This window comes from Bactrocera tryoni, chromosome 1 (genome assembly GCF_016617805.1).
Source record: "Bactrocera tryoni isolate S06 chromosome 1, CSIRO_BtryS06_freeze2, whole genome shotgun sequence".
In the NCBI taxonomy this organism is placed as follows: Eukaryota; Metazoa; Arthropoda; class Insecta; order Diptera; family Tephritidae; genus Bactrocera; species Bactrocera tryoni.
This window is the reverse complement of record NC_052499.1, coordinates 3,054,890-3,199,068: the sequence shown is the minus strand read 5'-3', so window position 1 is coordinate 3,199,068 and position 144,179 is coordinate 3,054,890. Positions and strand designations below refer to the sequence as shown.

At 34.8% G+C, this 144,179-nt stretch overlaps 3 protein-coding genes across 8 annotated transcripts in view; 2 read left to right on the top strand and 1 right to left on the bottom strand.

Moving 5' to 3' along the window:
- The window catches only part of LOC120766982 (neurofilament heavy polypeptide-like), a 59,132-nt gene extending 6,760 nt beyond the window's left edge, over positions 1 to 52,372 (top strand). The window contains exons 4-16 of one of the 4 annotated variants that reach the window (XM_040092777.1): positions 23,521 to 23,629; positions 23,838 to 23,983; positions 26,062 to 26,175; positions 31,091 to 31,355; positions 37,092 to 37,152; positions 38,053 to 38,326; positions 38,401 to 38,519; positions 38,614 to 38,795; positions 40,221 to 40,394; positions 43,133 to 43,312; positions 46,928 to 47,935; positions 51,549 to 51,767; positions 51,980 to 52,372. In XM_040092777.1, coding sequence (XP_039948711.1) covers positions 23,521 to 23,629; positions 23,838 to 23,983; positions 26,062 to 26,175; positions 31,091 to 31,355; positions 37,092 to 37,152; positions 38,053 to 38,326; positions 38,401 to 38,519; positions 38,614 to 38,795; positions 40,221 to 40,394; positions 43,133 to 43,312; positions 46,928 to 47,935; positions 51,549 to 51,767; positions 51,980 to 52,104 — 2,976 coding nt within the window. In that variant the 3' untranslated portion in view covers positions 52,105 to 52,372. The remainder of the gene's footprint in view (positions 1 to 23,520; positions 23,630 to 23,837; positions 23,984 to 26,061; positions 26,176 to 31,090; positions 31,356 to 37,091; positions 37,153 to 38,052; positions 38,327 to 38,400; positions 38,520 to 38,613; positions 38,796 to 40,220; positions 40,395 to 43,132; positions 43,313 to 46,927; positions 47,936 to 51,548; positions 51,768 to 51,979) is intronic. The other 3 variants (XM_040092779.1, XM_040092778.1, XM_040092780.1) reach the window with 3 other exon arrangements.
- A 59-nt stretch (positions 52,373 to 52,431) lies between these two features.
- On the top strand, positions 52,432 to 55,946 carry LOC120766983. Its single transcript, XM_040092782.1, has one exon. The coding sequence runs from the start codon at positions 52,667 to 52,669 to the stop codon at positions 53,039 to 53,041; it is 375 nt and encodes a 124-aa protein (XP_039948716.1). The 5' UTR covers positions 52,432 to 52,666; the 3' UTR covers positions 53,042 to 55,946.
- Positions 55,947 to 65,777: 9,831 nt separating this feature from the next.
- On the bottom strand, positions 65,778 to 136,657 carry LOC120782866 (diacylglycerol kinase eta). Of its 3 annotated transcripts, XM_040115406.1 has the most exons (14): positions 136,233 to 136,657; positions 130,091 to 130,201; positions 91,713 to 91,793; positions 76,228 to 77,079; positions 75,453 to 76,018; positions 74,464 to 75,394; positions 74,222 to 74,377; positions 73,526 to 73,963; positions 72,669 to 73,028; positions 72,312 to 72,596; positions 69,520 to 69,757; positions 69,081 to 69,453; positions 68,188 to 69,010; positions 65,778 to 68,072 (listed from the first exon to the last, which is right to left on the bottom strand). In XM_040115406.1, the coding sequence occupies exons 1-14, from the start codon at positions 136,506 to 136,508 to the stop codon at positions 67,764 to 67,766; spliced, it is 5,799 nt and encodes a 1,932-aa protein (XP_039971340.1). In that variant the 5' UTR covers positions 136,509 to 136,657; the 3' UTR covers positions 65,778 to 67,763. The 3 variants fall into 3 exon arrangements, with proteins under 3 accessions (XP_039971340.1, XP_039971343.1, XP_039971341.1); XM_040115409.1 differs by lacking the exons at positions 130,091 to 130,201; positions 136,233 to 136,657 and adding exons at positions 122,248 to 122,697; positions 122,844 to 122,966 and having other exon boundaries at positions 72,312 to 73,028; XM_040115407.1 differs by lacking the exons at positions 130,091 to 130,201; positions 136,233 to 136,657 and adding an exon at positions 122,248 to 122,832 and having other exon boundaries at positions 72,312 to 73,028.
- Between the last annotated feature and the right edge of the window lie 7,522 nt (positions 136,658 to 144,179).

Below are 144,179 nucleotides of genomic sequence, written 5' to 3'. Positions count from 1 at the left end.
TATTTGCATAATGCTTTCGAGCAATTCGACATTTTGTTGTTGTGTTTTGTAGGCTCGACGGTATTCATGACATTTTTGGCACCGCGATGCAGCACAATGCCGATGTGCATTCGCCCTGAGTCTGGTGTCAGTGACATATGAGTTTTGCAAAGTGGCGTATTTGATTATTTATCGATCAGCTGCTCGTTGATTTGATTGACATTTAATTAAGAAATGCTGTAGTGTATCATTTGCTGCAGGTGTTGCTGATTATAACTGTAAATAAGAAAAAATATTAAAAAATAAATTGTTTGACTCTGATCACGGTGCTTTATCCCTCTGAAGCCGCGGGGTTCGATCTAGTAAGTTGTCTAATAATATCCCTCCGCTATTGGATAGTGGTAACGATCGCCTCTGATGTATAAGCTCAAAGCGCTCATCATATTTGGAAGAAAGAACTCAGCCAACCAACAAAACTGACAAAATCGATAAATTTTTTAGATGATTATATCAACTGGTTTTTAAGGGTTTATCAACAACATTTTATAATACTAAAACTTCTATAATATTGGATTTCTATACCAAGCCTAGGATAGGAAAACAATTCCCCTCATGTATTATTGGACCCTCTAGAATCATCAGAGATATCGAGAGTGTCAAACTTTTCCTGCTTTGATTTTAGTCTACTTTGTATAACTGGTTGAATTGCTGGCGAATGTGGACTTTTAAGGACTATATAGATGAGAACTGTTGTAGGGTTAAGAGCCGATTTAAAGATCACAGGTTTTTAAAGGATATATAACGGGTTTTTCAATAAGAGTGCTACAACGGTTCAAAGCTTCAAAGCGTAATTTTTTTGGGATGCAATGGTGCCTCATGGAATACGTGTGTTTTGTTGCCTGACCAAAAACGCATATTTTGCTTATTGAGGAAGCCATTCAGCCAAAAATGAGCTTCATCGCTGAAGATGATTTTTCGATGAAAATCCGTATGATTTTCAAGTTGTTGCTCATGCCCCTTCACGAACATAAGGCGATTCTGGTGGTCAAGTGGCTTTAGCTCTTGCATCTGTTGATCTTGTAAAAATGTAGACCAACATCTTTTCGCAAAAATTTGCCACACAGAGATGCCCACTGCTTGAGAACGACGTGTGAGAGACTGACTTAGGTCTTCTTCAATTGATGCGCTAGCGGCAGAAATATTCTTGACACTGCAAGCACCTCTTTGTCTCACTGGCACGGGAATTTTGTACAAAGCTGACAGGACGGTTATGACTACCATAAATTGGACGTAGCGCTCTCAAATTTTGGTAGTAAATTTTAATAATTTCGACTCGTCGTTGGATCATGTATCTTTCCATGACAAAATGGTAAACCTTACTGAAGAGATATGTGAAAAGAGCGGGATAAAATAAAACGTCGTTTGCAGTATCTATTGGTCTACTTTTGCTCCGTCCTTTTGAAAACACCCCTTTTTTTGCTTGGGTATATATCCCCCCACGTATGCTATGGTTGTGCAATCTGGCTGATTCAACAAATACTCAGTATAACATAAAAACACACCTGTGTATTAAATTTCATTAGGATATCTCGAAAATTTAGGTACAAATTTTTATAATCCTAACTAAATTTCGCCTTTAAATCGCTGGCTCTTAATCGGTTTTAAACTTATAGATTTTTAGGCAAGGTTGATCCGAATGATCCGTAGAATGTTGTCAGCACATGCGATTTTTCTGTTTTACGCCCCTTTCAAAACAACTCGCTGTAATATACATAAGAAGTCATATTATGTATTCATATATCATAAAAAGCAAGCTTAAAATCATAATATATAAACTGAAGTGTATTTTCCTCACTCCCGCAACTTTTAAAGCGTTATGATAGCCAATTAAAAGACCTCATTTACATACTTGCAAGCACTGCTGATAGCTGCAGTTTCATTTTCGATGCCCACACATAAGTACATAAGCATGGATGTGTGAATGCAAGAGTATACTCAATTTAATAAAAGTTTTTCTGTTTCTGCCATAGTTATATACTTAATAAATATTGATATTTTTTGTGGGAACAGACTATGACTATGGCCAGGGAGAAACCATTTATTGCTATGAGCCAAAAGTAAAGCCGTTCGGAAAGCGAAAAACCAAAGTACTAAAGAATACTAGGGAATATACATATGTATGTATATTTTTGGGAGTTTTCCACTTTCGCTTTATTCAACGAAGTTAGCAGTTTTTTGCTGTCTTTATGGACATGTTGGTGCTTGGCTAGTTTTTTTTCTCAAGTGTTTGCAAAAGTGTGAACTTTTCCACTTCATTGAATAGAACTGAATATATTTGTAGACTTTTTTGTTATGCATGCACATGGATATAGTAGAAAGTTCTAATCAAACTAGCGTGGAAAATACTATTTTTTAATAATAAAACATAATCTTCATATATTATAATTGAGTACTTTCCTTTTTGTGAATATAAAACGTGTAAAAGAATTATAATTTTAAACAGTTACAACAGCCTTCCCATTTGCCCTAGAGAGCATTTCCGTAATCTCCAGTAATTGCAGGCAGGTGTGAATGTCATAAAAATGCATGACAGGTTTGCTGCTTGTCTTCACGCCCGAAAGCGCGCAACACAAACTTGCAGTATATAAGCATGAAACAGCTGACACAATGTGTGGTTTTAATTAAAATCACCGTTTAAGTGCTTTTGTTCCTTCTCCAACCGTATATACAACTACATGTATAACATTTCATTAAGTTCAAAACTTTTAAAATAATTCAGCGTACTTTATGGTGACAACAGCGTGAATTTAAAAGGGATTATGTTTTAAGTGGATGTTTGTATATTTTCTTCCATGACATTGATGCAGTTTAGGGCACAGTGCACAACATAAAAATAAACTGGAAAAGGTATTGCTAAAATAAATTAAGTGAAATGTGATAAAAGCTTGCTGTAATCACGCGAAACTGGAATACTCGCAAGGGTAGGAAATGAATCGGTTCGGTGTTAGGGTCAGCTTAGCATATAACTAGAGTCTTGAAAATGTGTTTATTTTTCAACGAAATCATAAATTTTGCAAAGAAGTTATGTTTTGCAGACTTCATATATACTAAATATGTTTATGACGCTGCTTAGACTTGAAAAAAATGTAATGTAGTACGCAGACCGGTCGAAAATGCCAATCTAATGGACTTGAATTTAGAGAAGCAAGGCAACTAGTATTCAGACTTACTTGGCTTTAAAGCTAATTCGAGTTCGAAGATCAGCTGGTGGTTAGTCTGAAATAAGCTCTTAAAATAGTAATAAAATTAATTATATCCTTTAAAGATTCCGATTCAGCTATAACCACGTAAACGGTGTCTACAGCAATAAAGGAAAGGAGAGATTCCGACATAATTAAGAGAAAACTATTTCCATAGATACTATAAAATCATTTGCGTTCCAGATTATAGGTTAATATATTTTCAACTCTATTGGTACACAAAATAAATTTTTGATAAAGTAAATGCCGCTGATTCCAAAAAAAGGTAAAAATTGTATTGACCACACTCTACACTCGACAAAATAATCACTTACTACTCCAATTATTGAATCAAGGAACGAATTCGAAGAAAATCGAAAGGAGATAGATGAAGATAGTGAAGAACAAAAAATGTTTCTCAGGATAAGCTTTTCAATCAACAAATCAATAAAAGTGATTTCAAAAGTAAACGAACTGCATTTCGAATGGCTTCGGTAAAAATTTTTGTCTCACGGTCTCATTGAAGAAAAATGTTTGAAAAATTACACAAAATGAAAAGACAAGTATTGAGACTGAGAAAACTGAAAATTTTATTACAAAACTGGAAATGAAGACTTGCTATACTACTGTGGTCAAAAATTAGTAAGACTTTTTAATCCCATGCGTTGAAATATTTCTTCTTCTAGGTTGGCCTGACTGTCAGTGACATCTGTGCCAAACGTCACATCAAATTAATAATTAATGTTTAGCATACGCTTGCCTTTCTAAAGTAAATAAAGTGCTTTTGGCGATTTTTACGATGAGTGAAATTATTTTTCCTAGTTGAATCCATTAAATGCCGAAACGTTCAGAATGTTGGAAAAAGCTTTCGGTGATAATTGCTTATCGCGAGCAAATGTTTTTGATTGGTGCAAGTTATTCAAAGAGGGTCAAGAACGCGTTGACAATAAACCACTTCCGGGACGGCTATCAACTGATGATCAACACGTCAATAAAATAAAGGAATTGGTGCTTGAGAATCGAAGATTAAACTTCAGAGATCTTACTGGCATCGTTTAAATATCTGAAAGATCAGTGTAAGCCATTCTGAAAGATAATTTAGACCTAAGAAAAGTAAATAAACGATTGGTTCAATAATCGCTCAATATTACGATAAAAGAGCGTCGCGTTAACATCTGTGAAACAGTGCTTTCCGGCTATGAGTCTTGGATCTATGCTTGCGACAACAGACGATCAATCGGCCACCGTATTCGCCTGATTTAGCTTTGTGTGACTTTTGGCTACTAAGCAAACTCAAACCACCTCTCCGGGGAAATCGTTTTGAGTCAATTAGTTGAGTAATTAGCATCTCGATGACAATACTGAATAAAATTAACTTAACAGCTTGCCTCGTAGTTATGTGAAATAGAAAGGCGAGCTGGTCTGTTCTAATTTTAAATAAAGTTCATAACTACCTAAAACTTCTAACTTTACCATAAAAGTAGTAGTCACGCAAACTGGCATTAAATAGTATATTAGGCCACACGAAGCTTCATATAATTGGTGAAAAATGAAGGAAAGCAACCATAATATACACAAAGCTTTTGTTTTGACAATTTTCACTACAACCTAAGAGTTTTTGTAATTATTCCTTGCAGTTTTCCGGAGAACTTCTTTAGAAAACAAATGCATTGTGCCACAGACAGAAAAAATATTTTACCTGCACATACTGTAATTTTGTCTTGCACGGATTTCCCCCTTGTGTCGCTTCGTTGAACCGAATGCATTGGGAAGCGGCGCATTAAAGCAAACGCTTGCAATCAAGCGCATTCGATTTGATTTTTCTTTTCATTACATTCTGCTTTCACGTCGTATTTTCGTCTTTTGTTTTCTTAGCAGTTGTTTTTAGACATTAAGTCACCAGGCAGTAAAAAGGAAATGTCGGTTGGCATGAAAGCATTGCCTGGCGCAAATGAGCGCACGTTTTAGCTTTGCTTCCAAAGTGCAAATAATTTATTCTCTTTTTTTCGAACAGTTATTGCATGCGCTCATAGCATGTGCGGTAATCGGCATTATGAGCGTTTTTATTTCTTTACAAACAATTTTTGAGTTTTTCTTGCTTTTTCGCGAAAAATAAAAATTTGATTTTAAAATGTTTGCTTTTAACGATTTTTGCTTTGTTTTAGCGCAAGCACGAAATATTTCTTTTCTCATTTTATCGATTTTGAAAAGCTTAAGGCGTTAATTATGGTTTTGGGTATAAACTTCGTACATTACATTATTATTATATTAGATTATATTATATTGGAAATAATATTTTGAGGACTTACCTTCACTAATAGTCAATTTTAAATTTTATGTCCAAGCTCTTTTCTAGAAACTCTTAAATAAATAAGTACAATTTGTTATTTCCATTTCGAAAACCAAATTAAATTAGACGTAACGCCCTGCAAAGCCAAGTGATACATATTGAGAGTGACACAAAGTGAAGCCTCGCTACCCGGTCTTCGTATTGTGCCGCACAGGTTGGACTGTCGATAGGTGCTGGGACATCTGTAATGGCGGCTGAGAATATTGTTGTTGTTGTTGTTGTCAGGTGACATGAAGCACTTCAGTTACGCCACTACACACCAGCTAGTGAGCATCATCGTCTGGGATTGAAGAGCTTTGCAGCTTAAAAAGGTGTGAGCGACGGCAATCCGAACACATAAATTATTATATTTAGCTATACATTCACACATAATATACACAATTTTATATGTGAATCCATGTGTATGTATATTTATGCGCTTGTTAGCCTTTTGGCAGCGAAAATCACTTGGGCTTAATTTCAAATGCCACATTGAAAGTTTGTGGAGGATGTCCTTGAGATATAGAGAGTGATACGCTAGCGATTTCATAGCATTATAAGCAGGGTAATAACCAAAATCTCTATAAAATATACAGTAAATCTATACTAAGATTAATAAACAATGAAGTCTTTTAAATTTTCTCAGATACGCCCAGCCAATTGGGTGTTGACCATTTAATTAGAAAATATAGGAAATACAATATTAATTTTGCTTTTATGCACATCTAGTCTATGTCACAGATCGTTAAGGGTATGCTAGTAACCGGTATTGTATCACTGTAGTCTTCTTCGCCCGTTTTCTTCAATGTTTTTCGTTTTAGTGAAGACTATTAATTTTTAAAACAAACTGCCTCTTTAAGCGCAGAGCTCTTGCGTTCAAATTTCTTTCGTCTAACTATGGATTTAGAATGTTAGGCTATGCTAGGGCTCTTAAATTATTTCGAATAACCTAAAAACCAATTAATCGAATATCCGGATTGTAACCGTTCCTATCAATATTAATCGATTAATACTATTTTCGATATTTTTCTCGCTAAGCTTAATACTTATAAAGGCCTTCAAACTTTGAAAGGTAATGTTAATACCTGGATTGATACTTTGCTGCGGTAAAGTTTGCTGATCATGTAGATTGGAAATCATTAGTCTTCAGAGGTTTCGTGTAGAAGAGCTCTTGGTCTGATTGACACCTGCATAGGCAGAAAATCCACAGTTATTTTTGCAAACAACCCATAAAGCTCTCTCATAAATATTGGTTGTCAAAAAAGTCTTGCGGTATTTTCGCTAGTTGGCGCTGAAAGCGCGTAGTTCTAGTTTTATTCGTCGCATCGGGTCATGCTATACCTTTTTGGAAAGCTCCTTTCACGCGCTAACACGTGTTTGATTGATTGTCGTTTCTTTTATGTCGTTCGTGAGTTATAGCGTCGCAAACATGGAGCAAAATAAAGAGAAAATACGGCATATTTAACAGTACTACTACGATAAAGGCAAAAATGCATCTCAAGCCGCCAATAAAATTTGTGCAGTTTATGGACCCGATACAGTTTCCATTTCCACCGCACAACGATGGTTTCAACGTTTTCGTTCTAGTGTAGAGGTGGTCGAAGATGTCCCACGCTCCGGAAGGCCTGTCGTCGAAAATTGCGATAAAATCGCTGAATTGGTCGAAAGAGACCGGCATGGTAGCAGCCGTAGCATCGGTCAAGAGCTGGGCATGAGTCATCAAAAATTCATTCCAATTTCAAAAAAAAAAATTCAATAAAAATACCGCAAGACTTTTTTGACAACCCATTATGTAAATCTTATGAGTCAATCAAGTACTGTGTTAAGCCGTTCAAAACCCAATTTCTTATTGGCCTTTCTTGTTGCCATACCTAAGCCTGATAATTGCTGTTACCGTTGCCATTTAACGGGTACAGATATGCATATCTACATTCGTACCAATGCAATGTGCACTAGTACATATTCACCGTTATATTTATATTTATATACTATTCGTTATCTGGAAGGGAAATTATTATAATCACATTAGTTAAAAGCGGGAAATTGAAAATGAAATTGCCAACGAACCATGGAAGAGCAATTTACACGAATACCGAGCACTAGCGGATTATTGAGAGGGGTCAAACGTTAGGTGAATCACAAATTGCATAGTTAAATATATAATAGGGGTGGACTAACACACACAGCGGCACATTTTGTAGTTGTACATTGGATCGTTGGCGGATGCACGTTCATTCCCCGTCCTTTGAATGGGTTGGTCGTTGGAACTGCAATCAGTCAATGCTGCTGCGAACTGTGCTTGATTGCGGAATTGATGGGCGCTGAGGTGGTACTTCATGGCTGATCATTTATGATTGTTGGAGTGCAAAAACAACAATGCAGTATTCAAAACTCACATAGTGGATGGCAGGTTTTTAATTAATTATTTGCTTAATAGAGTTCGTTATTGCAAGTTAATAAAACATAATGAACTCTTAAATGGACACTTTATTATTTGATGGAACGAGTCATGGAGAGGGATCTGTTTAGCGGAATTTTGACTGTTCATATTACGCAAAACTGACAGGGTTTTACTGGCTGGGTTATGTAAGAAAATGTAAAAAAAAAGTTTAAAGCATCAAAAGGACCTACTCCAAAGTTCTATAAGGTTAAATAAGACTTAATTGCTTAATTTACTATTTAATTGTCCGATATATTTTTATTTAACTCTCGACGTCTCTCTGATGTTCATAAATAATCTGATTTAAAATTGCTTTAGAAATTGAACTTGGACGCAATCGTAGTCACAACAACGAATCGAAATTATTAAAACCTACTACAGAAGTTCGGAGTCAGTGGTCTCAACTTCAAGAGCGCTACATCCAATTTATATCGGTCACAGTCGTCCTGTCAGATCAACAATTGAGGGTCTAGTGGGAAAATTTGAATCCGCAGGCGCAGTACAAAATGTTGCCGTGCCAGTGAGAGAAAGAAATGCCCAAAGTGTCGAGAATATTGCTGCCGCTAGCGCATCATTTGAGAAAGGCGCAAATCAGTCTCTCACACGTCGTTCTCTGTGACGTCGTTGTGGCGAATTTTGCGAAAAGATATTGGCCAACATCCTTGCAAGATCAAATTGACGCTAGAATTGAAGCCACTTGACTACTAAAATCGTCGTAAGTCATCATCTTCAGCGATTAGGCTCATTTCTGGCTGAACGACTTCGTTAATAAATAAAGTGTGCGTTATTGGTCAGACAGCAATCCATGAGTCGGCCGATTTATGCTTGAAACCCATCGAAAATTGGGTTCAGCGTCCGGACTTCTGTAGCTTGTAGCGCTCTTATTGAAAACCCTGTTATCACATTTTCATAAATTAAAGATAAATCCATGTATAAGAACAAGTTTCAGAACCATAATATGAAAAAACATTGTTTTGAGACTCAACTTCAGTCAAGTTAATGTCTTTGAGGAGTCAATAAAGTATAAATTCCAAGAATGCTAGTTATATGAAATGCCGTAAACTTTTTCTGTGGTAAATTGAAAGTTTATTCATTAACAAGGGATATTATTTTCTCGATATCCTGTTTGTTTCTTCATTTCTATATAAAAGTTGGCTAATGATTATAAGATTTTAGTGAGTCAGCATAATGCAGAATTCACAGCAAAATAGTTAGCTACTTATGAGCTAACCTTTCTTTCTTCAACATTTTGACTAAAACACTTTCGCAATGCTTTCGAATTGTTCGTGTGGAAAATTAGCCCACTCCCTTTGGCTGACATTAATAGGCCGTCCTTCAGGCGAAAAAATCACTTCGACAGAAACTTTTAATTGAAAGCAAGCAAAGCGTAGAAAAGTTTCTTCAGAAATAAGTAGTTGGCAGTGCTTCCACATGTTTGCGCAAAAATTTTGCGAAATGCTAAAATAATACCACCAGCCAACAAGAAAAACTACAAATGCATGCATCGGCTATGGTGCAAATACCACACAAGCATGTATGAGGAAGAGAGGCAAAAATGAAAAATGACTGTGCTTAGCAACAGGGATTATATAATTTACCACTCAATTCGACGTATGGCTGCTTGTTGGGACATTTGCTTTGACAGCCTTCAAATGCCGTGGTATCCTTAACCTGCGCTAAGGACATGCTCTGACGTGGTGTCTTTTCAACCACATTACGCTGAAAGAATCCGAAAGCCGAAGGGCGTGATCAAATTTTCTGTATATGAATATGAGCGGGGAAAATAACGACTCAAAAATGAAAAGTGAAAAATAAATGCTCGCCGGGTGTGCACTAATGTGGTAACAAACGCCATGGAGCAACTAATATGAAATGCGCTTTTCTAAGCTTTCTGCTATGCACGCATGTTTCTGTTGCATGTGCAATTATTAATGTGCAGCGTTGCACATAAATTTTGCTTAAGTCCCATATAATGGAAATAAAAACAAATCACAGTGAGATAAATGCACTCCGCTTTTCACTTAACGCTATAACTTTTTAATATAATTTAGATCCATTCTGGTGTAAGTGCCCAACAATTACGTATCCAAACTAAACAAGAAAAAGTGTTAACCGAAGTTAGAACACCCCTCATAAATAGAAAAATTTCTATACAAGAAATCACTTTTTTCGGACGGGTTGTACGACAGCTATTTGTTGTAGTGGTCTGATCTGAGCAATTTCTTTGGAGATTGTAGCCTTGCTTTGGATAAGCCATGCCACATATTTAGAAGATTTCTAGTTAAGTAAAAGGTTTATAATACGAGAACTTGATTCCATTTTTGGGTGTTACAAACTTCGTGATAATATACTTTGTTCAGTGTATAAAAAGCTACCTGAAACTTTCAACCAGCTCATGTCGTGCAGACATTTACGTAATCTCAAAGTTGTGTGAAGTTTGCTCAACAAAAAATGGTTGATGTAGTTTAAGGCCCAGAAAATATACAAAATTTCAAGAGACTTTTTCAGCGATATTTGTAGAGCTGAATGTGTGTCTCAGTTTAACCTAAGCTTTTCTGACATATGACACCTCGATGTAGAAGTTGCAGACGTTTAAGTTTTTGTTCTACGTACATCGTTGCTTCATGTAAATATCAAATAAATTCTCTTATATATTATTTTGTTATTAATTTGCATTATTTCGAAGTTATAATTGTTTAAATGTAATATAATTTTGGTAGCTACTAACTTCAGCTGAAAATATTACAAATACTACAATAATTTGAGTGGACTGCTATGGTATTAGGTGTGTTACGTATACGCCATGGCGGCATTTAAATTGTTTACTATTTATTTTGATGATGCTCTCAAAGTCCCAGAGTTGCTTGCCTGAAATAGTAACTTCAAATTTATTTAGCCTGAGGAGAAAATTTTTAGTCTGCAGTGTTGCTTCATTATTTTTTATTAGTACATAAGTATAATTATTAAATAGTTTCTAGGTGAATCGCTTCTGAAAAAGTTTTATATTGTCATTTCGCTGCAGTATTATAATGTGGAAAATTGTATGTCCATAAATACCGTATATAAATAATACAAAAAACCGTTAACTTTGAACAACGAAAAATCAATAAAAAATAAATTTCTGCATACTATAAAGGCACAAAATAACTACTTCCTCCATCTCACTAAATCAGTGTAATGATTCCTTTGAATACCGTAAAATATGGCGCACTAAACTTGATGATACCGCAAGCAATTATCTGCCTCTGTGTTCTGTTGTTCTCACAATTATGATTATTGCTTTTATTGGTTTTTCTGCGCATTGTTTGACGAAAGTTTTCCGAAGCTCGCGAAAGTGCTTTTCTTATATTTGCTTTGACGAGCGAGAGTGCTGTGTTGTCGATACCTCTGCAACGTGGAGCACATCGGCGGGTGAGGGTGAGGGATTCTTAGAAACGATTGTAAAGCGATTGCTATACTTAAGAAAATAGTAAATGTTTTGTTGTTTGTTTTATTGCTTTTCTTTAATATTTGTAGGGGAAAAATAGCGCTTAAATGAGCTGAGCAAATATTAGAAGTTGCGTCAGAATATACTTAGTTGATTGAGTATATAGATATGCGAACGCTATTCTTTTTCTTATTTTTAAAAAAGAAGATTTTTATATTTCTAAACAACCGTAAGGTATTTTTGTTTGGAAGACTAAAACTTTATCTCGGACTAAGTTAAGGATACCAGAACTATACGTATTTCCATAGACAACCATGAGCAAAAGTTTTTATTTTTTGATGTTTGAACTCATTACCGAGTCATACACCTTGTTTCACTCGAAATAAAAATGTTAGAAATAACTTTCGACCAGAAAGACGATTTATGATGTATTTATGTATCTTCACAGTGATTGTTCTTTAAAAATACATTTACTGAAACTTGCTATAAAAATGTTGAGAGATGATCCGCCAAATCCAGATTTTAGCTCTCTTGATTAAAATTACTTTTCTGTTCCCTATCCGGAAAAGAGACCGCACCATTTGTCTGCCTTCACGTTTAAATATTTCCGAGATCAGTTCCTTATAAAAGTTTGTAAGAAGTATATAATCTATCCAAAGTATAATCCATGAATCGAGTCTGTAGGAACTTAGTCGAAACAAAATAAAATTGAAAACAGTCGCACATTCTGAGAAAGTCCATCAGGTATCTTTCTTCTAATTAGGATATGCTCGAAGTATTGAATAAATTCAAAGGTGTCAATCACATCAAAGATTTGAAGCAAAAAAAAAACAAATATTTTCTCTATTTAAGAATATATAAAAAATTTAACTTAAAGGAATGTAAAATTTTAACTATTAAAATTAATCGCAACCTCACACAAAATTCAAAATTAAAGTCTCATATAATACAATAATACCAAAAGAGTAAAAAGTTGCAGTTGTTGTTGAGCACACACAAAAAAAAAAAACAGAAAAACGCAAAAGGAGATACGTAAGCGATCATAATTCGGCTGCTTTGGAGTACAATTATGCAACAGTGCTGAAAAGTATGAAAGTAAGACAAGTGGGATTGCAACGCTGAGTATTGCAGCAAATATCAGCCACCCACTACTTACCAAAAACGCATCGCTATATAACCCACGCTTAAGCTTAAGGGTGCTTGACGCTCGCTTGAGTGCCGAAAATTGCAGAGGCTTGCTTTGTCAAGACATATGTATATGCGCACAACAGTATATAAGTGAGGAGACGAGTTCTGATTGTTGAATGCGGTCATGTTGCTACTTTTCCTCTCATCTTGGGCTTACCCTTTATATGAATAGCAGGCTGGTTGGTTTCTGCCTTTACTCCTTACGTTTTGGATTTTTTTTGCCTTTTTCCTTCACGAATAGGCAATGAACTTTGTGGTGCAATGCTCGTGCGCCGCACATTTGTACGTTTCCTTGCTTATATGTATCGCAACCAAAATTAGGAAAGCAAACCATAACGAGTTTTGTGAATGAGCTGCTACAAAATGTATTTTTCGAGAATTCCTTGACAGCTTGTTACATCGCATTTGCAAGTACGAAGCGCAGTACATATCTAAACATGATTGGCTTCAAAAACTAGTATTACAGTTAATAGAGCGACTGGTTGGATGACTCGTAAATGAAGAATTTGGCTCAAGATTTCGAGAAAATAATATATCAAAGCTACCCAATGCTTAACAACCATATTTTTACAAGTCATTCTACGCTTTGTCGAATCACTAAATTTACTGCCTAAAGTATTTAATTACATTTAAACGCCTTCCAGCTTACTATTTGTGCTGAATTGCAGTTGTTGAACTCGATTGTTGTGGAGCATTGACTTCAGTTAAAACTTCATTTGTGGCGAAACACTACCACATTTCCATATGTACATATGTAACATACATGTATGTATATGTAATGGTATCCTTTTTACAATTGTTTCAAGCGTACTAATTTTAAAATTAAATTTTAATTTCTTCGCTGTAACAACTTCCTGACATTAGCGAGAAACATGTGTCGGAAAAAATTTTTAGAGCATGTTCTCAAAAGTCTGTCACCCGGCTATTTGCTCGGAAATGAACTCGTACCTTTAAAAGCGTAAATAAACACGAAAACACATTAAGGCGCTTTGTGGTTAACACATCATGGACGCGGCATACCGACAGGCGAATACTACATGCGGTCGTGCCACCAGTGCGTATGAGCGTTTGCAGTTCCCTATCAGCACACACATACATAAGTACCATAACCGAAATAATGCAGGAATTCAAACGAACGACACGATTCTGCGAATCTACGCTTATATGCATACATACATGCAATTTGATATCATTTGCCGTTGGTTCAGCACCGCAATCGGCCTCTGGCAGCGCCACTTATGCTGGCTGGCTTTTTGGGGGCTTCTTTAGTTTCCTTTTACTCCCACATAAAAACGAAGAACATAGTTTGTAAATATGTATTCCTTTCCACTGACCACAACACTAACACAAGCACGTCTGTGCCACTTTTATTGCGCTCCTCGGTGTTGTTTGGTGTGCCTGTGGTCAGCTCGTGGTGAGCTTGCTATCCACTTTCCACTCCACCAAAATTGTTTGACTGTATGTTTGCTGGGTGTCTAATTTGTTAGGTGATATTGCGCATTTAATTATCTGGGCTGCGCTTAAATTACTAGGCATACAAACAGTTAATAACAATAATTTTTTATATTAGCGAGGAAATTCAACACTCTCAGTGCTTTGTTGCTGGCATTATACTTATTAGTCTTTATGGCGTTAGAGTTATATCTTATTGTGATTACAATATATATAACAATTATACCAAAATTAATTGGAATTTTTTTGGAAAATGTTTTATGGTTCTTCGTATAGTTTTCGGGTTTTGGTGTATGCACTTCCGCATACATATGTGCGATCTGGTAATAGTGTTCTGCCTAAGTGAAGTTGAGTCGATACAAAACCCGCGTACCGCTGGTCGGTTCGGTCCGTTGATAGTTCACTGCTGCATCACTCGGTTAGGCTTTCAAAGAGATTTGAGGTCCCCTAAGAGCTTTTGGTGATCTCGTAGAAAAGCTCCATTGATTTGTGAGTTTTTCCAGTGATCTGTATCCCATTCGGCCAGAATACACTCACCATATTACTATTTGATGAACCTTTCTGTCACCAGAAGTATTAGGCCAGTTGTTGATACCTTTCTGAACTTTTTGAGCTTTCATCCATATTATTACCCATATTGGTACTAAGACATGAACGACCTTCTAGATAGTGTTGTTCGCCTCATCCTACTACTTCTGAGAAGCTTACTAAAAGCCAATCGCGATGCTCCCACAGCCTTTTCCTCTTACAACACATGCTAGGGATGGTCTTTGTGGAGTTAGCTATGAAAACTAGGTTTGGATGAAAAAGTATTATCATCTAATGCTACAATTCCAATATATGTACCTTAGAAGCTATTTAAAAGGACTATATAAATATGTGTATACTTAAATTTAAAATTTTTTTTAAAGAATTCTCGGTATTACTTGGCATAAAATACGAATAAAAATGTGGCCTTATCCATATGTATCTGTTATTGTAGTACACACTTATTTGCAAGGAATTCACTAACTTTGCATAACTGGAGCAGTCATGTTTGCAATTCTCTACAGTTCATTACACCAGCCCACACAGGCCCAAGCACGGCATGTTGAAGTGAAAGGAGCAAGTCTTTTAGCAGCAAGTATACGACTATTTATTGCCACTGCAGTGCGTGTGATATACTTAAAGAATCGAAATCTGATTAAAAGCAGCACAACGTAGTGATGTGCTTGCCTTTGTTGTAGGCTGCTACATACTTATGCATGTCATAAAAGCGACAAAGCCAAAGCGCTTTTCTTCGATTTTTCGCACTTACTTTCATGTGACTTTTTCCACATAGACATAGTTGAGGCAAAATTGTCCCTTGCAAGAAATAAAATCATTACTCTGCTGCTATATTGGAAGATGATGTAAGACGACAGCAACGAAAAAAAAACAAGAAAATAAAAACAAAGGCCAAGCAAAGTGAATAAGTTGTTTGCGCAATGATTCGTAAGGATACTTAGAGGACAAAACCAATGGCGACCCGACAAGCAGACGCCTTTCGAGACTTTAGTGCCAAAGTCGAAGGCATGTTGCACGAAGTGTTGATGCTTAATAGGGACTCAAAATGTGGTTAGAAATTTTCAGTATTAGAATAAAAAGATTTTACTTAATTGTATTTGATTCGTTTTCTGTTAAGTATGTCTGAGTAAAATTGTAATGCGTGTTCATACTTAGTTTTCATATTTTTCAATAGCAATACGCAATTATTAAAGTTTAGGAACCATATATATTTAAATTTAAAAATAAAATCGGCATTCCGCAACATAAATCCGTCTTCATTAAACTCAATTATTTATAGTACTTTTTATCGTCTTTTCCGTTTGAATGCTCCATTTATTTAATCATTTCTTAAGTACTTATCATTAAGTATTAATTCTACTTAAATAGGCCAGATTTAAAAGATATCAGATTCATTTTACACGTGTTACTTTTTCCATTCCGTTTGCTCGCTCTTTTGTAAAGATTTCGCATTATTTACATGCTTCATTTGCGGGTTTCTGCCATTTGCATAATTCAACTCACAGCCAGCCTTATTACGATGTAAAAGTACTAGAGCAATGGTTGTACATATAACAAGTCAATTGAAAAGTCCCCGGCCTGGTTCATAGATAATGCTACTATAGTTGAAAGGATATATTGTACTACAAAATGTATCGTTAAGCCGGAGAGTCGCTATAATCAGTATATAAACCTTAAAGTGAACTTTATTGAATAAAAAAAGGATTTTGTATATGCTTCGCTATAGTAGGCCGTGGACTTTTCAATTGATCTGTTAGACATTTATGTATTGATATAAAGGGTGTTGCTTTGAAGCTACGTAATTTTTATTTAAATTGAAATAAAGAAAATTTAATGAAATAATCCTCATTTGTTAAAAATTGGAGCGCGGGAAGAAAGTTAATTTAAGAGTATATCACTAAAACCACATTTTGGAACTAAAATTTTACACTTTTAGTGTATCCTCTATTCATCACTAGACTCTGATTAAAAACACCAAGAAATCTTAAAAAACTGATCTTTAGTGGTGCTAGAAAATTTTATAAAGCTTTGCAATTATTTGGAAGAAGGTGTAATGAAAAAGCCCTTTCAATAAAATATGAAGTTTCTTAATCGATTTTCTCCCAAAGAATCAAATTCAATGAAATTCGAGAAGTTGAAAAATAATGCACTAAAATTCGATAAAGGTTGACTTCTCGTAGAGGTCATAAACTGAATATTTATAATTTTTCGTAGACGTCTTACATTCTGGATCTATTTAATATTTGGAAGTGGAATCTTGGTGTGGTCTGAATTTAAGATTAACCCAGCAGCTAGTACGATTTGTGGGCTTATTTTTCCACCACACTATCGCAAAATATTTACGGGTTGTCATGTTTAGAATAATCCGAAGGTGCCGTGGTAGTCCATAGTCATTTATATAGGGTGAACTAATTCGGGGTTCCCGACTTCCTTAAAGAAAAAATACAGTAACTTCAAATTTAATGGCTGCTACGCCTCAGATGGTCCGTCCGTTGAGGCTAATTCTCGATGACTGGTTCGAGTAACTGCCCGGCCCAAAACATGAACTGATTGATACGATGTGCGCTAAGTAGCGCCGTCTTGCTTTCACGAACTTCAATTACAGGCATCAAATAGTCGGTTATCATGGCGCGATAACGGTCGTCATTGACGGTTACGTTCTCACTTTCATCATTTTAGAAGAAATATGCACCGACGATTTCACCAGGCCACAAACCCTACTAAACCGTTGTTTTTTCGGGATGAAATGCCCATTGAGCCAGAAAAGGGCCTCGTCGCTGAACAAAATTTGGGTCGAAAACGTCGGATCTTCTCGGAGATGGAGCGGCTTTAGTTCTTGCACAAACCGTATTTTGTACGTTTTCAATTTAAGATCTCGACGTAAAATGCGCCAAGTCGTTCCTTACGATAGTCTGAGTTGCTGCGAACGGCACCGAATCGACAATAATGAAAGCTGGCTCCAAGATGGGTGATGGTGTTGCGAATAGTACGATCAATAGACCGATTATGTTCAACATAAGTTGCGCTCTACTTGAATCAACGGTTATATTGTGTAATTTTTCTTTAAGAGGATATTTTTTTTTGCTTGTACTATATTGTTATATATATTTATTTATGAGCATTTAGAAAAAATTCAATTCTCTCCCCAGATTTAGGGTGGACGTACTTATCATATTTATAATGATTGCATTTTGTCTCCATGTTTACATACTTATATGCATGCACAGTACGTTTAGATTTCTATACTTATATAAATTCATAAACACATACATACGTATATCTGTGGCACACATCGTAAACAATTCACTTTGCTATAAATAATCTGGAAGCATGCATTTCCATGGCATTTATACTCATAAGCCATAAAGCATGGATGTTGTCCTCAATAAATTCAATGAAAAGGAGAAGAGCACGTGAGCGTGCTATGGACAAAGACCTTCCACGCGTAACTGTAACTGAACGGCGGACTCGGTCGGGGGGTGGCGGTGTGTGTTAAGCAGAGTGGCGCTGATATTTGAGTCAGCAGTCTTGCACAGATGTTGAGCGCGTCTCCTTGACTTGAGTATGATTTATTTATGCGATTGTGATTAATTACAATATGGTATACAACAACAAGAATAAATTGTGACACACATATTTTAAGGAATTATGCTGCAAATGCTGGAAAAGGAGAGTAAATTGTGGTTTTGCCAGAAATTGAAAATACGCTGAATAATTGACAGCAGTCGTGGTCATTATTCAACGGTAAATATTATTGGGTGTTTACCGGAGTACATGAAATCGAAATGAAATATATTTGAATGCCACCCTTAAGTGAGAAACGCTGCGGTTTGGAGGTAAACGTGTGCCCAGCTACGAACTGAGCAACATGAAAAATGGTTCAAAAGTTTGCATTGAACTTGACGCCGTAAATTTGCGCACCCGCCCATATCGCGCCCTGGTCTCATACGCCTCTGCGTCAAATTAAATCCCCTATCGACACGCCGCCTTAATCATAATGTTATTTCAGTTTGTCTTTAGTGACGTTGCCTTTTAATGTTGCACGCAGTCAGTTAGTCTACTTCAGTTGGCCCTGGCGGGCGTGTGTTGCGTGCGTAGCCGCCATTCACACCGATTTTTCAATTATCCACAATTTCTATATTGCACACAATTCACGCGTTTAAATACGCCGAACAAAAGTTTCAGCTGAAACAACGGTTGTTGCGCTACGCTGAACTTTGTTGCAGCCTTATTGCCTCCGTTCATTGGTGACTGCCAATGCTAATTAAGTGTGCAAAGAATCGTTGCCATTTTCCACAGCATAATCAAGTATATTGCTAGCTGAACAAATTGGTTAGTGTATAATTGCTAATTAGTAATAAGAGTGTAAAAGTAATTGCAATTACTAAATTTATTTCAGAATTCAGTGCAAAATGTTGCCATGAATCAGTAATTTCATTAATAGTTTAGTAGTTGTTGTTGTAGCGCTGGAATACATTCTCAAATTGTTTTAAGAGCGAGTCGGCTTAAGTATTCCTAATTCGCATCAGTGGCAGACCGACTGACAACGGTGTCCAAAACCCTCTTATTTCTCGAGTGCCGATAGAAAATTTCAAAGGAAATACCCTAAATAACCGTTTAATGGTCCTTTTTGCATTTGGAACCTCATAAAGAGTTAATATTTTAAGAATGATTGGATCATTCTCGGTAGTTATGATCTATTATCTATATTGGAGTTGTCACTAGCAGGTCAATATGAAGAATATTTGTACAATTAGTGGTCTTACTTGGACTAAGAAATCTTTTCAATAATCTCTGCAATATATAATCTTGGTCAATTCAATATTAGCAAATTTCTAATGTTGTACAAGCCTAAATTTGTTAATTTTGTTCTGCTAAGGCTAGATCTGATTTTTTTTTCACCGAGTCAGCACTGTGGAAATAATATAAATTGTAGAGTATCCTGTTGTCGCATTTTGCTTAAAAACTCCCTGTTTTGCAGGACCAATTTCATTGAAACTAGATGCCCGTTCTAAGTCTGACATCCGGCTTAAATATTTTAAACTTTCTCTTGTGTCACGTATCTTTAATTAATTCAGTACTGGTGTTATTTCAAAGGCTCTCTGTATCATATACGAGTACGTGTCTCTCCAAAAATGCCTGTGAGCAAAAAGTGAGGCACGTGCATTGGAAATATATGATACAACTTTAATAGCATTTTTAAATTATTCATCTATACATAACTCTCTTGCACTGTGCGTGTTTCCAGCAATACCGTTATTTACTCAGTGCACTAAAAAAGCGCAATTGTTTGTGCCTTGTTTGCATGTTGTACAGCAATAATACTTTTTGTGCTTACGAAACAAAGGAACGAAATAACAGTGCTTCGTTGCACATACATATGTATACCTGAGGCGAAGCTACATATGTAGGTGCCTAGCAGGAAAAAACTTGAGCTAGTCCTTATTAGGGAAGGCAAATTCTTAAAAGCTACTGAGAAGTCTGGGGTTATGTGTCAAAATCATATTTATACAAGTCCGCTAATGTAATGTCTATGGGAAAATTAAAAAGCGGAGAGGATCCGAAGTTCTTTTTGAAATAATTCAAAACCGTTTGATGATGAATATTAAGTTCCTTAGCGATGTAATGGCTGCTTATGTGACGGTGACCAACACCATCTTTTCCATAATTTCATCGAATTTTTCGACGATAGGTCGGCCAGAGCTAGATGCATCTTTCACATCGAAATTTCCTGAACGGAAGCGAGTGCACCATTGTTGTGCTACACGAACTGATACAGCATCGTCTGGGTAAACTTCACAAATTTCATTGGTGGATTCCGCGACATTCTTCCCAGTTTTATACAAAAATTTCAAAATATAGCGAATTTCTTCATTATTTTCATTCATTATACGAATGAAGCGACATCTATTGACAAAATAAGAAAAGACTTTTTCGACTACTCAATATTTTAACTTCGTCCAAGCGACTCGCAAGCACCACACTAACACTACGTTTATTTTTCGCACCACCGTTCGTACACAGCAATTCGGGCGTCGCTTTCAACAATTGCATTCGAAATGTAACGCCAGCTCGACCCAACTATTGCGCTGCCATTTCGAGTTGAAATTTTTTATTTAACTACCAACTGCTTTTATTTATAACTGTTATTTACATAGTACTGCACCGCTTAACCCACTGAACTTTATAAAATCAATACAAAATTGTTTACAACCACTGCTGCAATTGGCCACTTACGGTCTGTTGTTGCCGCCAGCAGTAGCGATTGCTGCCATGGCAGCCGTAAACTTGGCTAATTGTTTGTGCCACCACCCCTGTGTGTTTGGTGGTGTTGGTGGAGTGATGTCTGCCAATGGTTGCATGCGACGCAATGCAGTCAGCTGTTTGGCACTAGGCTAGCGCTGTGACACACACGTGCTCGTTCGGCTTGGCTGTTGTGATGGAAGGAGCAGGGATTACCTCCCGTTTGCTATAAGTTTAAATGTAGTACCGTTATATTTATGAGTACATCCATATATGTGGGCGATGCTTTGCCTGCTATTGCTTGTGTCCGCAGCAAAGCACCGCAGCTCGTTAAGTTGACATTTTGATTTTAGCTGTTCTTTATTATTCTTCTTCTTGCTGCACTCAACAACTTTACGACCATCCGACTGTGGGGAGTTACAAATCTGCACATTTCAAATTAAAACTGCAGCAGCTTATGTCCCCAAGGCGTGGTGTGGTGTGGTGTGTGCGGATTGGTGATTAAGTGACTTTTGGTTTTTGATTGCAGACAGCTGTTTCAGCTTGCATTTTTTGCATGACTGGAGGATCAGTCAACAATAACTCCGCACCGGCAGCGCAACTTCTCTATCTCTCCCCATGCAGTTCTGGCAATGCTTCTACATTTCTGCACTTTTCATAGCGGTAAATGTTGCATTACTAAGTGCTTTTCGTTAATCCTTTAATCCCTTGAAATGGCAAACCCATCATTGACTTATGTAAGTCTGTCGAGCGCAAACATTTGTGGTGAGTGATTGTAAGGCTCTTGCTGTTTGGTCAACTGCCATCTGTAATCATCATTTACTGCTCACTTTTCTCAATCAACTTTTGTTTTGAACGCTTGTATGTGTGCCTTTCGTGATTTGTTTGAATTCAATTTGGGCGACAAGCTGTCATTTGGGCATTGCAAAAGCATTAATCAACACAAACTGTAGCTTAGCCAATTGGCAGTGACATAGCTCGCTACAGAGGTACTATTATATTGTACTCACATGTATGTGTATTTATGTATTAGCTATAAAATGAGTGTGTGTTGGCTACATGTCCGCAATGTCATCTAGGTCCTCTGTGTCCTCTCACTTAACCGCAATGTTAGACCATTGAGTGTTGTTGCTCCTACTGTTTTACAGTTAGTGGCTTAGTATACAATCGTAATGGCGAAAAATTGGATAGTCGCCAAGGCAAAACAAGTTGTAAATTGTTTAACATTCCACTTGTTTACTGGACAACCACTCGTACACAATTTTTTTTCAGTTAGACACATCCTTCTGTGGTTGATTTATATATAAAATGTTATTTAGTATGTTTTTTTACGTTTCAGGGTCAAATTGATTTTTAAAATGAGTTTTGTTTTTCGCTTGAAAATTCTTGATCACTTGGAGTAGTCTAAAAATAATTTTTATTTAACGTTTTTACGAGTCATACCCTTTTGGCATCCAGGGTGCGTCATCTCTAGTGTAAATTAGTCGATAGTAGAAACTTCAATTCTAAGTCCGATAGTTAAAATCGATATCCCTGGTTGTTGTTTTATTTTATCTGGCCACAAATTCGTGAGAAAGAACTTGAGCTTATTGATTTCAACAAGACAGCATGTCATGCAACACAGCAAAGCAAACTACTAATTTTCTGTAACAAAACTTTCTTGAACTCCGGAATAGTTATTAATAGTCATAGGACAACCAGATATTTAAATTTAGATCCTTGAAAAGAAGATCGACACACACCACTTCTTCGTGGATTTTCAAGACGCTTTCGACAGCACGAAAATGAACTGCCGCTACGGCGATATGTCTGAACTTGGTATCCTCGCCAAGTTAATTCGGCTGTGTAAGCTGACGTTCGATACCAAGCAAAATTTCGGACAAGGAGACTCCCTAACGTGTGACTTATTCAATCTATTGCTTGAGAAAATAATACGAGGTGCAGAGCAAAGCAGTGAAGGTACAATTTTCTATAAAAGCTTACAGCTGCAGGTGTACGCCGATGATATTGATATCATTGACCTCAACAACCGCTCCGTTAGTTCTGTTTTCTAGACTGGATACGTAGCGCATGGGTCTGGTTATGAATGAGAGCAAGACGAAATATTTCCTGTCATCAAACAAACATTCATCGCATTCGCGACTTGCGTCGCACGTCACTGTTGATAGTCATAACTTTGAAGTCGTAGATTTCGTCTAACTTGGAGCAAAGGCTAAACCTTACAAGTTCATTATCGTTCCCATCCTGTCATATTTATGAGTACATGAACGATGGCAACAGTTGATGAGTCGGCCTTAGGAGTGTTCGAGAAAAAGGTTTTGCGTAAGATTTGTGATCCTTTTCGCATTGGAATTTCTGCTTTGAAGGTTTTCGATTCAGTACCCGCCAGTAGAAGCAGAGGAAAAAGAGACCTCTACTCCGTTTGAGGGATTAGGTAGAGAAGTACCTGGCTGCACTTGGTAGAAAGAAAGAAACGACTGGCGCGCTCGACTATAAGAAGTTAAGAAGAAAAATACAGTTTTAATGTATTATTTGTGTTCCACAACTTTTGAGCATTTCATAGTAGTCATAATAATAAAAGTGGACTTACAACAAAATTACTTTTAATATTTTTATTGTAATTTCCTCTAAAAAAATTCAATTTATTCAAAAACATTTTTCGCTTTTTTCTTTTTAGCAGCTCCATTCGGAGTATCGGAGCACTTATCGCTGGCATGAGTTCACAGGCAATTCGCGGCCAGAAGTGGTGCGTCGTGCGCCAGCACCCAATCCAAGTCAATTCATCGGTGAGTTGCCCAAACGTAGATGAAACATATAATGCGCATACGCTGTTTGCTAAAAACATATTACTAGAACCTAGAAATATATATATGTATATATATAATTATTTAGTCTATACATACTTATGTACTTGTATTCTCATTTATGTTATGCAATATTGAAAAATTTATGCTTGAACGCTTAACTTCAGTTACTATTCAAAACTATCTTAAGCCTCATTAACAGGTCCAACGAATGAGCCACCATTACCCAGGCGGAAAAAATGTCCAGAGTTGGCATACAAGTCGCACGAATTCATTATCGGTTCGGAGTACACAGATACGAGAGGTGGACATGCTGGTGCCAATCGGTTAGCCAGGGTGAGTTGAAAGACTTTTATGCAGCTATAAAGGGGAAACTCGTAAAATATGTTTATGTGGTAAGGCAGGGATTTTTCTTTGTGGAATTGCATAGCACAAAATTATTTTAAAATAAATACGCAACTGAAGGCAGCCCACTATTTTTAGTACAACAAAATTATAAATTCCCAAAGGCTTCATCAAAAACATTTTCTTCAAATTATATTATATCCATAATAGTAATCTATAAAAATGTATCACTTTATTCATTTTAACAACATTTATTAGCTTACCGGAAAGCTTTGACCTTAACCCTCTTCTTACCTGTTCTACTTGGAGTGACGTCACAGTGAATGTGGAATTTTCAAAAATGTTGTAACATATTTTTATACGAAAACTAAATAAATGTTAGCTGTAATGTATATAAATGAAGCTTTCCCATGTATTCAAGCACTTATTGTGCAATTATTGTATATAACGGTATATTTGTGAGACATTTAATGACAGCCTTCATGAAAAGTCCATTTCTATTATTTTTTATTAATTCTGTTCGCTTATCCCAGACAATGGCATATATTAAAGTGACGATACTATACATATATGTGTAAATTATTCAGCTTTTGTTGGCTTGCGCCCATCATGTTCAGATGGCAGTCAGCATTGCTTTTACTTAGCTAACAGCAGAGCGGCGTGCCCTTGATTAGACCGACCGAGCGACGCGACGAGATGCGCGGGCAAGGACGTTTGTCGCACGTTTTTTTTGTTTTTGAAGCATATGTACAATGGCGAGCTTTCAAGCATTTAAAGCCACTAAAACATGAACATATGTGTTCGCCAGTGAGTAGAAAATATATTCGAATACTTTTGGAGCAAATAAAAATGCCCACTTTTTCTGTTTTTCTCTGGTTCGGTGGAATAAAATTTATTTAGTTGTGAAAATGCTAATTTAAATTTATCGCAAATCACATGTAAACCACATTAATCCATCTGTGTGAGCGTATTGCGCTAAAAGCATTGCAAAGACATGCAGTTTGGTTTTCTCTTCTACTTTTATGTGTGTGGGCAAACTGCGGCCTCATTCACTTTTGACGCTCAGAATTAAAATTTTATTTCAATTTCATGGTTTGCTGATACTCTAAGCGCGCATTCACGCTAATTAATCTCCATTTATGTATGTTTTCAATGGAACTGCTAAAATGCACATATATGCCTACGAGAGTCTGAACTGGCTTGCATTTCTCTCTAATTAACCAAACAGTGGTCCTAAATTATAAGTAAATGATTGACATTATGTATGTATCTAATTACATATAACTTTATAAAAGTGATTCATAGATTGAAATCAGATTTTTTGGAAAAGTATTCTGTTGTTTATATGTTTTTACTAAATTAATAACTGATTTGTATAACCAAAAAAAAAGTATAAATTTTCTTCTTTTCTAAACGGTGAGTAAAGTAGTATTCCAAAATCTATGAGTAAAATTTTTCAAATATTTCAAAGTAAAAATTGCAGACTTTTTGTTCTATTTTGTTCTGTAAAAGGATTTTTTTTATCACTTTTTGATAGCAGTCTTTGTTTTCTTTGAAAAATTGGACTTTTCCGAAACTTCAGGCAAAATAAATTGCTTCTACGCCTTGTTCTCACAACGCAGATTAGGTCTCTTTCCTAAGAGATAGATACAAGAAAAGAAGAAAATTGCGTACAATAATTAATCGATATTCTTAATTAATTAGTCCATAATGCCGCTTTTCAGTTTACAAGACAGTCTATGGTTTCTCTCCTCATTTCTATGCTTAGAAGAGTTTTCCAACCGAGTTTAGGCAAACTTTTTGTCAACCAGCAAATATTTCGCTCTCGCGTGTCTGTCTCAAATACATCGAATGTATTTTCTTTCAAAACTCTCGATCTGTGTCTATATAATGGTCCTATTCAAGTTTAATTTGATAAGCATTAGTCTCAAAAGTATAAAATTTCAAGGGACTAAACTGACAGACTACAGATATAAAGATATACCATATATGCATAAGCATGCTAAATACATTTTATATTAAATTTAATTTAAATATAATTTTTTTTTCTGGTAAATTTTGCTTTCAAGTCGGAAGAACGCGGTACACCATCGCGTCGGAGCAAATCTGAGGGACCTCCAGCTGTGCCCAACGGACGTGCGTATGCCATACCAGAGGAGGTTGATGGACCGGCAAAAAAACAGGTATGTTTTCAGGAGCATGTCAAATTATTTTTCAAATCTTTACATATATGCTAAAAGTATGTCGTTCCTATATGTATATGTATGCCCAATGTGTGGAAAAATATTAACTATTTAGTAAAGAAAATATAGCTACAAACATAAATAGTACGAATTACATATTGTGGTCTTGTATAGAAAAATATTTATGCGTGTGTCTCGTGAGTTGAGTTGATATTATACTTAGCTGAAGCCAAATTTTTTGGGTCAGTTTATAGAAAAGTTGATATTTTAGCGTATGTATATATAATCAATAGCATTAGTTAATCAATGCTACAAATGTATAATTCTTCTTACGGAACTAAGACTTTGCCTTTGTGAAACATAACTGGCATTCGATGGTGGATTTATTATTCTACTAACGAAAAGCTAACATTTTATTGATCATCTAGATAAGAGGCTTTGTGTGTTATGTCCGTTTATGTTGGTTGATAGAAGTTTGAAAAACATTGTGTCTCATATTTTCCACATTATTTGTCATATTTCGAAATCAAAAAAGTTTTCTATTATTGGCTCAACACTTTACATAACTATCGCGAGTTCAACCTCTTTCGTTGGTGCTCATATTATCAAATTTATTGCCACTAATCTAGCATCTCTTAAGATTGAGGCATGTATTTAAGTCAGCACTCATTTTTCAGTAATATTTCTTTAAGTTGTTCTGAAAGAAATATAAAAACTCGATTAGAAATACGCAGAGTTTTGATGAAAATCGTTGAAAGCTTAGGAGATTAGATCTATTGAGTGGCTAAATTAATTAAAAAAAATTCTAAAAATTAATATTGACACGCCTTATAAACAAATACGTTACTTACTGAGATTAAAAATTTAGTCTATGAATCCTTTAGCATGAACATTGGTCGGGCATGTGAGTGAAATGAAATTACAAAGAATGTGTTTGAAAAATTAATTACATACTAGTATCTACATTTATAGCTGTAAATTATTAGCGATGTTTTGTTGATGGCTAAGCATGACAATTATTTTCCGTGCTCGTTTAAGTATATGTAATAAGTTACATTACATTATTTCAATATAATATATTTGAAAAAAAGGATTACTCACATGATTAAGTAAAATATATGAAATTTCGAATTTATTTTTAATGACGAAAGAAATGCTAATGAAAGATATGTATGTACATATGTATGTAGAAAGTTTCTTCGTTATAATTATATTTTTAGTATCATATAGTATCATTCTTCTTTTATCGAAAATCATTTAAAGAAATTTCTGTGCGATTACCCGCCTGTTAGTTATATCTCCCAAGTTTGTTCTAAATTCTCTAAATTAGAAAATTTGTTGTAGTTGTTTTGCAATGAAAGACAGTTTTTCTATATCTACACTTTTTTTGGTGTGTTGTTTCTCCCTATCTATCACTGTCTCCTTCAACTTTGGACTCGTTTTAATAAAATTCAGCGGAAAAGGATTTCATTTCACCTCAGTGCACAATTTCACGCAGCCAAAAGTGAAAATGGGAATACTTGTCCATTTCTATTATGCGCTATAAAGATAAGTGCCAGCTTACATACATATATACACCATTAAACAGCATATGAGTAGACACATGTATTACGTCGCTATTGCGCTGATCAAAAAGTGTGGTGAAATGCTGAAGGACTCTAATATATTCTCTTTTGAAATGGCAATTTCAACAGCAACGCACATACTTATACGCGCTCACAAACACACATGCCAGTATTGAGCTCGGTAAGGGCTTGTAAGCCTGCTCATATATTCTTAAGACATACTCAACAGTAAAGAGCTGGTATGCATTTAGATCAATAAGTACTTCAGCGGCATACTACTCTCAATTTTGTGCGAACCCATTCAATTGGCAAAGTTCGATTTACTGTTGCCAGTTGTTGTAGCGCCTCTTCATTGCCAAGCAACGGCACGAAAGGCATGTTAAGGACTATCCAAAAGGATTAGCTTAAATATAAAGTGAGACGTAATAAACGATACCAGCAGATATATTTTCATATACATATATCATACGTACATATGTATTTTCAATTCGACCAAAACTTGCAATGCTGGTGTGCTGCTAGGCGAATGTATCCTCACCTACACCTTCTTTCACTTTTGCACTTTGCAAAATTTAATTTAACACTTTTCGACTCTTCCTCAACAGGGTTGCCACTCAATGATTTTTTCCGAAAGGTAGTAATAAATGAAGAGGCAAATATCTGTGTATAAAAATAAAAGTAAGTGAAAAGTTAGTTATATACTTACGCATGTAGAACGTATTTCAATATTTGCAAGAATGATAAATATTTATTTTGAAATATAATCTTTCATGTATTCTAACCCTGGGAAGTGAAAATTAACAGGAAAATCTTTGTAAACAATTTAAAATTTCTTGTTCTTGAACAAGGTACTTAAATTTGTAGGATTTTTATTTCTTCTCGCAATCTTCTCTAGCTTGATATTGTTTGGATCAGTGGCCGCATTTAGATTTTCTGTGATGACTAGGTTGGGTTAAAATGTCGATCCTAATAGGGAAATCACTTGGGCAGCATTGAACGCTGGTCCGTTTTAGTACACTCAGACTTCTATATACAAGATCACAAAACCCTTACAGATCGACAAGGCGCTTTGATTCTGTCAAAAAATTGTTGAGACGGCTAATAATAGTTTCAATTATGTCTTCAGGTTTCGCAAAGTTAATATTATCGAGATGTTTCAGCCTCAGTTTTGCAAAAGCTGGACAATGGAGTACTGCCGACTGAGAACTTCTACAATTGCGGCAAGATGAACTTTGCTCAAGGCAAGTAGTGCAGTAGAACACTTACATTCTACTCTTGACCAGAGAAACTTCGTAGTCGCACAAGAACTGTACGCCAACCAGCGTCTGCTAAGTCTTAACCAATCCTTAGGCCGTCTTAAATTGACCTAATCTTGCAAAAGCCACATGACATCTTGACTGTACGCTGAAGTTACGTCGGTATGTTGCAATCAGGGCACGAAGACTTAAGGGGCTTGAATGAATTTAGTGCGGAGGTAGTATAACGTTCATAAAAAAGGTCCAAGAAGACCCTCTTGAAGGCCCCCTACCAACACTTCTTCAGTGGGGCGGTCCCAAGAATGGTGTCAATGACTTCTAGCTGCGCATGATCCATTTCTCCGCATTTTCCAGAGTGCGCCTAAGCCGTGAAGACTCATTCGCCCCTCTACATCTCCATAGAACTCTGTCCACGTGGCTATTTTAGCTTTCCTCAACCAGATCTTGTATATAACCACACACCTGCCTTCAAATCATCCCTGGAGCCACTTTGTTGCATAGTTTACCGCTCGCCGTTAGCTCTGATGTCCACCAATGAAGTTTCCCTATATCTTTTTGAGTTTTCAGAGGATAGGAGCTTTCAAGAGAAGTTCCACACACAGAGCTGAAAACCTCGACGAGCTCATCAATTGCGCCTGTACATAGGATCGAGTCCATATCAGGCGCGTTGAAAGAGCTGAGAAAACTTTCTGCAATGCAGGGCTCAATTTGTATTTGTAAAGTTTCTATAGGTCTGCACTTTGGGACTCCACGACGATCCGCAGCAACACATTCAAGAAAAATTTAATTTCAGTCAATTCTTGAAAGATTTTTTTTGCTACCCAGATAAAGTCATTTAAGGGGCTATACCAGTGTGACGCATGAAAAATTAGGCGATTTTCGTGAATTTTTATTAGAGAAAGTACGCGATTGAATATTTCGAACATCTTTGAACGTAATAAAGTATATTTTCGACTATATTTTAAATTTTTTTTTTTACAAAAATGTTGAAAAATAAAATGGGCAGTCTTGATTCCGGCCGAATGAGTTGCTGAAAAAAAAAAATTGAAAAGTTTATTAAACTTAAAGATATTTTCTCTACAATGACCAACGATCTTTGAAAAATATCAATAATGAACATAATGGCGTAACTTTGAAAAATTAAACCGTATTTTTAGGTAAAAAATGGTCGTTTTTTTAATGCCAAATTGACAATTAATTGCCAACCAATTAAAAAGATCGGAGGTCATTGTATAGTAAATGTATTCAAAAATACTCAATTTTAATGAATATGAAGTAGATCGGTCAATTTCTCGTTGAGTTATGACGCCAGCAATTTTGAAAAATGTCGTTTCGAGAAAAACGCGTTTAAATTTTCACTTATACATATACATATGTATGTTTGCACCTTAGAGCGGTCGCTCTTTAGAACGCTGCCATCCAAAAACTATTCAAGATACGACCTTCCCGTTTTTACACGATATTTATGGAAATATAAGCTATCGAAAAAGCAAATAAAAAATTATTTTTTTTTGAAAGTGTCGTACTGCTATACCAGTACCCCTTAAGTAAATCAGTCGAACATTTTGCATGCTTTTTCATCATATCTGTGGTTATATTTTTGGCTATTAATACCCAAATATTTAGATATATAAATATAAATGTATATATTTAGCAGATTGTACAGTTATTTGTTATGAATTAGGTACTAAAAAATTGTATATCTTTTAAAGTTCAAGCAAATTTAGTCATAATTTATACAAGTTTTACAAAAAATACTTGTATTTTGTCTTTCTCTCTTTTCTCTCCAAAATATTGTTTTTTTTCCTCATTTTGCATTTGTTCTCTCGTTTTCTTTTATTGTATAAAAAAAAAATAATACTATTTGCTCGCTTGCTGTCGTCATCATCGTTGTCGTCGTCGTACTTTACATCGTGGTTGCATTGTAAAAAAAAAACAACAAAATGTTTAATAAACAAATTAATTACTTGCCGCCGGCTTTTTGCATTAAACAAAATAATAATAATAATTCTCTACAATTTTATGCATTTATATACTTGTTTTTGTTTTATTTGTTCCCTCTCTCTTTTTTCTCTCTGCTCTTCTCTTTTGCAGGCGGGTGAGTCAAATGGCCTATTCAAAAAGACCATCTCAAAATTGAGCACAGAATATCGTTTGCAATTCGTTTGGCCCAATGTCCGACGAATAAAGGGCATTGAGGCCGGCGATGCGGCGGATCACCCCCGAAAATCAATATCAATGGGGGCGCTCAAAGCTAGCCAACAACAACAGCAACAGCAGCAACAACTGCATCTCAGGCAACACCCACAACCGGCAATGCCAACCGTTCATAAAAAACGTACAACAAATCAGAAAGAAGGTGCGACAATATTCAATTGTCGCTAATAATTAATTCACAATAATTAATTTACAAGTTAATGAATTTAACGTTTAATTAAAAGTAAAGCGAAAATGTTTCGAATTCTCTTAAAATAATTTACTAACAACTAACTAGAAGCGTTTCAATTTCCAATTAAGTAATTCACTTAAAAAGCTCGACATTATCAAGTTAGTTAAAGTTGCAACAAGCTTTTGTTGCTATTGTTTAACTGTAATTAAGCAAAGTTGTAACACTGCTGCGGTAAAAATGGAAAAGCGCTTAAGTAAACATAAATAACAAAATAGAGAGACTTGAAACTTTGCTATTTTTTCCACAAAAGTACTGTTATATTTCACCATCTCTTGTTTATCATACTCAGCATCCTAACCAAATCCATTTTTGGATAATGCAGGATTGCAGTTTGCATTAGTTTTCAGTGAGTCCACTCTCTCTCAAATTTTTGGTATTCTTGATCTCTTTAAATGATTATATGAAATGTAAATTCTACTTTTATCCAATTTGTGAATCTTAAAGCCTTATAAGTCAAACAGACGAGTATTAAGAATATATAAACCATTACCTGTAAGAACCTCTCCGGTTTGACAGAAATAAGTCCCTCCGCAATCGAATTTAAGGTTATCAGGAAAATAAAAAAAATCACTAGAATCAACTTAAGTGCTATTCATTTTTCAAAACTGACGCACATAGTGTTACAACTAGATGACTTTGGTCAAAATTAAACTCGATATTGAAAAGCAAAAAACCGCAAGTAGTAAATAACTGTTGTGCAATTTATTTATTTACAAGTTTTCGTAGTAAAGCTTTTCAAAGAATATTTTCTAAAAATTTTTAGAAACTTTGCGGCTCTTAAAGCAATTAAAATTTAATGCTCGCGTTGGTAGATTTAATTTTTGAAAAGAAAAGTTGAATTATTTTGAAGTTTTTTATGTACACGCTGTCGTAAAAATGTTGCTTCAAGTGCGAAACGATACAAAATGTACTGTAGTATTCAAAATTAATTTTTTTCCAAATAACAGAATATGCACGTACTTACCGCGCCTAAAAATATGCATATGAAACTAAAAAACTGAACTCATTTTAAATATCCGAAGTATTGATGATTCAAAGCAATATTTGTTGCATATTTTTAGTAAAACTTTGTTTGCGCCCGTAAATGCATACTCTGTTAACATACTTTTTCTATAAGAATAAATATACTAATTTGTAGATCTCAAATAAGTCAAGCGAACTGCACAAGACTACAATTATATTGTTTTTGAAAATGCCAAATCCTTTTGAGCGTTTCTAAAAGTGAAAAAATAAACAAAAATCTGTTACTTACATTAAATTAGAAAATCATAACTATTATTTTTTGGAAATTCTAATTAAAAATGTACATATAGCATACCTTTAGGGAGTGACTAATTAAGAAAAACAACGTAGCATACCTTTAGGGAGTGGTAAAAGATTAGCAATACTTAAAGCTTTTATAGCGCACTTTTTGGAAACTGTTTTAGTTTTACTGACAACCATGCGATACCTTTAGTTTGCTATATTTGGTTGGCATTAATAAAATTGTTATTGCTATGAAAAATATTCAAAAGTCTGAACCCAGTCTGCTGTGGCTGAATATCCGGCCTTCAGAGGGAGAACAAAAGTATTTTTACGTAATGTGGCTGTAATTGAAAAACAGTAGGTTTCAAAGTGAAGCTGTAAAGTTTCCAGTGTTTTCTTGAATATATAGGCACTTTCTCCTCCACTGCCGATGCTGATTTTATGGGGTGAAATTTGATGACTACTCAGCAAAAAAAATTAATTAAATTCTATAGCTAAATTTAAGGTGTCTAACCTTTGCTCAAAACATGAAAGCAATAACTTCCTTATTATTGAATTTGAAAAAGATGAAAAACGCCTCAGAAGGATTTATACCATTTCAAATACATTTCTAGCGGACTGTGTAATTTAAATAGTACTTTAATTGTATTTAAAAGTATACCGTAATTTTACATTATAATTTTTTTACATTTTCTCTTAGACATTTATATATTTTATAGCTTTAAAATATCATTTGCTAACTAATTTCTCTAACAAAAATCTATTAAACTGAATATACTGGAAAATATTGCCAATTTTACTAAAGAAAATTCTCTATTACAAAAGTTTCCTTCTTTATATAGAACGAAATTAAAGTAATGCAAAGTAATGCATTCACTCTAAATATGCTTTTTCAAACATAAAATTTTGACAAAAAAATGTAAGTTGAAACTTTCAAAATGCAAAAAATGACGTAAGTGTTGAAGTGTTTATAACAATGAAATATTCTACCTTATCTTATTTTTTGTTATTTACACAAAGAATGGTGAAACTGAGTGCTCAATGAAAGCTGTAGAGTTTGGAAAATTCGTACAAATACTAAACTAATAACAAGCATATGAAAACAAAACGAACAAATTTAAAATCCATGACTCAAAAACACTTTCGTATAGTTTAAAAATTAATTTGGTAAGCGATTTGCATACAATCTGGCAGCTTTGAGTCATTTACTGTGATATGAAAATAATTTTCCTCACTTCCACGACTTTCAGTGAGCACAAATTATGATTTTATTTTCTTCTGTAGTATTATTTAAATGTAGCAGAAATCATACAGTGAGCATGCCATTATAAAGAACAGTTATTAATTGTATGGAAATTTAATTTTAGTGTACGGTTATGTCCAAAAATTAAGGAGTTTTTCATTTGTTTAGTTCTTCTTCGTGATTGTGAGGAAAGGCATGACAAATGAACTTCACATCCCTCATGTGATTCTGTTTTTTGTATATTTTCTCTACGGTATTTTGATTGTTTTTGTTAGCAGGATATAGTCAGAGAATAAAATACACAAAATAATAATGAAAATGCGATATAGTTAGGTCCTAACCGTGGTGCCTTAATTTCTTTGTATTTCAAAGAACAACATCTGTTGAGAATAAAAAAAATTCCACCAGATCGACTTCATCATTTTATTGCATTTAAAGGATTGGCTCTGTTCATAAAGCAGTTAAAATGTTAAAGGATATCACTTTCAGACAAAATATACAAAACAATGCAATGTTCTCGAATTTCTCTTACTATCAGCACTTTATTTTAATGGGTAGCTACCTTTTCAGGCCCAGAAACCCCTGTATAGAACACGGCTACTGCGTTTTACATATAAAATAATTAACAAAGTCTTTTATAATACATTAGAATATATGACTGAAACCTAAAATCGATCAATAAGAGATGGAACGATGTCAGAAATCAGGACTTGTAACCTCGAGGCCGATTTTGATTACACTTTTTCGTACGAACGAACTTTAACTTATAATGCAAAGAGAATTAGATTCCCGAAAAGGCACAACTTAAGGTCAACTTAAATAGCGTATAAGCGTTTTTTGGTCGTTTTCAGGTTTACTTTTCTTTCTCTCACTATTGCGTGTTCAGTCGTGTTCAATAAATGACGAGGTAAACTCTGAGTGCACCAGAATAGTTCCAGCATGACTTTAATAATAGTTTCTTTAAAGTTAATATGCTAAATGTAATGAGGAGAGGAGGGAAGCTTAATAATATTATATTACAATTTTTCAGATTTCGAGGTTTAAATTTTTTTGAGGTTATAAAACGGCAGAGTAATACTAAAATCTTTCTTCACTGAATTAAATTAGAGTAATTTTAAAAAATTTTATTTATTTTTGGGTTATTATCATATGAAATGAATACAACTAGAAGCTACACAGTGTAAATTTATTTACAAAAGAAATGAAATGTAAATACACAAACAAATGTGAGCGTTGCAGTTTAGGAAAGAACCTTCGTTAGAATTGTTTAAATTTATTTAGTTAATTTCCAAAGAAAAAATATTTTTACTACTTTAGCTTAGCTTTCTAATTTTTGCGTGAAATTGAGCTTTGAATTTTCAAAATTTATGCTGCTTCTGCTGAGAAATATATTTGCTACTCTACTCCAAAACAATGCTGCTTCTACTATATTTTATTTTAATTTAATGCAAAAATGTAAGAATAAACCGGCCAGCTTTGCTGGTGTTAGTAGTGACTGCGAATTTGAGATAATGAAAGCTGCTTTTGCCTAATTTCTTCTCAACGTGTATTTATTTATTTTAGAATATTTTTTTATAATTTTATCTAACTGTAATATTCTCCTCAAACGACACTTGCTACATTTACTACATTAATTTATTCGTGTAATTCAATTCAACCTGATTTGTTCGATGAAATTTCGTTCTATATTAACACCATTCATCCACAGCGTACAAACGTACAAATGCATAACAAATATACTAACAAACATGCAAACAAAATTCACATTAACATTTACTCACACATACACAGGCACACTAACATTTACATGAACATTGTATTTTGGCTTATTTTTTTTCTTATTTCGCAAACTTCAATGCGCCACCCAAAAAACCCCATTTTAATATTTGTGAAAAATATTTAGCTAAGCGCCAATGAAGTGACCCCTAACACCTTTGCAACGGCTGCTGCACTGTCCCCCTAAATATTTGTTGAAGAAATTTTTTTGATTTACCTTGCTTAGTTTTCAATTCATGCCGCCCGATTTCATTTCACTGCTGCCTTTTCCTCAATGAAAATTATATTAATTAAATTATTCGTTTTCTTCGTAATTTTATTGCATTGCTGGCTTTGGTTTTATCACATTACATGCTCGAGGGACACGTTTCGTTTAGCAAAATATAAATTCTTTCCTGCCTTAGTGAAATTTGTTTGGCGATTAAGTCCTAAAAGCTGATTCAATTCTAAGTCGTTACTTGTTGAAATTTTCTCTTGATAGATTTTTCGAAAAAAATTTACTGTTGTATCTGATATTTCCTTGCGATTTGCAGATTTGTTGCTCGAAATATTTCTATAAAGTTATTTTAGGTATCTCACATGACATATCTACTAATCCAATTCAGACGTATGAGGTCTGTCGAAAATCACACAATGATGAACATTGTTAAGGTTCATTCGAATGATTATATGCGTGTAAATTTTAAACAAATAAATTGAAAAAATGAATAACAATCTAAAAGATGAGAATCAATAGTTGAAATACGTACAAGCTTTAACTTTTTCATACATTCAGTCTACTGCCTTCCCTAGCTATCCAACTGTTAAGAAGACTGATCAAATCCATTACATGGTTCAAGCCCTTAAAAGTGAATACAGTGTTCTTCTTTGTGATAGGTACAAAGAAAGACTTACTGCTGTCTAACACAGTGTCATTGCAACAAGAAAAATAGTATCTCCGAAAAGTCATAATAAAATGCGAGCTGAGGGTTGTCAAAGCATATTCTGTGCAGCTTGAAGGTTACGAACGTACCCTTCAATACTTTTTAAATCTAATTCGAAAAATATTTACTACTAAAAATAACAGAAGAAAACGTTCTCTTTCCGCTAAACGAAATGCCTCTCTCACTCTTTTTTTCATAACTTTCACATTTTTATTAAAGTTTTATTATTTTTTTTAAGATTTTCTCATTCGGATTTATTTGTTGTAGTAATTTATTGTACAAACGATTAAGACAAAAATTTTAGCAATTTAAGACTTAAATACTTTCTATACCTTTTTCTGCTACATCATAACTTATCGATTATTATAGAAATATGTTATAATATATAACTTTCTTGATAACTGCAAACACACTAAGAAATGAAGTGGAACGAAAATTAAATTTTTTATGTGCTTTCAGCTACACTACATGAGCTGGAGCCGCTGGTTAGCGATGCAGAAGAAAGCAAACCACAAGAAAAGTATGCAAAAACAACTTCACATTTTATGTAGAAATATTTACTTTTTTTGTTTAGTTTTTTATGCACCCTTTTTGGCACATTTGAATTTTATTCATTTTTTATTATTATTATAATTTTTTTTTCAATTGTCTTTCGAACTCATTCACTCACTAACAAATTGCAATTTGTCTCTTAAATCGAGTTCAAATTCTCCATTCAGACGGCAGAGGATATACAAATGTGTGTGTGTAGCGGAATATAAGTCATACCTATAAAGCGATTCATCTGGTGCTTAATCGTACAGTCACCAATAGCTTTATCTCCTGCCACACCTTACCTGCCATTTAGGACCACCGCCACCCCTACCCATCATCATCACATAATATCACCGCCATTCATTCCTTTCAATTTTTCACTCTTTATGTGCAATATGTTCGCAGCAAATGAAAATTTGAATTGATATTTTTCTCTTTGCATTTTTGTCCAACTTTTGTCATATCCGCTGCTCGTCCATTGCGATTTCCGACGCTTTAAAAAACACACACGTACACAAACAAATGTTTTGGCCAACAACTACAACGTTGTAAAACTACTTTCAAATATATGCCATATGTTAACACAAAATTGCAACAACTACAACAATGCATCAACCAATCACACAACACCATGCATACATCGTGGACTCGGCTTGAAATTTTCAATTTTCACATTGCCTGCACACAAATGCGAAATTCGAAAAAAAAAAATCAAACGAAAAAATCAATTGCAACCTGCTTTAACGGTAACTCGCTTCGATGAATGACAAATTGACAATTCGCAAAAAAAATTAAACTACATGCTTGATTGCACCCGATCACCATAAAAAAATACAAAAACACAACAAAACGAAAATAACGATGTGCATTCTTGCCGCACGAGCAGACAAGTCACCATTGTTGAGAAGGTCGAACGAAAAATGACTATACGACCATTCTCGCAAGCTTTCGACCAAGAACGCACCAATCACTTCATAACCAAGAAGGAGAACTTTGGCTTTGACGAGAACAAGGGCGGCGTCGGTGTGGACAATAAGCAGCAACAGCAGCCGGAACAGGAAGTGCTCTTGAATGGCACAGCACCGCCACGTTCGCAGCCGAATTTGGATTTGTGGTTCAAGGAGGTAGTCGAACTGCGAAAGAAGGCCGGCGAGTACAAGGTATGATACATACATATATATTAGTGTATATAAACGCGTTTGTTATTAAAAAACTGTATAACTTTACATTGCAGTGTCGCGGTTGGGGCATAGAAATCGATCCGGAGCTGTACAAGAAGCAAAAGGACCTTTGGGAGCAGGTTTCCAAGCGCAGTTCACTGTCTGCCTTATCATTAGCATCTTCCGTGCATAGGTAACGCCAGCATTTTTCATTCATCCCTACATATACATATATATGCAAACATTTATTAATATATATCTCTTATATATGCATGTACAACTTGCAGACCTATTACTAAGGAGGAGAAGGAGCAGGAGAATAATAAAAAATCCATACCATTAAGTAAAGCCACACAAAAAACTCGAGTTCCTGGCCATGCCCATTTGCTTGATAATAAAGATGAGATTTCCGCACTGCCAGCTCGCTTTAGCAATATACGTCATCATTTGGAGCGCACCACCGGTCCCGGTATACAATTTATATTTCATTCGCATACATTTTCATAATCATACAGTCAACACTGCCTACGTATATACGATCTAACAAACACACATACATACAAACATGCAAAGTAGTAGCACATCCACCACTAAGGCTATGCTGTTGCCAACATTTTCCCTCAACATCTTAATGAAGTTCACTGAGTATCACGGTCTAAGTACCTTCTTTATGGTCTACGATCTTAAATAAAAGAATTTAAGAAACGTTTTATCGATTTTAAGGCAATCCGCCTCAATATAACTATTCTATAAGATTGTCAGTTAAGTTCGTTCCATTTCTTTCTTAATATTTTATAAGGTAACGGTCACTCCTCTCTCTTGCTGCCACCACCAACTGAAGCTGAAGATTCTGCTCTCTTTACAATGACACTTTAAATTCACTGATCAGCTGATTGTTCTGTCTCTATATCCGAGCAACTTCATCAAATATAGTCAACGTCCACATGTTTACCCGCTTGTTGGGTTGCTCGGGTGTGCACTGAGAGCTCATTTTAAGTTTTCTTGTTCTTCATCTCCAAAAATCTTATTCATTTCGCATCCTTATGAAGTCTCAAAGTCTCATGGTGCATTGTTAATTGTGCCCAGTTTAGTAACTAATTTTTTGGTAGAGAATACACTACTTACAAACTGCACACATTTCTTTGTTGCTTCATTCTGCTTGCTGATTGGATTATTAGGTTAAGATAGGTTAGGTTAAAAGATCGATCTAAACATAGATCTCATTTGAACAGCTAAGAACACCGATTCGTTGTGGTACCTAAAAGCTTCCATATCCTGGATCCTTAGGCCATTATAAATCGACGAAGCGCCATGAGCCTCCCAAAAATGTATTAAATTGCTTATGTCAGTTTCGGTAATGTCTTCTGGTTTGCCGAATGTAAGACATCGAAACGCTTCAATGGAAAAGAAAGTGCCCTTTTCCATACAACTTTGACAACAAGCGTCACAGCTAGGATTATTGCTGAGTGTTCCAGTTTTATACTAATAGCTGCATTCATTTCATATTGCACTGTTTTCAAAAATGATGAAAGCAAATGAAAAAAGTAATAATAAAAGTGAATAGTATCAAACATCTTTTTATTATCTTTCATATTGTTTTTATTTTTTTATTATATAAACAAACAAGCCAGCTCTCATTAGCATTCACTAACACGGAGACAAAGTTCACTCTTGCACATAAGATACCCATCCGCTACAGCTGTTTCATGCGTTCTCGCCAAATTCCACAATATTAACTATTTCATTGCATTCCATTCCACTGAATTGGCCTTGAGAAAGCAATACCAATGCGTTACCACTTCAAAACCGTTTGAAAGCTCCTCAAATGGCAGCAGGATAGTCTCATCTTTGCCAATTCGCTACTAATACCAACCTACTTTCCACACTCTTACAGATGTTGAGGAGGGTGCACTGCTGCCATCGCCCACACGCGAAAAGCTAATGCCGGCAATCACCAAACGTGAGTCCGAATCACAACGCGGCAGCCCCAAGAAGACGGCCGCCTCACGGCATGGCTCACCACAAAAGGGCAGTCCACAGAAGGGCAGCCCCAAGAAGGTGATCAAAAGTAAGTACCAAACATAGTTGTCGTATGGTAAAATACAGCCGCACAAAATGTCACACCAAACAGCACGTGTGTGTGCGTGTTAGTGAAAGTTCCTACCGTTTACAAGCGAGAGCTATCCGATGAAAATTTAATAACGTCATAGCGAAAGCGCAATGGTGAAAGTCCAAAATGCCACTAAATTGCAAAATATGCACATGAATTTGTTGAGAATATTAGTACACACAATTACCGTACACGAACTGCAAACACACACGGTGTTGTTCCCAATTACCTACACTCTCGCCTTAGAAATTTCGAAATTAATTGGAATTGAAGTATTTCTCTAAGTGTATATTTATGGAACAAATATTCTAGGTTTCTTTATTTTATTTTTTTTTTTAATATATTGAGCCGAAAAATAAGTCGAAATTCTGCTAAAATTTATGGAGTATTTTTCCACTTTTTTTACTCTTCTTAAATCCTCTTTGTATTATTTTGCACCTCTGACTTTTGATTTACATTGCAACATTTGCCGTTTGCGTTGCGCAGCATTTACAAAATTTGGTTGGAATTTGTTTTTCTTAATCCTGAAATGTTTGCAATGCTAAGCATATATATTTATTATGATGGAAATATATTTATATGCAATATTATTGAACATTTATGCTATGCTTGCTTATTTTACTTTAACTTGCACCACATTATAACCGATTTAATTATATACACACATACATTCATATACTTATCAATAAATAGTGGTAGTTATGATTACAAAACAAGCTGTTATGCCATTGAGCCACATCCAGCAAGTTTTAAGATTAGAGAAGTTTAGTAGCTGGAAGACCTTAATGGGTTGTATTAAATATAAACGGTTAGGTATTTGCGCTAGGTGGTTGTTATAAGTTTTAATGAAAATAGTAATTTTCCACGAAAAATGTTTTAGTGTGTGTTATTTCAATTTTAGTGAAAATTAATATCGACTATAAAATAAGTATAATATAAAGTTACATAAACTTCTTTATTTAAAAATCACCGAATCATTTACAGTTTGCTTCTTTACTTTAGCTTGATTGGCTGAACATAGCTGTTTGCAAATTTTTATTATATTAAAAATTAGTTCATTTAGATGGCAGAAATTAATACTTGGGAAATAAATTTTATGGCCTGATACCATAGGGTCATTATGCTGCCTTAATCGGGAAAATTAAGTTCTTAAAATACAAATCAACTTTAATCGTTGGTTTTTTGGAGATGAAAATTGCGTTGCACAAAAAAACAAATCGCAAATCCATATATTTGGCATTGAAAGCAAGCTGTAGGCTAGCATGACTTGCTGCAAGCTTTGAAGCTTTATGTTAACATAACCAAGTTTTAAAGAAAAGCAGGCACATAGTTCTGCTAAAATACGTGCAACATAATTACGGATTAAAGATGGGGTTTGTGGTGGAAAATATTCAGTGCTAAAATTTTAATTTTCAAATGACAATACTCAGTAATGCCCAGAAAAGCTGGGCGGTGAAGCATTGCTTGAGATGATGACAGCTCTTTTGCTTATTAAAGGCTGTTAAACGCAAGATGTTTTCTGTCCAGAGCGGATATTGATTTTGAATTACATTTACCATAATTATTGTATCTGTGAAGACTGATTTTTACAGCAGGTTCGTGTCTTAAGTCTTTTGTACTTAAAGATTCTAAGGCTGACAGCAGGGTAAAGCTTTACGCAAATCATCGCAAATGCAAATGGACAAGACATGTATAAAGTACTATATAATGCAACATCGTTCATAAAACTAAATAAGTTTAATTTTATTAAAGAACTTTTTTTTTGCATTTCAACTAAAAATTATCAAGAATAAAGCCAAAGTCAAGCATTAAGGATCATTAATTTGAACTCCAGAAACATAGTATTCGCTGTGACTATAGTATAGCCAATGTTTTGCAATATCTTTGGCATGTTTTTTGCAGTTTTGCTGAACATACTTGGCCGCACTATATGCTCAGCCTAAGTAAACTGAGATCGAGTAAATAATATTTACAATTAAAATTCCTAAGTTTTTTTTTATTTTTATAAGTATTTAGGGAAGAAAATGCTTGTTAGCATATTCTAGGCTACAAAGAACACTAAACGATTTTTATTTGGCTAGAACTTCCATGCAAATACGTCTGCCAAAAAATGTATTGCCTACACATGTGTAAATAACTAGTTGGTATGTATGTAAATAAAATGTCACTTTTATCATAGCGTCCGAATGAGAGTTTCATTGCTAGCGAATCAACTAAAGAGCATTACACAACCGTTATGTAGTAACTAGAAAATACTTTAGCGAAATTTGCGTTCATTACTATAGCTACATATATATATACATATATTTATGTGTGTGTGTCCATGTCTCTGTCTATATTATTGAAAATACAACATCCCTTACTACTGTCTCTGCTCTGTTGTCTATAATTTCAAACTTATGTGTATAATATGAGTAACTGTAAATCTATATGTGCGTGTGTTTTTATCACAAAACCACTAAAACACATTCACTGTGTCAATCAAATCACAAAACCTCGAACTCAACACTCAAAACCAAAAAAAAGAATTTAATACAAAATACAGTCAATTTCGTAATTCTCATTTGCTAATTAAAATAAAATAAAAAATTCCTCTATATCACAAATTTCATCAAAAAAATGAATACCAAAAAAACAAACAACAACTATCATTATAAACTGTATCACAACGACCACAACAACAACAACAACAACAGCGCGTTCACAATCCGTTGGTCCGGCCGAGCATGTCTCGCCGAAGCGTCAACTGCGCTCCGCCAGCACAGCGCCTAGCGCCCGGCTAACGGCTGGCAAGAAGACACCCGTTGTACCTCATCATGCGACAAGCGCTGGAACGGCCGCAAGCGGAACCGCCGTCGAACGTAAGCCACGCCCATGTAAGTAGACGTTGTTGTATAAAGCAAAGCGTACAAAATTGCATTGTGAATTGCAGCGCATCAAAAATGCCATACAATTCATATTAATGTTTATTCTTTACTTTTGCTTTTGATTTCTTGCGTTTCGATTTGTTTCTGGCAAATGTGATTCGATGTTTAATTAGAGTCTGTAATTCTAATTGTACCTTTTATTTCAATTTAACGTTTACTTTTTTTACTTTATTTTTCTAATTTGTTTATTAATTGCTTTTTTTCAATATTTTAATTTCACTTTGTTGCTTCTCGTTGACTCATTTCAATTTCATTGTTCATTGTTCATACTTCAATTGTCATCGTTTCATGTCTCATTTATCATTACAATCCAATTCATGTGTCATGATTTAGCTCATTTCCATTTCATTACATTCCCTGCATATAGTAGATAGCGGATAGTGTGCTAATTGCACAGTAGGTTTCGTTAATGGCCCTAAAGTACATTCACACATTCGCCGTTTATGTGTTGGAAATATTTGAGAACCACTGTTAGCGTGTGAACTATATGTTAGTTGTTATTGCTAGCAAAATATTATCGAAATAATTTTTTTATTAAACTGTGCATATCGTGAATATACCCTCTAGTTTTGCTAGTTTAGTGCGTACTTAGCTGTTAATAGCGATTTGTAGGTTATGAAATTCTTGTTATATTTCAACTCTCTTTACATACTCTTACATACTCGCTAGTGTTTTCAAACTTCAAATTCCAGCACAAAATATTTTTCTCCTCATTTATATAAAAAGAAATGCTGGAATTGCAACTACTTCAGATAATCGTTCGTTGTTTGTATGAATATATAGAAATAGTGTGTATTTAGCTAAGTTAATCGAGTTCTTTAACTATATAATTGTCTGTAAATTTAAAATTTTCAAATAAAACACACAAACAATTTCTTTCGTTCGATATTTGTTTTGGTACGACTTTTACCTCCACCACTTACTTACTCAACTCTCAGCATGTCAAAAATATAGTTGAATCATATTTGATCTCCAATCGGAATATGGTAAAATGCATTGTTAATTTTTGTGATTTTGAGTGTCTATTAATATAAAAAATAGTTTAAAATATCACTATTAATTATACTGTTACGATGTTGATGCCGCAGTTTTCTCTTTCAAAAATATATATTTTATTCTAATCTCCGCAACAGTATCAGAACCTTGAAAATGAAATGGTTTCGGAAAATATAAATGTAATTGTATAGGTTTTTAAGCGTTTTGTATAACCAAAGGGAAAAAAGGCTGCTCACCAACCAGCGAGCTTAATGTGGAAACCGCTAAAAAGTTAATATAACACGAGATTGTTATACCGAAGAAGAAGAAGGAAACTTTAAAGTCAAGAGTAGAGTTTAAGCGAGCGCGCGAATTCATCCAATTATACATTCCTGCAGCTTATCGACACGAATTGCGCACCCTGAAAATTGTGCTATAACATAGAGTTTTTGATCAATTAACTTTTTTTTGGGACTAATTCGTTGTTCCAATGTGCAAACGTCGGAGGCCTTGTATATAAAGAAAAACACAGAAACTTCAAATTGAATGGGGAATTTTACATTTTCATTTTGAGATATCACACGATCTTGGTGGCCAATCGCCCAGTCCAAAACGTGAAATTATCTGCTCACCGAAGTGTTCTCTAAATAAATCCATTGATTGATGTGATGTGTGACACGTGGGGCCGTTTTGTTGAGACGGAGGAGCTTTAATTTCAGACAATAGTCGGTTATTATGGTGCGATAACGGTCGCCATTGACTGTAACGTTCACACCATCATCATTTTTGAGGAAATATGATTCCACCGGTCCACAAACCACACTAAACCGGCAATTTTGCTTGTCTACAGCCCCATTAAGCCAGATATGGGACTCATCGCTGAACAAAATTTGGCTCGAAAACGTCAGATCTTCTTGGAAATTTTTAAGAGCCCATAGATCGAAGCGATGCCTCTTCGGAAGGTTGAGCGGCCTTAGTTCTTGCAAGAGTTGTATTTTGCACGCTTTCAGTTCAGGATTTCGACGAAAACTACGCTAAGGCATTCCATACGCCAGTCCGAGTTACTCCGAACGGCGCCGAATCGACTATCCACGATATTCGTGTACACTCTCAGTTATGACTGCTATATTTTCTTCAAATCCTGCTGGACTTGGTCTGTTCGGTCGAATATTATGCAGTAACGAATGTTGTGTCTCAAGCTGGGTGACGGTGTTGCGAATAGTACGCTCAGTAGGCCGCTTCTGTTGACCATAAGTTGGGCGAAACACATTCTTTACAGAACGTGAATTTTCGTAATAAAATTGAACGATTTGTAAACGTTGTTTAGGCGTAATTTTTCCACGATGAAATACCCAGCATTACTGCACATAAATAACAAAATAACACTTATTTTGACAAGAAGTGTTAACTTATGCGTTGTCTGTCAAAATAAGGGCATTGAAAGAAGTACCACCACTTAGATCAACGGTTATATATATAATAATATAAAATATCAGCATACCGAGCTGAGTCGATTTATTCATGTCCGTCTGTCTGTCCGTTTATCTGTGTAAACACGAACTAGTTCCTAAGGTTTTGAAATATCGTCCTGAAACTTTGCATACGTTCAAGTCATTTGTCGAAACCACCAATATTAGACCACTATGACATATGACTGAATACAAACTGAACGATCAAAGTCAAGTCCTTGTATGAAAGACAAATTTTTTGGGCAAGGTGCCTGCTCCAAATTCAGCACAGATGATTACATAAAGCAACGCTACAATCTTCGATTAAATTCTTCAGATTGGACAACTGGAAAAATTTTAGGAGGAAAGGATGAGACATACAAGCCACCTTGAAAAAGTCGTATGAAAAACGTTATTGTAAAAAAAAGTGTTTGAAAAAAAAAATATATATATGTATATATATATATATGATATGAGGATATAAGAACAAACGAAAAGAGAGAATATTGCGTATATGGCTTCTTTAAAAATAAAAATAAAATCTAATCTTATTGCGAAAACTAGTGTCTAATTAGTAACTAAACTCCTTTTCAGTAACGCCTTGTTTTGTTGTGCAAAAATTTGGTTGTGTAAATAGTAAATAACAACTGCTAAAGTATTTTATATAAAACAAAAATATGGAAATAACAGTTATTAAATAAGCACCAGGCAAGTTGCGCTAGATTAGTGGAAAACTTTATGGATTTGTTGTGAATTAAAGTAAAAGTGTATATAGTTAAGTTTACATTTAAGAATCGGTTTTATACACAAAATCAAATTTCTATAAATAAAAACAAAAGTTTTAGAGTTTGAGAAGCGAATGTCTATTAAGTTTGTCATTCTTTGTAGTTTCATCTGTTGTATTCTTCTTATTTTGTAGCCCATGTTGGTGTAATCTTGTTTCTGTTTTGTTTTGCTAAATTTAGTTTCCATTTGACTTGGTTTCCTTCTACACTTTTGTTGTAGTTTATGCTAGATATTTTATAAACACAAACTCTTATCGCAGCTGAGTAAAAAAAATTATTTGTTTTTGTTTTTTTCGATAACTTATGTCTCCAACAACAAAAACACTACTTCAAACAAACTGCTAACATTTTTACAGCCACCCTATCCACCACACTCCATTCACGTACGAAGAGTAGTTCCCTACCACCGCCCAGCGGCAGAGCTCAGTCAGCTTCTGCTACTGCGGCTACCACTACTAATACAACTAACGCAACAGCTGCAAAACAGTCGAAATCCACACACGAACCCACGAAATACCCGAAATCCAGTCAGCTGTGCAAAAACTTCACACAAACCGCATACGGTATGCCGTTATTGCGCAAGAAGGATAAAGACAAGACAAATTTGATAAATCTTGGCAACAGCAGAGTTGGTGAGAGTCGTACTGTCAAAGCGCGCCCGAAGTCCACAGGTGCTGCCATAAATGTAACAGCAAGTGGTGCAAAGCCCGCCAGACCGGTTTCCCTCACCGAGGCCACACTGCTGCCAAGTAAGACTGCTACGACAACAAAGGCGACCACGCCTAAAATCGCCACCAATGTCGCGAAAATTGATGCAACAACAACAAAACCATTGGCAAAAGAATTGAAAAGCGATGAAGGAAAACAGAAAACAGCAGCAACAACAGCAAAAGCTTCAGCTCCAGCTGTTGTCGCAGGCAAGGACGCCGAAATATTGCAACCAGAACAAAAGGGCACTGCAATGGCGCTCAAAACGGCAGATCCCATGATGACTAGCGTATTCGGCGCGCTACCAAATGTTGGGGCTGACAGTAAAGATGTCTCCAATCTTATGACCGCCAGCGTATATGGTCGACTCGGTGGCAGTCGCGTCACTGCTGATCCCATGTTGACGAGTGTATTTGGACAATTGCCTACTGGAGAGGTTGCCGGAGACGCTGCACGCAATATTGCCGTTGGTGGTAGTGGCAGCGGTGGTGGTGATGATGTTGGTGGTGGCAGTGGTGTTGGTATGGTTAGTGGTGCTGGTGGTGGTGGTGTTGATGTCACAGCGGTCAAAACCGTTGAGCCAGTATTGGCCAAAAATCTCACCTTGACTGGCTTAACGGTACCATACGCGCGGGATCATAAGAAATCCGGTGAAAGTGAGTAGAAGAAGCATTTGCTGACTTAACTACAACAAAACATACAATCATCTGCATACACACTTGTACTCTGCTCTGTATATGAGTACAAGTAAGTTTGTGTGTGTGTGTGTGTGTGCGTATCTAAATAAGTAATCGTACTAACTCTAGTTTGGTTTTGCAACAATTAAGCATATTCAAATACGATATGAAACAATTTCAAGTTTTAAACATTTTTAGTCGTTCCAAGTAAATAAAGGTCAACGAAAATTATGCCATTTTACAGTTATTTAACAAAAACATATTCTCTTATTTTGTTTACATGTAAATATGTAGTTGACGCACATATATGTATGTCTGTATAAATGTTGTAAAGTGTACCAATGACAACTTATAATAGCATCGATACTAAGCTTATTGACCCACACTAATGTCCAGAAGGGATTATGCCGCTATTAGATATTATATACCGCGTATATTAGACAAACGTACTCAATATTTCAATACTTGGTAGTATGTGTATATTTTAATGTCACCTAAATAATTGCATATGTATTTGTGTGTGCGTGTGTGTATTGCAATTGTGCTTTCTTAATATGCGTAAAATTATACATATTTTTTTGTAATGACTAAAGTTTGCTCTTAAATAATATAATTAGCAATACAATGCGTTCTTAAAAGGGATTTTCAAAGGATATTGAAAAAGTAATGAAGGTCGGTTTTCACCCACCGGCGCAACGTGATTTTTACGCTCACATCATTTAAGTTTAACCGAAACCAGAATTCTATCTTCAGTTTCGCACGGAAAGCAAACTCAGAACTGTATTTTTCAGCTTTTAGTGCTTAAACACTTCAACGAATATCTACTATATCGTCACCTAAAATGCAAAACACCGTATCTTCAACAAAAAAATCGAAAATTTCAGCTTCTGCTATCAGATATAACCAATATATAAGTAACATATAACAAATATATAAGTAATATATAACCCATATATAACCAATATATAAGTAATATATAACCGATATATATATAACCATTTTTTAACCAAAACTCAAATTTTGTTTCAGTATGAGTGATTTCTATTATATCGTTTTTCCTTCGTCTGTAAACTTAGAAAAGTGGTGTTACTTTTTGTTTGAATTTTAAGAGACGATATGAAGGTGTGACATTGGAATTTTTTTCAATTTATTTATTTTTATAGCGAAATACAGCAAAAAGGTGTGTAATTTTTAGTATTTAATAGAAATTGGCGCAAAAGATCACAGTAACTGTCACATTTATTGATATGATTCGTCACCAAAAGTCGTCCAACTAATATATTTAACCATTGTTTTCTAAACTTTGTTTCGGCTTTTCAAAGTATACCGAATTCAAAGTTATATAAGATTCTACCAGTACGTCTTTAAAAATGTCTTAGACATATGTTTGAAGCTGAAACTTTAATCTATTGAAATTTCCTATTGCTAATTGTACCCTTATTGCATTCCTTGTAAATATGAACTTCGAATAAGACACAAACCAATCAGACATAAATACAACTTTTGACTCTTGCCCCACATGTCGGTTTTTGCCATTAACTTTCCTGATAATATTTTCTGAGTTCTCTCTTCCTTAAACAAATTACTATTAACTGCCTTAAACCGGTTATATTATAAAGAACCTAAACAAATTGTCGGTTTCTACTGAATATGTGAATGCATATCGGGGAATTTGCACAAAGTGTATTTTATCAATTGGTGATGGAAACTTTTAACATAAAACTATAGAAATTTCCACAAAAATTTAATGTCCCAGTTTCGTTTTAATATGTGTAGGTTTTTATGCAAAAATTAACTCAAACAAATTTTTTAAAAATAAATAAATAAATAATAAATAAATTTTCCAAATGTGTGAATGCGGAAGATGCATATAAGGCCTACAACAAAACTTACACAATGCTTCTTTTGCTGTATATTTAATGCATTCAAATAAATAAAAGGTAATGACTAAATTCGTAGTGGTCTTGAGACATATTTAATACCACAAAATCAGGAGATCATCAAGAAATTTCCTTTGTTCGCTGCTACATAGCATCAGATCATTTTCGTGTTTCGTAACTTTGAGAATAATTTTATTGTCGTCCTTACACTAATATCCAATAATGCAGGTAATTTATGAAAATGATCCTATACAAGCTCAGCATAGAACTACAAGGTCAGCGGTATAAAAAATTACACACTATATTTTATTTGTGCTTGAAAAGAAAAAAATAAATATTTGCAACCAAAAATCGTCACATTTTATTCAAGAATGTGCTTTGTGTTATTTCAACTTACTATTGTATCCCAATTTTATTGTACACTCACCTGATTCTAATGCATATATGTATATTTATAGTTAGTGTTTAAATGTTTGTTACAACTTTCTAGTTTGCTCTTTCTAAAAACTATAAAATAATAAACTTAACATAACTACTAACATCAAACTATTTATTTTCGTTGTTAAAATATATATAAAAATTTAGGTATAAAAGTTAACTTATTACTTTACTAAAATAGCATAGGTGATAGATACATTACATTAACATTTTATGAAACAGTGCTTAACCAAAAGAACACTCTAATTGGGTTCTCAAAATTTTCTTAACACACCATTTAATTAAAATCTGAAATCAACGTTAATTAGACACATTTAATTGGCCGCAAAATCGGTTTATTGATTGAGAGTAAATCATATATGCATAACATACACGGTATGTATGTATATTAATTTGAAACACATATATCAATCATCCACACACACATAAACATTAAACCCATTAAGTATAAATAAGTCAGTTACAGTTTTGTTAGCCAAATTGTTGTTGAGTTTTTCGTAATTCAGTTCGAAAATATTGTTTAATATCCAACTACTATTACTGTGTGTAAATATCTACCGTTATGTCTGTTCTACAGCTAATGCCCTGTTTGCTGCATGCTCAACCAACCAACTAACTGTCCACTAACTGCAAATTAACCTATATACAAATATTTCTCAGTATTAAAAGCTGATTGTGAATTGCTCTTACGTGTCTTTCCATGTTTCTTCTTTCGATAAGCAAGATTTATTGCTATCCTTCTTCCAACTTATTGGCGGCTTTAACCTCGAACCAGCGCTTTGTGAACCGTTATGCTTTTTACCAACTAACCACTAACTATTTTATTTAATTTCGCCCTGTTTTCGTGTCGCTTCGTTTGACTCTTGCATTTTGGCGCTTCTTATTGCTTAAAAAGCTATAACAAATACTTGTGTTAATTTTCTTTAATAAAAATATTTTTTTAAACCTTTTCTTTCAACTAAATACATATGTTACCTAATCATACCCAGTTTTGATGAGTTATAAGTGAGATTTATTTTCAATATCGATTTACTAACCACAAAACTCTAACCATAAAATTTGCTTTCCATCAGCTACGAAAAGAAAATATTTAATATACAAACTATAAAAATATGTCTAAATTAATAATATAAAACAGTTAAATTATTCTAGGTTACCTTAAACGTTAAAATTTGTGCATTTTTTCCGCAACAAAAGCTTTTACTAACTTGTTTACTTCATTACTTGATTTTCCGCTTTTCCCCTACTACTACGTATAATCACTTACGTCGTAGACGATGCTGAAGATGGGCGCGATACTGCTATATCTGTGTCGAGTTGCAGCCCACAGCCGGCGCCTGAAATACCTGATGAGCCTATTGTTAAATCGCCACCAGAGCCTACACGCGTCAAATCGCCAGAGCAGATATTAATGCGCTCGCCGGATCCGGTCAATTGGACCGTGCCACTGGATACAGGGAAAACATTCACTGTTACGCAGAACGTGAAAGAGGGTGAGTAATTATCTATGGATTCCAATATGGATGGTAATATATACATAAGTATATATCAAAAATCTTTAGTGAACCATGTAACCGGGTAATATGTATGTATATCTTCATAGTTCTTTCAAACTCTCTCAATAAAATAAAAATTTAAAGTTTATATATAACAGTAGCTTATTTCGAAAAGTATATTCTAAAATATGCTATTTGGTCTCTTTCAGGTGAAAACTATAGTCGGCCACAGAGCGAAATAAAGGCTTCGACACCGGTCGAGAAGCCACCACCACCACCACAATCGGCACCGCCACAACTAACCGAACAGGCTAAAATGGACGGTAAGCCTTAAAGTCGCTTCTACACAACAAATAAAGAAAAATTTCAAAAACGCTAGCAAACTTAAGCCAAACAAAAAAATCTCTCTCTATATATACATATATATATTTACTATATATTTATGATATATGACGTATCTCGTAAGAAATCCATATCAAACTCAGACCAGCTTCTTAACGTATTCGTATTATTCGCTACTCATCATTACATTGCGCCAATAGTCAAGTAATTTATATATATATATATATATATACCTTTATATATACATGCATACATATAATAAACTGCAAATCAAATTAAATCAAATCAAGCAAAAAACAAAAAAAAAAAAAAAAAACAATCTAAAAACAAAGTTGATATAATTCAAGTAAATTAATTAAGTCAAAACTTAAAAAAAAAGAATCACTGCAAACAAAATTCAATGCAAAAATCCTCAAAAATAAATAAAATTCCAATAACCAAAAAAAAAAACAAGCATTGGAATACGTTTAACACTTTCGTAACTTTCCCCCCACACATATACACACACTTGTACATTGACGGCGAGTGCAGCCTGGAAACATGCCGAACCGAAGATGGGCACCACAAGTCCAACCGGTACCGTTGGTGCTGGACGCTCAATTGTCGCCACGCAGCCAACCGCTGGCGCTGGTGGTCTGCCATCACCTCCACCATCGCTGGCATCAACAGCAATAGCAACCGGTAAGCCAGTGCCTGGCTCAACATTGCGCTGCCTCGATGACCCCATCTTCGATGTGGACATTGGCCATTTGGGTGGTGGAGGTGGTGGTGTTGGTGGTGTCAGCGCTGGTGGCGGTGGCAACACTTCGTCATCGTCCACGTCGACCACCACGGCGGTGACAGCACGCACCACAGCGAACGATGTGCTAGAAAAGGCTCGTGACCGTTTCGATCGCTTCTGGGGCGGCAGCAAGGAGGAGCATGTTTAAGTTGACGCTTGTTCGAAACCAATTACAATGAAACAATGTTCATTCCAAATGAAAGACGCTGGTCGAAATGATGTTGGTGATGATGTTGATTATTTTGATGAAAATGTAATTGCTATTAAAGCAACGTAGGCCGCACTGAGGTTAGAGTTTTGAGGTAGACTGCATGAAGTTCAGCTGAGATTTTTATACTCAACGACAGACAGCCGGTTAGTCAAATTCATTAAATAACTTTTATAATAATTGCAATAACAACTAATTACTATTAAAATGTGTAACACAAAGTGAATATGTAACAACAAAAGCAAATATAACAAATAAGTGAACAGAAAAATCAGAAACACGAAACATAAGTGTGAAAAAAACTAGCATAGAATAAAACAAACAAGACAAGCAGATATGTAATAAAAGTTTTTAGTGCAAAGTACTTGCATGAAAGGCATAGCAATAATATGAAAATCTAAGTATGCAGTGTGTCAAACTAAATACCTTCACACACACACACACACATACACGCAACCACATAAACTCTTACTACAGCGCAAATTACACGCAAGCAAACACTGCGTTAGCGTTGCGCTCTTTAAGGCCACACCAATTGACACACTCGCGCTATAAGCCACGACAACATTAGAAAATCTAGATATTTTATTAAATTAACAAATCAAATCCTGTCATATATAACTAAATAGTTTAATCAAATGCATATGTATGTGTTGGAATAGTTCATTGAAAAAGACACAGGGTGGCAGGATTTCAATTCATAGTTTTTACTAAGTCTACACACAGCTAAATGAAAGATGTTTTTAAATTAAGTGTTTTCCAATTAAGTCATAAGCAAAAAACTGTTGAAACACCAAACTGAAGATACCAAACAATAAGCTTTGATGTCGCTTCATAAGCTTAACTGATAACTGATGATAACTTCAGATTATTTCAGCGGTGAAGGACATTTTGTTGCGAAAGAATAAAATTTATTCTGAGCGAAAGAGTGGACATTAATTGTTTAGTATATACAGTTTAAATTTTGAAATTAACCAGAGCTATTAGTTGGAATTTTTTAAGCTTTGTTAATGAAACTGTTGAGAATCTTAACAATTTTCGCCGATATTATCGAACGTTTTTTGAAGGAACAAAATGAGCATGAAAAATATTACATAAAATTTAAATTAATTTATTTATTAAGTCGTGTTTGCCACTTAATTCGCGGTAAATTTCATTAAGTAAATTGTAGCAATTAAAGCTGTTGATTTCTTTTCGTCGATAATTTAGTAGAATTTAAAAATAATTTTTTTTTCAAGAGACTCAAATGCACTCGACTGAAAGATACTACGTTAAATGTGTATTAATTTCATTAATTAGCAATTTAAATTGTATTGAAATTGTCAATTTGTATTGAATAATTATGAATATTAATCCCTATGTTTGCGTTTCTTTGATTTATTTACATCAGGTTTAACAAAATTTCAGTACAACTTTTCTGACATGCCTGAATCACCAAAACTATGTATAACTACATACATATGTATACTATGTATGTATAAGTACTACTAGAAATTTCGGATATCGTAGCAAAAACCAACAAAGAGGCTTGACTTCCAAAATACTGCTTTTAAGAAATATTTGTTAATCAAACTTAGGAAATAAAGGCAATTTTAAGGGAATTTAAAATTTATGTGACTGCGCGGTTTACAACTTTTTTTTTCATGGTATTACATATAACACAAAGGCATTCATTTTAAATAGATATGCGTTCAATTGTTCATTATCATTATCTTTTATCAACTTTGGGCATTTTATGTGATGTAGTTTTTAAATATTTATAGAAAATCCGAATCTAAGAATTTCCTTCAGTCAAGGTCTCTTTCAAATTGAGTTTCTTATGTACCCATTCCGATTATATGACAAATTGCCAGACAGCAGGCGAGTTCGATAAGAGCAAGCTTTTACTCCGATTGCAAGCAATATATTTTAAAAATAGCCACCGTTATTAGTGGTTAAATCCTCAATTGTTAAAACTCTGCAAAGATTATTCTTCTAGAAAATCGTAAAGCGCTCAATTGGAAATCAATTCTAAGGCATAGAGCCAAAGTTTTCTGATATTTTAGTATTGCTTAGAAGAGTAATGATCTTACGTAATAGTTTATAATGAGATTAACCATTAACTGAAAAAAGAAAAATATTTGAAAAATACTTGGAAACTGACATTTTGTTAAAGAGAGTGTAGTTTCTGCAGAGAATTGTTTCCTCTTCAACAGTTTATTTCCACGTAGATAAAAAAAGTAAAAAAGTTGAGTCATTCCAGAAGAGAAGATAGGTTCGACATTATTAAAATTTTTAATCGAAATTTCAGATTCAAGTTCGAAAAATCCACTCATTGTTCTTATTAAGTGTGAAATTTATACAAAAACTCTTTGTGATTAATTTTTCGTAAATCAACACCCATGAAGCAGAAAATTTTATTTTTTTGTTAAACTTCAGGCGTGCAGTAAAATGGAAACTGAAAACTAACTAAATGTTTGGGGAATATAAACTCAGCATATATATGTATATTTAGAAAATGTGTTCAATTGTCTAAGAACTCATTAATAATAAGCTCAATACGCATGTACTTATATATGTATGACTCTAAAATAGTTGTCTTTAATTTATAATATTTTTGGTAAATTAATTAAATGTATGCCAATGCGAAATATTTCTTTTGCAGCTTAAGACAAATATAAAGACAAATTGAATTTGTGCGCAAAACAAGGAAGTTTTTATTGTTAGTTAGAGAAGCAAGAGAGTAGGAAGACGTAATTATTGAGAGGCTTTATTTTAAGTTTGAACTAACTCGATTTTTGTTTTTTATAGAGAAGAATTAGTAAACATTTAGATAATTTTTATATTATTTTGTAGCCATATTATTTTTAAAAAATGAAATAGCTGAAAAACAAATAATATTAAAAAATGTTATAAAAATGTCCATTTAATTTTTCTATTCTTCTGTTTAAGTTTTTAATATTTCTTACTGTTTTTCTTTTAAATTGGTTTATAAACACGAGCATATGCGGCAAATAAGATAAACAATTAAAAATATATATATTTTTTATTTTTTTTATTTTTTTAATTTTTTTAATTAATTTATCATTTATTTTTTTTGGCCATATTGGCGGATTATATTTAAAGGTGTCGTTAATGAGTGGCTTGAAACACTTGCTATTAATTAGCTCACATTATTGCATTAAGACACATACGTATACATATTAATAAAAATCGTAATCAACCATCATCAAATCAAAAACATCATCATCACTTCATATATGAAAAGTAGGCAACAGAAAAAGACCCGTCCAAAACATATATAAAAAATACAAGCTTGAACAACTATAAGGAAACATTTTTGAACTAAAGTAAATATAACTAAAGTAAATTTAGGAGCAACAAAAGTAGAGAGATAACTACTTACAACCTCTAAATACATAACAAAAACAAAAACGCACGCATATACATACATATATGCCTATTATGTGTATATGTTACACAATAGGGTTGTATTTCTGTGTGAACATTGCAAAGTGAAAGTGTTCGCCAGTTTTAAATGTTTTTAACAAAACACAAAAACATACTTGCATAACAGCATGCCACCACTTTCTTATATAAACAATAAAATAATAATAACAAACATATGGTATGCAACGGCGCGTTTGCAACAAATGTGTGGGGAATTTTCATGTTGAAAAGCTAAGCAAATTCTATTAAAAAAAGATCAAGAATATGCAGTTGTTGTTTTGATAATTTTGTGGCAGATCTCTGTGGAAATAAGCGCAAAAGTGAAACATTATTATTAAAAAATTTTGAAAATTATGTGGGTCAAAATACCATCACTTATATATGTAGATGATTTCGAGACGGCGAGTGGATTGTGAACGTACTATTGAAGGTGTCAGACAAAATTAACCAATACAATTGTTTATGGCATTTACTTATTGTGTAAGTTAAGCAATAGTTTCGAAAAAATCACCAAAATAAGAATTCAAATATTTGTAAAATAACGTTTTAATCAAAAACTTATTTAAAAAAAAAACTAATGAAAGCTATTTTTGTTATTAAAAGCTTGCAAAATATTTCAGCGCAATTTCTTTTTGTAACAAAAGGTTGGTTCTCTAAGTGAACTCCTGCATAAATTACAATTTAATTCAATATTGATTTAAAGTTTCCCAATTATTATCGAGTTTGACAAATATTTTGATAAAAAGGCAAGCGCCGACATTTTTGAACGCAAATAAATATTTATTTATTAAGCATCAAGTAGCCTTTATGTAATGCCTCAATCAATGCATATAAAATAATTGTTATACTCGTATTTGTTATAGATGTAGTACTAATATCGCTTGTGCATAAAAGAATTATTTAAATAAAAGTTTGTTAGCGCTTATTAGCAAAACATGGGAGTGTGACAGATGTTTTTTTTTCATTACATTCACGTTGTTGCTTCATACTAATGCTGAGGATTGGATATGTTTGTTTGTAACTTGTCTGATTTCGCGATATAACGAACTTAAAGCGAGATTTCGATACTTGTGGACTTATGATTTTTTTTAAAGATTTTTGATTTATGATTTATGAATTATAAATTATGATTTATGATTTATGATTTATGATTTATGATTTATGATTTATGATTTATGATTTATGATTTATGATTTATGATTTATGATTTATGATTTATGATTTTTGATTTATGATTTATGATTTGTGATTAGTGATTAATAACTTATGATTTATAATTAATGATTAATGACCAATGATTTATAATTAACGATTAAAGATTTATGATTAATGATTTATGATTAATGATTAATGATTTATAATTAATGATTAATAATATATGATTTATGGTTAATGACTAGCGATTTATAATTATTTATAATTAACGATTTACGATTAATGATCAATAATTTATGATTTATGCTCTATGATTTCTGACTTAAAATCTTAGGAGAACTCTTTCAAAGAATCAATGTTGTTTATGGTATGTGTAAAGAAACTGAATTGAATTTCATGTAAAAAAAAGCGTTATCAACATGAAACAGTTGACAAAGTATTAAAGTATAAGAAGCGTATTGCTTCAGATTATTAAAATTTTTGCATGTTAAAATACCACTTATTATTTACCGTAATATAAGTGAAATAAAATCTCTCTATATATAATATACTAAAAAATTATGCTTATACCACATATTATTGATTGGCAAGTATTATAAATAGTTCAAGCTGAAAAACTTATATCGGAGTTATTTGAGCCTTCTGCGGTAAGAAACGACATTGGACCACTTTATGAACGATTGAAAAATAAGTAAAAAAAAAACATATTTAAGAAGGCTTTGCACTGAGTCTGCTAAATAGTTACAAGCTGCAAATTTCTTGCATTTATTTGCATAATAAACAGGGTAAACTTATATCGCGCATACTTCTTTTTTAGTTTAATTAATTTGTTTGGAACCATATTGAAAATCTCATTGCCACAGAGCTGACAAAACGAAACTATAAAATGGGTGAATCCGCAGATAATAGAGAAGTAGAGAAATGGATTGAGAAAATACAACAAATTTATTTAAAATAGTAAAAAACATAATCTCTAAATAACAATAAAAATTCTCAATAAAAGTCATATTAGAGTAAGAAAAAAAAACAATAAAGATTTGCAATGTTTTAAAATCTAGTTAGTGACAGCAAAATCAATTTTTTTCACTGCAAGGATACAAAAATGAAGAAAATAAACCAATAAGTAAATCCATAGATTAGTAACTTAGGCAAAACCGAGAGATCACCTATAACTTTGAAAACCGATGCGCATGCAGTTCAATGTCTAACAATATACTAAATGTATGTAGGTACTCATAGTAGTCTAATAGCTAAAGAAATACTAAAATAAATCTGTAAAAGAAAAATCTAAAATAGAATAACTAACAAATGCCATAAATATAAAAAAATTAAATAAATTGCAAGTGCGGGAAAATTACTGAGAAGATTGGTTAAAATTCTATTCTATTGTATATGTTGTAGTGAACTACTGAGGCAAAAGTGAAAGATGTTAAGAGTAGGCGCATATCGCAAAAAGAACAACCACTTTTAAGTTATAGTATACACAATACTACATCTATAGCTTTTCAACAGGCGAGAAACAAATGAGTCTTAAACTTTCATACAATCGGCTGGATTTCCTCCACCAAGCGTCAAAGCAGCTTGTCTAAATAGTTGTGAAAGTCAGTTGGAGAAATCTGTATTTCGGACTCATATTGACTTATATAAGCTTTCGTATAATAATACAACAGCCGATTCCATATTAAAGGCTTTAGTAGAGCACTCTTTTAAATTGAGCTGGAAAATCACAGATTTTCTATTATTTTTTACATATTGTGCAATATTTCGCATGGTGACCGTAAGGACATTTATACCAAAAATCGAATAGACTGCTCAGATTAAAACTTTTGGGTAGTCATACTTGTAGTGCCGTGTCGCAACCTTTTGCGTGGGATATTTTTTGGAAGTAAACAAGAGCCCACGTAAACATTTAAAGAAATATAATCTGTTAAAGTTTTACAAATGTTATCTTATTTTTTAATAAATGTTTCAGTTTGAATATATTTGTTGGTATGTTTTGAATATTTTAGATAATGCAAGTAAATAAAAAATAAATAAACATTTAAAAAACGACACTAAAATTTTCAAAGCATTAAACAAAAAATATGCATAAAGCTATTAAGCAGTTTGTGTATGAAAAAACTTAGCAAAACTTAAAAGTCAAACTTTGCAAAACAAAGAAATAAAACAGAGAAGAATTAATAAAAATTAAAAACAAAAAAATTTCATCGACAAAATAAAAAGGCAACTTGTTTCAGAATTTTACTCAAAATTTTTGTAAGCATAACAATTTCAAAGCAAAACTGCAGAAGGCAGCTAAAATTATAAATAATAGCGTAACTTAGATTAAATGCGTAGAGATTGAAGTAATCTAGAGATATATTCTTTTACGTAAACAATAACTGCATTGAAAAAGCATTTGAATTTATAAAACTTGAATTGAAAAAAAAAAAACGAAAAGTAACTGTTAGCAAGAGCAACCTATAAAACAAGCTCTGTGAAAATATTTTTGCTTTTAATTGGCCAACACAACTTGCTTAGTGACACAGATAACAAAAACTCAAAAATTCTCAACAGCAAGCATTTTTCAATAATGAAAAAGAAAAAAGTTAAAATCTAACATACATAACCCTTTTGCGTAATGTACACAAACTCCATACTAAAATTGAAAACAAAGTTGAAAACTATTTATTCCTCTCACTGTCTATGTATGTACATGTAGAACTGTCTCTGTGAACTGTCTAGAAAACATTACACAAATGCATGAATACTAAATTATATTAAGAGCATTGGGCAAATATAATAAACGAAAATTTGCATCCAAAAGCTAGGCTTATACGTGCATAACGCCGTAGTTAAGCAAACAGAAGCTACTGAGATGAGACAAGAGAATGCAAGTTGGGCACTCTCTGCAGCAGCTAATAAAATGAAAAATAAACAAGTAATTTCAAAATATCGCACAGCCGCAGATAAAGTGTTATTATCGAATTGTAAAATAACAAAAGAGCTTCGCTCCGGTCGATCTTCATCGATATTTAACTAATATGTAGCAAAAAATAAATATGAACTCTCATAAACTCCCAGAGAATGGAAAACAAAAAAACAAAAACAGGAGTATAAAAATATTGCTAAATAATAGCTAAAAATTAGAGAATAAATACATGCATAAAAATTCGAACGATCAAACAACAAAGAAAAACCGAACTAAAAAATTATGTATAATAAAATTTATGGAAACTGCATATAAACATTTAAAAATAAAATATAACCGGTGTGTTTAATTTCGAAGAAAGCCTACTTTTAAGAACGGTGAGTATTGACAGCATGCTTGCAGTATACCGAGCTGCCGTATTCCATTATTGCAGTCTTTTTCATAGAATGCTGGGTTCTCTTTAACTCAATATATGCATACATACATATGTCAGATATACTCATTGACTGATTCATTATTTGCCTTGAAGTTATTTAAACATTATTTTTTAATGCTTGAGAACGAGAAATGACTGACTTTGTCGAGACTGCTTCAAAGAAGAAAGATACTCAGCGGTTCGGCATTACTCATTATTTCCGATCTCTGGCGTCGATTTACTTACGGTTAGCCAGCCGTGAAGTGTCTCTAACTGAATCTTATATTCCAGATTCCCATAATCGTCAACAATAGAAAAATTATTCAAAACTTTGCAACCTTCGATGCATATTTAAAATTATATAATTTAAGAATTTTAATAAATCTGTAAATTACAATACTAACGTTAGACGTCTTCTTCAATCTTGGTCATATGCTAACAAGCTTTTAATAAAACGAAATTTCTGCAGTTGAGGTTTAAACTTTATTGAAAATCATTACTGTTTGTTTGCTCAATAACCCATCTCTGCAGTATTTGAACATTCGTTTATGTTTATTGTGCTATGCTGTGTTAGTATGTACATATACATATGTATGTATATTTGTTTAGTGTTCCTTAACATAGCATAGTAATATTATGTGCAATTTAACATAGCTGCTGTTGCTGTTAAATGTTATTGAAATCCTCAATGTTTGAGACGCTTTTTGTATGCCCGTTTTATTAGCACAAAATTATAAATGAAATAAAAATGCTCTGTGGAAAGAAAATTAAGTTTATTTACAGACTTTACAGTAGTAAGGATAAGTAATTTATAGAGCATGTGAACTTAGGTACTGCAATTACATAGTCTTAGGTTGCATATTTCGTTATTCACTTTTCTAGGAATATCTTTCAAAAAATATTTTTTACAGTTATCGTGAATTTACAACACTTTTAAGCAACATCGGTCTTTTATTGATTGATTGATATCGCCGAAGTAACGAGTGACCTATTGCATTAACATTGTTTGATATCGTTTACAGTAATGTAAGTGGTGAGCTTGAATAGCAGCGAAGGCGAAAGTCACAAACAAACATGACTTCTTCGGTTCTCTCAACAAAGCAAACAGTACATACTCTGTGTTGATGCTTGAAAGGCAATGTAATGTTAAGCATTGCCTAGCTGTAATGCAACGGGTGCATCATGTTCTCACTGTTAGAAGCGCATTCTCTTTGCGTGAATATTACAACATTTTTGACATGCCTGTTAACTGTTAACAGCACTGCAATTTTTGAGTGCTGTGAATGTGAAGTCTTTATGAGTACAGGAATGTTATTGTGCATATTTATTAACAGGAATTATTGGTTTGGGGAAAATTTTTACATTTAATGGAAAAAATAACATTTCAATTAAAATATGTTAATTTCAATAATACAGAAATCGAAAGATACCTATGTTAGACCGATTTTTAAGCCACTAGAGAACGGAAGAGGTGGAAAAATAATACAGCAGCTGTGCTCAATGCACAATAATATAAAGTTTCGAAAGTGTGTATTACACTGAAGGTGTTTTGCGAGGAAAGGTTAATATTTTTGCTGTGTTGTAGAATGTATGCAAAACATTTTGTAGCTGCAATCATCGTTGTGGTAAAATTGTAGGCATTTCTTTGTTTTAATATTAAAGTTTGAAATTTTTGTTACTGAAGCTTTCTTTTTATTCCAAGCAGTTGTGGTTATAAAAAAATTTGGAATACGTACATACATATGTATGTATGTATATGGGTTCTAGTGAGCTTTGTTGCTGCATATTGCACATTTACAAAATAAACTTCTACGTGTTACAAATTTTTTGTTTTTGTATGCACATGTGTACTATATATATTTAAACAATTATATAAACATGTGTTTATGCAAATATTGGCATGGCGGTACTTAGTTCAATGGTAGAATTATACACTTATAATTATATTAAAATTAATTTCTAGAAATTTAAACTTTTATTTAATTATCCTTTGATTTTTTCGCTAAAAAATTGTTAAATTTTGCATTAATTTAATTAACAAACATATAGATTGCGAATATACATATACTCGTACATATATGTATATGTATGTATGTAACTGGAAAAGTTACACGATTGTGTGTATATGTATAAGTAACATGTAAATGAGTGTGTATGTGTTTGTGAAAATCCTTTCGTTTCGTTATTCCAATTTCATAGCTAAGTATCTTTTAGATCATCTTTTCTAATAGCAATCAGATTGTATCAATTTATTAATTACACAGCTACATATGTATTTATCTATGCCTTAACATAGTTAAGTCTACAGTAACTGACAGTTCAAATGCATGTACCATATCTTATATAAATACGAGTACATGTGTTGTAAGCGTATAGCGTTTTCATACTGTTACATCGCTCCTTGCTTCCCAGCCACAATGCGAGTAAGAGTTCAGATGTAGTCTTTGATGATTTTGCGTTTAGTTTTCGTTTATTTATATATATTTTTATTGTTACTTAATAACTAACTTTTATTAATTTTTTTCTTGTTGATTGTACTTCAAAAGAAATGTGGTTTCAGAAAGTATTCAAATAATTGTTGGCGCTCAAAATTGTTTCATAGCGAGGAGAGGCTTATGGGAGTGCCTCTTTATGATATTGAAAACATATGAGCATTTTTTTAGAAACACATTTAGAATACAACAACACACGACAACATACATTATTGTAAATGCATGAAAACACAAATACGTTTTCTGCATTTATTTTATTTAATTTGTTGCCAAATTCCTTTAGCTCTGTTTCTTATTAGATGCCAAAACTTAAAAGCATTTATAAGCTTTAGCTCATTCACTTTGCTTGTGATCACTCCAGCCTTCATTACCAGCGAATTTGTTATTATTTTACTTTTCTCGCTCTAAATTTTTTGTAATTATTTGCGTAATTTAAAAATAGAGACTGCAAAAATATCACAGATTTTACTGAATTTAGCAGTCTTTAAAGGTGTAACAAATACTTTTGGTTTTTCGAACACAGGACTTAAGTGGAATGTTAGTATATCTTGTCTTCCTAATAATTGTGATAGTAACTATATATAAATATGAACAAATATAGACGCATGAAAAATTATATTATTGGTAATTCAATAATGTGAATGTTACTTGATATGTGATTTAATGCATTTCGGGTATGTTATAAAAAAATCATGGCAACAATAAATCATAATCAAAAAAAAAATGTAATAATAAAATAAAATAAGAAATAATCAAAAAGAAGACATTAGAACAATAACTTCAAAGTTTTTCTATATTATTCTATATTAAATAAAAACATTCAAACATTTTTATAGAAGCCATTTTATGTTGCAGAAATTCTCATAGCGTAACTTTTATTCAAAAATTAGGTTTGCAAAATTAATAAACTTGCTGAAATGATTTGTTCCTAAAGCGAACAATTCCTATGAAACAAAGTCTGTATGGAAAGTGTTCACTCGTTTAGTTGTGGTTAACAGTTGCATATTTAACATGACTGTTCAATGCCAATTGATGGATTTTTATGGAAGAAATTTAATATTCTTGTGTGTATTATATAAGGAACACTAGATTTTAGCTCTAGAAGATTTTTGAAAGTTTTCTAAGAATTTCGACAATTTATAATACTTTAACTGAAAGAGAATTTAATTTTCGAAAATGTCAAAAAGTTGTTACTTTTGTAAAAAAAAGGAGACTTTGCAACGTCTTTGAGGCTGCAACATTGTCCTCTTTTCGAAAAACTTACCTTTTATAAAAAATAACTTGCAACTGTATGTACTCTAATAGGAAAATGTTGATAGTATAAACAAAAATGCTTCCGGAAATATGAAGTTTTCTTTTAAAGGCATGCCACAGAAAAAACTATATAGCATAGGTTATTAGTGTCTGAGATACATATGAGTTGTGAAAAGTATAAACGGCAGTAAAATTGACTTCTTTGTTTAACCGAAATAAGCTTAACTGAATTTATAACCTCAAATTCAGTGAATTGTATTCGCATATACTTAATCTATCGTAACTTTGTCAACATCTACTGAATATTGCGTTCTAACGCCATTTGCCTTTTAGAGTGCTTTTGGCTTTATATAAAAAATTAGTAATAACCTACGGCCACAACTTACAATGTTTTTTTTTTTTCTAACTTAAATTTTCCTTTAGTTCGTCGAATTATTTAGAGTATTTATTTTAAGTACATATAATTAAGGGGAATATATTTATTAGTTAGATTTGTATATTTTTAGAGTTTCATTTTAAGCGATTTCTTATTGAATAAATTTCTTTCTCTAAATTTCGTTTTTAGTTTTTATCAAATTGTTTACCATTAATTGAATTGTGAAATTATACCTTCAAATGTTTGTTTTAATATCTTTTAAGGTTACATTGTTTACTCTAGTTCTTAAATTTAATGAGCTTACGTATCAATACAAATTTTGTCTAAATGTTTTTTTAGTAAAATGTTTCATGTCCTCGTTTTAAGCGTAAATCGTTTGAATTTCCATGTTTTGTGACAGCACATTTTTCAATGGTACGTAATTAACACTTCTAAAAGATGATATAACACAAATCTAACAAGTCTAACAAATTTTTTGTAACAAAAGCCCTACAACCGACTTTTGTACGCTGCCTTAAGTTATAACCAAAAAAATTAGTATCAATTAAAATAAAATGGTACGTAAACATAAATAATACAAAAATATATTTTACTGTTAAAAGATGAAAAAAGTTTAAATTTGTATTATTTTAATTATTAAATTATTTGTAAAACTTTAGTTTTTTTGACCATTAAATTAAGACAATGTGTTTATGTCATCATTGAGTTTTAATTTTTTCTAAAACATCTTGAGTATATCTGGGCTCATACTTTTTTTCTCAGCGAAAAAATAAGACATACTCAAAAGGTTTGTTTACAGTTAAATTTACTTCGTTTTGTTTAAGTTTTCCATTTATAGTTACTCTTAAGGCATTTTCAAAATCTTCCCCAATAGGAGACGTACGAGGAAAAATTTCAAAAATGTTTTATTTGTTTTCTTATAAATAAAATGTGTCTATATTTAATAATTATAAAATATTTAATACTTTCGTCGGGTTTCGGTTTTTTTTTAAGACTTAATATTAATTGACTTATGCATATACATAAGTCTACATATGCGTTTATACTAATTTATAGGTTACCGTTAATGTAAGTGCTTAAATATGCAGCTAAATTTACCTTTAAACTATATGTAATCATGTAAATCGTAGATAATGCAAGGTTGTATACCTAAACCTAAGATAAAACATTTTATCGGAATTAACTTTTGGTAACAAAAACTTTAAAGTTGGGTTTAAGTTCATAACTCATCTTAATCATAATTTTATAAAGGGACCTTTTTTTGAATGAAATATAAATTTTTCTTTCGAAACAAATGCAGGAAATGAATAACTGCGGCGCGAGCTGGTCAACCGGCTTTGATAACCATTTACTATTCGAAAACTGTTTCAAACCTGCTTTATTGTTGAAATAATGTTAGGCACAAAAATAGTGGTTTCCGTTCAACTGCGTTTTACTCAGTTCTTCTCTCACTTGTTCTGTTAGTAAAGTGTTGGTCCCGCCTCAACTAAAATAATTGAAAGCTAACAATTATTTTAATATTTCTTTTACAGTTATGTTTAACATAGAATTCAGTTAACTGCAAATAACTGCTCCAGAAAAATATTGGACTTCTCCTATGTGCCGTTGGAAAGTACACCTGATAGCTAATTGCCTTTGCCTTACAGAGTAATTGAGATTTTACGGTAATTTACTGATTTCTAAACATTTTGTTACACATTTAAAACGCTTTGTGGATTACAAAATTATAAAATTTATACTTATTACATTAATTTACGCTTAACACATAATATTTGTATATATACAGTAGTGGGTGTGTCGGGTGTGAGAGTGGAGCTACAATTTATAGAATTATAATGATATTACTGTTAAATATTAACGATAGTTAGACTTTAAATTGCTTATAAATTTAGAATTCAATTTTTAATTTTGCTCGAAGGTTCGCTTCTCTGATAAATTTCGAAGTTGTAATTTTGTCTACCTAAATGTTAAAAGCGTAAAGAAATGTTTGTTACATTGCTGTGTTCAGTTTGTGTGTGAATTTAAATCTTCTTAAATTTTTCATAAAAATTTTTACTTTATAGTTGCACCCAAAAAACTCCTGAGGTACATTGACCAATAATACATTTTGTAACTACATTTAAATTCGTTTATAGCAATTATAATAAATAAGTTTAAATTTTTGATAAGTGTAAAATATTTTTGTTTTTGTATTTAATTGAGTTATTTTTTTTTTAATTTATAATATTGTAATTACTCAAGGTGCACATTTACCACTGCATTTGACTACTTCGTTTATATGTTTTTAAGCAACATTTTAGTTGTTTAAAAAATTTTAATTAAAATTACTTTTATTTTTGTTTTAGTAATGCATTTGATTAGCATGCGAACTTCTCCATTACAAAAAAAAAAAAAACACCATTTAATAAGTATTTGTAACTTATTAATAGCTTTCTACTTGTCAATCTGCCTTATAGTCTATTTAATTTATTACTAGATGATTGTTTTATGCATTTTTGCTCGTCGTCAAAAAGTTCACTTATACCTTTGTTTTTCGCCTTAACAACTTTAAGATGTGCTTTCATTTTATTCCAAGTAAGTACCGTTATACCACAAGCACTAATTTGTTACTACACACAAGCGCCCGCCTTTTAGTTCTCGTTCATATCCTTGATTGCTTGCAATATGCGTTTGACGTGCCCCACTTTAACTACACCCAAATCTTTGAGATCTCTTCTGCCTAGTGTTAGTAGCTCTTTGCCGCGTATATCGTTCTTCATGAAGCTCTCCACATATTCGGAGAGCTGCATTGTTTCTAGCCAAGTGACCACTTCGTCGACACTCCAATTGCTGGCAGCTTCGCGTGTTGTCGTTAGTGGTGGCTTCAGTTGTGTCTGTCCCACGGTGGAACCAGAGCGCAGACGCACCCAGAAGTGGCGCGATTTGCGACGGCCATCACCCTAAATGAGGAGAATAAACAAAGTTCACGTTAAAGTTTACCCAAATATTGCATCACCCATGTAGATCTTAGATCATAGGTATTTCACAGCTTGAAATAAACAGAAACGGACTTACCTCTTCATTTGGCGCCAAAGCGTTGAAGTAAGCGCGCAATTTCCCATCAAAACTCTTCTGAACCGAACACTTTTTCAGCTCCATTTCGATATTGGCCAAGGCAGCGCTCAACTTCGACTCGAGATCCTCTCTCAATATTAAGCTATGTGCACGATCCCGTAATAAATTGCAGGAGTCCTCGTACAATTGACGCGCCGACTCGATAACCTCCACAAGTTTGGTGCGTAGTGTGGGCCCCTCAAGTAATTTGCCATCCGGATGTATGGATTCGAGTACTTCGGCGGCGCGACAAGCCACAGCATACAAATCGTGTTGCAAAGATGGATGTGAAATTATAAGGAATTTCACCCATTTTACAAGCGAACTGACAGCCTCAATGAAGTTCAAGAGTACATAGCATTCACGTTCCGACAGCACCTCATCCGTAGACATGGCATGCTCGGATGCAGTCGATGATTGTTCGCGCTGTATGGATATGCTATGTTGACGCTGCTTTTCTTGCCAGGATTTCAGTGATATTTCCAAATGACGATTACGACAAAGCATTTGTACGCGATTCTTGTGTAGTATACGAATCATGCCGGGTGGTTGTAGCCAAGCTTCGCCATCAACTTGTATGGGTATCTCTTCATCGCCCAAAATATTTATTTGCACACTCTGGCATTGGGCTATGCGATGATGCTGTAAGTTTATGAGACGCGAGGCGGCCATTTGCACCGAACCAAACACGGCGACAACTTCGAGTATGCGATCGTCAAAGCTGGGCAAAAGGAAGATATCGTCCTTCTTACTGGAGCCCCAGAAATTCGTGCCGCCCATAAAGCTGTAGTATGAATTGAATATTTATAGATCAAATTATCAATAATTAGAGTGTTATATTTGTTGTTACTCACCTGGGTATGTTCAATATGACAATGCCCTGCAGGGATGGCAGCGGTATACGCTGCCCATCACATTCCAACTGCACTCGTTGCTCGAGATTTTTACATGTTTTCTGCAATAGCTGCTTCGAACCCAACACACCGTACCACATATAGTTTTTGGCACGCGAGCGACACTTCTCGGGGTGCTCTTCCCGTTTGTTATGGAAATCGAGCGAGATCTTGGCATCTATGCCAATACCAAAGTAATTGTTCATAACGCATTTCTCATGATAGCCTGCCAGCAGGGTTTCATCGGGATCCATTAGTGGACTAACAGCAGCGCAGAGCGTATCTGCATTTGCTAGCAAGCATTTGGAGATGAACCCGGAACTATTGGCTAAGGCTAGATGGTAAGAAGTAAGTATGTAATTAATAATATATTAGGGATAGACCGCTTAGTTGTACTCACTTGGCCAATTTGGTAGGCGTACAAGTGGATTAATTATCGGCATTTTCCTAGCGCCATCTTCAGCGCCAAGTAGCCGCTCCTTATCTTTTTTGCTCTTATCGTCACGTTCTTTGTCACCACCTGGATTACCGCCACCACTGCCACCGCCAAAATGATCGAATCCAAATAATGCCGAACCCATAAAAAGACTGGACTTGGAGCCTTTAAGTGTCTGCAGATTTGGTAACGCCTCATTTGGCTGCAAAGAGAGTGTATATATGTAATCTCAGTGGCGTTAACAGGAAAAAAAACCGTTAAGTAGTGTGGAAAGTATCAGATAGTATTGCACTAACTACTAGTAAGTGAAGGAGAATGCTTGAAAGTTCAGTAAGTGTGTGGTAGAGTGGACAAATTGTATACAGTTTAGTTATGTTGTTCTAACTAAAAGTAAACGAAGTGTGGAAATTAATCCTTAAACGAAACAAACACAATATTTTATGTACAGAGAGAAGCAATGGCAGCGGAAATAATGATATTTCGAAGGACAAACGAACGAAGAAAGTTGAGCGTAGACTAGACAATAAGCTTTGGAAGAATGTAAATAGTTATCTTTAGGACAGTTTTATAGAGCACTTAGGGTTTAAGTGGAGATTATATCTAGAAACGAATTTACAAAGCAATTACAAACTCATTTGGCAAACAAGTAAAATAACTGTAAAGCAATAAAATATTTAATTGAATTAGAAAAATTATAAATTTTTATTTCGTTAGCAGCGTTGGTTCCTTTTTACACAGGTCGTTGCGTTTCTATGAGAGGGATCGTTGTTATAACATATTTATTAATATTTCTTCTGACTTTTCCTGACTCAGTGTTAGGAAGATGTAGTTAAATAATAGCAAAAATTAATATACAAGCTAAAAAATTTGAAAAAGAGGTTTATCAACTTTGCTTAAAGTGTTATCATCTCGAGGACCTTAACTGCGCATATTTACGTAACACTCCCTTGTTAAATAACAATATATGTTGCTGTATCTTCAGAATTGTTTTAAAAAGTCGACATTACATCAGTTGAATTCTCTTAGATATAGTTCACGAACGACTATAAACGAAATAAACACGGTCAACTTAGATCTACTTAAGCTAATTATTGTCAATTGCACAATGATTGAAAGGAATTTTACCGACTCGACTCGACTCGATAAGCTCTTTACAAATCTCTTTACAATTCAAGTTGGAGCGAGACTCTGTAAGAATTTGCAAATGTGCGCAATCTATTAAGATGAATGCTCGATTTTTCTCCATGAGTCGAGTTCTTATTAAGATACCAAAATCTATACGAAACGATCTTACTACCAGAGTGGTATTTTCGGAACATTCGGCATCGAACCAAAATTAGCCAATATCGTCAATATACGAAGGTGTCAGCGGTGTAGATTTTATCATAAGAATGACTATGACCAAATCCAAGCCTAAACGATTAATTTATGACGAATGAAAAGGAAGCCTTTTAAGAACTGAATAGAAATATCTTGAATTGTATTAGAAAATACTATTGAATGGCCACCAAATTATTATTTGAAAATAGTTCTGCATAGCGAACAATAGATATTAAAAGTCCAAAAATGAACGGGATAAATTACAATTTTCAAAAATTATATTTATTACTAGTACTTATTCAAAACATGAATAAGCTCTTTGTGCTAACAATATATAAACTTTCGAAAAACTTCAAAACATTAGACCAAATTGGTTTAGGAATTTGCTAAATCACTGATGGTTCATTGCGTTGCTCTTGCTCTGGATTTAGAGTTCCCAATGTATTGTTTAATCACTCCTATTTACCAGAACACATGAATATACGATAACATTAAAAAATATTTTTAGATCTCATGGGTTCCACCATATAATAAGAGGAGCACACTTTCACAGCAACAGTCGACACAAAAACAGGAAAATCACACTTCCAAACAGGGTTCCATAAGCATTTGGATTGATGGGGATATAAACTGGTCTTAAGGATTTATTAGCAGGTTGAGTCTGGAATGCTTACCAACGGTATAAGTGGTCTTATCAGAGCCAAAGTGGCCAAACGTATATCCGGCTCGGCAACCACAAAGAAACGCAAACCCAACAATCCGTACGCGCGCTCTGAGAGGCATTTCTTTGAATGCTTCTTCTATAACCACATAACCACATATGTATGTATGTTTGTACGAATATATATTTAAAATTAAAGGTTAATGTGATGATGAGAGTTAAGATTATGGTGTTTATACTTTGGAGAACCTTTTGTGTGCTTAATAAGTATAACAGTGTGTAAATAAAATTGTTGTTGTGTGATTAATTTAATGGGAAAAACTTAAGATTTGGGACTTAAGCAGCGTTTTGATAGAGAGTTACAGCATATGCGTTTCCAAATACATATGTATGTATGCATGTAAGTATGTATGTATATTTAAAATATTATAAGAAATTTTGAAATACATACCAATTCTTTTCGCTAAAATTTGTATTTTTTTTTTAATTTTTGTTTTCGTAGATTTTGATGAAATATATGTAAATTAAGAGAAATCATTTGTAAAATTGTGTGTAAACCTAAGCAAAGCCTAACAAAATATGGCTAATATTATTAGATAATTCATATAAAATACATACATAAGTAAAACTTGCTAACTACTGCACTGACCTTCGACATAAAACTTCTCCTGCAGTTTCCTCTCGTTTTATGTCATTTTCTCCCTCTCTTTCACTCTCCCTCGCCATTTATGTGTAATCATATGATCAGAAGAGAATAAACGCTAACAGAACTTACCTTGAAGAGACTGCCACAGCTGATGCGTCGACTTGCTGCTGGTGACGAGCTTAAGAATTTCGTATGCTCCGGATCTAAACTTAACAAATTTGGATTGAAGCCCGAATGTCGACGATCCTTCTCGGCATGCTCTCGCACCGCTAGACTGGTTGTTGCATGACTTGAGTGTCGCCTCAACTCCATCGGCAGCATACGGGCCGACAGTAGGCTGGCTGCCGACGCTGCATTCATCGGTTTGATAGCGTCTCCACGTAATGGGGTTGGTGGGCGCACAACTACACTTATCTGCGGATAGTTTGGATTTACATCATCAAAGGATTCTTTCTTACACGACTCATCAAAAGTAATGCGCTTTACATCTTGTCCGTGTCCGTATTTTTTCGGCGATGAGCTCAATGCTGAGCCAAGCGTTGTTGCTGTTGTTATTGTTGATTGGTTGTTCAATGTGCTGTGGGGCATTGTGGCTACATTCGGCTGGCTTTGGGCATAAGGCATTGACGGCGTTTCCAAGTTCTCCCCACTATCCATGTGTGCATAGGTCTCGATGTCGCATACCTCAATCTTAATAGCCATTTTTGTGGTCAATTCATCCTCAGTCTGTTGGCCGTTCGCGTGTGTTGCGGAAGTTGTTGTGGTAGATGCATCAATTGAGAGTTGTTGTTGCGAGATAAGTATGGAGGATTTAGGTTTGCGTACGGACGAACGCTTTTTCGGGCGCTTTGAGGAGTCAAGGTTTATTATCCAAACGTATGGCCAAATTAAAAGAGCGGTTAATGAGTGCGCATACGTTTCGAATGAATTTGCCGGAAAATCCGTGGGAGATGTTTGGCATACGAAGGTGGTCGTTATCACGAAAAATGCAAGCAATTCATCATATATATGTAGTTGTAGTGAATATGGGACGGGTGTTAGGTTGGGTTTTGCGGACAAAGCACAAGTATATATATATACCGATATATACATATACATATATATATGTATATACAGATGTAGTTTATGAAAAGGCAGCATTAAAATAAATATGAAAAAACGAAAGAGCAGCAAAGTTGTGGTTTTAGCATTTATACACATACACCGTCAACATCAACAACAACAACAACAACGTACGAGTGCACTTGCACCTAACTTTCTAATATAAGCCGTCAACTTTGCGTACGCTACACACAGACATACATATGTACGTATGTTGTGGCAAAGTGCGAAAACAAACTCACCTTGAAGCTTTGGCGCGCTATGTCATTACCCTCGACAAACTGTGCCAAACTGCAGTACCTTGGCGGCTCACGAATCTTCTGATCATCGCAGCGATTGTCGATTTCGAAAACGATATTCTCGAAACCGAATTGTTGCGGATTCTCATCGCTGTCCATGCGTGCCAATTGTGCGTGCCGTGGCGGTGATGAGTTCCGGCGTATGCTGCGTTGTCCACCCATGCTGAGCGATTTCTTGCGTATAGATTTTAGTGGCGGCGGTTGATTGTCCGAGCAAAGGGTTGGTGTATCGTCGGTTATGGTATTGTCTTGCAAGGCGCATGCTATGTCATGGCCCAGTACCGAACTAATATCATCCATAAACGATTCGCCTGGCACGACTTCCGTTTCATCGCTCGTTTCTGGCGAGTCGATGTGTGTGAAAGAGTTTGCATCGAGGTTCTGCAGTTAAGATAAAAATTGAATGGTTCCATTATTTTATTAGAATTTCTGCTAATTGAAAAATAAGCTATTCTAATACTATATTTTATAAGACTTTGAAAAAAAAAAATTTTTTGGCACAACATTATTGGTTGAAAGTATTTTTAAAGAAAGCGTCAATAGTATATGGACTAATTTTCGAATTTATTCCTTTCGTGCCAATATTTCTTATGTGTTATAGTCATGTCTTCATATAACCTAGTGTTAATTACAAAGTACCTGTATTATGTCTCCTAACTGCAGTGGGCGGTCTAGATCTTGACCTTCTTGTTGCCTGTCAAATATCTCGGAGGCTACGCTGCACTCCTCATCACCAATGGCTGATAGCACATCGCTAGCCTCGCCACCTGGTAACTCATCCGACGAGGATAATTCCTAAACCACAAAAGTAAATAATTAAATAATGATTATTGCGAGTACATCGTTTTTTTGTTATAAAACATTAACCGTACGATACGTACAGGGGCTACGTCTGTATCAATGATCGTTATGGTTTCGCTTGAGTATACATTTGGGGCTTTAGGGGGTATGACTACGTTGGGTACCTGCAACTGACAAACTTCGTCATCAAAACGTAACGCCTTAGACTTTTCGGGCATTGTTTTCTCCTCCTTGCCTTCTTCATAGTTGCACTCCCTATTGGCGCTCATACTTTGCTTGAGTTTCTTTTCCTTATCCAATTCACGACTCATGTAGTAGTTGCGTTCGAATACCTCTATTGGACGGTAGTCCGAAAGAGGATCTACAATCTGATCGCTTGTCAATATCGGCACACTAAGAAAGTCGATTTTACGTTCGGAGGGTGAGTTTACATCAGAATTTTCACCAACTATGGGTAATGGATTGCCGAAATCATCAATGTTAGCACCACCACTTAGTGATAATCTGCCGACACGATAGACAATCTCACTATTTCCTCCTTGTCCATTTTCTTCTATCTCTTGTATTACTTCGGGCACGCCTGAACTGCGGCGACTATCCGCAAATTGACGTGGCACTGGTATGCTAATCGCATTGAAGAAGTTCTCGTCGACGGAGTCGCGACGAGTATCCGGTAGTGGCGATATGCAAGTTAGGCGAGAGGTTTCCATGGTGGGCGATATTATGTTAATTGGCGGTATAATGGGTAATGGTGAAGAGCAAGGGGTAGATTCACCCGATGCATTAGTTGGTAGTTTTAAAGCTTCGAATGGCGTTATGGATAGCTTGCGCTGATAGCGCTTGGGTCTGCCTGGTTCCGAGTGTTCGATGACATTGTACATGGCACGTTTAACACTGTTGGCCCGACATTGTAGCGACTCGCGTTCTGTAGACTGTAAGGAGCGACTATTGCGTCGCTCATTTGTATTAAATTGATCCTTCTCGTCTTTCTCGATTGATATGTTTGGATTGCTGTAAAAAGAAAGTATGATATCTTTTAACATAAAATATTTAGATCTTGGCAACTTACAGCAGTGAAGCTGATGTCGAGGGCGTTGTAGAAGCAGTTGGAGAGGCGGCAGCACTCTTTGATATAATGCTACTGATTGTCGTTAAGAGGTCATCGCCCGCGTGCGCACCGGTCTCTTCTTCGCGCAAAGCTTCCAATAACATGGCTAACTTCTCACGAAGTATGTCACATTTCACCAGTAATTGTTCATCATCCTTACGACTTTCAGAGATCTGAACCATCAGTTCGTCGAGCGTTTCGCAGAGCGTTTTGGTGGCAGTAATAAGCGTCTGCGAATCATCGGTCTCGACAATGTTGCGCAAGTTTAAATTAGCCGACGTTACCATGCCGGTAAGTAGTGCTTCTTGTGCGCTCGACAATGACATTTTCGGCGTCTTCGGTTGCACGGCGACAGCCTTTTCGAATACCATTATGCTCCAACGATCCAACATTTTGGTGCTAGCAGATTCATAACGCTCGAGTATTTGGGGCAGATGTGCGTCATCATCACAAGATGAGCCCCAGCCCAAAACACGCGCCAAATCGTTGCCGGTACCAAGAGGCAGTACTGCTACTTGACATTGTTTCTGCAGAAAAGAGATTGCGAGATACATATATTTGTACGGTTTACCTTAACAAAAACCTAAAAAGTATAATATTTAAAAAGTTCCAGGAAATTATTGCCAAGGTTTGGGGATTACTGATTTTAACAAGTTTGGAGGAAAATATTAGAAAACTATAATTCTCAACCAAATGTGGTTAAAACTGGAAATATTACTTATTAAAAAAAACTTACATGCATACTGAAACGATCAATCTCGCTGAGCACCCAGCCCACAGAACCGTCGCCGGAGCAAACCAATATTCGAAACATTTCGAAACGTCTGAAGAGCCGCAAACCCAAACTGGGACCGGTGGATATGAGATCGAAAACTTGAGCTGGGTTTAATAACTGCTTGAAGCGTCGCAAAAACTTCACTCCCTGATTGTCTCCTGATTTCGAATTGACGAAAACCAACAGTGGCGAAAAGTTACCCTTTGGACTCTCCACATCCCAGGAGTCATCATTGCCAATGGAATGTACACAGGTAGGCGGCACAACTGACAGCTTGGCCGGTCCTAGTGGACAAGCGACTGCAATTTGTGGTCGACAAGCAACATGTACCGTTTCGCGACACCATAAACAACGCCAATCTTGTAAACGCAAAACAGAACCGCATGTCTTCTTACAAACCGAGCAGGTCGATGAGACCGGTAAATTACCCTCCATCCATTGATGTGGCATGATAATACTTCCGTCGCGATCCTCAATGATATCCTTACCGACGGTGGCCAATGTCGTCCATTTACAATTGGCAATGGCTTTGGCAGCACAACGTTTATGCACTTTGCATTTGCACACCTCACAAGAGAGGCCATGTGAGGTAACGCCGGAGAGTACATCGCGGCATACATTGCAGAAGGTGGGACGGGCGTGGGAGGTCGCATACCAATGATGATGATTGGAGAATAAATCATGTTGTTCAATGAAGAAGCTATCGCCACGCGCTCGCGCCGGTATTGAGGCGGATTTCAGCGAGCTAAGCCAGTCTTCCATTTCGCGGCGTGATTCAGCACAAAGCACAAGTGAACGTGTGGCGGTGATTACCTGCAGAAGAAGATTGTGCGACAATTAAATTCTACTCTATGTTAATGAAAAGGGATTATTTTTTGAGTATAATGTAAAAATAAGTGGTTCATAGTAGAAGAGTATATATATTTACAAATCTGGTTTGTTTGAATTCATTCCTCTCGGGGAATATATTGATATTCTCAGAACATAATTCAAGTATTTTCTTAAATAAATACTATTCGCAAAGTGCTAAAAATCGCTTTTAATTTCAATAGCCTTAGTTAAGCCTTTCGATTAGTCTAATATACCAAAATTCCCTGTTGTTTCTGCATTTTCTTAGACGACACAGAAGTGAGTTGAAGATTTTGGTCTATGTGCTTTCAGCAATCACAAAAACATCAGAACTCAATCTTGTAGATCACAGCATGAACATATGAATGTAAGACTGTTTTGAGTTTCTAATCAAATTTCTAATCTTCTTGAAAAATCCGTTACTAGCGGTCATATATGAGCAAGGGATTTTATTTTCTGAAATCATTTTTCTTCGTCTGCACATGGCACCTTAAACTCTTCTAGTAGTAATATTGGCACATACTTTTTTACACAGTATTATTTTCAATTACTGTCACCTGTTTTCACCGTATCTGTCACATCCGACCAATTTACTCCACAGGTAAACACAAACTGCCTGCATTACAGCATTAGCTTACTGGCATTGACTAGCATAATTAAAGCTACCTTTGTTGACAATTAACTCAGTTCTGTCCTTCGATGTTTATTACATAATTCCAATTTCACCTGCCCAAATTGCGTATCGGAGTAACAGCAGCAACGGCATTCACGCACAAACTCAATAAGCTGTTTGCCGGGAGGCTTCTGTGTCAAACATTTTACCTACTTCTATGCGAGTATAATTAGACTGAATTAGCTTTCGGCACATAGGTATCTGCATTAAGCCGTAAATTTCATTAAGTGGCAGTCGTGTGCAGTCATTTGTTAAACAATGATTGATTGACTTCAATAACTGTTCAAGCGATATATTTGTGTACTAGATGCATATATAAAGTACACAGAGAGCATAATTAAGTTACAGTGTTTTTAGTAATGATGCGAAATATTTGCTTGTTGTAGTAATTATCTGAACTCCATAAAATGTTTGCTTAAAAGCAATCCATCGTGGCAAAGATTTCGTTGTCATTCTAAAGCCATTCATATAATCAGCCATGACAAAGTTGTCAGATCTACTCTAAGCCTGTATTCTGATAATAGTTTCCAAGTCTTTCTCTAAGTCAATGTTGATAATAACAAAATGGAGCTATCATAACGGGAGGACCTGGATACTGCCTTAAATAGAAACTTTCTTGTTTCCTTCCTGTTTCCGATTTGCTACTGATAGTACTAAATTTGTCCCTTTTTATACTCTCGGAAGTGTAGTAGTGTCTGCCCATGTACTATCAGCAGCAACTTGGGGTGATAATTTAAGATTTCTAGGCCATGGCTTAAGTCTATAACTTATCAAGGGCTCTACTAATGCACATAAACAAGTTACTTGAAGGTTTTCCATACTTCGAACAATAGCCTATAAGAGTTACACATAACCTCTGAGCAAATGTCTACTTAATGCTATGCTCATAACTAGAGTAATTAGTATGTCAGCTTTATGCTTTATGCAATATATTGCGCTTGCAGCAAGACGCCAACGCTTTGCGTTTTCGAACAAAGTGTGCAACAGCAAAGTGATCAATAATAACAATATAATAATGTTATTTAATATCCTCGATAGCTACGATTGGCAGCAAAGGCGGTTTGTTAAATTGAAGGACGATTTTATGCAATTGCAGCTCCATCAACGTCAGTGAAAGGCCAACGTCAGCCGTTAGCAGAGTGCCAAGCTAACAACAGCAGCAGCTATCATACTTTCTCATAATCGTACTATGTGCATAGAACATAAGATCTGCTCAGTGGCTTGCGTCAATCCACACGCCATGTACACGAGCGCAGTAGTGGCACAAACCGTTTGTGTAACTGTATACTTAGAGTAATGCAGAGATTTATGTTTCAAGCCACGTCACTGCACCTTGATGCCAGAGTTGCATGTAACCTCAAGTTCAATGGGAAGTTGTAACAGGTCGCGCCTGCAACATTGTTGGCTGCTTTGCATTGACATAACACTTAACACACATACACATACCAGCATACTATTGCACCGTAGCACAGCATGCAACACAATTTAAATTGTTTTGCTTTTGAAGTAAACTTTGGGGTCAAAGGTAAAGTCGCTGCAGGTTTCGTAATCATATGCCAAAATAGGTGGAGGTGACCACCGACAACATGTACACACGTCATAGAAACACGTGCGCAATATTGCTTTCGGATAGCTCATCGAATATTCCTACTGACATGGATTGGATTTCAAGTAAAACAAATTTGGATTGCATAATGTTTTGGGCAAGAGTTTAAAGGAGGCATTTTCGCAAGAAAAATTTTTTTGGTGAATTTATAATAGGAGTGCAGCATAGATTAAAAAGTTTTTTGGGAGAAAAAATACATTTTCTAGTAAGATAGTTGTCTATATTAAACAACCGCAAGCCAAGTGAAAAGCAATAATGTAGTGAAGGTTAATATGCTGCTATGTATATACCATTGTAAAAGAACTGTAAAATATTTATTATGACAATATATTTTAAAGTTTAACTTTGCGCTGTTTGAAGTAACTTGTTTCTAAAGATTTTCTGTTCAAGGAAGAACATTATAGCGTCAACCAAAAATAGAAAGAGTCATTTACGTATGAAATATTATCTAACCTATTCATGTCTAAACGAGCCTATTATACAGAAATTTGCAACTCGTATAAATATTTTCGAGCAGCTTTATTGCAATAAAATAAAATTAGCTTGTGCTGCTGTAGTATCATTGCTCGACCGGTTGAAAACTTGAGCTGAATAGGGTTGAAACGTTTCTGAAGTACGGGCTAGTTTTCTAGAAAACGGAAAAACCAACTATTCAACTTCTACAAAAGATTTTACTAACCTAAAAGTATTTTTTCAGAAAGAAAAAGAGAGGGGCTGAAATGCGTGAGTATGAAGACCCTTGATAAGCTGGCCGACAAGGGTATTGCTCGAAAATTCTGCGAAAAAAAACGGCGACTAACAGAAGGTTTTAAAACCGGAGCATACTCCTGTAGAACCTAAGGAGGTGATCTAGTGACTGTTGCCCAGAGCATACTTAAATTATAGAGGAAACTCTTCTCCAGTCTGCTGATTGGCAGTGAAAGTATAACTTCCGGAGAAGGCGAACCCGATTCCCCAATCGATGACGATGGAGCAGACGTTCCATTGCCCAACCATGAATAAGTTCGAATAGCAATTACCCGCCCGAAGAACAACATAGTGGCGGGAGCCGATGAATGGCCGGCCGAGTTATTCAAACACGACGGCGAAGAAGTGATAAGAAGCATGTATCAGCTTCTTTGTAGAATATGGGCGGACGAAAGCTTGCCCAACGATTGGAATTTAAGTGTGCTCTGCTCAATCCACAAAAAGGGAGACCCCACAATCTGCGCCAACTACCGTGTGATAAGCCTCCTTAACATCGCGTATAATAGCTCTGACAGACGACAGCGCTAATATGGATTAGCGGGCTTAAGTTACATTTATTTGCGCATTTGACCCATGTGAATGCAAGTTTGTAATGCACAAGAATTTCGTGCATTTGGCTGAATTTAGTAGGCAATATTGGTTAAAAATGACAGATTTTTGCTATTGTTTGACAGATGTCGCTTGAAATCTGCCGCCTTGTTTGTGTTTACAGCTTCAGAGGTAAACAGTTTTTATATTGCTAATTAAATTATGTGCAAGTATATTAACAAAAACAAATTTTAATATTTTTAGATGGCAGAAAATAAACAACGCACAGTTTGGTATCCATTATTCCAATATTCTTCAGTTTTTCACACACTTTCATTTCACTTTTTGTTTTAATAAATAAACAAATTTCACTATCAGCTGTCCAAATGCACAAGTCTGCCGTCTGTCACCATAAAATTTCAATGTGCATTAGCGTTGCTTAAGGCGCATTAATTTTGTCCGTCTGTCAGGGCTATAAGGTTCTACCGAGCGTATTGTGTGAAAGATTAAAGCCCACCGTCAAAAAACTGATTGGACTTTATCAGTGTGGCTTAAGACCTGGAAAATCAACAACTGACCAAATATTCACCATGCGCCAAATCTTGGAAAAGACCCGTGAAAGGAGAATCGACTCACACCACCTCCTCGTCGATTTCAAAGCTGATGTTGATAGCACGAAAAGGAGGTGTCCTTATGCCGCGATGTTTGAATTTGGTATCCTCGCAAAACTAATACGGCTGTGTAAACTGATGTTGAGCAACACCATAAGCTCCGTCAGGGTCGGGAAGGACCTCTCCTTTCGATACCAAACGAAGTTTCAGAAAAGGCGACTTCCTATCGTGCGAATTCTTCAATCTGCGGGTGGAGAAAATAATTCGAGCTGCAGAGCTTAATCGAGCAGGACAATTTTTATACGAGTGTACAGCTGCTGGTGTATGCCGATGATGTTGATATCATTGGCATCAACACCCGCGCCGTTAGTTCTGCTTTCTCCAGACTGGACAAGAAAGCAAAGCAAATGGGTCTGGCAGTGAAGGAGGGCAAGACGAAATATCTCCTGTCATTAAAGAAACATTCGTCGCACTCGCGATTAGGCACCCACGTCACTGTGACAGTAATAACTTCGAAGTTGTTGATAATTTCGTCTATCTTGGAACCAGTATCAACACCACCAAAAGAGGGCTATTTCGGACTGAATAGGCAATTGAGAAGTAAAGTCCCGACGAACCGAAACCAAACTCTATAAGTCACTCATAATTCCCGTCCTGCTATATGGTGCAGAGGCTTGGACGATGACAACAACTGATGAGTCGACGTTGCGAGTTTTCGAGAGAAAAGTTCTGCGAAAGATTTATGGTGCTTTGCGCGTTGGCCATGGCGATTATCGCATTCGATGGAACGATGAGCAGGATGAGATATACGACAACATTGACATAGTTCAGTGAATTAAAAGACAGCGGCTGCGCTGGCTAGGTCCTGTTGTCCGGATAGACGAAAACACTCCAGCTCTGAAAGTATTCGACGCAGTACCTGCCGGGGGAAGCGAAGGAGGAGAAAGACCTTCATTCCGTTGGAAAGACCAGGTGGAGAAGGACCTGCCTTCGCTTGGCATTTCCAATTAGCGCCACGTGGCGAAAAGAAAAAAAGACTGGCGCGCTGTTGTTCACTCGACTATAATCGGGTAAGCAGTGTCTACGCCAGTAAAGTAGAAGAAAAATAGTATTTTTTCACCACAACCACTCGTAAGTAACCAACGCGCATGCGCTTTCAAAACCACTGGAACAGTATAACTTTCGTGAGAACTTACAATTATACAATGACTTGCATGTTGCACAGGGACAAACTTGTACTTCAACGTAATTTCCTCACGTTATAGGATTTATCTTTTTTGTCTATGGCGAAGCCAAATAGAATTTCCGGAATATTTCTGCTGATTGACGTCAGCGAAGTTTAACTAACAAATCTGAAATAGCTTGTGCCAACGTTGACTTTCACATGAAAGTATGCGATAGTGCAACTAAATGACAAAAACATGCGCAGTGCTGAACAAGTGTATATACACCAAACTAGTCAATATTGAGCAGTAGAGTGGTATGACAAGGCGCCAGTAAGGAAGTGCTATTTTTGTTCAGTATTTGAATAGATTTTTTGTTGAAAGATATTTAAAAGGCTCGATGCTTATAACTAAGATCCTTAAAGCGGTGTTGTGAAAGCTTACAAATGCGGCATTTAGTAATATAGTAAATATTCTTCTTCTTCTCATCTGAATTTATCATAAAGAATTGATGAAGCAATAGTACTGATTAAAGTAATATTTTTATCCAAAAGTAAATCATTTTTGAAATTCCTTACAAGTTAGCACCACCTTAGTTCCATTTTATAAACACTTAACGTTGCACATGACTCTTTGCGCAAACCCACTCACTGGCCTTCCTCTGCGTTTTGTGTCAATCAAACTTCCACTCACGCATACAAAGGCACACAAGTAAACATACATGCTTACGCATATTTACCAAAGTGTATGCTGCATGAACGCCGCTCGCTCATTGGAAGGCTGTCAGCACGGCATGCGCCTGTAGAGTTGAATGTTTTGTGTGCAAAAGTTACTTACGGAAGTTGTCAGTGGCAACAGAGAATGAATTCATTTGTTTCAAAAAGCGGAAAGGCAAAGCATCAAAAAAACAGTACGATTCAATTTAAAGCTTACGTCTGACACATATGTACATAGCCGATTATTATTTCTCATTCTTTTGCCGTTGGTACTGTATTGTGTTGCATTTATGCATTTTATTTACTGTTTTTCTTTTTGTTGGGCGCTTTTAACGCTGATTGGCTTTTATTTGGCAAGTTAAAGTAATGTATTTTCTGTCCATCGTCATGAAAGCGCTTTTAATGAAAAATGAAAAAATTCGTAGAAACATTTTTTTTTTAAATTCCTGAACGAGCTTAGAGAAGTATTCACCCCATTTAATCCAAAACTATTACTGAAGCAACAAGTTGTAAGAATATAAAAAATATTTGTTTATTTTTCCAACTCCTCACATTGATTGGGATGCCACCCAGGCAGGCATAGAAATCAAAGTGTGCAATAATTGTAATTAATGTTTGCAGCAAGTGAAAAGAAAGCCTTGAAGCCCTTTTAATTTGGCTATTCCAATCAGACTCAATAATTTAAAGGTACTCACTTGCACTTAACAGTAAAAGCGCTGCGGCTTCGAACAAAAAATGTTCTATATATGGCATAAGTATGACAAAATGCACTGAAAATTTGCGTGGGTGGATGCACGGACAAAATAGTGCATTCTTTCAGGCGAAAGACGCAAGGTGTAATTTTAGCTGAGCTTGATATTTTCTTTATTCTGACAATTAATTGCTGTTTAAAAAATACATAATTTAATTTCAAACATTCGTTGTTTTGATTTCGGTTTTAATCTTTGTATTTTGCAACCCTTTTTATACCCTGAACAGCGTGTATTAAGTAACACCCAGAAGGAAGCGTCGGAGACCCTGTAAAGATCGAAAATGTCCGTCCGTCTGTCAGGGAGGACTCCCTGCGGGGAGGGAGATAAGAATATTCCCGCGGTAAGGCATGCCTGTCGTATGAGGCGACTAAAATCCAAATGCACTATGTCCGACATTCGCATGTCTGGTTTATTGAATGTCGGCATGGTCAGAGATGTCAGAAAAGTGCTATATTGAAATACTATCATATTCTTTGAATGGGTTTGCGATTATATAACAAACACAAAAATGAATGGGATAACAAAAAAATCATACAGTCGGGTTCTTAAGAATTCCTCGGAATTTTTGGGGGCTCGACTGGCAGTAGCTTAAGCGCAAGCTTGGGCTACAGGTCACACCAAAGACTAAAACATGGTACCACGGGGAGCAGCCGCCCCTGAAGTTCGCTTCAGTCTGCTCATTGGGTTTTGGCCCTTTGGGGAGATTCGTGGTGGCTGTGGTTTAAACCTAAATGCAGGAAGGGCAATTGTCCAATGTGGAGTCGCACTGCGGCCGGGTGCCGGACCCAGAGTACGGCAGAGGTTTTAGATGGGCCTCGAACCCGACCAAGGTGGCTAGGGTGTCTTCTTTGGTTTTCACCCGAACCGATTGGAACCAAAGTGTATGTGTGTGGGGCGGCACTCATACCTTGGTTTCTTCCAGAGTGTAGTGTTGTGCATGCACTTACACTTTGGGGCGCTGATCAACGCATTAATTTGATCTATGTGCTACTAGCAATAGATAGCACCGTGGATTTGAGCCTTCGCAGGCAGATACCCACGTAAAACACATTGACAGTTGTCTGTCTGTCTGTCTGTCTGTATATATGTATACGAACTAGTCCCTCAGTTTTTAAGATAATTTTCTCTTCAAGAAGCTGCTCATTTGTCGGATCTGCCGATATCGGACCACTGTAACACATAGCTGCCATACAAACTGGTTGATCGGAATCAAGTTCTTGTATGGAAAGCTTTCACAATTGATAATGTATCTTCACAAAAGTTGGCACAGGTTATTTTCTAAGATAATAATGTAATATCGGAAGAAATTGTTCAGATCGGCTTAGTATAGCATATAGCTTCCGTATAAACTGACGATATAGTTACTAAAATAAATGCACCTGTGAAGGGTATATTAGCTTCGGTACAGCCGAAGTAAAATTTTTTTTCCTTCCGGTTACATTGTGCTAAATGTTTAATGAAGCCTTTGTCCTATGCTGTATATAATACAGGCGGCCTTGATCCGCTAATTGAGACCGGAATGTCAGTGAATTTCATATACCAACTGGTCTATATGCATTTTGCCACCTGCTGCTTATACAAAAAAAAAAATGGAATTAAAAAGCAGAGCAAAGGGCAATGCGCTAATGGATAAAGGCTGCAGGCGGCGGCTGGGTGCGGTCTTCAATGAAAAGCTATCGAAGTTTGAACGTCGTTGTGGTCGCTTTCAGCGATATTCACAACTCACTGCACCGGATTCTGGTCGTATTTTTGTTGCTCGTCTTGAACTTAGTATAACTTTTTCATAATAATGGGCTGGGTGTATAGGAGTATATGCTGATGAAAAATCTTCTGTGATTAAATCAGTACTTTGCGCTTTGTTTTTGCTATGAAGTCTGAATATTATCCCTAATAAGAGTTTGATAATAACAAGAAGTATTATGTTTTATTCAATATTGCTACGGTATAATTTCCCTCTTAATTAATTGCGTAATGAATTACTTAGTGAATAATAGTCACAATTGTTGTTTAATTATATAAAAACAAATAAGTTAGCTAGAGGAATGATAAACAGAAAAAGTATGTAGTTAATGGATGTACATTATTTTTAGTTCCCCACTAGCGCATAATCGAAAACTTGTTCGTATGTGCATCCAAAACAGAACTTTAAAGGCTGCATTTGTAATACCACTTATCACTTCTACACTGCGACTCATTTTATGTCACCTATGTATCATCGATTTTGATGTGACGCTCGTGGCGTATGAGTAATCTACTCGTCTAACTATATTTAAATATAAACATATTTAATGGATATACAATTATTATTGAAACTTTATGTATATGTCAATAACATCAGTTTTAATACGCCTTGCGCTTGTGCATAATTTGGGCATTAATAAAATAATTTTATATTATTTTTCTTTTTATTATTTTTATTATTTAGTTTCAAAGTTGTTTTGGCGGCCGCTACTTTCCTAAATATGCTTCTAAATCTCGTACACTCTCTAAGAAATGTTCAGAGAAACGCGATTATAAAGTGAGTGTTTGTGAACTTATCAAAACTTTGCCGATACTTAATGACTTCTGCGAAATATTAGGGTAGTCAATTTTTAAGTTTTGCAAACTTGTTTTGATTCCGAGGTAGTTGTTTCATTAACATTACGGCTTATTTAAATGCAGTTTTTTTCAATAATTATACTTTAATACTTTTTGATACACAATACGCGTTAAAGCGGAGTATTTTTCAATTTGTTTCCTTTTACTATTTTTATACTTTTGCAACATCTCCGATTAATGAACGTTATTTGGACGCTATATCACGGAAATCAGCCGTTAAAAGGTGGTTTGCTAAGTTTGAACGGGACGACATGAGCAGTGCTGAAATGCAATGATGAAACTTGGTACACGTATTCCTTGGGCTCCATAAGAAGGTTAAGTTCGAAGATGGGCAAAATCGGCCCACTGCCACGCCCACAAAATGGCGGAAACCGAAAACCTATAAAGTGTCATAACTAAGCCATAAATAAAGATATTAAAGTGAAATTTGGCACAAAGGATCGCATTAGGGAGGGGTATATTTGGACGCAATTGTTTTGGAAAAGTGGGCGTGGCCCCGCCCCCTACTAAGTTTTTTGTACATATCTCGGAAACTACTATAGCTATGTCAACCAAAGTCTACAGAGTCGTTTCCTTCAGGCATTTCCATGTACAGTTCAAAAATGAAAGAAATCGGATAATAACCACGCCCACCTCCCATACAAAGGTTATGTTCAAAATCACTAAAAGTGCGATAACCGACTAACAAAAAACGTCAGAAACACTAAATTTTACGGAAGAAGTGGAAGAAGGAAGCTGCACCCAGGCTTTTTTTAAATTGATAATGGGCGTGGTGCCGCCCACTTATGGACCAAGAACCATATCTCAGGAGCTACTAGACCGATTTCAATGAAATTCGGTATATAATATTTTCTTAACACCCTGATGACATGTACGAAATATGGGTGAAATCGGTTCATAACCACGCCTTCTTCCAATATAAAGCTATTTTGAATTCCATCTGATGCCTTGTCTGTATAATACGAGTATAAACATTAGGAACCAATGATGATAGCGGAATAAAACTTTACAAAAATACGGTATTTGAAAAATATGTAAATGACGTATTATGAAATCTCGATTATCACTTTACCATGCGAGAGTATAAAATGTTCGGTGACACCCGAACTTAGCCCTTCCTTACTTGTTCAATTTGTTTCCTTTTACTATTTTTATACTTTTGCAACATCTCCGATTAATGAACGTTATTTGGACGCTATATCACGGAAATCAGCCGTTAAAAGGTGGTTTGCTAAGTTTGAACGGGACGACATGAGCAGTGCTGAAATGCAATGATGAAACTCACAGTTTTGTAGGAAATTTACTGCTCTATAAAAATGGTCTTATTTGATTTTTCGATTAAGTTAAGCGTTTACGAGATATTCATCGTCAAACATCAATGCATATTAGGGTGGACCAAAAAAAATTTTTTTTTATTCTTTTGGTACTCTGAAAAATAGGTTCCCAGACACCTCTAAGAAAGCCTCTCCAAAAATCTATTCATAATAATTTTTTTTCATTGAGTTATAAAATTCATAAGAAATAAAAAATTTTCCCAAAAATAATCAAACTTTAACTGTTAATATCTTTTATACGTTTGGGTTTACGAACAAATCTTAATAGACCTTTTTTGTAGAGCATTCAATTTGCAACAAAATCTTAGGAACAAGATATTTTTTCAAGTAATTGGAAGCGAGATATAAATTTTTCTATCTGATAATAAGAAAAAATAGAAAACTGTATGTAGGAGGACCTTCCCGTTACAATTAAAACCTCATATTTGGAGAGGCTTTCTTAGAGGTGTCTAGGAACCTATTTTTCCGAGTACCAAACGAAACAAAAATTTTTTTTTTTTTTAAATCACTCTAATGAGCACAGAGGATGATGAAGGCAGTTGATGGCCTAAAGAGGCTGTTACCGACAGAAAACATTGAAAAATTCCCAAAAATAGTTTCAGTTGCCCATAAAGCAAAGTTGTTCGGCTTTTCTGAGACTCTGAACACATCAAAGGAAACGTGTTGAATATAATGTGAATGAATATTTAGCTGTGCCAGAGCCCTGTGCAAAGTGGGTGCTAAATCGTGAAGAGACACAAACGTCAGCTAACTTTCCCAGCATCAGTATTACGGGATGTTTATGGTATGATATTCATCAACTATTTTCAAAGAAAACTCCCATTCACCAAAACCAGATCTCAAAGGAATGCTCGTTGGAAAGAAATTTAGCAACAATGAAGATGTAATCGCAGTAAAGCTTAATTTGAGACTTAAGGCAGATCTTCTATACAAATGTATATTGAAACAATTTTGCCCGCTAAAATCATTGTATCGCCCTCGAAGATACCTATATTGAATAATAATATCAAAATTTATCAAAAAAAATAAAAAAAGTTTTCTTTGTTAGCCTGTGTACTTTTCAGCCCACCTGATATTTTTGGTATATGGCTTTAAAGTGTGTGTGTATGTAAATAAATTAAAACTCTGCTCAAAGAATACCCAGGCTTCGTGTTATTCGCGTTGTGCGTTTTAAACCGCATATAACTGGCTATCTGTTTGCAAAGAGGCTTTGAAAAGTTTTGCTGTGGCGGCACGCTCAAAGCGAGCACAAAGTTCAACCACAAACAAGCTGATGTTTTCGTGCCATAAATCGCCTATACTCGTTGAAACTTTTTACGAAGCGAGCGTGCTTATGAGTTTATTAAGGAAAATGGGATTGGTATTTATATATTTTCCATTTTCCTTGCTCTTAATACAGTTTAATGTCAGTGTATTAATCTCGTAAAGAAACTATCATTTATATCGAGAATTTAAAATGCAATAAATTGCGTTTAGCAGGTGGTTGACTGCAGACCGGCAGACCGGCAGATTTGAGTTGAGATTTGTTTGCGCCGAAAATAATAGTTTACGTTGTAACGCTGATTACGTTTTATGGTTACTACTGCCTTCTCCTAATGCAATATGTTTAAACCTCAAGCTAAGCTCTCAACTTCGCATTCAATCTTCTGCATAGTGGCCTTCTTCGAACATTGCGATTGATATAATCGTTATAGTTGCATAAAGAACATATTCTGCAAAGCATTCCACGATGCATCAATTACTTTATTCCATATGAATATCACAAAGCTTCTGAAAGCATTGAGCTACTAGCTGCACAGTAAATTCTCCGAAATTTAATTCTCTCAGCAACTGCACAACAGGCACAACAAATGATAAATGAAATAAATGAAAGCGATCACAGTTTATTGATACTGTACTTCCTTCCGCAGGCATTACCCTTTCTCTTTGCTGTTTTTTACAAGCGCGAATATGCGCAATTTAATTAATTTTATGCCATTCAAATTCACTCCAATTCAATGCATTTTCCAGCGATTTGCAACAAGTGTTAACACGGCGATAGAGTCACGGCAAATTGAATGGGCGGTGCTGAACACGCGACACTAATGGCCTTCATTGTATACTTATTCATCGGCAGAATCAATCGCCAATGCAATGCAACTTTTATAAAACTTTTAAATTTACACACACACACATGCATTAATAGGCATTTTCGTATTTTGCTTTTTTGCTAGTTTTCACTCTGCCACATAACGTGGCAAGTCAACGTTGATGCCATGTCGCTGTGGTGCACTCCAGTGCTGGGCGTTTCGTTTTTGCTCAACTAAAGTCGATTACAGTGAATTGGCGCTGATTGCTGCCGACCGTGTCGTTGTTGACACTTTTCTTTGTTTGTTTTTTGCTTTTGTTGTTTTTTCCCATTTTCTGTGCTTGTGTTTGTTCGTTTAGTTTGTCGACTACTTAGCTGGCTGACTTACGCCTTGCATTGTTGGTCGAGCGTTATAAAATATTCATGCGGCTCTTTCGAGGATACAACCAAAACCAATTAAATAATTGGAATGCTCACAAAGTAAACGAACGGGCCAAGAATTTTAAATGGGAAAACGGATATTTCGGGTAGTAGGTATTTATTCATGCTTTGCAAATGCCATGGAAATATCCAGGCAACTAAGTTGATAAGAAGAACAAGCATTAGAACGAGTTTAATTGTTGTGAACAGTTTTCATATAATTTTCAGACAATTAAATCATGTGCCGTTACTATTTACTCAATTTCAACATTAATTGAAAAGTTTGCTGCTTTCGTGCTTCGGAAATTACCCTGTAATAAATAATGAGTTCCGGTGCCCAAGTTTATATAGTATAACAGTTTTGAAATGCTTTTCATACACGGTAGTGTGATGATGGTAACATTTCACAAGAGTTCTGTCGATTTTTTCTATAGAAAAACATTTCGGAGAATTCTTGAATGTTTATTTAATGATTAAGACGCACAAATCGTACAATCAAATATTGAGTTGTTGATATAACAGCATGGATATAATATGGAGACTTATGAGGTGCGATATATTCTCAGACAAGTACCCTAAATCTTTATGATGGTACATGTCTGTAGAAATATGTTACGATTATCCACTAAATTGGTGAAGAGATCCGATTTACGTTGAGTTTGGTAAATGTTCGGAGCTGAATTTTTGAAAAGAATATAAGAAATTAAGTAATGTCTTCTCTAACTTTTAACTTCCTTGCAAAGGATTACAGAGTACCCCTTATCACTCTGCAGCCGATGGAAGTAAAGAGCTGCTGCCAAAATTGACTCATGAAAAATGGAAGAGTTGACCTGCTCAGTTACTGGTGAAAGCGTTCTATTGAAGAAAATCTTCTTATGGCTTTAAGCTAACACATTATTCGCTAATACAGAAATTGTTGCACGTTGTCCAAATCGGAAAGCTGTGTAGACTACAATAGTACAGTGGGGTTATCGCATGTAAGTGGATTTTTTTAAACCGTATCCTTCCATGAAAAAATCGCTGATATGAGAAGAATAATCTGAGTTGAGCTAAGCTTTAAAAAATTTAAGGTTTACGTCACTTGAAGGAACAGAGTGTCTACTCGACCAAGTGGGCATTACTCACAACTATTTGGCAATTGTTTATAGCCAATACAATGTCAACAACATATACTTTTGTACAACTTTCTTTGCTAGCTATAATAATCGGTTATTATTAGTTAAGGTGTATATTTGTTGAATTTTTATGGCATTATTGTCTTCTTTTATATTTAATTAATTTTATTTTATTTTATCAAATTTAATTAAATTTAAAATAGTATGATACGCTAATTCACATCTTATTTATTTCATATTCATATCTAAAATGATTCATCACTTACCTGAAAACTATGATTTATATTCTTAATACTACATTCAGCGGTGCACAAATCGGATAAATCGATTTCATCGAACACTTCGCTCTGCAAATAAAAAAAAAATCAAATTCGCAATTATTAAAAAATTCAAAGCGAAGGAGATACAAATCGTCCATAATGTGCTTAAGGAGCTGTATATACTTATATACATATATAGATATATTTATACTCTCGCAACAAAGTTGCTAAGGTGAGTATTATAGTTTTGTTCACATAACGGTTGTTTGTAAGTCCTAAAACTAAAAGAGTCAGATATAGGGTTATGTATACCAAAGGGATCAGGGTGACGAGTAGAGTTGAAATCCGGATGTCCGTCTGTCCGTACGTCCGTCTGTCCGTCCGTCCGTCCGTGCAAGCTGTAACTTGAGTAAAAATTGAGATATCATGATGAAACTTGGTACACGTATTTCTTGGCTCCATAAGATGGTTAAGTTCGAAGATGGGCAAACTCGGCCCATGCCACGCCCACAAAATGGCGGAAACCGAAAACCTATAAAGTGTCATAACTAAGCCATAAATAAAGATATTAAAGTGAAATTTGGCACAAAGGATCGCATTAGCAAGGGACATATTAGGAAGTAATTTTTTTGGAAAAGTGGGCGTGGCCCCGCCTCCTACTAAGTTTTTTGTACATATCTCAGAAACTACTATAGCTATGTCAACCAAACTCTATAGAGTCGTTTCCTTTAGGCATTTCCATATACAGTTCAAAAATGGAAGAAATCGGATAATAACCACGCCCACCTCCCATACAAAGGTTATGTTGAAAATCACTTAAAGTGCGTTAACCGACTAACAAAAAACGCCAGAAACACTAAATTTTACGGAAGAAATTGCAGAAGGAAGCTGCACCCAGGCTTTTTTTTTTTTAATTGAAAATGGGCGTGGCCTCGCCCACTTATGGACCAAAAACCAGATCTCAGGAACTACTCTACCGATTTCAATGAAATTCGGTATATAATATTTTCTTAACACCCTGATGACATGTACGAAATATGGGTGAAATCGGTTCATAACCACGCCTTCTTCCAATATAACGCTATTTTGAATTCCATCTGATGCCTTTTCTGTATAATACGAGTATATACATTAGGAACCAATGATGATAGCGGAATAAAACTTTACACAAATACGGTATTTGAAAAGTATGTAAATGACGTATAATGAAAACTCGATTATCACTTTATCAAGCGAGAGTATAAAATGTTCGGTGACACCCGAACTTAGCCCTTCCTTACTTGTTTTTAATTGTGTATGTGCAGGAAATAAAGATTGAAATAAAATCGATAATAGTTATTTTGTTGATCAACACAACAACACACCGAGAAATCGAAAGTATTTATTTGAATCATCTGTATAATGGAGAAGCACATGTAAGCGTAGCACAACAGTATGTCACATCGCATCAGCAGCAGCAACATATTCGTATATCAATGATGTGGTTGTCATGACAGTTTATAGCAGCTGTCGACAATATGCTTGTTGAGGCGCAGTGACAGCAATCGTAAAAACATCAGGTAACTATGACGACAGCATCAAATTGTTGCAGCCTTTTCTGTTTGCTGCTGTTCAGTGAAAGGTGTGTAGTATATCAATTAGTTGGTGGATTAAAAAGGTTTTTGGGTCACTTTTGAACTGGATTTAAATTTAATTGAAAGCGAAAAATTGAAAAAAATACTAAATACTAGTAGATGGTCTAAAAATCTCAAAAATTTATTCGCGTTTTTAAAATGCCTTTCAGCGCAGCACAAAATATCAAATGGATTTAGGTAGAATGGAATTTCATATTAAACCTATTTCACACTAGTTTTTGCTTAAAGTTTAAACTGAATTGAGTTCCAAAAAGACTTGCACATACCTTAGTTATATTCAGTGTGGTGTTTTTTCTAACATAGGAGGAATATTTCGATAAAATATGGGCTTGAAAATAGTAAGACTTTCTAATTTAAGTTTCGTGTTGAAACCAATTCGTCGAAAAATATTTATTTCGATGTTTGTATGACTGTCAGTAATAGCTGAGGAGAAATACACATAAAAATAGTCATTACTTTTTTTTTAAGGCTTGTCTTTCTGAAGTTTATCATTCGGCGATTTGCGAAGCTATTCGTAAAAAGAGGTTAAAAATTATAATGCATTGTTGCATACAGCATTGATTCTTCGTGAGTTTTCCGCCAAATTTTCAACCAGTGTTGCGCCGCAACCACCGCATTCGCCTGGTTTAGCTCCATGTGACTTCTGGCCATTCGGTAAACTTAAACAATGGCTTCGGAGAAACTGTTTTTAGTCAATTGAAATTGATTGGAAATTGACTTTAATAACGGTTTCGAGGATTTGAAAAACCTTTGGCACACGTTTATTGGTGCCAAGGGAGTTTACTTTGAGGGGGATGACTTGGATTTTGTAGAATAAATTAATAATTTTAAAATAATGAACAAAGTCTTAATATAGTTAGCTCATAATAGTAAACTCTACTAGACATCAAACTATTACTAATCCACTTTTGGAATTTTCTGCACTTGAAGATATCCAACAACAGTCAAGCCAAAAATATATTCAACAAGCAACAGCTACAAAAGCTGAGTGGCACAATTCGAATATTTCAAAATAACTTTCCCTCGGCCAGTTTGTTTATGTTTCTGACGTTGAGTATGTATCTAGTGCTTGTCGTCGTTGATAATATTATTGTTGGTGCCGATGTCTCTATATGCACTGTTTTTGTTTTTGTTTTTGCTTGTGTGGCACCTCGTGATGCTTCAGCCTGTCAAGGACTGAGCGAGGCTAGAGTACGCTTAGCTGCATTTGAATAATAGCTATCAAACTTTTTACATGATATTTTTGAGGACAGAACAATGAAGTGAAATGTGATTGCAGTAAAATGAAAGAAATGTTTTTTTGTAAATTTGTGTTGGTTTCCGTAAGTGCTGGTTATACGAAAGGTGATTTTTGAATGAAGTATTTATGAAATTGTTTGATTTTATTGGAAAACTCCCTATTTTAGTATTTGGAGTGAATACCAGCATTTTTGAACATTAACACAATATTTGCTTACAAGCAAGTTAATACCTGGCGTATACGTAACCTTGGCAATTGTGGCAATTAGAATAACGATTTATATGCCTTCAACTCAAAGGAAGTTCACGCGATTTTAAATAGTATTAAATATACTAATTAAACTTTCAGTTAATTATTTTACATTCAAAACTTTGTTACAAATTTATAACAATGCAGCTAAAAAGCGCTCTAAGCTTTTGAGGCGTAATTTTGGCTCGTAATTGTAACGCCGTATAAAATCTATGGCAAATAATGAATAAATACAAAAGTTTCAAAATCATTGTAGAGACAAATATTAAACGTGTGTTATGCACTCATTTGTTGTGGGATTAAGAATTCCGTTACCAATTCTATATGCTTGGCTACAGAAAAAAAAATAATCAGATTTTGGCCGACAAGACAGGACATACCATGCCTTTTGTCTGCACTCCTTGAAGCTTCTAGTGCAGCCATTTCAGGAGCAGGAAGGTCGACTTTTTGGCTTGAATAATGGATTTTTTTACATGAGACGAAAAATTTGTAGCAAAACTAAAAAAACAGAAAATATTTCAACCTGAATGTGACCTTATTTGAAATAGATTACCTTTTGTTCGAAAAATAACCGCAAAATATAAAATTACCAAAAATTACAAAACAAGTAAGGAAAAGCTAAGTTCGGGTAAAATCGAACATTTCCTACTCTTGAAAATTGCAAGGAAAAAGTACATTCAGCTACATAATACCTGTTAATTATATGCGGTTTAGGGCGAGTTTCCACCCGAATTTATGCATTCCAAGCGCTAATATGCACCGTCATAAGAAAAACATGCCCTCCCAATTTTAATAATTATTCACATAGTGGCTGATATATGTATGTGGTATAAAGTCACTCGGAAGTTCGAAAATTCTTATATTAAGCATATGAGGGCTAAATATTGTATTACACTGACATGCTGGCAACAGGAAAGGATCCCATCTGAATTTCAATTATAAATCTCGGTAAAAAGTCAATTATAAGCACTGGATCGAAATATTAAGTATCTAGCGCTTCAACAATTTTCGTTCGATTTAAGCAATTTTTTGTCATAAAGTGGCACACCTTAAATGCATTATTTGTGCAAAAATTTTCCTGATATATATTCTTGATTTGCATACTGGAAGGTTTAAAATATAATTTGAAACGTGTTATATAGGCAGTAGGCGTGGCTGTAGTTTGACTTCCAATACTTTTCGGTTAATGGCGTTTTGTAGGCGTGACCGCGATCCGATTACGCCCATCAATACCAAATCGTATACCAAGTTTCATCAAGATAACTCAATTTTTACTCAAGTTACAGCCTGCACGGCGGACAGACAAACAGTCACCCGGATTTCAACCCGTCTCGTCATCTGGATCATTTCTATATAAATAACCCCATAATTAACTCATCTTTAGGTGAACAAAACTATTATACTCTGCAGCAACATGTTGCAAGAGTTTAAAAACAAGTCAGATTTAAGCTGTTTTTTTTTGTAAGAAGTTTCATATTATTTGTCTGCAGGCAATTGTTAGCTGTTTACCACAATTTACCTGACATCCACGTTATCTCTTCAGTGTTTATGTAAATTGAAATTGCAAAACACAAATAAAAGCAAACACCACAGGCACATTATCGTGCCACTCACGCAGTTATGTATGCTTGTTTGTATGGCTTGCATGAGCAGCTTTGTTGTTATGATAAGCGAAGCCATGTACCCAGCCGGGGTTTATTTCCTACTGTTTTATACATATTATACATACATATTTCTGTGTACATAGAAAATGCGGCAAGTGAAAGTTTTTGACAAATATGAGTTCTTTCTTCCTTGTATTTTTCCGTTTTCTGTCGAAAGAAATGAGGTATCTATGGATGAAAATAGTTGCTCTTTCAATAGTGTGCCTAAAACAATTTAGAACACAAAAAATAGAGATATCAAAACGTTAACTTCGGTAGCTGCGAAACTATAATACCCTACACAAAACTGCAAAAGTTTTCTCACAAGAACTTTGATCTGACGGTTTGTACGCGATATTGACTTGATCTGAAGAATTTCTTCGAAATGAAGATATTTCGTCAAACGAGATAGCTTTGTTTTTGAGTGCTACGAATTTCGTTGCAAACTGGATCCTGTTTCATTCTGCCATGCTTGTAATAATACGTGATAGAACCACATAAGGCACATTTGCTATAAACTATGAATATGCAAGGGAAAATAGCGCGTTTTTTTAAATTCTCATACTTTGGATAAATAAACTAATAGTAAATACGAATATTATTCATAAACAAATAAATAAATCATATAGGAGTATATTTATTAGCAAATATTTTTAAAAGTTACAATAATATTATTCTTTACTCTCGTGGGAAATGCATAAAATTATTGGCTTTTCTTCCATTTTTAATGTTTTAAAAGTAAATATTTTCCATTTGAAAATTCAAGTGTGTGGGCGCATATTTTTTACGAATCAAAACTCACCTAATATTCTTCTTGATTGTTTGTTTTTTATTTTTATTTTTATTTTTTTCTTTTTCAAATACATTAAAATGCAGAAAGCATGTGATAACAGCCGATAGGCATTTCTCTGTCATGGGAATATCTGCATAATGCTTGGCGCTTACACACACACTTTTACAAGCAAGTGAAAAAGCAGCGACCCTGCCAACCACGGCTACCCGCTTGTGGCAAATATTCCAATACAACTACAAAGTTTTTCTCTATACACTAACACCAACGCACATTTTCGGGTTATTTTTTGTTTACCTAAATGCGATGAAAAAAAGTTTCTTTCATTTCTTGATTTATTTGAATGAGTGCGAAGGAGAAAACATTATTGTCAATAGTGACAATAGAAAATCCCAAAAAGGGTAATAAAGACGCATGCCGTTCGTGATCGTACCATCGTAAAGGAGGCTCGTACAACAAGAAGGTAACTAAATGAATTTTTTGTGATTTTTTAACAATATTTTGAAAATAATTACTTCATTTATTTTTATAGCATTGGAAATCAGAAGCGGCAAATATCAATTGTTAAGTAAGTATGTGAAAAAAGTGTGTGTACTTTGAAATTGGACTGCGCAGTCCAATATAATACGCAAAAATAAATACATAAATACATGTACATATGTGCATTTGTATTTTATGCGTTTAAGGCGGCCTGCACAATCCAATATAAAATGTGAAATCAAATGTTTGTTTTATATTTTAAATGATCAAATAATATCTATCTTTTCTTTCAGATGTTATTATTATTTTTATTTAATTATTCTTTCTTTTCAGATTTTATCACTATTTTTATTTAATTAATCTTTGCTTTCAGAGTAAATTCTATTTGTATTTAATATATTTTATTCTTTCAGATAATACTAATCTTTTTTTTTTCATATATTATTATCATTTTATACAATTGATCGTTTTTTCTTTTAGATATTACAAATTCAATGGAGTTATTATTTATTTTCAGGTATTTGTCTTTTATAATATTTTGCCACTCTTTTATTTTCAGGTTTTAATAATTCTTTTCTTTAATTAATCTTTTTTCAGATGAAATTATTTTTTTTTAATTAAATATATTTTTATTTATGGAATGTTAGCGTCAATATATTTAATTACAATTTTATGTAAATATTTATTAATAATAATAAAATTAATAATTTAAAAATTAAAAAGTTTTCTTTGAAATTTTCATAAATTTTTAAAGTAGGAATCAAAAAATGCAGCCCTGCATCAGCTATTTAAAAAGAGAAAATGCAACCCTGCATCAGTCGTCGATTGGGGATATAAGAGCAGGACAGATATACTTTTTTATATGACACTGCTGAATGAGCGCAACAAAGAAGTATGATCACATGTATACGTACGTGAGTGGGTAAAATTGTCGCTCGGCCTATGGCAAAGTACACATGTGTACCCTATGGATTACCCACATTCTTACCCACATTCTTACCCACTGATTATCTGGTTTTTTACCCGCTCATGGTTGGCAGGGGAAGCTTATTTTTGCTAGGCCGCACACTCACTCAATGCTCGTGCAATCTGACGGTGCTTGGCGCTAAGCAAGTTGGGCAGATTCTCATGTTTTTTGCGCAAATACAGTGGGGGAGCCTTCACATAACGGTTAATAACTGGGTTTATGGTATACACAAGCAATACACAAAGCGAGAAGTTTATAAACAAGCAAAGGCATAACAAGGGCAACATGAGCTCTCAGCTATTGAAATTAAGGAAAAAAATCTTATTTTGTTTTCAAGACTCCTTTTGTCAATAAGTTAGAAAACATATGTGTATAACCATATACATATGTACTATAAAGCTGCATCATTATTGAATGACAAAAAGTTTGTATGCCACTCTGCTGGCTTATTTTACTTACAAACATAAAATAAATAAATACTCGTTGATAGCAAGTCGAAGCAGACTTCGGTTATTGTTCAATTTCAAGTTGAAATAGTACAAACAATTTCATATGGCACTTCACTCCAATTTTGTAAATACAAGTTTGAGTCTAACAAGGCAGTGTGTTGTGCTGTCAAGGCTTGCCTGTCTAGTCAGCATAAGCCCTACGTGTTGATATTTCCTGACACAACAAGAAATCATCTTTTTAACGCAAGATAAATAATATTGGTTTGCCAAAAAAAAAAAATACATATGTATGTATGTGTGTATAAAAATCTAAAAATGAAGAAATTTAAATACCAGGTTTTTCATATTATTTCGGGAAAAAATATATAAAGATACATACATATACATATGTATACATATGTATACGAACGTGCGTATGTATAAACTTGAACTCATTAAATACATGTTTATATACATATAAGCTGTTCGCGAAAGTTCTCGCATAAACTTTAGCCACATCGTGCCGTCAAATTGCTTACGTGACCCGATGCTAACACAACTTTGCTAATGATAATCGAAGCAACTGGGAAATAATAATAATAGTTATGTTACAACTAATGACCAGCTAAAAGTTTACAAGTAAAAGTGTGGCTTTTACAACGAAGTAGCATAGTAAATATACATTGTATGTTATATCAATATGTCCACGACAGGTGGGTGACGGTGCGTATGCGTGACTTTGTATATTATAACATTGATGTTCAAGAGTTTGCCTTTGACACGCGTTAACTCAAATTTACGCCATTTATTAGCGAGCTCAATATTACATTGGCAACATATATGTGTGAGATGAAATCTCTTCCGGACGATCTGAGGTCGAGAAAAGGAAAGGGAAGGGCGTTGTTGACTTAGTAAGGACTAAGAATGGCTTATTTCGATTTCCGGTAAAGCAAAAAAACCCTATAGAAAACAAGAAAATTGGTTAGTGTGTGCTTAGAAAGGGTGTAATGTGGTGTAGCCGAACATTATATATTCTTGCAACTAGTAAGGATCGAAGTCGGGGAAATTTCTTCAGGTGCTGGCAAAGTTTTATATTAAAATAATTGAGTAAGCGGAAGTATCGATCCGATTCCATCTATTTTATATACTACTATCATGCTAAATACTAATAAAACTACCCCTGGTTTCAATGAGGTACCAATCTTATATCGTATAAAGTCAACTAAATGTTCGAAAATTCGAATATTAATTATATAAGAGCTAGGTCAAGCTTTCATCCGATTTTATCATTATTATAAGTAAAATACGCTCTCTGATTTTCATTGATATAACTCACATATTGACCGATTAATGCGGTATAAAGTCACCCGGAAGTTCGAAAATATTTTGCATTTATAATATTAATATGGATATATATAACCCTATATTTAGCTCGATTTGTTTTAGATGATGCATTTAACCTTTAGGTGAACAAAAGTATTATATTCTGTAGCAACATGATGCAAGAGTGTAAAAAGTTATATGGCAATGATGTGGGTAATAGAAAAGTCTATGTTTCAAAAATGTATTTCGGTAAAAGCAGCAGCAGAGTTTCCAAACTTTTGGCTTCTTTTTGGTTTTCTTCGCTTCGAAAAGCTTTTATGTAACCGGACTCATTCAAAAGCATAAGTATATTAAAATTGTCTGTTAAACGAAAAGTCGGAAACAAACTAAAAAATTGTACGCAAACCACCACTAGTTTACTCTTTACCGAACCTCTTCTATTAACTGGTGTATATGAACATAGAGAGCTTTATAAAGAGTAGGAAAAGGTGTGTTGATACTCTTTTGTCATTTTTTAAATCTGAAATTTATACGCATATATCAATACAGTAAGTTTACTAATTGTTTAAAAATGTTTACGCACATAAAAAAATCCATTTAAAAAATATTTGCAAATATACTACTCGAGTTTAAAGTTACAGTGAATGCTTCAACCATTTACGCATGGGAAAGTAATTTAATTAATTTGTAAGTACTTTACCGCTATTATTATTTTAATTTTTTTATGTAAATCTGCAAAATAATAGTGATTTTAATCAAAATATTTCGAAACAACACATCAACATGGAAAGCAAAACAAGAAGCCAACAGCACCAAGTTGATGGACAACCGCCTTTATAGAAAACTTTACAAAGAGGAAACAGAAAGGAAGTCAGTATCTCAAGCGCCAGGGGCACACCATTAATGTTAGTGTCTTGGGCTCGACAGCTACTTTTCTTCTTGTTGCTAAAAAGCGCTATACTCGCTTCTAAAGACTGCGTGAATTCAAAAAAGCCCAATAGTCGTTTATTCCAGGGTTGCCTCTCATTTCAAAGGCTCAAGTTAACGATCAGGCGATTGAAAAGGGAGAAATTGTAGTAAAATATGTATATGTATGTAAGAAGGTAGTAGGCAAATTTTAACATGCAAAAAAGTTGTTTCCAGAAAAACGTGTTTGAAATTTAACTCGCCCTGGGCCTGACCTGAGAGCTACTCACTTATTTTCATTTAAAATTCTATGAACATGTTTCTCAATAGTTTTACCAATTTGTAAAATGAGAGGAAAATTACTTTCCGAATCATCCAAGTCTATTTTTAGGAGTTCCACCGTTAAATTTTTTGCAATAAACCACACATACGAAGCTAAGTGTTTATTCTCTATTTCCTCACAGATTAACTACTTGCATTTAAATTTAAGCTTTTCGCTTAACCGGTTTTCTTTAATTTCATCATGTAGCACACATAAAATTGTTAGCTAAATCCTATTTGGTTGTATTAGTGCATACGTACATACATACAATGCTTAGGTGACGTTATTAGCACAGGTGGCAAGATGGCAAGGTGACAAGGCGGCGAGTTTAAGCAGAATCGTTTAACATAACACACATACACTTATGCAAAGTGCTTGGTGTGCAACTAAATGACGGAAAGTGGAAGCTTACAAAGATCTGTTATTACATATTGCCCGTAACTTTGCTTTTTTACACATACTGCATGTTATTTGACGCGCTCAAGGCAAGCATATAAAGTTTTGCTAATTCGTCTTCCTCGCCTGTGTTAGTAGCTGGCACGATGTTGAGCAATTTCCAGAAGCAGAAAAGTTTTCAAGTAATAAACTGATAGCCGAAATTCAGCAAGTTTTGTTGTAATTAAGCAGTCGTGTGTATTTAAGTTGCAAGGTGAGCGCTTTTCAGAGCAATTGAATGAAATCGTGTAGATGTTTTGGCGTGTTGCTGCAACGCAACTTCCCGCACTGGTTGCTACTATAATGAGCAATAAACAAATTATGTAAATTATTGTTAACGAGAAAGAAAGAATTTATGAAAGAATGTCTGGAAGTTCATTCACACTTTCCAGCGTCAAATTATGTTGTTTCTGTGTATTGCGGGTAGCTCTGGGAGGTAGCATTAAGATTTCTATCAGAAATATATTTATAGCTTTGCGATTGCTGAGGTCTGCTGTTGACATACTGTGGCATTCCTAGTTCCGTGATGACATTTGTTACAAATTATGCTCTTTATTAATATGGTTTTCTGTTGAAAATCAACTCAAACTGAGGAATTGAATTCATAAAAATTATAACGTGTGCACTAGCGATGAAAACAGTTTTGAATAAACAGCTGTATAGATCTTTTCCATCAAGACACATTTTTCAACTTGCTGAGTTTTGTCCAGTAAAGGCATTACTGTTCAGGTTTTCCTCAAAACTGAAGGAAGAGATAACGTTCCCCACGCAAATTATGCGCTACATTTTGTCTCTTCTTCTCATTTTCAATGGTCTAAGTGCTGCATGGTTCCGCTGGGAAGACGTCAGAAGCCTATCTTAATTTCATTAGAGATTTTGGTGATCAAATCATATTTAAGCTTATGTCAAGGCTTTTAACTTATTCTGCAGACTAAAACCAAATGAGTTTTGTCACACCTTTCCTACTGACATAGTCCGTAGCATTGGTTAAGACAGCATATCATCCACCTATGTAGTTTTTCACAAATTTCTCATAGGCATGTGGTCTAACCATCATTTGCTATGCAAATACGACTATGTACTGGAGTATGTTGCTGTAGCTTGTAATTCCGACAAAAGCCACACACGCATGCCATTTATTACAAACCCTTTGGTGTAAATTTATTTAATTATAGAATCGACTACTCGCCAGAATGATAGAAACCGGTGGAGGCATTTACTTGCTTGAACAATTTAAATGCTCATTTTCACAATACTAAATATCTGTAATTTGCCTACATTGGTATTGATTCACAAATAACATTATGTGTGTTTTCTGAGAACATTCGCATTTCAGAATTAATTAATGTGGTTTGCGGTCTTTGTGGTTACCGTTAGTAGAATCTAAGTTAGTAGAACGGTTCACACGTACTTGGGTAGGTGCTTATATGTGCATAATTTTAGGTCAACAAAGACATGCCGGAAAATATACGGAAGGTGAAGAAAAGGATATTTCAGGGATCTGTCAAACAATAAAATTTCCTAAAATTCGCGTAATAAGTTTATACCAATTGCCTTCACTCCAGTCGAAATGCCAAGTGAAATAGTTTTCATTTCGATTCAGCAAACATTTTCTTAAGTTTCATTTTCATACCTCTACTCCTTAGTCTCCTATTGCTTGAATAACAATTTTTTAAACTCTTTATCAGCGCATATTTCCTTGAAGTGAACGTCTTTATATATACATATTCAACTACTAAATAGTACCTTGCGCAAATGCTGCACATACACACAGACGGATATACATATGTATTCAACCAATATTTGCGCATCGTATATAAAGCATGATATTGGCTCGAGAGTGAGAAAGCCGGCTGTTTGGATATCTTATCCTGTAGGTATTGACAGCTTCAAGCGTAAACAGACTTAAATACATAAGTAAATAAAGGGTTACCAGTAAAAATATATAGCTGCTTGCAGAATAAAAAATTGTAATTTAAAGAAAAAACTTAGGTTCTTAAGTATATTTTTGAAATCTGTGCTGAACTGGAAAAGTGGTGAAATTCCCGGAAAAGATGCTGAACCCAGTTTATTATTTGCTCCGGCGTTACTGTGAGTCCAACAAGCGTAATCGGTAGATATGTTGTTAGAATGAATTAATAGAATCTGATGATCTGATCTTGGTTGTGAAGTATTATTGAGTTAAGCATGGCTGTCAAATATAATAAATACAAATAAGTGTGACATACTAAAGATTCTTCTTAAGAAATATTTTAAGTCTTGTTGTTCTATTAGGAGTATTCAATTATTATTTCGAAGTAAACAGAAAAAAATTACGAAAAATTCTATATAAGTTGGCATTTGAATACATTTTCGCAATCAAATCACGTGACCTATATTATCTTGATAAGTTTGGGTAGAATAAGATAAGATAAATAGATGAGGATTGCACCGCGACTTCAGGTCTATTGTGCTTCCTCCTAAGTCACAACGACCCACCTAGCTCTAGCATATTAGTAGTTGTTCTGTAGTTTCTGGCTTCCTGTCGCAGAAGAGGCATTTTGCAGAAGAAGCTAGGCTCTTGTTATATAAGTGCTTTGAGTTTGTCCTTAGGAAGGTTAGCTACATATTTAAATCTGCTGAGGTTGTAACCCCTCTTAGCAACTTGACATGGCACATGCCTTGGAGTTGTTGCCATTACCTCTCTCTGCATACTCATTCTTCGTAGCGGAGCAGCTTCTTTATGGTATGAGAATGCAGCATGAGAAAGGGTTTAGTTCCTACCATGTTAATGGATGCTACGGAGAAAGCGAGCTCATCAGCCGGTTCATTCTCAGCTATATCTTTGTGACCGGACACCCAGAGGAGGTGCACTTGATTACATTCCGATAGACAGAAGTTTGGGTACCCAAAATTTTCGTTTTTATTGAGTTAATTCGAATTTTCATTATAAATATTCATGATTTTAAGTATTATTTATTTTTAAGTCTTTGCAAAATAATTTATCAAAATCTAATAATATAAGAAGTATCTACCGACCGCTAAAAACAAACCGCTTTTGCAGTTAAAGTATATAGTGAATTATTAGGTTCTGGTGTTAGTTGGCAATAATAGTTAACATAAATATTGAGAGATTTCTTGAGCCCAATTTCGATTGTAATTTTCCAGATTGCTGAGATAGTGGTGGCGTGGATGTGTCTGACCGTAAAAGTAAAAAAAAAACAGGAAAAATCTTCGCAAACTTCGGTTGCACTGAAGCATTAATACCCTTTAAAAATATAAAAGATTCGTTAAAAGCAATTAATTTTGTTCGGTCAGCACCATGTCAAATTTGGTAAAAATATGTCTTTAAATTAGAAAGAATCTATATAAGCGCTTAACATATAAGCAGCTTCTTATGGAATGAGTGTGTTTTAGTGTGTCTATTCCATCTACCATCCAATAATATGTATGTATGTATAGGAAAGACATCTCAATACTATATTCTAGTTTGAAACCATAATAAACGCACTTTGTTTTTTCCACCGTGATCTTGAAAATTATACTTACCACAAATACGAGCATATGTATACATAAATACATAAATATAACATTAAAATTTTCCGGATGGCCCTCTAAAAGCCAGTGTTTTTGTCGATGGTTTTGTTTTCGATGTGTGCAATGAAAAACCTTGGCATATTTAAATGCTGTTCAAGCTAAGCTGTTAGGCCTGGTGGAAGTTGGCTAAATCGGCTTGTCTACATTTTTCTTTCATCCAACTGACCTTTTGCGGTTAAATGACTTTGCACGATTATTTTCGTAAGTTTTCGAATAAAAGGATTTTATGGAAGGAGCTGACTATAGCTGACCACGAACTTGCCACACTGATATATATATACATAAACGTATTAGTAGGCGTACAATATACATAACTACAAACACGTGTGCAGTAAAGTTTGCAAAACCAAATAAAGTACACGGTTACATTGAATATTTAAAGCTTTCGAGTTTATTTTTTGTTGACGTTTTCATTTTCGACTTTTTATTTTGACGCGACCTTAATTAGCTTTAAGTTAGCTTTTATGGAAGTTAGTTTTATGCTTTTTGAATGGCCGTTTGTTGTTTTGCATTTAGCGCCGTTCTTGCTTGCTGCTTGTTTTATCGCGTAAAATCGTATATCATTGCAACTTTTCAACGAATCGCAGAAATGCAATGATGCCATTGAAAGTTTCGAAAAGCTATTAAATGTTGCTGTCCCCACTGACCTTCGAACTTTTCAGAAAGTTAAAGTTGTTTTAAGAAAGTAAAAACTTCATTACTTGTCACGCTTGTATAGTATTCCCACTAGGATGAAGCCAAATTAAAATTATTTATAAGCGATGCGATATTTATTTGATAAATTTGTGTTGGATTTTTGGTTGGCTAGTTCCAAAGAGAGACCGTCGGCGGTCGTCCTTGGGTATTAAATATACCCATTCTGTGGTGGTAACCAAATTCATCCGTATCCAGTAAATCAATAGACTTGGTTAGAAATCCGATTTTTCCCACATTTAACTGCCTAATCATTCTTATGGTGGAGCATTGAGAGCAGGAGAATATGTCCCCTCTTATACGGCAGACGGGCATTTGCATAGATAATGTTCCAGCGTTCCAGCGTTCCACCGACTCTACCTTTTCTATTTTCCTTTGTCTACAAGTAGGATCTTTTTGGTCTGTGCACCTTCACTACTATCCTAAAGTATCCTTGTAGTATGTCCTGTGGTGCTTATGTTCCAAGACATGATGTGTTTCTCTAGGGTCCATTGTATCAAACAACCCTTGAAGGAGCAAAATGGCCTGAGGCAGCTTCTGTTCACAATTTCAGCCTGAAGTGCCGTCATTTAGTTTTACGGCATTATTGAAGAGAACAATATTTGGTTGTTATAATTAAGTCTTTTGCTAATTTTTGTCTGTTCTTTGGTGCTAAGTAAGTCTATGAGTATGATGCTAAGTTTGGGTGAAGTTGTCTTGAAATTAGGTTTACTGTTAGTTAGTGCTGCCACATATATTGTATTTCATTGGAATATTTATGTCTGAATAACAAATATTCCTCTGATTATTGTCTATCAAGATCACATATTTTGCTAAATTTATTTAAAAATTTTCATACTAATTACGAATTCGGTTACTCGCGTTTTTACGTAAGTGTACAAGGCTTATTCCTTCGCTTATAATCCCTTTAGAACAATTATTTTCAGAAATGCTATCGGTTGTTTACAGCAAACTTTTCGAGTGATGGAAAACATTGCAGCTTCCTAGAAATAGCAAACTGGCATTGTAACTGAAGGCAATCTCGCTAAACTTACAGAATGAAGCTATACAAAATTTATCATTTTGTAATTGTTTTGCCTGGAAATTTCGACACTCGCTAATTGGAATGGAATGTACATATGTATAAGTTTTTTCTTAAAGACACATTTTCGCGTGTTTTCAAAGGTACACATATACAATTAAATGTAATCAAGGTTAACAAGTATATAATATCTGCATATATTTATTTATTTGGCTGAAATACTGATACCGGCAATATAGCTAGAATTGATTTCTTAATGAAATGAAAATCAGGAACTCGAATTCCTACTTAATATGTATTTATTCCCATTAGAGGAATGTAATGAAAATCGAGTCGCTTAACTTCATCCTACCCTAACACACTCAAATGCCAAGCGTTTGCGTCATTAAATTCAGCTTTACATAAAATGTTTCTGAAGGGTATGTACAACTACACTTTCATTGAGAGTATTCTTGTATAATTTTTGTACTCTCGTAACATGTCTCCAGATCGTTTGTGTGCTGTGTGACCGTAAGAAGAAGAGAAAAAAATGAGAAAATTTTGAGGTAAATTTTCTATCTAAATTTACCTCATAATGTCCCCCTTTTTTGACATTTTCAATGGACAGTATACTCAGTATTACTGCTGCAAAAGCGGTGAGAGTAGCATCAAACCATCAATGAGCCGAATCTGGCAGTAAAAGTTCGAGAAAACCTAAACAGACTTACCACTTTTAAATTTTTGTTAAATCAATTGTTTCTCTAAAAAAATTTTCTTAAAATTTTCTCACCAATTCGCAATTACATTTGTATGCATATATGTATGCCAACTTTACTTCTCTTGATGCCATTTGCCCTTATATATACAAGTATGTCTTCTGTACTTATCATTGACTTTCGAAACTTTCCACTTGCAGAATCAGTAATTTTATTAGTCACTTCTAATTGCATCCTGTTTTCAGTGTCAGTGTATTGCAATACTTCCTGCCACTCGTTATATTGAACTTGGTATGCTTCCTCTTGCACAGGAAAATAGTTAACAAACGGAAAAAATTACGCTAAACAATTTAGATTGAAAATCGAAATAAAATTTTGGTGTCAGACAATTTTTCTTGATGTGAAATACATACATTATTTATTCTTACGTTATTTTTGGAGGAAATAAGAGAGCTTTTAGTTATTATGTAGATAGACGAAAGAAACTATTTGGTTTCCTCATCTGATTTTGCTCTAAATAAACTTTTAGTTTTTTGAACTGATATGCTAGAAGTATTCACGGATATTTCATTACATTTTCCTATTAAAAATGTACATGTTAACCCAAGTTAACCAATTGCATTCTATAGAAGAAAGTGGAGCATACCGAAATGGAAAATTTATAAATAATTAAATAATATTTTTATTTCAGTTTTATTTGAGTATAATACTCCAAGTGATGCATACTCGTACCAGTTTGGTTGTTTGTTTTTATTTATTCTATTTATTTGTGCTATGTATTTTCTTCAAAAAAATGTAGAACAGTATATACAAGTAGTCCTTTCCAATGCATGTAGTAGCAGACGGATATGGATACCTCACTAAAGTGAACTTTAACAACAGCCCTAAATAAAAATTTGAGAGTGCTTCGAGAATACAGACACTTTTTTCAAAGGTTAAGTGCAATGAGCTTACGGTTTCAGAATAATTCTGTTATTAATTAAGAATTCAGCACAACATTTAGCAAAGCGCCCAAGGCATATACTTTACTCATAATCCACTGTAGTCAGTATTTTCTTTCGATTTCAGGATTTCCAGAAATGTTATCAGTTGTGTAGTTTATGCAGGGTTGTCTGTTAATGCAGTTTCCTAGAATAATATTCTGCTCAAGCAAATGTGGTGCATGTAGTGTAGAGTAATGCATAACTGCTTTCTAATTGGTATTAATGAATATGTCACTCTCTATTTTCCAGTTAAAACATCCCAGATGAAATTCTGAATATATGCATATGTACAAATACCAGTTTCCACAAAATCAATTTGTGTTGGTGAGAAATATTAAATGTGTCGCATTTTATAAAACGATTGATGTGTGGTTATGGTCTAGACTAAACATTCCCTTCACACTTCAATTGCCATTAACGCCCAATTATGGTTTACTAATTGCAGGATAAATTTTTTTTACTTTTCAGTTCGATGAATAACCGTTTGATTGGAAGCGATAATTTAAGCAATCAAGTGATTAAATATTGCATGTGAATGGTAAACACGTGACACTCCAATAGCAATTGAGTTGATTCAATTACATTTCGATAGATATGTGTAAACTGTTTGTGAGTGTTGACATTCTGCATGGAAAAATACAAAATTAATGCTTCAATTTTCTGCCGATTGGTAAATATGGAAATATGGACATTTTTCAAATAATTATTTTGTTCAAACTGGGCTTAGTATTGAATTTAGAATATAGTGAGGTATGAAGGCTAGCTGAAAAATTTGCAAACAGCAAATTTTCATTTCATTTTAAAATATAATTGCTATAGAGAATGGTACGTCGCTTGCAGTAAATTTTCGAAGTTCATTGTAATATTTCTTTTCTTCAGAAGTGGTTTAATTAATGTCCGCAATATATTGTGAAGTAAATCGAATTTCGATTCAGGCAATTTTCCATCCTTTACATAGATTTGGGACCACCCATTTCCTCCACCGTTTCATTGCAAGCTGGGCTACAATATTTAATACGGTCTGCTCTTGTCAAAAATATTATATGTAGAAGCAAAAACATAGCGAACTAGATGCAATCTACGGAAGTAAGAAGATATATTAGCGCATAAAGTACTGTGTTGAAGTACTTTCTTAAAGTTTCCAAGTTTCGTTACAAGGATTGTAGAAAAATTCTACTGTTGCTATTGACTTCAATGCCAGATATCTGTCAAAAATCGGAGTAGAAAGATTATTGATTCTAAGGAGTTAGGTCTTGATTTGCAATATACTTACTAGTTATTAAAAGAGTATTTTCCGAAAAAGAAAGAATTTCTCAATCAAAAATCAAAAAAGCATAAATATTCACATGTGTTACATGACGCTTTAGCACTAGGCTTCGCCGTAAGTGTAGGCTGTATAGTGGAATAGCTGGTGTAGCTTGTTACTTTCTAGCTTGGACGATGCAAAAAAACCTGGCCTGTCAGCAGAGCTATTTGTGCAATGAGCAATGGAACAATTGTCCATTTTGGTTCAAGCGCTAGGCGTAGAAATCTTAATTTGTCAGTTATACAGTATACTTAATCAGCCTCGCTAATTTGATTTTGTTGGAGTCATGGTGGAGACAACATAGTAAATTTGGTCTATTAAGAAGGTCACAAGAGTTAGAAATAAGTTTTCGAATTTAAATTGAAGCAGAAGTCTAATTCTAATTAACTTTAGCACCACATTTATTGTGGGCATTTTAGAATGCTACGCCAAAAACGTTTCTTGGAAATTACCTCCTCACTTCCTCACACATACAAAATTCATGTTTGCCGTAACTGCCGGAGACTTCATAATATAATAATAAGGTTTAAATGCTGCAGGCATTTCCATCCATAAACTCTTATTTGCTCACTATATAGGCCGATCAGGTGCCAAAGTGCCACAATTCACAGCCACTTAAAATGCACACACACGCGCACACTGGCGTATGTATGGTATGTAAACAAGTGGTATGCTGTAGCTGTAACAAGTTTCATAAAAAATTTCGCAATTTTCGTAGATTTACTGATTTAATATGCATGAATATTCACATTTGCGCACACGCATATACACACATACTTACACACGCGCAGATTTCGCACCGATTTTTGATTGTGTGAGAACAAAAATGAAAGTGAAATGCCTTTTCACACATACACATAACGGTATATATACACATTGTGAGCGCCGGAGGACAGACGCCGGTAGGTAGACGAGCTGGGACAGAAATGTTAAGTGCTTGGCGTAAATTCGATTTTCCATCGAAGCATTAGCAAGGCACTTAACATATACAGCTCTACATATTGACAGCATAGCTCCATGCACCAGTTCCATGCAGCAGCGCCATAACTTAGTTGTATGCATGGTGAGCATAAGCGGATGTTTTCTTATCGGCGATGCACATACACACATAATCCTCATACATACATATGTATGTGTAACTGGTCCACGGAAAAGTTTCACGCATTAAATGACTAAAAGATGGATGTATTTTTATTTGGGTAACTTTGAGGATTCAGCGAGTGCGGGCGTGTGTGAGAAAGCTGTTATATTAATGAGTTTTACGCAGGTGGCTATTGAGTGGAAATTAAAACTTCATAACCTAGCAGGTGTTGTGAAAGCATCGCTTTTTATATATTTGCGCATATAGTATAATATATACTTATCTCAAGTCGTAGAATCGTTTGCTAAACTCTTTTCTTGGATTTTACCTGTTTTCAGATTTATGCCAGTGAATTGTTCGATTCGACATTCTTCAATTGTACCAATTTTAAGATAATTTACATGGTAGGCCTTATGGTTAGAGCTTAGGCTGCAGACATGAAGCTTGCCAGTTACCTAGCTTAGAATCTACATAAAACTACTTTTGCAAGGTGCGTTCCAAAGTAAACAGGACTTAAAAAAACAGAATAAATAGTTTTTTCGGCAAAATCAATTTATTTTATTCAAAGTAGTTTCCTTCTGCTTCAATACAGCTTTTTGCACAGTCCAAAAGCATATGGAACGAGTGTTTTAGCTCGTTGGCCGGTATGACCGCCAGTATGCCGGTGCAAGCCTTTTGAATGGCCTCTACGTCTGCACAACGCTTTCATTTCATGGGCAAATGCATTTTTCCGAAAAGGCAGAAGTCGCACGGTGCCATATCAGGTGAAAACGGGGAGTGGTTAATGGTTAAAATGTGCTTTTTGGTCAAATAATCGGTCACAAGCGTCGATCGAATGTGGGATTCTGAGCAGTTTTTGGTCGTCAGTCAATTTGTGTGTAACAAACCGTGCACACACCTTTCGTAAGCCCAAATATTCAGTCAGAATGCGATAAATTGATATTTTGGAGATGTTCAATTCTATGAATTTCAATGATGATTTCGGCTAAGTTTTGATGATCCAATTCCATTTCCAAGCATCTCAACGATGATTTTGGCTGACTTTTGATGAATTCACGCACAGTTTCAATGGAATTTCCGGTGATCACGGATTTTGATTGGCCCACATGTTGATCGTTATTTATGTCTTCACGACCTCTTTGAAAACGTTGAAATCACTCGTGCACTCTGCTACGCGATAGGCAATCATCGCCATAAAATTGTTTCATCAATTCAAACGTTTCAGTAAAAGTTGTACTACAAAATTTAATGTTGGCTCTCTGTTCAAAGCTGATTTTCGCTCCGATAACACAAACATACTGACACTTAAAACGCAATAACTTCACTTTCAATTAATGAAATGTCTTGAAATTCTCAATGGATAATCGATAAAGATAGCAGATTCTAACGCACCAGTCGACATGTTGATGGCGCCACCGGGGGGTGCTAGATTCAAAAAGTCCTGATTACTTTGGAAAGCTCCTTGTAGATAATATGTATTGGTTTCTTGTTATACTATGATGGTCATGAGCCCGAATCGGGCGATGCAAAATCGAATTTTTCGAAAAAACTGTCTTTGTGTTCTTCATCGCTATTTATGGTAAGCAGCAAATTATAGAAAACATCATTTTCTGTAGAATTCATGGTTTTGTTAAAGAAATAAAAATACATGAAAAATGGTATTTATTTAGGATCTTAAAATGGTTAGCTTTAGAGGAATATACGTATGTATACACATATATACAAATACAAATATTTACATAGAGTGTATGCTTGGATAAAAAATATGTATGTTATTTCCCATGATGATTGTAAAATTGTATCTTTTATAAGCCGCTTATGCGCATAAATTTGTAAGGGCTATACTTGTATTGACATATATGTATATTTGTCGCAAACGCAAAAAAAATAACATTTTTTCTCTTGTAGATATCTAATTTGAAACGTTGCGTTGAATACCTTTCCGAAGTATTTAAATCGTTTTTTCCACGTTTCTACATCTCAACAATATAAAAAACCTTGGTCTAGCCCTTTATAGCTCGCTAGAACAAAGCACGAATCCCTTGAAAGCGGAAAATATATGACAAAAATAAATTATCATTAACAGCGTTATTACGAGTTGAATTATTAGTTGCGTGTAACGGTATTTACTGCTCTAGTAGACACGGCATAAGAAGAAGAAGAAGTAGGTGCGGACAAATAAAATGTAATTAATATGTTGAGTAGCAGCATTTTTTATTAAAAAGTGACGTGACAAAAAACCGTTACAAATGCACATATGTACAAATATATACATATGTCTGTAAGCATGTGTTTTTTGCGGTTTTGCTAGGCTGCTTGACATGACATTTTATCGAGAAGGCAAGCTTTAGCAAAATAATAAACGAGGTTACTGGTTAGCGGCTCAACCGGTAGGCGTTGACGTTACGTAATTAGGGTAGCGAGTGCCGTTTAATTGAGATTTTTTAATAACATATAACACTATTTAATGCGTAGATAGGTAAGTATATGTAAAATGCTTGTAAAAGCTTGGTTTGTAAAAACATAAAAAGAGACTTCAATATTTGAAGGCATTTCGCTTCCACATCCATTCTTAGGAGTTTTTGATACCATAAATGATGAGTGGCCTAAGTGTTATACTATAATGTCTGAGCGATACCTAGCCTTTAGTACCGAACTACTCATATTGAACATAATTCTGATACATTCTTTAGAAAGCTTTATACCATAAAAAGCCCTACATTATTTAAATTAAAAAAGCGATAGTTTTTATTTTTATCATAATTAATTTACCTTAACACTATAAGACAGTTGTGACGATCTGAGTTGAATTAGTCATGTTAGTATGTCTCTACATACGCGAACTAGTCCCTCAGTTTTTGAGATATCTCAAATTTCGCTAACGTCTTTTTTTCTTTATAAGGCTGCTCATTTGTCGGAACGGTCGACAGCAGATCGCTATATCTTATGTCTGTCATACAAACTGAGTGATCAAGATCAAGAAAAATTATTATTCTACGAATGAACCATGACTTTTGGTTTCCATTGTTCCAGCAGCAAGTTATTAGGTGCACCGCAATTCACTTTTTTTCGCTGAATAATTGTTGGCATTACTGCATATATTAATATTTCGTTGTGAAAACTGTAAGCATTCATTGTTTAAATGCGATACTATAAAATACCATTTTTTTCCTTTAAAAGTTTTGAACTATTTCGCCACGAAAACCCCACAAAAGCACGCCTGTTCCAGCACGAATTAACCCTACATCCACCCTAATAGATATGTTCCGAACAATTTCATTTATATTCTCATAAATTCTGAACTCGCAACATTATGATGAAAATGCGAAAATGTCAACAACACGCACTGCAATCTAGCTGTGGCGGTATCCTTTCCTGCAACAAAACATAAATATTAAATTAAACAGAAAGGTTGTTATGAAATAACTTAGCTGTAGTTGTTAACAAACAAACACACAAAACAAAAACACATTTGGCCAAAGCTTAAAGCACACCAATACACCTATACATACACATATAAGGTTTCAGAACGTTTGTAGCAAATTATTTATTACAGCCTTGTGTAGCAAGAACTTCCCCTAGACTTCAACTTTTACAAAAGTTCTTTGTTGCCCGTAAAGCGAATGTTTTTAATTTACTATGCCCTGAGGACCAACAGATGCGTTCGCCAATGAAGTTTAAATGCCGAAAGCACGGTTACACCTTGCAAAAAACCTCCATTACATCAAGTTAATTTTTAATAACTTTTGAAAATTAAACTTGGAATTTCTTGTTAGTAATAACATTAGCACTTAATATGCCTCATATTTTTTGTTGTGGATTATTGGAAAATTTTACGCTGAAAATTTAAAAAGAAAAATGTGAAACAAACTTCTGTACTTTAGCACAAATGCAAATGTAAATATTTCGGCGCAAAGCTCGTTACTCTTCATACCGAACACCAAATTTGTCACAATTAATTGAAGCGTGAGTACCTTATCGGTCGCCATGGGCACATTTGGGTGGGATAAAATGGTATGAATTCTTAAAGAACTTTTTCGCATCGACTAGTTTAAATTCAAGCTTTACTACTTACATAAAATCTTATAATTAATAAATATAATAAAACAGGGTATATTAAGTTTGTCACGAAGTTTGTAACACCCAGAAGGAAGCGTCGGAGACCCTATAACGTATATACGTATGTATATAAATGATCAGTATGTCGAGCTGAGTCGATTTAGCCATGTCCGTGTGTCTGCCTGTCCGTCTGTCTGCCCATTTGTATATATACGAACTAGTCCCTCAGTCGTTAAGATCGCTTTGAAATTTTGCAAAAGTCATTTTCTCGTCAAGAAGCTGCTTATTTGTCGGAACTGCCAATATCGGACCACTATAACAAATAGCTGAACTGAATGATCGGAATCAAGCTCGAAATTTGGTATATATTATTTTCTAAGGCAACAATGTAATCTCCAAAAAAATTGTTCAGATCGGATTACTATAGCATATAGCTTCCATGCAAACTGAACACATAGTTACTAACAGAAATGCACTTGTGAAGGATATTTAGCTTCGGTGCAACCGAAGTTAACATTTTTTCTTGTTTACAAAATTTTCTAATATGTGTAAACCCGTGACCAACAGCGTGGCAGTCATGTGCTTTTTATATTATGTACATTTTAGGAGCCAATTTAGGGGCTAGGATTACATACTTCCAGAAGTGCCGAATTGAGGTATAATCAAACCAGTTTCAAAACCTTAGGAGCTTCAAATGCGAGAAGGCAAACATTGTCGTTTGGATCGTTATGGAGTACAAATATATTGGACAGTCGAAAAAGTATTTTCGTATTTTGTCAATAGATGTCGTTGCAGTCGTATATCTCCAGTGCTACCAAACACATTGTGTTATACCATATAGTGTTGGAAAGGTGAGATTTCGAGCTTCGTTCATACAAAATAAACTAAATTCGGGGAAATTGAAAAAAGTGTCAGCTGTTCAAAAATGAATGAAAATAATGAAGAAATTCGCTTAATTTTGAAATTTTTGTATAAAAAAGGGAAGAATGCCACGCAAGCCATCAATGAAATTTGTGAAGTTTACGGAGACGATGCTGTATCAGTTCTTGTAGCACAACAATTGTTCGCTCACTACCGTTCTGGAAATTTTGAAAGGTCGATTTACACTGACGGAGTCATGTCTCTAGCGGAAATATGGCAAAAAGTGGTCTATCAATATGGTGCAATTTATTTGTATAAATATAAAAAAACAAGTTGAGGTTTGATTAGATACACGAAAAGACTTTGTCGACCACCATAAATGATGGGTGTGACGAGAGAAGTCAATTTAGCCAAGTCTATATTTTTTTTGTTTATTCGTTCAAACGACAAATTTCGTAAACCTTGTAATAAATTAAGAAAACATGTCGTAGATTTGTTCCTTGGCACCCTAGGAGGGATGGTATTGTAGTTGGGCGAAATCCTAACCATTAAGTCAATCGGTAATATTGTATATGTATCTTTCCACAGTTCTGAGATGACGATGAATATAGAAATGTGTGTTACTTAGATTGCTTTTAATATAAATATTGCATATCGTAAGTGATTATTTGACTTATACTTTTAGCTAGATACCAAATATAAACGTAATCAATTTAAAAATCCACGAATAGCGCATATTTAATTATTGCGCAATATTTTCGATTTAATGTAAAAACCTCAAAATATACCTTTGGCTTTGATCATTGAAATTTATATTATTATAATATGTTCGTTTGACCCGAACTTAGCCTTTGTTTCCTTTTTTTATATTCTACATGCAACTTTATTGGTTTTGAACACTTGCGCATTTGGCATTTGGCATTCAGCAAATTGACATTTGAACCTTCACCTTACGCATTGTATTCTAAAAATTCTCAGTCAATTTAATGCTGGCATATTTGTAAATAAAACACACACATATACATATGCATGCATATTGAGTTACACCTTTAATGGATTGAAATTTACTAAACATTAAAGAATCCATTAAAATAACCGTTACCTCAAAGTTTAGTATTTAAAATATCTATAAAGTGACTGCATTGGTTCGTATGTAAGGAGAGCGCACATACCAATGTGCTTACATACGTATGTATAATATATGTGACGTACATATATGCAACCTTGCAACTGCTAGTCGGTAATTGCCATCATCCGGTTTACCGCTGCCACTGCGCGCTCTTTTGAAATGCACCCACCACCAGCATTCAGGTAAGAAATGTTGACGCGCATAGCATTCAACCACAAAATAACCGTACCACTGGGCCAGCCAGGATACCGGTGTGACGCCTCATTCGCATACACTATAAAATTCCAAGGCCGCCATGCAGATGCTTTGAATGATGAAATTCTCTTGAAATTGTTTTGCAGTTTACATTTCGTTTATTATACTTTATTATATGTACTAAGCAAATATATACATATATAGCCAAAGAATTTGCGTCAGGTAAATCGTGGAAAAATGTACTTACCGTTGGCTCTTGATGCGCCGCGCAAAATGTCGTAGATTATGAGAAATGCGAATTTAGAATTTAGAAGCATGAGCGTAAGTTGTAAGCATGTTCGCGGGAACATGCTTCATGCTACGTAAATGACCTTGTATGGTATATGTATATAGTAAGGATGTATCATTCAGATATTGTAATTATGGTTTAGGCGGTCGCGTAGTGCATTTATCAAGGCTAAATTGCTTAAAATTCGACAAAGTTGACCGAAATTGTAGCCACATATTAAGAAAGCGAAAGTAAGTTAGTTTTTAATTGGGGCTCTGGCGAATTAATTGTGAAAATGCGGCTTTTCAGGCGAGAAGCATTAAACACCATTCCAGTATAGCCTCAATTCGTAATAACTGCGTATACTTTGTTGCAGCAATGGCGCGCTAACTAACCTATGAGTACATACATATATACGTGTTCGCTGGTTGTTAGCAAGTAGTAACTGCATTCCTATTCAGTTCATGTTGCATTCAACCAAATTCGGATATTGTGGGCATTGCCTGTAAAGCTGACAGCAAGAACTAATTAGTGAGCTGATGTGATGGAATAGTATATGTGTGGGCAGAAAATGGTAAGACTTTTTAATTTAAATCTCACGCAAAAACTCATTCGTCGAAATATTTACGTTGGTATCACTGTCAGTGACATCTGTGTTCAAAACCCTTGACGTATACGAATATCCCTACTGTGGTTTTACACTCTACTTAATTTCAGCGTGAGACTTATTCCTTGCATTAAACGCATGTAAATACCGCCTTGCATCTTTATAACGATATTCAGTAAGATTATGAGTTTTATTGAAAGATATATGCAAATTTCAAATACTTCAGAGCAGATTATCCCCAAAAAAAAATGGAGCAAGGAGTATTGCTTATGACGAGAAGACAGTACTCCAGTCTGAGCATAACATTAAGTGGCATCCACAAATCCGACACTCGTCTTACCTCTTACCTATGCACCAACTCTGTCACAACTGCAGCTGCACTTTCATAATTGTTTGTGGTTTAAATACTGATTGCTTTATAACAACAATTTTGAGCCTAATATCCCCTTATCGATTGGTGTAGAGGTTGTCGCATGTGCCGATGATGAAACAATTGCGACAATAATTGAGAGCAATTCAGCAAACATTTTAATAAGCACACACGAAACATGTATACAAGCACACAAAAAAAGAACAACAATAATATATATTTAGATGTAATTTGAAGCAGCTGGAGCACAAATTAAGCCATACTGATGGAACATATTATCAATATACGTATGTACATTGATGCGAATAGATGTATTAAAGTCTTAACATGCAATATGAATGCCGTCATGCCAGACTATAGTAATCTTAATACTAATATAAAATCTTAACACAAAACTCTAAAAGATAGATGGGTGGCTTGGTGTCTTCCGAGCAATAGCATTTACTTGGGTTATTGTTATAATTTTTGTGTAGCAGATAATCTTAAATCCCACGAGATACAAATAAAATCAAACAATTTTTGTACTGAAAGGTAAGAGACTTTTCAAAAACCAAATTATTTTAGAATAAATTCGCACACATCCTTGACGAAGCTCTTAAGAACGGTCTTGTATTCGGGTCTAAGTAAATACTTGTAGACTACAGCAAACAATAAACGCTTTAAACTACTCTTTTTACAGCTTTTCTTTTTTTATTGCAAACGTTTCCACCTTGTTTGCCTTACACTTGTCCATGGAATCAAGTCCGCATAAGGCATCATGTTTTACATATACAACTACAATTTACATTTACAAACATATCTACATTCACTTGCGTATATCCATAGCTGGTCCGTGCACACAAAAGGTTAAATGAGTAACATTCAGCCTGTGTAACTAAGCTGGGCCGCATTGAATCCCTTTCACATCTGCTCGCATGCACTATATAGTCTTTAACGTCACTTGCCCTATTGAATATGAGTGACTCACATCGCATATGCAATTTGCTAACAATGTTGCAAGTTTGTATACCTATAAATCACCGTGAAATGGACTTTAGGAGCCACACATAATGTCAGCTGTATGCATGTATGTGTGGTGTTTTGTACCTGTGCTGGCTGGCAACTAACTTCTATATTTGCTTATGACTTTGTAACTATTTTTGTTGTTAGTTGTAGGCCTTGCCGTTTTGAAGGCGCTGAACTGTATGTTTAAAGGGTTGTGTGATGTAAAATCAATTGAAATCTAAATTACTGAGGTAATTCAAATTAGGTAAAGATAGCATTAAGAGATTTATAATATAAGATGTTTAAATTTTTAAATTCAACCGTTCGGTTTCGAATCCCGGCCTGACGCATAGATGACGCCAATAGAATAAAATCCACATGATTTTTAGTAGTGTATAAATTTGATGGCTGTCGATTCATTAGTTTGTGAATTATATCATTTTGAGTGAAGCAACTTTTGTTATTTTGAAATTACTTCAGGAAGGTTTTCTGCCGTTATAAGAACAGCAACCACAACTGTACCGAGAACTATGAAGGCAGTAGACGCCCTAAAGAGGTTGTTACTGAAAAAACCATCGACAAAGTGTCAAATAATTTCTGATGTCCGTAAGGTGAAGTTGTTCCAGATAGCTGAGACTCTAAAGACATCAAAGGACCGTGTTGGATAAATGTATTGTCAATGATTATTTATATATGCGAATCCTCTGTGCAAAATGGGTGCCGCACGAGCTCACTTTTGACCTAGAAAACCGACGAGTTGATGATTCGGAGCAGTGTTTAGAGATATTTAATCATAATATACCAGCTGTCAGCTGCGGCTATAACATAGCATAATTGGACACTTTGAAGAATGAAATTGTCGAGAAATGGTCGCATTCGAAGAAAACGAATGTGCTGCTTCAGCAAGACAATACACAGTGTCACTAGTCAGTGAAAACGATGACAAAAATGAATTGCCTTCTCCAGAACTGGCTCCAGCTACAATTTTCGTCGAATTGAGAGGTGATCGAAAAGTTAGCGGGCAGCTATAATCAGTGTACCACCCATGAAGGGAACCATGTTGAAAAAAGAACTATTTTTATAAAAAAAAAATATGTTTTGCTATGCTATGGCTAACCGGTGACTTCTCAATTGTTATAGTTAAACACAAATGCACCTGTAAAGGGTCTCATAGATTCAATGCAGCTAAAGTTAAAATTTCTTGTCGCTTTAATTGCATTACTTCCTTTAATAGTACATCACATATAAATACATAATGTTTTACATAATGGTCAATATGTATGTCTATTAAGATACCTTTTCTCACGCTTTTATATTGTTCCCATCGCCATTGGACTTGTCTCTAAGTGTGCGTACGTGCCAGAAATTTTCTATTGATTTTCAAGTAGACCGAGTACGTTGTCCAGAAAATGACGTTGTTGCAAAATGTGAAATCAATGATAATCGCTATTAAATTACGTGAGTAAAGACTTTAAGCGGTTTAATAGTAATAATAATAAAATAACGACAGCAAAGCAAGGCACATCAAAAAAGAAAGTCAACTTTATAGAAGTGCTAATATGACCTTATGAAGCTCAAAACTTGCTGACATCACACAATGTACTTTTCGAGTCCTTCCGACGAGTTAAGTATCTTGTAGTTTGCGTAAAATTGCGGTGGAAAAATGTGGAATCACTCTTTGCAATTCCAGATAAAATGATTACAGTGTAAGTCTCTTACGAATGCACGTAGCAAAGCAGTTCATAAACTGCGGAAGAACGGTAAATGTATTGTAGTAAATGCTGAAAAAGTGAGCCATTCGTATTAAAATGTAACTTTCCTTTAAAGCTTAATAAGAACGTACTATAAGTTGGCGGCTTAGTATTGAGGTATTTGGGTAGCTTATGCGCTGTCAAATATTTAATTAAACAGTTTTGTTGAGGAATTTGGTATTATTTGTGTATTTTGTAAAAAGGGAGTTTGAAGTTATGAGCTTAGAAGTTATTGCAACAACTGAGGCCAGCTTAAATTTGGCTGATTAGTGAAGCAGAATATTGCCATTGAAGATAATTTAAATTGGAAAGTCTCTATGTGTCAGGCATATATGTATATGTGTCGAAAAGTTGGAGGATCGCTTTAATCAGTGTATCATCCTTGAGGGAACTATTTTAAAGAAGAATTATTGCGCCAAAAAAACGTTTCAATTGTTACACCTAAATTTACAAAGCTCTCTTGATATAAATGTGAGCTATTACGCTAATTTACTGCAGGTGATTGAGAGTACAAAAGAAGATAAAAAATAAAATCTGCCGCTTACCTTAAAAGTCCATTTAAGTGAGTAATATTTTTCTTCTCGCAACAATGTAACTTTTTACAGATGGCCGTTAGGTGAGGAGCGCTACTCAATTCTGCTCAAAATTTACTATATTTTCACTTAATGGGAAAATGTAAATTTGTATGTATGTATGTGTGCTATATTTGTTTGTGTGTGTAAAGCCAGATTTGTAGCCTTTCTACACTTTCACTTTCTATTTATGTTTGTATATTTGCATTCACTTAGAGGCTGCCTGAAATGTCGGCGGAATTAATGTTTTCCCTTATTTGTATCACCTTAAAATGTCCCGAGGCGGCGCGCTGTGCACATTAACTCGCATCCATTAGTGCACACTTTTGGCACCGACAAACGCACAAGACACAAGATGATAATCAAATCTATATCAGCACTTTTAGTCACTTCAAATGAAAACGCCTAGATGTAGGCTACAGGCTACAGATGTTGAGAGTAGCATAGAAGCAAACCGAATGTTACGGTACTTTTGCGGATTCTCATGATTTATACGAGATATTAATTGCATAAACACATAACAACATATAAATATGTATATATGTATATATGTTTTTTTTTTATTTTACATTTATTTAACTTTTTTGTTTACTGAATTGTGTTTTAGGTTTTCAATTAAACATATAGATTTGCTTATATTACAAAAATACATATATATTTCAAAGGATACAACATTCCATTTTTTTTATTTTTTTCTGTTTTTATATATATTCTTTTATTTGGCTTCTTCTATTTGTCAAGTTGTAGGTACAGTATGTGAATTTGAACTGAGCGCACGCCATGCTGTGCTCGTGCATTTATAGGCGCGTGTTCGAAATTCACCACACTCTCAGTGCCGTTGAAAGCTCTTGCCTCCGACCGACTGGCAGTGGCGGCAAAAGTGCGAGTACGCAAGAATCTTGGAACACGTGTGCAGCAGCTACGCTATCTTTGCGTTTATATTTTACACTTATTATGTTTACATCGATCCGCTGCTATGCCCAGGTGTAACAGGATATGATGACGTGTACAGAGCACATGGTTATTTAATGAGCACATATAATATATGCATGTGCTTGAAGATGCTGAGCGCAATTTTCTCTTGAAAAGCCGCGAAATATTCGTATGGCGGTTATACTGTATATACAGTTAAGTGCTACATAGCAAGTATTTTGTAAATTGAAAAAGATTTGAGTTGGTACGATTTATTTTTATATATTCTAAGAATTTATTCCGACAAGTAGCTAATTAATTAGTGTTATTTGTTGGAAACTGGATTATATTATAAAAATCATATTAGACTAAAATGTATTATTGAATTGTTGATAGTTTAGGCACCTGCAACGTGATGAACTATATTAATTTTAGCTTGCGGTGATTTCCCATAAATCCTTTATTTTTCGAGCAACTCTTTCCAAAATAAATTTGTTTTTAACATTTTTGTATTCGAAGAACCTTTAAGGGCTACTAAAAGGCCAAATCTTTGACTTGTGACCGCTTCCTAGATCGCTATGTATACAGAATGCTTTACAGTATTCAACACGCATTCATCTGAAAAGAGCTCTCCATTTCTCTGCCCTACTCTCTGGCTCCTATCTGCTCTTATAAGATTAAGTTTCTATTCGTCCAAAAACATAAAAATCTCCTATTCGTCAGATGTCCACATTTCGTGGTTCTAATCCCACTCTCGCCATTTAGACCTCATTTTCGCAGTGAGAAGAGGTTTTTGCGGGTCTGTAAGATTTCAGACCCTTGTCGTTTAATCGTCTTTGGATTGTCAGACAGCTGCTGGCTCTTTCTATGGTGCCAAAAAGCTTCACTCGATTGACGGAAGTGGAGGTACGACGATCCTTGAGTTATAATTGTTTTAAATATCTGCCTTGCTGCGAATGTAACGACCGGGGTCTACATTCATAAGTCCGGCTAAAAAGTTATTTCGATTGATAATTTTCTCTTAAAAACGCCCTACTATGTCTCCGTAAGCAAGATAATTTTTTTTGCGACTTCATCAAAACTTCGTGGCGTTGGCAATTTTACTATGTTTGCTTCACGCACTTTATAATTGTGTGAATTTTCTTAAAATATTTTTAAATAATTTTTGGAAAACATTAGTAATGTGAATCAACCTGTTGACAAAAAGGTAAAATAGGCAAATGCGCAAATGCTTAAAGAATTTATTGCATTTAAAAATCGGTTACTAACTTTTTCCTTGGCGTATTTCCAAACATCACCATAGTAACCGAAGCTCACATTACGCTCGCAAAGCTTTCGCACTTTTATTGCTCTCCGAGCATAAGCATGACGTCAAAACTGTTAAGCACTTCGCACTGCGCTCCCATTTCCGCTGCTTTATGTTTATCGTTTTTAGTGTGGTGAATTCGTTACAATAACATTGTAAGCGTGCGTAAATTACAACAACTACGTACATATAAGTACACACGCCAAGTAAAGAAAGCAAGCAGCGGAGCGCGAGCGGCAGGATAATGGTTGCAGAAATAAGAACAACAATCACAACATCAGCTTGGTGAATCCTTTTTGTACTTTTGCCCCACCATACCGACACAACGCGCTGTTTTCGAGGGCAAAGTACCGATTTACGTTCAGCTGGATATACGACTATGTGTATTAATGTATTGTCTGTTCGTTTGTTAATGCGCACGTTTATATACACACACTCATTACATTCACGGGCATACAGAAGCAGGTGAATACATAGTTTCCAACGTACACAAATGGAGACATAAATTCAAGGAATGAGTTATGTTATAGTAAATTTTCGAGTAGCTGGCTGAAATTAGTTGTGGTTACAAAGGTAGAAAAGCAGTAAATTGATGTGAAGGATTGAACGTATATTAAAGAAATGTATATATATATAACGTGGCCTTGCTGTAGCTGCATGGGCAAATAATCGCATATTTATTAAAATTCAACAAAAAATCGACTAAAATTTACATTTCATCTGCTTACAATACGCTTGAAAACTGTGTGGATCAGTGTGAGTGCAAATGGATCACATAAGTCACTACTTTCAAAGCGAGAAGTCCTACAACAGGATAAGCGTTCCTGCCATATGTATGTCTCAGTAGTTGAGTCTGTACGTGGGGGCATTGCAGACATTCAAATATATTTACTTAAACATAAAACTAAAGCATAAATATTTTAAAAGATTTCATGTAAATATAAACATATGCACATACCTACATACTAAAGTGTATGAAGATATACATATAAAAGAAACGCTGCCAGCTGAATAATGTGCACGTTTCCGCCTTTTTCCCTGTCAGCGCAAAAACTTAGTAAGGACGAAAAATGAGGTGACTATAAAAGCGCAATGAGTGTGCTGCTGTGTACATATGTATGTGTGTGTGGGAATCGGGGTAAGAAATATTTGTTTGCTGCACATGTGCCAAATAGTCGACGGTCCACTGCGTGCATGTATGTCGGGCTTATAGTAACAATTGTGCCGTACGTGTTTGTATGCTGTGCCCTTTTTCGCAAGAGCTCAACAAATTACGGTCCACACACATACAAACGCTTACTGGCACACATACATAGACACTTGTAGGCGGCAATATTTGAAATGTTTGGAAAATATAAAGCGTCGCATAAAAATACCGTTCGAGCATAACACGCTTTTATGACTTCAATACCCTCGCTGAGTGCTTAGTTTCAGCTCTCATGTCCGCGTTGTTTCCCTCAATACGTCTGCCCTTTGAGTCGGTAATAGTGATTTAGGGTTTTGTGCAGATTAGGCAGGTGTCAGATACTATATTGCGTTTGTATTGTGATGCTCGGTTGTTTCTTTTATTATTACATGGCGTTGGTGCGCAAAACTCTATTAATAATTAACGACAAACTATTTTATTAAAATATGGTTATGTAGACTTTCTTTGTCTAGTGGTAAATTGTGTTTCTACGCACATATTGTGCAATATTTTCAAATGAAATATACATATTTATTTTTGGCAGGTAAGGAAACTGTGTATGGATATAGCGATCAATATGTTACTATTTTTTTTATTGCAACACGTAGCGCTCTTATTTTTTCGATGATTACCATAACTTGATTGTCTATCATAAAAACTTAGTATATATGTCTTTATACCACAGACAGTTTATGCAAACAACTAGAAAATATAGGTATAAATATAGATATAAACAGTTTACTTAGAATTACATTGATATGTTTGTCATATTTCAACACCAGTGGACTCAGAACAATCTCTTGTGCTAGTTTTGTTAGTGTAGCTTTATAAACATGTTCGTTTCTTTTTAATACTAAAACTATTTGCCACTTTTGGTAGCAATTGCAGATTACAGCTCTAAGGAAAATATCAATTATAGTTAATCAAGCATGAAGTTCCATAAGACACACTCTCTACTACAGCTTTATTTAGAAAAATAACCTCATAACCATTTATGCTTGCTCTATATTTAAGTTCAAAGAAAAATTCACAAAATTTGGTAAATAACGAATCTAAGTGTATATTTTTATATCATTTATATCACTTCGATTTTCTACATATTTTCATTAGCACAAGGGCGCGAAATAATTTCATGATAAATAAATAACTTTACTTTTTTATAAACATATTCTTTTGTTTAAGAGTTTCTAAGCGATTTGTTATGAAGAAAATTTTCCTAAATTAAAGTTTTAAGACAAGGAATTGCATTTACATTGAAATTGCTATATTACAGCCGCACAGCGATAGTTTTGGTTACGTATACGCGTAGAGTCTTCTTAGATTGCATGTTAAATTGTTATAATCAAACCTCAAAATAGACACAGGCACCAAATGCGCTGTAATTTAATATATACATATACAGAACTTGCATCTCTGGTCTATATGAAAAAGACAAAACATATTCACTGCATGAATTCAAAACTCTCACTACGCTTAGCTATGCATAAGAATAATTCTAGTGATATATGCATCCATATATAGTTAATGCCTGCCATTTAATAAAAACAAACAGACACACCGCAACAATGCAGACTGAAATGCAATGTAAAAAAAACGGTGCTAAACATTTCTTAATGCTTATACGACCTTGAGTTGTGCATACGCTTTTGCAGCTTGCTCACAATTTTATTTTTTTTGTCTCAACTTTCGCATTTAATTTTTCATTTTTCTGTTTACAAGTTTTTCTACGTTTCAGCTTTTGTTTTGTTCATTTGTCCATGCCTTGTGGCATTCTATAATTTTATAGTCCACACTTCGTAGTAAATTCTAGCAGAGACTCCTGTGTTCATGATGAACTGTAAACCAGCGCTGAACAAGTGATTAAATAAGTATAGTTTACAAAGCAGCTCTGATTAGTGTCTAAACTCACTACTAAACTATTTGAAGTTGCCTTTGCGAAAGTGAGAGTTTAAAGTTTGTTAGGAGTTCGAATGAAACCGTCAAATTAATTATTCATAGAATATGTTGTTATTGCTATTAAAATTTGACTTATTCAATTTTTTTTACTCCCGCAACACGTTGAAAGTTTGAAGTTTTTAATCTAACGGTTGCTTGTCTCACGAAAAATAATCGAGTTGGATATAGGTTTAAATGCATGTGCATATGTAATCGATCAGGATGATGAAACGAAAGGAAATTTATGTGATCGAACACTTATAGGTAAAATAACATATCTCCATCCCTACTTGACCAATTTCGATCAAGTTTAGTATTCAGTATCCAGAAGCAAGCCACAATGCATACATATGCTTGGATTTAATGCAGCAGAAATTTTGCCTTTAATGTATGCCATATCGATTCTAAAAATTGTCAAATCGGATGTTTTAGTCCGAATATGTGAACCACAGTGCGTATTCCTTACTGTTGTGAAAAATATCGGTTGAACTGTGAGTTATGTTATTACAATTACATGAAAAGGTTTTCTTGATAATAACATACCATGGTGCCAAAAATGGATTGAATCGGTTTATCGGTTAGCGCTCATATATGGTATAAGGACTTTCGAACTTCTAGTTGACTTAGTGCTTCATATAACCGCCAATGTGTGAGTTATTTTAATGAAATTGAGAGAACGTATTCTCTAATAACTGTATATTTTGTGCCTAGAATGGATAAAATCGGACGAAGACTTGCCTGGTCGTTAGAAAATGGCGCGCCATGGCGTGCAGTGTGAGGTTTGCAGAGGCGTATGAGCAACTTTGAACTGGACTGAAATTACAATTCATTTGGATGTAATTGTTTACTGTATATATTTTAATGCATAATTAAACAAACGTTAGCAACATATGTTACACATATAAGTACGTAAATACTAAATCAGTTTAGTTATGAAATTTTTCCGAAGCTAGTCATTTGAAAGGAATTATAAGTGGACATACGCATTATGTTCGCATTCGGTGAACGGGTACCCATTGTATGAAGCTTAGCAACAGCTACAATAGAAATTGCTCTTAAATTATTACAGCTACCTAAACAACCGCAAAGCTTTTCTTAAAACACCGCCCAGTAATTGCCCTCCCTTGTAATCGCACAGGCATAGTCTCAGCGGCTCGCAGATACTTGAGTTATTACTCACATTATTTTTAAATTTGTATATAATGTTAGCTGTTTAAAGTAATGCTTAAAACTGGAGTACGTTAGCTACATATGTATCAAACGTAATATAATGGCATTCAAGCGCGAAATGCTTCAGCACCTAAACCACTATCGAAGATAAGCTTGAAAACGTATCATTTCACCGTCTTTTACATTAAATTCAATCTTTATTATATATTGAATTAACAATTGCCGCAAGTACAGAAGAGATAGCCAGCAAATTTTCGTTGATTTGCTTCATAAACCCAATTCGAGTTTTCTTTGAAGTTCGCAAGTGTCTATTAGTGAACGAGGAGGCACACAATCTCATATACAGGTACCTCCATAACAAAATTACATTTGCTTTTAGTTCTTTTATTATTATATTACCACTCAAGTGTTTTATTATTAAGTTGAATAGACGCCTTTTGCTCGCCAAATTATAGCAACAAGACAAAATTAGTTAACGCCTGCTCCGCAGTAGCAGCCGCTTAGCCTTAATTGCTTGCTAGAATAGACGTGAAGGCAGGAAATTTCTGCTCTTTGAAGTTCGCAAAATGTGCGTGATAATCCAATTTGTGACTATATGCCACGGTTGCCACTGAAAATTTCAGCTGGTTGCCGATGTGTCTGTGGCAGATTGCTGTGTATGCTGGTGTGCCTGTAGGTGCTGTTACATGTTATGTTATGTTGTTGTTGTTATTTTAAATTATAGTAGTTTATTGCAGTGATTTATTTGCTCTCTTATGTTTCACAAAACCAATTACTTAAATAGTATCAAATACGGATAATATATACATTTATAGATATATCGATTTATACAATTTTGTTTCTTTGGAATATGAAAAATTAGAAATGTGTTTAAGTAGTAGGTGCTTAATGCCAGGTTCACACTTTTGTGTTTCAAAATTCAGCTTAAATAATATGAAAATTTCAAAGCAAAATGAGGTTTTCTTCTAAAAAATATAAAATAAATTGCCACGAAATGCTATAACGGTAACGTAATTGAACTGCAATCCTTTTCAGTTGGGCAGCATGATACGAAATTGATAATTGGTTAACTTACCCGGTATCTTGCAGGTATTATAAATTAAACAGATAATTTACTCAGACAATTGCTGCACACATTTTATCGAAAGTATCATGCACTTCGGCACATGCATACCATATAAAATTATGTATGTATTTTTAAATTAGTTCAATGTTCAAGTTTATATTTAACTTAAATATCCTTATCAATTTAATCCTTCTCTTTTCTATTCTATCCGAAAAGCATTAAAAGTAGAAAATTTACGTACCTTAATATCCTTGGCGTAGTACAATTTATTTTGTTTCAGGCGGAAATAGCGGCGACGCCAACGCTGAAATGACCATATCTGTTTTAGCAGGAAACCCTCTTTGATTGTGGCCTAAATGGAAGTAAGCAAACAAAAACCAGATCGTAATTCCTGATAAGGTATTAATTGAAAAGTACACAAGTGCTTACGCGCTAGCTTTTAAATTTGTCATGCTATATACACACATACATATTTATATACCTACAAACAAACACACATACATATATATATGCATATATATCACACGGTGGAAACGCGAAAATAGAAAGGAATTATACCTGATAACAACTAAAACCGAACTGGTTGCAAAATCACCGGACTTTTACCGGTTCATAAGAAAGAACAGAAGAGAAGGGCAGCAACGCTAGATCGTTGAAAAAGACTCTATCAATAAATAACTGATTAAACTTAAACTAAAATCTTTCTTGAGCTAAAAAATGCAACTCGGTCTCTGTTGCGAATCAGTAAGAACCTGTTATATCATAACCGAAATCGGATATCTCGTAAGACATCAACACATAAGAAGAAAGTTGCTTGTACCAGAAAGCAACAGTTTGCGTCTAGTTTATAACTAGTTGCTTAACTTACAGGGTGTATGCATTCTACGTGCTAAGTGAATGAGCCAGCAAGTTTAATGGCCCCAGAAAATTACAAACTTTTTAATTGCTAAGCAGAGTAATGGCATGCCATATTTAATATTTTCAATGTCAATAATTTCCTTTTGCGTTCGCAATGCAATTAAAGCATTTGTAGAGAGAATGAGGGGTTGGAGAAAAGTTTATGACTTTACAAAAGCACAAGTTGACACAAATCAAAAGGGGTCGCTGAGCTGGAAGTGAATACGTTTTGAAAGCAGTTGCACTTTGTTTGTAGATATACTATATATATACATAACTAAATGAGTGGACATAGTAGAAGAGCGTAGAGTAAACAGAAGTGTGGCTGGTAAAGTCACCAAGCGGGTAAACGGGTAAACAACTTCGAGCAAATATTTCGTGTGAGCAAAACAGTTGAACAGACCAGGTGGACAGCGAAAAAAATGAATGTATATAAATATGTATTTGGAAAGAATAAACAGTGTAAGTTTTTAACAGACCGACAAACAACATCGAAGTGGCAGCTATTGATATCAAAATATCGCTTTTTATCTAAGGAAAGAACTTTTTATTGACGGTTTTTTGCATACACTTTCAGCAAAAACTTGTTGTTTATATTTTTTCTATTATAATTTGGCTCACGTTCATAAAATGTATCAGAACTTTCGGCTTGAGGTGACCAGCGCTAATGTTGAAATATCAAACTAAATTGTTTTTGAGATAATTTTGGGTGATTTTTGAAATTCTTCTCATCTACCATCGAAAAATGACGTTCACTTTGCCTTGATATTAAATAATTCTTTAGAGTATTTGAAATTCCAGTTATTTTTTACGCCTTCATAATCGACAGCAAAACTTTCCTACTGGCCCGCTACTCCAATATTTACGTTTAAATTGCTGTGTGAGCATCCCATTCGCTTTGGCCATTTGTGTAAACACAAGCGCAGTCAAATCATCGGTCTGAGTAAATAGCGTTAAAGCCCGATCCAATGGCATTTATTGAAAAGCGCAAAGATGATTGACTGTTTGCTATTCGCACAAAATTAAAAATATATGTTTGTATATATATGCTAGTGTTGGCCTATATATTCATAAATTTCTATCTGTGCAGTTGGAAAAATAGGTAACGCTATAAATTAAGTTTATATAAACGGTATTTCGAAATAAAAAATGATAATATATGTTTACAACAACTACATTAGTAAGTACTTATATGTTTTGTCCGCAATCGAGACTTTAAGAATTTAATAGAAATTGTAACTAGATGCTGGCATATTCAAGCAAACATGTCACACAAAATATAATTCAGGAGACGATTATTTCCCTCGAACTGCTGTTAAAATGCACACAACAATATCTCCTAATGCAAAATTATTCATAATCGAATTTTCCACGATTTAATTTAATTATTTAAGACTAATGGAACTACTTGTACATGCCGTGGTGTAGTCTTGCGTAAAACGACCTTAATTGATATGTAGCTACGAGTATTCAGCGAAGTCATGATACGGATATATAATGTTTCTGAGTGCGGCTATATGTATACATATTCAGCTATACATATCTATATATTTAGTAGTGTGGTTCTCAAAAGTCTAATCAGGTATTTTTTAGTCCTCTTCTTTATTTGTGTAAATTATATTCGAAAATGTGTTTTAGAACCAGAGATATCTTCTAGATTGATTCATCTCTAAATATGGAAATTCGATGGCAACTTGTATTAACTACGTTAAGCCGGAAGTCTACCTCTTCGCTGACTACGACTATTTATACTCGTTCCAAAACATAAAACGTCGAAGACTCTATAAAGAGCTTATATATGTGATTAGTATGATGAGCTACCTGAACTAGTCCCTCAGGTTTTGAGATAACGATCGGAAATTTTGCTCACATTCTTCTCTGTCCAACAAGCTGCTCATTTTTCGGAACGCTATAGAATATATATTTACTGCAATAAAAGCTGGCTGATCAAAGTAAACCCTTTATGCTATGATATCAAAGCACCTGTGGAATCTTTTATATATATGTGACCTGGTCTTCGGAAAGGGGCTTAAGAGTCAAAAAAAAGGAGAACAATTAATGAGATAACGAGAAACTGACGATTATTTTTAACAGCTTTTCCCAGAAAATTAGTTTTCGCACGTTAGCTCCCTTTTCGTAGACCAGGTCACATATTATATTATATATTAATCGGTGTAGACAGCGGAAAATTCTGTACATTTAAAAATATCCTATAAAATACCATTTCAGGATGCTCTTATAACTAAGCGAACACATACGGATATTTGCTACTTGTTGGTGACTGCAGCCTTTATTCATTCAGTCAGTTGCTGAGTTGAATGTTTGTGACAGTTTCTGGTATTTACATTGAACAGCACTGACCGACGCATTTCATATGCAAATTGGGTCAAAATTGACACTGACACTGACATGGGCGTATCTTTGTTGAACTGGCGACAACAGATGCAGCACAGTATCTACGCCCTGGCAACAAGCTTTCATGCATACTGGCTGTAGGTAAAGTTGAGTGTGCTCTGTATAAGTCAGGCATGTTTACCTATTTCCATCGAATGGCGGAAATGTCTTTAATTGATCAAAACGTTGTTGCATGCTTCTTCCTATGAAATGATACCTTCTTAAATGTTTCCGTAAAGATTTTAAAGCGAAATTTATACATATACAAGTATGGAGTGGTTTTGTACTTCTACTAGTGTGGCTTCGCCAAAATTTCAAGCAAAATCGTGCCCTTGCCACGATATTGGTATTCACTAACTGTTGACCAGACTCAAACGACCGCTCCGGAGAACCACTTTGAGTAATTTGTAGACATTAAACGGGAATCGCTTCTCGCATTGAAGGTTAATGACTTTTTAAACTGTTTCGTGAATTGGAAATAACGTTAGCACAAGTGTATTGTGGCTAAGGGTGAAAACTTTAGAGGGGGGCGGGAGGTGTGGCGACAAAGATTTTACACACAATTTATCGCATCGAGCCACAATTGGGCCCGAATTTAAATGCAGTGTATACCATTGATCAATCAGATTTTGTTCCCCGTTCCCCGAACTGATTGTATGATTTAATCTCTGAATTTTTAGGATTGAATACAGTTACCACAACTCTGTGTGAAGTAACTACCTTCTCTCGAGCTGTCAATTTCCAGCCGTTGCTAATTAGGAGTATATGATGCCACTAACATGCGATATCGGTACAGGGTTTGTCCGGAAAGGCACAGGACTGATTTTTTTTCTCTATAGTTTGGGTATTGAAGTGAAAAGCGAAATTTCGAAGCCTATATTTCGAAGATGTTGGTATCACTTGCCCTATTTTCCTCACCTCTAATTGATTTAATTATATAGAATGCTCTCAGACGGAAAATTTCCATACTTTATTTCAAGTAATATTCCATAAAGAAAGTATAATTGAGAAAATACAACTACATAATCGGTTATTCGAAAACTTTGTTTGTAAACACCATCTCTATTCGTTGGCTTCCTACATATTTTCTCCTTCATCTTCATCTTATTCAACGCTACAACTTTTGCTAACAATCACACTCATATAAAAAAGTAATTTCTCCGGTTATTGGCATTTCATTTTATGGCACTTTTATCCCCTTTACTCACTGCGCACTTTTAGGCGTAGTGCACGTGTGAATTACGAAGCAGAAAGCATGAAACATTATCAAGAAAGCGAACGTAATGCCAAAGGACACGCAGCGAGGAGCAGCATAAGTATGTGCAGAAGACGACAGTGTGTGGCGTAATGATGAATGTTTCAGCAGAGGAAGCAAATTTGTAAGATAAGATAAATGCAGATAAAAGCTCTTTTGTGAAGAGCTTTCTTACATTTTCTTCCTCTTATTTTTGCAATAAGGCGCTCTCAGGGTAGCTTAAATAAGTTTTGAAATATTTAAAGAAATATATTCGGTATTAAAACTTGGAAATGAAAAAAAATAAATCAATGGAAAATAACTTTAAAAGCCATATCTGATATACCTATTAGGCTGAAGATTTAACTTCAAGTTAGTACGGTGACAAATCGTGCTGTGGCCATCCTAAAATTCTCACATACACTATGTGCAAACAAAGCTTTGTATACACGATACCTCCTGGCAACTTATAAAATTGGGCACAGTTTTAAGAAAAACATATGTTTTGGCTGAAGTGTATTTTCATATTCTAGATATAGCCACCAGTTGCGAGATTTTAGCTTTTGGACATGACTTGTGTGAAACAATTTGTCTTTTGCTGCAAAATGGGTCTCACTATTGTCGATTACTCCTTCTTTGCCGCCAATTTTGGTTTAGCAAGCATTGTTTAAGGTTTTGAAATCATAAAAATGCCATTAGGTTCAGACTTATCAATTCAAAGGCTAGTTTATACGAAAGATTTCTTGTTTATCTTCATAGTGTCGGACATTTGATTCATACACATATTACGTTATCTAACGTTTTCTAAGTAATATGATACTTGAATAGATCAGGTTGGTACGACAGTTAAGCTTTCATGGCTTTTGTTATATCATCACTATCTGAAAAAAAATTTATTTGATGTCTGGCCTTCTGTTTCAACCAAATTGTGTTTTATATTTTCTATTCTCCTTATATTTGTTACCCTGCTACGAAGGCAACATTATCAGTATACAAACACACGAAATTTTAAACATATTATATTTAATAACAATTTCATTTGCTTTAATAAATTGAAAATAACTGTATAGCAGTAACATCAAAGAAAATTATGTTTAAAATATAACTTTTGCAGCGGTGGCATGTTATTTATTATCAAATTAGCTATCTTGCAAAATAATTTGCATTGGCATACGTCGGTTTTTATACCAAGCAGTAACAGTAAAAAGCAAAATTGCTGTGTGTGCGTATAATTTATTTAATAGTTATTAAATTATTGTGATATTTGCTTTAAAGTTGTAAGGCGCAAGCAATGGGAGTATGCCACGGCGTATGAGTAACCTCAGGTACGCAATGCATTGCCAGCATTTTTGCATTAAATTAACTTAAATTTATAAATACTAAAATAAAATTTGTCATAATGGAAAGTAAAAAAAGCCTTCTCGGTCGTAACTGCAGCTGCTTTATATTATAAATATATTAAATAGGATTACATCTGTAGAGAGTGAAGTATAGTGAAAGAGTGTGTCCTCTTTAAAGTACTTTTATTTGAAAATTTGTATCAATTATTGGACGGTAGTTACACAATGACACATTTTTGCGATCCTATTTTAGAGCAACGAGACGTTTGAAGCAAGTACCATTGGAAACAATGAGACAATTCTCATACCTTGGTCCATAGTTATACCAATCATGTAAAATCATGCACAAGTTATGCACAATTTTATCTAAAATATATTATTTCGTTTACAATAGAAATCGCATAACTAATTAATTTAAAAGAAAAGCTAACCATCTTATTTGTCTACAAAATTTATCAAATACTCTCAATAAATGCAACATCAAAGCAGAGGAACAGCCAAAGAAGCGCAACACTCACCGCAGCATTAATATTCCTTTTCGTAGAGAGACGTCGATGGAAGATACGCGCCGGCTCCGTCTCGATTTCCGACTCGGACGACTCATCGCCAGTGCTGATCGCAATCGTCGGTATGGGTGAAACGCTGCCCGAACTGCAAGCACTATTGCGACCACTACTGGCAGCGCTGCCACGACCAAAAGCCATTGCAGCCGCAGCGGCTAACCCGCGACTACCACCCTGCGCGCCATAATTAAGGTATGACCCAACGTGCAGTGTGTCTTTCGTATTGGACATCTTTCAACTTATTCTGTACCTTTTTTCTTACTGGTCGTAGGCACCAATGTAACTGGACTTTTATGTAGTTTTTGAAAAGTATCGTCTGTTTACTTTTTCCTTGTATTTCTTAGAAGTTTTAGCAGTGCTAAGCATTTGTGTGTGACTTCACTGGTAGGTTCACGTTTTTGTGTTTTTGTTGCTATGGTTGTGCTGTCGCTTTATGCTATTATTGTTATTATGTTTTGTGTATTGCTTTACTATGATTTATTTTATTAATTTTTTTCGCTTTAACTACGCTAGAATGTGCTGGGAGCATAACGTTTGCTCTGCATATGTATGTTAACTACACTTAGGCAACCTATTCAGTGATTTCGTATTGTTGCTGAAGTTGTTGGTGGGCTCTGAAAAAGAATGCGTCAACTATGCAGCATACCTTCAGGCGTGCTGCAAATTGTTCGCACATAGCGTTTGTTTTTGTTGTGATTCGCGTTTGCTCGCTGCAGTCGTGCCATCAAGTGAGCTCTTTGATTGTATTCTTTTATTGCACGAATTTAAACTAAAATTTTGTCCGACTTAAATAGTTAAAACAATTGAGATATGTTAACTAATAACTACAGAATCAATTTCGCACATTTCGCACAATTTTCAAGAGAGCTAAGCTTGACTATAAATAAATCAAAATAATATTTCTCTTAGCATTTACAAACAAATTCTTACTAAGTTCTTACCATTTAAATATATTTCATATATTTTTAAGCAAAATTAACGCTTGGTAATATTTAAAGTTGCTTTTAATTCGTTTTTATTATACAGGTAAGAGCGTATTTCGAGAGTTTTTAGAGAATTTTCAAAAATCTAATCCATAATAATATTTTTAAAGAATTTTTACACATTTTTATTGAAGATTTTAATATTTATTCCCGGAAGAGAGTATATTTATACGGCGGATCCCTATAAAATATATATATAAATGCTCAGCATAGCGCGCTGAGTTGACTTAGCATTGTCAGCCCATCCGTCCATCTGTCAGGTGAAGCTATTATTTAAAAAAATTTATAACGTGTGTTTTCTTTGACATGATAACACTTTCAACAGTTTTAATTAAATTCGTGTACAATTTATGTTTAAAAAAATTTTATTAAACCTTTCATTTTTGCTTGATTCCTTTTTTATTAAATTTAATTCTTTTAAGTAAGCTTAAGCAAGCGTTTATTATATTTAAGGCGATTTGCAAAAGTTTTCATTCTAAAATTAACTTTTATAAATTATGTTAAACTTTTTATGATTTTTCGCCAAAATAAACTTCAAAATAAACTGAACAAATTTTTTAAATTGTTAAATAAAATATTATTTCTCATCATAATGTTAATATATTTCACTAAATATTAGGATTTTTTGCACACATTAGAAATATTTGTCCAAAATTTATTATTGGCGCACCGCCTAATGCTACAACAATGTTCAACACTATCATTTATTCTTTCAAAAACACCTTTACTTCCTCTTCATAACTCAATACTCACTTCACTTTTGTGTGTAAATAATTTTCTTTGTTAAATTTTCGCATATCCAAAAAAATATGCAAACATTTCTTTCATTCGCGTAGCTTTGTGAGGCATTAATTTCACACCACTTTAACGGTGCTATCTAATTTGTGAAGTCAATCATAACGGTATAGAGTACAACCTTTTGATTTCATTGTTCAGTGTTGAATGCGCCTCGAATTATGCAGCAATTTGTGCATATTACCCGCTTGTATGGTTGTGTGCTTTGTGCGCGCGTGTGTGTGTAGTTTTTACCTCCACATGCCGGTTGACATATCTACAAACGTGACAAGCAGCCGCAGGTGGCCGTGCCTCGTGCTCAGCTGTGTTAGAATTTTCCTTTTTTCGTTGTTGGCTGATTCTTTCATTTCATTTTAGGCCCGCTTCTGAATGTCCTTTCCACATAGCCATATGCGCATATGTATGTGTGTTGAACAGGTTTAGTTGCTTTACCGAAAATTTAACCTTTCTAATTGGTTTTCGCCGTTGGCAGTCAGTGAGCGAATTTTGTTTGTGTAATTGACTTTTGAACTATAACTTCGTTATGTTGCCATTACAGCTTTGTACAAACTAAGTGGCAGAAGCGAGCAGTGTAGGAGGCGTGGTCAAGTGGCCATAATTCTAGCAAAATTATTTAGTTCCATTTTTGTTGTAAAATTCACGAGTTTTGGTAATATTTAGTAGAACAGTAATACAATAAATTGAACGCTGTGCACAGCTGATGCAAGCCACTGTAAATGAAAGCAATTTGTTGCCCACTTGAGGGCGTACGCAGAGGAATATAGCTAGTTTAGTTTTAGTTGTGGAAAATACTTTTAGCAAGATTTTTTTATGCAAAATGTTACGTTAAAACAACAACTTTGTGACGCACATCACGCCATGAGCACTTAAAAGCTGTTCTCTTATGTTTATTATATTATCGGTAGCACTTTGGGTTTAGTATACGCAGAAATTCAGCGAAACTCCATTTTAAGTTAGCACTACAATTTTCACTCGCAACAAGCACTAAAGCATCCACACATCCACAAACCGTTGTTAGCTTGGCACAGATACACCGCTCAACCAATTTAGCTATTGTATTTCAGTAATCTAGTTTTTACTTGAGGTATGCTTAAGCTAATTTAGAATTATTTTAAATTAGTGCATAAAGTTTTTGTAAAAAAATTGTATGTATATGAAAACACCAAGACACTAAGCAGCGCACAAATCGTAGTCAAATTTGCTTTACAGCCACTGGGCAACTGTCTAGTTTTGCGTTTTCATTGCTGTTACTTCACTTCCCTTGCTTACGCGGCTGACTCGTCGTGTGTGTTGTGCACTCCTGCCAATAAAGAAGCCAGCCACTGTTGGTGTACACAACTCACTACTCACGACTCTCTTCTGCGACTGCTTCTTCTACACACGCAACCCTCTCATTCGTGTCGCCTGGCTTACCTGGCAGGATGCCTGTGCTCCCACTCAATATAATCTCAATATAATGCGAACAATTACGAATATAATGGCTAAAGCGGAATCGAAAAAACGTGCCTTCCATGTCCGCATTGCGAAGCCGGACATTAGCGAATAATGCTGAATCGGCATTGTTTGCGGGCTTGCCGACTGTTGCTGCGCGTGACTGTTGCTTTTGTGCACTTCCAATGCAGGAAAAAAGAAAATTCAAATAGAAAGGAGAGGAGCGCGGTAAAATTGGTTTTGTGGTGCACAGAGTTGTCACTATTTCAATGGATTTAAAATAAATCGTTCAATTAGTTTAGGTCCTTTGCTTTAAATTGATAAAAGAGTTTATGTATTTTCTACCGGATAAATATTATCAGCTTTATTTCTTTATTGGCTCTAGTCTTTCATTTGCTTTATCCTATCGAAAACATTCTTCTAGGATAATACAGATAGTAGTAGTATATGTGGTAGTATATAATACAGAAGTAAAGCAAGTTGATACCAAACATAGCTCTTTCAAAGTGTTTTCATTTACCGGACGCCACATAAAGATCTCCCCATGGGCCTTGCTTCACTTATTACCAAGTTTCTTAATATATATATATCAACGGAAGGCTGAAAAACCCTTTTCACAATATTTTGATCTCTCAATGTTCTCAATGTGGAAAAAAGTTAATTTCGTGGTATTCAAAGTCTAAGAGAGGCTAAGTCCATGAGCGCCACCTGCGAAGTTTCTGGTTTTTATTTAGAATCAAATTTAGTTGGACTTTCCGAAGCAAGGTTTATATTTTGGATCAAATGCAATCAATCAGTGGAGAAGAGAAAACAAATGGTTGCTTTTTAACTCCAATTGAGAGTTCGCGACTATAACTGAAAGGATGAAATATGTAGAAGTGGTCGTAGCATTTGTGAACAAATTTTTACGGCTTGAGCAACCAAAAAAAAATTATCAAGTCATACACAAGCTTAGCCAATCACTATGATATTATAAAATAATGCAAGTTATTTCGAAATCAATTGAAAAACACAAACACTCCCTTATCCTTGTTTGAAACTTTGTCGGCTTTTTACTTTGTTCTTTGTGTGCTCGTTCTTTGTGTTACTTTTTACACACGGCTTGCTGTCGCAAAATTATGTTCCTTACTCACAATTTACAAATGTTAACACGCTTTATATATATATATATATATACATATATCTACATAGTGTTATGTTGGCAAAAAAGCCAAAAAGCCTCAAAGGTTCATGCACCCAAAACGAGCAAGAAGCAGTGAGTTCTGGCGACAATGTGCGCATGCACAAACAGGTTGCTGCTCTCTTTTCAAGCTTTTTCCCTTTTAGCTCTTCTACTTCTTCATACAATCCCTTGCTGTATGTTCTTCGGCGTGGCGTCCGTCACAGGTGCCAGCGCATCTCTTTGCAACGACATTTGTTATTGCCTCAGGACAATTTCACTACTGACACTCCTATTCTAGTACTCTTATCAAACATACTTACATATATTTACACACACACATAAATAGTTCAAAGTCCCACGGCGGTTGTCTGTTGTAAGGAAATTGAAAAACGTCCATTGTGGCGTCACCAATGCAACGACATATACATACATACATATATGTATCGCGAGCAAAACAAAAATTTGGCAAAAGCCGCGTTAAAGAAAGAACTATGCCGAGGGTACTTGCCAAAAGTGATTGAGAGTGCGGTGGCTCCAACTGTCGGAAGGAACCGCCACCCTACTTATTGTGTAACGTGTCACGTGTCACATGAAAGCAAAACGTCTGTTTGATAACGAGGCTATTGAGGCGTCAGTTTGGCTGGTGAGTGAACAGCAAAACACACTGACAAAACTTGGAATAATAATTGTTTTTTATCTCATTGAAATTGGGCAACCATTGTTATAAACCATTAGTGCTTTGTTAGTTAATATCTAGTTATTATCAATATTCTTTGTATGTACAGTTTGATAACGGGACTGCCAAAGTGACAGTTTGCCTCAAGATTTACGGTAAGAGACAAAGGCAGTAAGCAAGATTTTTAATTCGAGAGTATATGTCTCTCAAAATTTGAAAATTTGCGCCATTGTAATCGCCTTTTACCTAATGTGACGAGTATAAGGACTAATATAACATGGTATTATAAAGACCCTATCTGAAGGTATTTGCATTTTATTTGGTTAATAAATGAATTATCTAAAATCAAAAATTCAGCTTCACCAATCCCAGATGTCGATAAAAGAAAATGTTATGAAGAATGTGTTAGGAGCAAATTTACCTATTACTCAATCTTCTCTACTGCTTCACTTTGCAAATTACTAAAATCATTTTAATTGGGGCTTAGCAATAACATTTGCCAAACAAATTTCGAATTAAGAGTTATTCAGCAAGTTATCCAGTTATTTATACCAACTTCAAAAAGAGAACACCGGCGCAGGTTAGACTCGAAGATAATTGTAGATATTGACTGTGTAGCTTCCATAACAAAAAACTTTGGATATGAAAAAATTTCTGCTGAGATTTCTAATTGCCAGTGAATCCGCTCGTTATTGGGAGAAAACCCAGATTCAATGAAGGGCACTTAGAAGGCAGTAATGCGAATAATCCAGGTTTTTGTCGGGAAAGTTAAGTAAAGCCGAAACTGAAGACTGAAAGACTGATGGTATCAAGCATTCTGGGTCAGTACCGGCTTACATATATGACATACATGCTTTCATTTCATAAGTTTGGTTTTAACTACAAATAACATAAAAAAGGACATAATCTTGTAAGAGGCAGATAGAAAAATGTTCCGGCATTAGAAAGATAGATAGAGATAGGCACGCTTTAATTTAAAAACAAATCGTGATTGACATCTTTTGTACAAACGATAATTTGAGCAAGAACTGGTATGGAACTTTGTGCTGAACCATGTGACCTTTTATTGACCACTGATACACTCACAACGTGACACTGTTTCATAAAATCGTTCCAAAATAAGCAATCATATCATCTTCTATGTAGCTCTCAAATTCTAAATATTCTGTTTATTATAAAGGAAAAATATATTATTAATATTATGTCGGTATAATTCTTCAAGTAAAAAATCCAAAAGCAATCGATGAAATCAGCATAGCCTTCGCCCTAGTTTTTGGATTTTAATCTCTGTCTTCTAGTTTATATCATATTATATATAAACATATTTAATAGTACTATAATTATATTTTCACTTTTCTGAAACTGTTGTGTCATGGAATAGTCATATTATAAGTCTGTTACGACGGACGTAAAGGTTAGGATCAGATTAAGTTAAAAGATCGATCCCAATAGGAATTTCACTTCGACAGCTTATAACGCCGGTCCTGTTGTTGTAGCTAGAATTCCTTTAAATTGGTCATAATAACCCTCATAAATTTGAGCTGATCACAAATTTGTTGAGACGGGCAAAGTCAGTTTCGATTATGTATCCTAGTCCTCAGTCTTACAAAGGCTGGAAAGTGTAGAAGGGTTGCCTTGATGTTTCCACTTTACCTGCGCCTCTCCTTGTGCGACTTCTCCCTGCCACAGTCGTAGTCTATGTGAGGCAGTGGTCTATGTTTCAGGCATACAGCTGAAGGAGTAGAGCATTGTTTGGACCCATTCGTATACCGTAAAAAGCGTTAATGCAACGTACATTTAAAAAATTCTTAAAGACCTAGAAATGACCGATATACTACAAAATGATGGTACATACAAAATACCATACAAAGTAAGTACCAAAATGTCAAAATAATTCATATACAAAGCAAGTATCCATGTATCCTACACCAATTTAGTTTCCCAAACATTTATTTTCATTCTTTCTTTTTCTGTCCTATCTTTCCTATAAACTTTTTGCGATAAAAAATATTAATTCTGTGCACAATTCGTGATTGAATGTCAAGGGTTCGCTCCTATGGTTTCCCATGCAAGTGAGCTTACGATTACGCATTAAATTCGCAATGCAATATTAAAATATCTTCAAAGTAATTTGCTCCAATTAGCGTCTTATCGACCTTTTCATACCCTTCCAGTATTTTTCCTGTCTTAAAATCTATTTTTGTACATTTTGTTCGCAAATATTTCCAATTCTACAGCACGGCATGCATACTTGTATTGTTAGCAGAGACTATAAATGGTTTCCAACGAGTAACTTTTAATTAAGGTAAAAATAACAATACATGTGCGTTAAATAATACTTTTAGAAATTTTGTCTTAGCGTGCGTCAACTCTCACCCTTCTCTAAGGCTCCGAATATTCATTGCTTGTACTATATGTTAGTATATAATAAGTATAGGTATGTACGTACGTAAGTGAATACTAAATTGTAGCTTACCTGAAGTTTTTCTTTAGAAATTGTTTGCAACCAGTTTTTGAGCCAGCGATTTTTTAGGTAAGGTCTTTTAAGAATTATACAATTTTTTCCATTAGTTTTTGATATATCCGAATGAAATTGAATACGCAGGTGCTTGATAATATTATATTCACCATATTTTTTAAACCGGTTTTAGGCCCTTAGCATCTGTGGAAAAGTTTTCCGCACAAGCGATTTTGTACGATTTTTAGCTGTATTCACTCTTTACTTTCTCTTGAACAGTCGATAAGGTTAGACGTGTTTTATGACGCTGACGATTTTCGTTTGTTAAAAGACATGAATTAAACAATTTGTGCGTGAATTCTTGGCCAGAAATAATATTGTAAGGTTGCCCCAGCCT

Excerpts from the sequence above, each read along its gene's own strand:
- LOC120766983 (XM_040092782.1), top strand. The coding sequence starts at position 52,667 with ATGGGCACCACAAGTCCAACCGGTACCGTTGGTGCTGGACGCTCAATT.
- LOC120782866 (XM_040115406.1), bottom strand. The coding sequence starts at position 136,508 with ATGTCCAATACGAAAGACACACTGCACGTTGGGTCATACCTTAATTAT. Across the intron at positions 73,029-73,525 it reads TAGCGCGCCAAAGCTTCAAG|CGCCCGAAAAAGCGTTCGTC; the intron begins GTGAGTTTGTTT and ends GACTCCTCAAAG. Across the intron at positions 72,597-72,668 it reads AATACGGACACGGACAAGAT|ATAAGTGTAGTTGTGCGCCC; the intron begins GTAAAGCGCATT and ends AACTATCCGCAG.